Source organism: Stegostoma tigrinum, chromosome 12 (genome assembly GCF_030684315.1).
Source record: "Stegostoma tigrinum isolate sSteTig4 chromosome 12, sSteTig4.hap1, whole genome shotgun sequence".
In the NCBI taxonomy this organism is placed as follows: Eukaryota; Metazoa; Chordata; class Chondrichthyes; order Orectolobiformes; family Stegostomatidae; genus Stegostoma; species Stegostoma tigrinum.
The window spans coordinates 66981068-67102963 of NC_081365.1; the positions used below are offsets into that span (position 1 = coordinate 66981068).

At 46.5% G+C, this 121896-nt stretch overlaps 1 protein-coding gene across 3 annotated transcripts; it reads left to right on the forward strand.

Moving 5' to 3' along the window:
• Positions 1-35557: 35557 nt before the first annotated feature.
• On the forward strand, positions 35558-121545 carry LOC125457055 (gamma-taxilin-like). Of its 3 annotated transcripts, none has more exons than XM_059650390.1 (10): positions 35558-35668; positions 78987-79299; positions 94326-94417; positions 100460-100630; positions 103958-104152; positions 105566-105685; positions 107171-107245; positions 107630-107722; positions 111852-111947; positions 115080-121545. In XM_059650390.1, exons 1-10 carry the CDS (start codon positions 35609-35611, stop codon positions 115413-115415), a joined length of 1551 nt encoding a protein of 516 aa, XP_059506373.1. In that variant the 5' UTR covers positions 35558-35608; the 3' UTR covers positions 115416-121545. The 3 variants fall into 3 exon arrangements, with proteins under 3 accessions (XP_059506373.1, XP_059506374.1, XP_059506375.1); XM_059650391.1 differs by lacking the exon at positions 35558-35668 and adding an exon at positions 61575-61604; XM_059650392.1 differs by lacking the exon at positions 35558-35668 and adding an exon at positions 63500-63528.
• Positions 121546-121896: the final 351 nt, after the last annotated feature.

The window sequence follows — 121896 nt, forward strand, 5'->3', positions numbered from 1 at the left end:
GGAGGAGAAAACAGAGTTAACGTTTTGGGTCCGGTGACCCTGAGAACTCAAGCTATTTGAACATTCTTTTCCTTTGAGATCTGTACTGGCTGCTCTTAATTGATTTCATTTGACTATCAATTCTATCTCAAATAACTGTTTCAAGAAATTTCTCCAGTTTCTTAAACTGGCTGGTCTTTGTTTTTACCTTGTGCTATTTTCCAGTCCTCTGGCACCACCCGAACGGAAGGAAGTTTTAAAAGATTATTATCAGCATCTCTGAAATTTCCACCATCACCTCTTTCAATATTCTTGGATGGGTTTCATCCAATCTAGGTAGCTTATTAACTTTAAAGTACCAACCACCCATCCAGTACCACCCTTTATCAATTTTAAGTCCTCCTAGCTATGTTTCTCCTTCTGTCACCAATGGCCTGGTCCCAAATCTGATACCTCATTTTACCACCTTTCTACTGTTTTCTTGTACCTATGGAACCCTTCGGAATACTTTTTGTTATAGAGTCATAGAGCTGTACAGCACAGAATCAGAGCCTTCAGTCCAACTTAACCATGCCGACCAGATATCCTAGATTAGTCTAGACCCATTTGCCAGCATTTGGTCCAAATCCTTCAATTCATACACCTATCCAGATGCCTATTGAATGTTGTAATCTTACCAGCCGCCTCCTCTTTCTGTAGCAGCTCATTCCATACATGCCCCACCCTCAATGTGAAAAAGTTGCCCCTTGGTCCCTTTTAAATCTTTTCCCTCTCACCTTAAATCTATGCCCTCTAATTTTGAACTCCCCCTCTCCAAGGAAAAGACCTTTTGTCTATTTATCCTATCCGTGCCCCTCATGATTTTATAAACCTTTTATAAGGTCACCCCTCAACGTCTGATACTTAATGGAAAATAGCATCTCCCTGTAGCTCAAACCCTCCAACCCTGACAACATCCTTGTAAATCTTTTCTGAACCCTTTCAAGGTAGGCAACATTGTTCCTATAGTAAACTGACCAGAATTGAATGCAGTATTCCAAAAGTGGCGTAACCAAGGACCTGTACAGCCGCAATATGGTTTCCCACCCCCCTATACTCAATGCACTGATCAATAAAGGCAAGCATACCAAGTGCCACCTTCACGATCCGATCTACCTGCAACTCCACTTTCAAGGAACTGTGAACCTGCACTCTAAGGTCTTTCTGTTCGGCAACACTCTGCAGGACCTTACCTTTAATTGTATGAATCATTCTGTGATTTGCCTTTCCAAAATTCCCCAAGCATTCACTCTGGTTTTTCATTTCACTCTGACGCAGTCTGACTGTACATCTCTAACTGCATAAATGTAACCTTTCAACATGACATGTACTAAGGAGTGATTCGACAGAATTTTACATGAATTTTTTTTCATTGCAATTTTTGTTCTCTTGGGAATTTTTTCAATGAAAACAGAATATTCATTATCCTAGGAAAACTGACTGAAGACACAACTTTGACAAAAGTATTAACACAGTCAGGCAAACGTTTAGATTATAGTGGCACTAATGGTGCGTTAATTTACAGATGCTGTGGATCCAAAAAATGCAATTGTGTTATAATTGGACTGTGTTCAAAAAAGAAGAAAGTAGATCTGCTATTAACTAGCAACATAAGGATTTAACTCCCGAGAACCATGAGACCTCCATGAAATAAGTAAATGTGCAGTATTTGAACCGCAATAAATGGGCATTCTGTATTTGAAGAGAGCAGAAAATTTACCCATGCCCCAGCAAACATTCTCCCTTGATAAATGCCACCAAAAACTGGATTAACCAGTTTTTTTTTTACTGTCTTGTGGAATTTTGCAGTAGAGAATATCAATGTGTCTATATGCCTAACAGCAGTTACACCAATCCAGAAGTAATTGCATTGTTTGATTATCATTACAAGTTGATCGCCTTTGGCATCATTCATTAGTAAATTGGAAGATGCATGAAATACAGGAGCTATAATCTGTAATGTACATTTGTTCTGTTATAATGGAGATTGATGTAAATGAATGTGGCTCAGGCCACATTCATCCCCGTAAATGGAGATATGTTGCAAGTAATTAAAAATTAATTCTTAGGTGTATTTTCAGGTCATCTGGATGTTAACTTCTGCAGGTACGTATGTCAGTAAAATGTGACTCATCCAGATTACGACGCTATCTAAAATCAGGATTGTCAATCAACTTATCAGAAACCTAACTAAAAATCAAAATTATTTCACCTATTATCAAACAAAAAAGCAAAAGAAAATAATGAAAATACCCACAAAGTCTATCAAAGGATGCGGAAACAAGCTAGGAATTAGTTTTGAAGGTATGGATTCTTTGCCAGAATACACAAACGCTTGTACCTTCTAAGTCTCTTTTGGGAAATCTCGGGGCAATTGAGTCCTGAAGAAAGGTTATACAAGAAACAGTGACTGCTCCTTTCCTCCAGATGCTGCCTAGTTTGTCCACCAATTGCTAACTTTGCCCACTTGATGGGGCTATCACCAACATTTTGAGGCCAATAATCATATTAATTGTGCTCAGCAACAACAAATTCATTTAGTCTCAAAATCTAAATTACAGAGGGTTAGTACCTGCAAAGTGAATAATTCCTATTGGCCAAACACTTTTAAACAATTAACCCTACATAACTGAAATGATTGTGGTATATCTGATACATAGACTGCAGAAGAGAATGACTCAACAATATTCAAAATTTCTCAGAAGTTGATGGTAAAACCATTTTGTGTGTTTGAAGGGCACTTATTTAAAATGAGGACCTCTCCAAAGGAAAAGAGAAGTGGTGTGACACTGGCAACACTTACAGTTAAATAAATACATTGAGTTGGAAGCACTGATGTTTGTAGAAAATTCACCAGCAAATAGCCAAGCTGCAATTCCCTCCAAAATTAGGAAACATATGATCGAAGAAGGATCCTGACAAACTTTATCCACATATACAGATCTGATGAAATGAAACATACTTGCAGAGATGCATTAACACACGGAATCTATGCTAGAGGTCCTGGATTGATCTGGCAGATCTACCCCAGAGTAATCACTCAATACTCAAGATCTACCCAGCCCAAACACTTCACTGTTCCCACATTGAGCGACAATCAATGATACTTGCTGAAAAATTGCTACAGGTAGGTCATACCGTATCTCTATTGGGGAAAATCAGTGTTGTCTTTGTAAAAGACATCACCAGTCAAAAGAATATGACATTTGTGGTAGAGATTGAGTGCAGTGACAGTGAAGTGATTTGTTTTGGTTCTTGACAAAACAAGCCTTTAGAACCTTTTTCTGTCCACTACATAAATACGTTCCCATATATCATGCTAAACAAATTTCTGCCTGTAAAATAAGGCCACTTCTTTCAACCATTACTATCTGCCTGTTTAAGGATATGGCTCTTTGTTAAAGTGAAAAAAAAACTCTATCTTTCTCCTTATTACACAATTCTTTTATTAACAATTAATATGATATTTGACAGAATCGCTAAAAGAAATTTTAAATTTAGTATTATGTTGGCTTTATTTTTACACAATGCCTTAACATAGAAAATCATACCAATCCATTTCAGAGGCATAAAAATGTCTTGAATCCAACACAAAATATAAAAAGTAATATTCTAGGGATTGAATTTTAAAGAGAACAGTGAGCTAAAGACCCCAGGAGGTTTTTGAAAGGAATTATAGGATGTGAACCTTGATGGCTGAAGGAAAGACTCCCAGTGCTGGATTAAAGAGTAGAGGATCTGCACAAGAAACAGAAGACCAGAATGTGCTCGGGGAAGGTGTACACAGAGATAGAGAGTTAAGAAACAATGAGTGTATAAACAAAATTTTTCAAGAGCTTTTAGATTTCAGGAAATGATGAACTGGGTACCCATGTTGGTCAGTAAGGACAGAGACAACAGGCAATCAGAACTGATGCAAGTTGGGGAAAATGTGTAACAGTTATAGCTGATCTGAGATTTATTGAGGTATCTGAATAGATACTGGCTGGGAGAGCATCGGACGACAAAGAAACAGATGAGGGTTTCAGTGGCGTAGGTGAAGGGGCTGACAAGGTGGAAGTAAATGATCTTTGTGATGGAGAGGATTTGGCGTTGGAAGTTTAGGTGGGGTTAGATAGGATGCTAGGTTTGCAAAATTTTCCCACTGAGCCAATGGCTGAGAAGGGAATGTAGTTGGAGTCAATATGACATTTGTGGTAGAGATTGAGTGCAGTGACGCATGTATTGCTAATGATTAACTAGCGAAAATTATGATTAGTTCAGGACTGGATATCAAATGGGCAGAATAACAGTGGAGTGGTTAATAGAGCTGATGGTGAGGTAGATTTAAATTTCATGGGTGTATATATTTGGAAGCTGGCCAGCCTCGCAGTTGATTACAATGTCTGGGGATTGGGAGCAACTGCCTTTTGATTCGAACCTTTCAATAAACAGTTACATTTGGGAACTTAGAGGTAATCAAGAATCATGTTGCTCACTGAGGCTTCTAATGGGTATCTGAGCTAAGACTAACTCAGAAAATACTAAATGCATTAGACACAGAAGTTCCATAATTGGTAAGCTTTGTAATTCTTTAACTTTATCTGCTGCAAACCTTATTTCTATCTGTCAGTGCCTAACTTAAGAAGGAATCCACAATAATGACTGAGAACATTTGTAGTTATTTCTTCCAAAATCAAGAATAAGCTTAGATCTCATGAGCTTCATGGTTGGTATTTCTCTTCTCTACTATTTGCAAGACTAACCCCCCCGCCTCCCCAACAGATAATTAAATATAAATTTGTTTTTTTTTTCAAATTAACGTAGGGGTAAGTGTACAAGCAACAAAAAGATTGAACAGGTGTCCCACACCTTTATTCAACTCCCGAAATTATATAAAAATGATTAAAACCTTTATAAAAGTAAATGTTCCCAAAGAGCCATTTGTTCGTCAGGCCGAGATTGCAGCCACAGCAACAAAGTGGGACCATCGGGACTCTGCTGATTGCTTTCAGCAGCTGTTCTTCCTGTTTGGGACACAGCTTACTTCTGTCAATTAATGTTTCGGTAATTTCTTATAAGACTATTAAGCATAAATAAATTGGGTTGTGTGCAGGGAGAAGAGATGATACAACTGTTGTGGAATAAGACAATGAATGCTTGGCTCTCTGCCTATGGTGCAACTATGCTCACTGGGTAGATCATTAGATGTCCCTCAATTTCTAGGTCACTAAGTGCTCAGTTGCTGATGCTAGCTGAGACAAACAATGGTGGAAGGACAATAAACAGTTCTGGGATTAGAGAATGGTTGGGTGTTTGAAGATTGGGGTCTCCTACTTTGGGAATAAAATGCATATGTTTCTAGGATGATTTCTGTAGACAATGGGGGAAAGAGGCTTCCGAAATTTGTCAAGAGTTTGGGTAGGATGTTTGGTGTTTATAGATGGAAGAAAGGGTTCCCTATTAATTCCAAAGGGAGTTAAGTGGGATTTTAGAGAGATAGAGAAACAGGATGTGAGATTTGGATTTCTGTAGAATTTACAGTATGCAGGTTCAGTTGGATGTTCTGGTGTTTACAATACTGTGGTTAAGATCCTGCCATGTTTTGGGACAGAGAATTCTGAAGTTTGAGAATCTGAAGCTGTGTAGCCCAAAGAACATACCTTTTGACACATCACACCCAACTCAAAGTCCACTTTTGGTCCTTGACAGCAATAAAATGCCTTGTATAAGAACAACATACTAGAACTAAAGACATCCCAATGAGGTAGGGGGCAAAGAGCAGATGCCTGATGTACTAAGAGTAACGGAAATGGGATGAAAAACTTACATAGAGTGATTCAGATTGAGAACCATACAATACATTGAGACAGAGTGGCAGAAGAAAAAGGGAATAATTGTTTTTAATTTTCTTAAAAATATTACATTGGGAAGATTAATGGATGTAAGAATACTAAATTATTTGTTTGCGAGGAATATTTTGGGAGATGAATCATTTTATAATGGATTGTGTGATCATGACACTATGTGTAATCCCCAGCTGAAAAGAGCAAAATTGTTCTTACCGAATAACAACAGAGTTGATCAGCCGAATGACCTTTTCTGTCCTTCGATTCTGTGATTCACCATGAAAAATGTGATGGGAGAGTGGATTCAAACTATTCTAACTATTAATAAATGGAATGGTTTCAAGCTATTTGAGCTGTCATGTACATTATCAAAACAATGTAATCTAACTTGAGGGAGAGACTAAGTATTCTCCTGCGGATAGCTAAGGTAAACGTGTCTGTTATACAGCAGCATTGATAGAGTGCTGAGTGTGGGAAATCAACGTAGTTTCTTCACCTGGAAGTTGTAGGGAATAGAGAAAATTCAGTGAAAACAAGCAAAAAGCTCAGAGAAAATAAATAAAACTTCTTTGTTTCAAAATGGACTGTTACCAGAGCTATTATAATCAGCATAATGCAACTTCTTCAGAAGATGCCTGTGGCCCTGCACTAATCAGTTTTGAGTGCAGGACTTTACTGCAGAAAAAAGTAAGTCAGGTGCAATGAAACAGACTGCACTGTGTGGAAATCGTGTGATAGCCATAAAGACAGAGTGAGCACATTCTCAAGCTGATCAGAATGCTCATTTTTGAAATCTTCAAACATGTAACAGAGTTGACATGGCTGGACAAGGTAGATATCATTACATGAAAAAGTCCCACAACAATAACTTTGATTTATGTAGCACCTCCAGAAAATCTGCCCACATGTCCCCTCCATTGGTATTAAGTGGCAGAAGCTGCAACTCTCAATAGGAAAGCTCACAGCTAAAAGATCACATGGAATTAAAAAGCCACTGAAGAAAAAGTGCCATTTTATTAAATAAATTGCATGAAACTCTTCAATGAGTCTAACCTCACTTTGGAACCCAAGAACTGGATGTTGTACGACAACTAATCATTCAGCAAGGGTTAGGCAAAGTTGGATGCACAAGATTTTAGGAAATTAATTTTTACTCCCTTAACGATTCAGCAACCTTGTACATGCATCATGGCACATTAGAAATTAATATCCTTGGTCTCCATCAGGAATGTACCCCTTGGAGAGAAAGGTAAGTCAGTGTTCAAACCATTTGTTTTCTAAAGCTGAGCTTCTCAGTGCTGCACTAAGGATGTTACCCAGCACGGTAACGAATCGTCTGCAGAACAACAAACCAGCTCAGCGAGCCAACCAACCTCAAGATCTGTACAATATCCAGGCTTAGGCTGACAAGTGGCCAGTAACATTTGCGCCACACAAATACCAGGTAATAACCATCTCCAATAAGAGACAATCTAATTGCTGCCCCTTGACATTCAATGGTGTTACCATCACTGAAACCCACTTTATTAATATCCTGCGGGTTACCATTGACCAGAAACTCAATTTTGACTTATCTCATAAATACAGTGACTACAAGAGCAGGTCAGAAGCTAAGAGTACTGTGGGAAGAAACTTACCTCCTGACTTCCCAAAGCCTGTCCACCATCTAGGAGGCACAAATCTGGAGTGTGATGGAATACTCCGCACTTGTCTGGATGGGTGCAGCTCCATCAACACTCAAAAAGCTTAATACCATCCAGACCAAAGGAGCCTATTTGATTGACACCACATCTACAAGCATCCATTCTCTCCACCATTTGCAGCAGCAAATACTATCTACAAGATGCACAGCAGAAATTCACTGACAATCTCTGGATAGCACTTTCCAAACCCATTACCACTTCCAACTAGAAGGTCAAGCTTGGGAGATACATGGCAATACTACCACCTATAAATTCCTCTCCAAGCGGCTCACCATCCTGACTTGGAAACACGTCACTGTTCTTTCACTGTTGACAGGTCAAAATCCTGGGAGCAGGAGTAAGCCATCAGGCCCTCCACCATCTAGGTCAAAGTGGATCATCTATCTCAATGTCACTTTCCAGCACTATCCCCATACTCTAAATCTCATTAGTGTCTATAAATCCCTCAATTTCGCCCCAGGATATGCTCAATGACTAAGCCTCCATAGTACTCTGGAGTAGACAATTCAAAGAATTCTCCATCATCTCAATGAAGAAGTTCCTCCCAGAAGGTTTACTCCTTATTCTGAGGCCATGTCTCCTGGTCCTGGATCCACCAACCAGGAGAAACATCCTTTCTCCATCCACCCAGCTCAGCCCTCTTAAAAACTTTGAAAGCTTTATTGAGATTACTTCTCATTCTTCTAAACTCCTGGGATTACAGGCCTAGTCTCTTTGTCCTGTCCTCATAGGAATCAGTCTGGTGAACATGCACTGCATTGTGTCTACAGAAGTACATACTTCCTTAGATAAGAGGACCAAAACTGCATGCAATACTTCAACAGCAGTCTCACCAAGATTGTACACAACTAAGGGAAGACACATGTGCTCCTGTACTTAAATCCTCTCATGATAAAGACCAGCATACCATCTGACTTCCTCTTGCCTGTTCCACTTGCATGTTACTCCTCATTGGCTTATGATAATGTTGTTTAGGTCCTTTTGGACATCAACACTTCCCAATCTGTCATCATTTATGAAACACTCTCACCTCCATCATCCTGTCAGGGGGATTGACATATTTATCCTCATTACATGTCGCATCATGTTTGTTCAAAACAGTGGAAAATTGTGGCATTATTCATGAAATTTATACCAGGGATCTCAAATTTTAAGCGCGTCTAAAAATCATTCCTGGTCCCTTACAGACTGCAATACAATTTAGTACACTTACGAGAGATTGTAATACCAGTCTGTGATGAATCAATTTGTCTCAGTAATGACACTTCAGTGTATTGGTTCCAATGTTGCTGGGTAATTTGGGGGAATTCAGTCAATGTTGCTTCTCACAATAAACATTCAGCATCTCCTGTTCAAAATGGGCATCAAGTGAAGATGGGGTTATATTCTCTGGATCGAATTAGCTACTGGTACTCACTGGTAAGGCTGGCATTTGAAAAAGAATCCTTGGCAAGAAATAGCTGGCAGGCGTTTTTCAAACTTATACCTCAGCAAGGAACATCACCATTTTACCCTCTGGTGTGTAGCAACTTGGAAAAAAATACTGCGCTCTGTGAAATAGGAACAAATGTCAATCATCCCTAAAAGGCCACCTGTAGTGTTGCTTTATACATTTACCAACAAATGGAAGATCAATAATAATTGCATTTTCATGAATCAGGCATATTTTATTGGAATGATGGATAGCAAAATCCATGTTGTGGTGAAACCACATTATTTGAAATCGCATTAATCAGGGACTACCTGAATTTAAAGAGAGACTGTACATGACCATGTACTTTGGACGTTTTAAAAGGGGGAGGGGAATCCACAAAATGGATTTATACAAGTCAATGAAATGCTGGCCAATTTAGGATGTTGTGTTTTACATACAATTTAAGTTGCCTTTGAAATGAATCTTTTCAGAAAGAAGAAATGAGTATAGAGGCTTACAGAAAGGAAACTGGCCGTTCGCTCCAGATCATCCACACTGACCAGCCCTCCTGATCTGACCAGAATCATTTACAAGCATGTGGCCCATATCCCTCTAAATCATTCTTATTCATGTATCCATCCAGATGCCTCTTAATTGTTAAATAGCAGCTCTTCCCATACATGCATTACCCTCTGCATGAAAAATCTTTCCCTCAAGTCCCTTTTACATCTTTGCCCACTCACCTTAAACCCAGACCCTCTAGTTTTGAACTCCCTCAACTCTAGGAAAAGGACCTTATCTATTCACCTTATCCATGCCCCTCATGATTTTATAAACCTCTTTAAGGTCACCCCTTGTCTCCAATTTTCCACAAAAAAGAAACCCTAACCTATTCAGCCTCTCCCTATATTTATAGTCCTCCAGTCCCAGCAACATACTTAGAAATCTTTTCTGCACCCTCTCAAGCTTCATCAATGTCCTATACAGCCACAACGTGACATCCTAACTCCAATACTCAATGTTCTGATGAATGAAAGCAAGCATACCAAATGTCTCATCACCACTTTGTTTACTTGCAACTCCATTTTCAATGAACTATGCACCTGCACCCCTAAGTCTCTTTGTTCAGTAACATTCCCCAGGGCCCCACTATTAACCGTGTAAGTCCTTCACTGATTTGCCTTACCAAAATGCAACACGTTGCATTTATTTAAAGTAAACTCCATTTGCCACTCCTTGGCCCATTGGCCCATCTAATTAATGTCCCATTGTACTTTGAGATCATCTTCTTCACTGTCCACTACATCGCCTATTTTGGTGTCATCTGCAAACTGACTAACCATACCTCCTATATTCACATCCATATCATTCATATAAATGACAAAAAGCAGTAGGCCCAGCACCAATCCTTGTGGTTCCCCCACTTGTCACAGACCTCCAGTCTGTAAAGCAACCCCTTACCACCACCCTCTGTCTCCTACTTTCAAACCAATTTTGTATCCAATCACCTGGCTTCCCCTGGATCACATGTTACTAACTAGTCTACCATTCGGAACCTTGTCAAACATTTTGCTTAAATCTTTGAAGATGCCTACCATTCTGCCTTCATCAAGCTTCTTTGTCACCTCTTCAAAAAACTCAATCAAGTTAGTGAGACATGATTTCCCATGCACAAAGCCATGTTGACAATCCCCGATCATTCCTTGCGTTTGCAAATGCACGTGAATCCTGTCCCTCAGAATCTCAGCCAACAACTTACCCACCACTAACACAAGGCTCACCAGTCTATAGTTCCCTGGCGCTTCCTTATCACCTTTCTTAAATAATGGCACCACATTAGCCAACCGCCAGTCTCCTGGTATCTCACGCATGGCTGTTGGTGATACAAAAGGCGCAGCAGTCTCTTCCCTAACTCTCTAAAAAGTTCTGGGAAACACCTGATCAGGTCCCGGGGATTTATCTACCTTTGTATGTTTTAAGACCTCCAGCACATCCTCTTCTGTAAAACGAACTCTTTTCAACACATCACCATTTATTTCCCCATGTACCCTAGCTTCCATGTCCTCCTCCACAGTAAATATTGACGTAAAATATGCACTTAGTATCTCACCAATCTCCTGTGCTTTCAAAAATAGACAGCCACATGTGTGTAAGCAAGATCAGAAAGGTTGGTGACTGATGTGGAGCAAAATTAGCCATTTATAATAGAAATCGTCGGAAAGGAGATAGGAATTTCTTGTTGAACAAATGTCCCTGTAGCATTGCTTGAGGAGGATGTGTTGCTTTGCAACAAAAGATTTATTTTACAAAGAATAATTTGGCTTTAAATAAACAGCTTTTTGAGTCATAACCATTCCATCCCTGCAGTGTATTCAAAATGATGGGAGGTCTGGATAGGGCCAGAAGAGAGAAATTGTTTCAATTAATGGAAGGAACAAGAATGGGAGGTAACGGTTTTAAAATAATTAATAAATGAAGCAAAAGAGACATAAGAAAAATTTTTGTTGCACAGCAAATGGCTTAGGTTTGGAATATGGTGGAGGTAAGTTCAACTGAGTCATTCAAAGGGAAATTTGATGGTTGTTTTAAAAGGAATAATGTGCTGAGTTTTGGAGTGAAGACAGGAGAATGGTACTAAGTGAGAGATTCATTTGGAAAACTGCACAGACAGGATGACAAAGTTGCCTCCTTTTGAGCTGTGATTCCATTTCTATATCTCATTGCTGTAAATAGGTACATTTGCAAGGTCACCCAGAGGCAAAAGAAATAATTTTCACGTCCTCAAACCAGCAAATACTTCCTATTTCCCCCTTGTATAAAGATTACCTAAAAATCCCTAGCTTCTGGATTTGTTGAGGAAATTTACTGAAAACTGAGTGCACAACAAAGTGTGTGGCATGAAGTGTGATGAATGCTTCTTAAGTTTTGTATATGGCTTGAAAAGAAGCAGAGCTGGAAGCTTGGGATGAGATTGTGTCTTGGAGGAGTCCAGGGAGAAAAAGAAAAACATCAGGGTAAACAAATGAGGAAAGAAGTAAAGCTGACAACTGGGTGACTATGAGGGAAAGGATCAAAATAAAATATTTGGTTTGTGTCATATAAAACATCCTGATAGTTGTCAAATGATGCTTGTAATGAAATGGGTAAGTTACCTTCCCTTGCAGTTCAAAATGAGCATGGTGATTTTTATCATTGCTAGTAATTGGATTTCAGTGGAATTCTGGAAACTATAAGAGAATAATTGCTTAAACAGAATTACACTGGTACACTCTAGAACTTGTAGGCTGCAGATGATGGCTGTGAGAAGCCTCATGCCTTCAAGCTGCAAGCACGTAAAGAGGGATGTGTTTCCAATGAAAATGCAGTTTGGAATTGTTTCAAGTGCAGTAAAGGAAAGTCATTAGTTTGGCTTGATTCTGTTGTGAACTTTGTAAGCTTTTGTATTTATCTTCTATTATAACCATTAATTCTAGTGTTAAGCCATTATCTTACTCAGAAAACAATGACAGAATCACAAAATCAGAATTATTATACTGCAGAAGAAAGCCATTCACCTCATTGTTTCTACATTGACTCCATGAGTAATCTGACTTAGTGTCAAATGCTGCCTTTACTCTATAATAATGCACATTGTTCCTATTGAAGCATTCAACCAATGCCTTCAACAATTCAATTTGTACCTTGATCAACCACACTTCTAATCCAAAACCACTCATAGGGTGATAGTCTTTTCTCAGCTTTAATTTGCTTCTTTTGTAAACCAGTCCAAAACTGTGTCCTCTAGCTGTCAATCCTTTTACCAATAGTAACTTTCTCCCTATCTCTACTCTGTCTAAATCCCTCATGACTTTGAAAAGTACCAATCTCCCTTCAATCTTCTCTTCTCTGAAGAAAACATTCACAACCTCCAATCAATCCATTTGACTAGGTTTCTGATCCCTGTGACAATTCTTGTAGACCTCCTCTGCACTCTCTTGAATGCATTCATATCCTTCCTCGAGTATGAAGCCTAGAACTGTTCTCAATACTCCAGTTGAAGTCTAACCAGTGTACTAAACAAGTTCAGAAAAAAACTTTCTAGATCTTGTTCTCAATGCCCTTATTAAAGAAGCCTAGAATAGTGTATGCAAAATTATCAGCTCTCTCTGTTTGTTCGACCACCTTTAATTACTTATGTAAGTATACACCTAGGTCTCTGCTCCTGCAAACCCTTTATTTTATATTATTATGTTCTTTCCACCAAAATGTATCATCTTAAAATATTCCACATTGAACTTCACCGACCAACTAACTGCTGACTCCACCATTTGTCAATGTCTTTTTCAAGTTCTACATTATCTTCCTCACAGTTTATAACTCGTCCATGTCCGTGTCACCTGTAAACTTTGAAATGTTCTCCTGCACACAATAATCTATGTCATTTCGGAAACATAAGTGATCCAATGCCAAGCCCTGGGTAACTCCACCACAAATCTTCCTCCAGCCTGAAACATACCAATTAATGATTACTTTTTGTTTTCTATCACTCAACCAATTGTAGTATCCACTTTGCTCCCATTCCTTTTATTCCATTACCTATCCCGTTCCTTACACCAAACAGAGAATGCTAGGGAAACTCAGCAGGACTGGCAGCATCTGTGAAGAAAGAAAAGGTTAACATTTCAAGTTCCAACGATTCATTTTCAGAAGTTCTGAAAACCCAAAATTTAATACACCTTTCAAACAAACATGTCTTGACTATGTCAGAGCCCATCTCCTCTTTGAAGCTAGCCATTGTTCAGCTCAATCAGTGATGCCAGTCTAGCCATCCCAGCTCCATTCTTGCCCCATCAAAGTTAACTCTCTACCATTTGATTATTCTTACTTTGGATTGACCAATGTCATTTTCCACCATCACCCTAAGTATTCTGGTACAATGATCACTGTTCTTAATGTACCCTCACTGTCACTTTATCCACTAGGCCCACCTCATTCCCAAGAATCCAGTCTAACAGTGCCTCTTGTTGGACTAGACACATACTGCTGTAGGATATTCTCCTGTATACAATCAAGGAATGCCAGCTCCTCTCTTACTCTTATAATACCACTATCTCAATCTATATTAAGGTAATTAAGGACCCCTATTACGAGTATGCCAGGATTTTTGCACCTCTCTGTAATTTCCTTGTAGAGTTGTCATTCTACACTTTTCTCACTAGTTGGTCTATTTGCTGCATCAAATGTCCCTTGATAATTCCTTACTTATAGTCAAATCAGTTCTGTCCTTGAAGTCTCTGAAACATTAGCTTTCTCCAGCACTACAATGCTCTCCTTAACCAAAATCACCTTCTTTTCTCCTTTCTTTCCCTTTCCTCCCTTCATGTTACACATTGTAACCAGGAAAATTTAACACTAAGATCTACCCTTCCTTTAGTCAAGTCTCTGTTTTCACCACAACATCATATTCCCTAAATGCAATCCATGCTTGTTACTCCCAGACTTATTAACCAGACTCTGTTCACTTACATACATGCAGTGTAACTATGATTTAGATTTTGTTACTTTCTCCCTTACTATGATTTCATTTATTAGCTTACTACACTCTATTTTAGTGCTTTCTGCTCCTCCTGGTATTTTACGCACCCTGGAATTATTCTCTAATATTATCTTCTGGTTCCCACATCACGACTGAGTCAAATTAAACCCTTCCCAAAAGCACTAGCAAAATGCCCATGAGGAAATCAGTCCCAGCTCTCGTCAGCTTGCACAGGTCACCCAGAGCCAGTCACAGTGTCCTCTGCCTCCAGGGTAAAGCCCTCACTCCTGCACCATCTTTCCAGGCACTTATTCATCTGACTTGTCTTCCTATTTCTGCACTCGACTGCACTTGGCAATGGGAGAAATCTGGAAATCACTACTTTAGAGGTCCTGTTTGCTCATTTTCTACCAAACCCCCCCAATTCCAGATTGCACTTCAACATTCCCCTTCCTCCCTTTTCAAAATATGTTTTTCAGTTATAGATATTTGGTCCATATATTTCAATTGCTCCTTGCTAATTATTGGCTTGTACTTATTCCGCTTCTCGCCCCCACAATTCCCACTCTCTATCATCCCTATCCTGAACACATCTTTCTCTAGTTGCTCCCCTATCCCATATCTTGCCTATGAGACCTTCCTCCCTTGCGCCATTCTACAGAAATGCTAACCACCAACATTTTCACTTGCCGGCTACCTACCCACTGACCTTGTAAGCAATTCTCTCACCATTTTAAAGCTAATGTTTTAATCACCACTTCAAAATTTTAAAAATCCTTCCCGTTTTGGCTGGCAGCCCATCTCCAGCATCTCCATCATCTCCAGAGTGCTCACATCAATTCTAGCCTCTAGACTGCCTCGATCTCCTGCAATTTGCTTTTTGGCCAAAGCAGATGCCATTTCCCTAGCGTTACACACAACCCTGGAACACCTGGATAACAAGGACACGTACGTCAGGGTCCTACTCATCAACTACAGTTCCACCTTTAACACAATAATCCCAAGCAGAATAATATCAAAATTTTGAGACCTGGGTCTTGGCTCCACCCTCTGCAACTAGATCCTCAGCTTCCCGACTACAGACCGCAATCAGTGAAGATAGACAACAGCACCTCCTCCACAATAACATTCAACACCGGAGCCCCCAAGAATGAGTTCCCAGCTCCCTATTATACTCCCTGTACACCCGCAACTGTGTAGCCAAATTTCATATGAACACTATCTGCAAGTTTGCTGATAACACCACCGTTGTAGGCTGGATGTCAAGCTATATGAAGGAGATAGAGTGCTTGCTGTCATGGTACAATGATAACAGTCTTTCCCTCATTGTCGGCAAAACAAAAGAATTCATCAATGACTTCAGGGAGAAAGAACGAGGACAAGCCCCTAACTACATCAGCAGAGCTGAGGTGAAGAGGGTTCAGAGCGTCGAGTTCCTTAGAATGACAATAACCAACAACCTGTCCTGGACCTCCCACGTAGATGCGATGGTCAAGAAGGCACAACAACGCCTCTTCTTCCTCAGGAGGCTTGGGAAGTTCAACATGTCCATAAGGTCCCTCACCAACTTTTACTGATGCGCCATAGAAAGCATTGGGTCTGGGTGCATAATGGTTTGGCAGCTCCTCTATCCAGTATCATAAGAATCTACAGAAAGTTGTGTGCACAGCCAAGACCTTTAAGGAAGCCAATCTCCCATCCATGGACTCTATTTACACTTCTTGTTGCTGTGGAAAAGCTGCAAACGTCATTAAAGATCCCTCACACCCCCGTCAAACTCTCTTCCAACCTCTTTTGTCAGGCAGAAGACATAGTAGCTTGAATACACACTTCTTCCATGCTGTTACCAGACTGCAGTTTCAAATCTAATTGCTCTTCTGCACCTCTTTTGCAGTTGTAACCTTGTATCCTTTGCCTGTCTAAGCACCCTATGATCTTCCTGTACTGCTCACAAACAAAACCTTTCACTGTACTTAGATATATGTGGCAACAATAAATCAAATCAAATCAAATTAAAATTTACAGATGAGTTGTCTCTTCCTCGAAAATCATCTTTGCTGTAGCTCCATACTTAATATCTCCAGTCAGGCTTTTGCCCCTGTCACAGCACTGAAATGGCCCAAGCAAAACTCTCAAATATACCAACATGATAGAAATTAGTGCACAATCCGTCCTTATCCTTCTCATGCTTTCTGCAGCCTTTACAGGTTGAGCAGACTAACATTCTAATTTCTAGGACTCAATGAGTCAGATTGGCTCCACTACTATAACATACTGAGTTGTTGCCAGAGCATGTTTAGAATGGCTTCCCTTCCTGCACTGTTACAACTGGATTCCAAGGATCTATCCTTAGCCCACCTTTCCTCCCTAATCTATAGCCTACGTCATCATTTAAAGGCATGGGAACATTGTTTCCACATGTATTCGCCCTTGACTCTCCCACCCACTGCTCCCTTCAGTGCTGCACTGCCTGTGCTGTCAGCTATTTATTGAACATCCAGACTTTCACAATCCACAATTTCTTCCAGTTAAACATTGGGAAGAACGAAGTCATTGGCTCAGAAACTGCCTCCACAAGTACAATAAAATTGATTGTTGTGCTTCTTAATCTTCCACTCGTGAATTCACTTCACAGTTTGCTTGTAAAAAATAATTGGAATGCACTGAAGATTTTAATGGAAGCAATGCATCTGGTGCTCACTGCATTTCCAAGGTATTACGGTCTGACAACAAGTAGGATAACAAATTATTCAATGATTCCAAACAGTAAAAAAGGAAAACAATTTACATTTCCCATTTTCCCAGTTTAAAACTTGAATAGTGTGAATGGAGTTACTTTTTTTTCTGTGACTACTTCATATTGCTTGTGGTTGGAATGGTCTTGCATTACTGTTTCAAATCTTCTTTCACTTCTTGCAGTCTGCTAGTTGATAAGTGAATGATTGCTTTATTTGGAACAGTTATTGAATTAAAGGAAAGCAGGTTTGATAGGTGGGACTGAAACTTGTAACTTCCTTGCACATTTTTAGTAAATTTTTACAAGCCCTCAGCATTTAATCATGTTGCTCCTAAATAGGTCCCATTGAGTATAAATCTGCAATATTTTAGATCCAGGGAATGCTATTTAATAGGAACTTCATTTAAACTATGTCAAAACATGCAGAGCCATTGAATTGTTCCTGAATCTGAGCCCACCAGCATTATTCTCTAATGGGCTAAGCAGCTGTGATGCTGACCATGGTGTCAATTCAAAGCTTGATCTCACTATAGATTGTATGGTGACCGGGCTATGAGATTGTGTTTTTCAACATTCTCAGCAAAATTCATCTCGAGCAATGCAAGAATTCCAGTAAATTAAGGTATACCCTGCACAATAGCATAATTCACATAACATAATTTCTTTCCTGGAATATGCACACAATAATTCACTGTTTTAATTACAGCCAGACTTTCCACAACTTCCATATCCTGAGATGGCAATGCTGGGGCAAGACAATAAAAGTCTCAGGACAATACGTAGGTAGGTTAATGGTTGTTCAGAGGATGCAGAGATAAGGAAGGCATTCCTGAAGGAGGGCATGCCTCAAGGAGTTCAGGGGCATCTTACAGTGAGCATGATTATCAGAGAGCAAGGCAAAAAAAAGCTTTAAAGTGAATCTGCACAAAGGAATGTGTGAGTTGGTGACCAAATGCAATTTTTAAAATATATTGTAATTTTTTTAACAAGTCTTTCATTCAGTTCGGCTCAGTTATTGAAACAAATAAGACATGGCTGGACACCTCAGTCATAGAGTGTACATCCTGTTCTACGTAAAACCTCCAGGATATTCCTCATGTACCAGATAAACAAATGTGCAGGAATGTCATCACCTTGAGTTCTTGAGTTTGAGCTGCAGTTGGCTTTACTGGAGTGCATGTGTGTGTGCTGGATTTCTAAATCATTAACCTCTCCATCACAAAGACTGCCTGCTTTCACCTTCATAATTCTGTCTCAGCCCAATTGCTACTGAAGCTGTCATCCATTGCTGTGTGATCTCAAAACTCAGCTATTCCAACACTCTTCTGGCTGGCCTCTCATTTTCCATAATCATCAGCTTATCCAAGTGTCTTCTGCCTTTATCCAATTCCTCAACAAGTCCCACTTACCCATTAGCCCTGACGCAAAGAACTTCCCTTTTTTTAATCTTTCTCTTCTCCAAAAATCTCAAACCTAGAAAGAAATTAAGTGTGACATACATTTCATCAATTATTTTGCAAGCAAAATTACTTCCATTGATTTATAAAGTATGGTTTACTTTCGCGGAAATGACTTATAATGAAATAAACGAGAAGTCAAACTGTTTCTGGTTTTGTTGAAGCAATGAATGTTGGCAGGAAATGTCTCCTGTATTTTAAGTATGGTGTATTTTGTATTCACTTCAGTTTTGCAGTTTGAATTAAGTTGGTGCCTCCAATAATGCAGTACTCCCTCATCGCTGCATGAAGTTTATGCTGAGGTGATGTTTTCAATTGCTGAGGTGGAACCCTTTAACTGCTGACTCAAAGGTAATTACTACACTGAGCCAGCCCTGGCTACTACCTCCTCTTTAGGAAGTTTCTTCATAGAATGTAAAACACTGCTTTCCTTTTATACCCACTATACTATATGGACAGGCCATATGCTTCACAAAATCCCACTGAAACAAAAGCATTTTCTTCCAACATCACTCTAATTTCAACTTATACATTCAGTAGTATTAACAATTAAAATGAAGGGATCACACAGTCTCCATGGAAACATTCTAAGCAATTGAAGTACTTTTCTGTTCAAGTCATTTGAGAAGCTACAAAATCTCTCCTTTCTTCAAGTTACTGTCTCTACATATCTGTACTGATGGAAAAGCCTTCCACCAAATTTCACAGGACAGTATTGATAGTCCAGCTGGTAGATATTAGAATTTCCCTCTAACTGAGATCAGATAGCAGCTTTAAAGAAAACTATGTTTAGACATATGTATTGGAAAGACTGACACATATTGTCCAGTTAATTTTTGTTTAAGCAAGCACTAACTTCCCTTCTCTGAATTAACCCCCAGCAAGGTTTTGTGAACTTTTACAATTCTGTTCTACTGACAAACTTGGTATTGGAAAAACAGAGGAGGATGGTTTAATTGGGAGACATGGCTGCGTTGATTTAAGTGTTTAACAGTGACTTTATGTTTATGGTCACCAGCATAGTGGATGTCCTGGAGTCCATCAAAAATAAACTAAATAAAATAAATTAAAAGGATTGTTATCTCAAATTCAAGTTGTGGTAAATTTGGCTCTGTGATGGGCAGCTGAATATTGCTGGAGTGAATGTGAGGCAGGTTTTGTTTGACATGTATACAATATATAGGTATAACATTCATAGCTTCTATTTGACTTTAGCTCCCTTCAATATTCTATTCAGACTATGTCAGCCTTGGCTGTGTTGGTAGCACTCTCAATTCTATGTCACAAGTTTCAGGCTTCAATGTTTAATCTTGGGCTTGAGCACAAAATCAAGATTGACACCCCAGAGGAAGGCTGAGAGAGTAGTGCACTCTCAGAGCTGCTGTGTTTTGCATGAGATGTTAAACTAAGTCTCCATTTGCCCTCTCAGGTAAATGTAAGAGGTCCCATGGCATCACTTCAAAGAAGAGGACAGGATTTATCACTTCTGTCTTGTCAATATTTATTATCAATCAAAATCACAACAACAGATAATCAGGTCAGTATCACATTGCTGTTTGTGTGAGTTTGTTGTGCATTACTCAACCACCACGCTTCCTATGTTACAACAGGGAGTACTCTTCAAAAAGACCTCATTATCTCTAAATCACTTTAAGATGTCCAGTCATTATGAAATGCATTTTAAAAATGCAAGCTCTTTTATGCAACAATTGACACATAAAAATTTGTTATTTGCTTCTCATATCTAATAGCCCTGAATCAGATATTTTAAGAAATACTACTTTAAGGAGAAATTTGCTCTTATGCTATATTACTAAAATTTTATGACATTTCTCGTTACTGACAAGAACACAATTCTTACGAATTTGTGGAGGAATCTGGGACTATTTCTCATCACTTAGACATGCCATGTGCCATTTTCCAAGCAGGTCGGGTTTGTTATGCTTGTATCATTTCTTTTATACACATTTTGCACTCAAAATGTATTTTATAATTCCTCATGGGAAAGCAACAAGAACTGAGACTCCTACTGAATGCAATCTGCTAATCATCATGTGTATCTTGGCGGAATTGAAAAATAGAAATTAGATTGCATTTAGCAGCAGTAAATATTAGTGGAAACCCATTTACCTACACACAAGATAATGTTTGCATACACACAGGATATCTGAGGCACTGCTCTAACTGACAGATCACTTTCTCACCTCTGTTGTCTCTTGAAATTATTGTCCTTCAAGTGATCAAGTTCCTTCTTCTTACCAAGGCACTGTTGCGGTCCTTGCCTGTAGTGTGTGCCTATAGTGCCTCCATGTAGCTATTAGACACATATGTCCATATAAAGCAGTATTACACACATCTGACACATTTTATGGTAACATTGGGTTCTATTAGGAAGGAAAGTAGGCCTCAGCGCCTAATACACAGTTAATTTGTTTTTAATAGGTTAGCTTCAATCTTGCATATTCCATTCTTCTTCCTCCTTGGAAACTGACTAACTGTTACTAGATGAGTCTGCACATGCTAGAAAAAGTGAAAGGGCAAAAGTAGCAAATAGAAGTTTGCAGAATATTTTCAGGATAATTTCCCAGAACAGCACATTCTACAGTTGACCAGAGAGAAGTCTACACTAGACCAGATATTGTGCAATGAGACATGATTAATTAACAATACCATAGCGAAGGCACCCCTATGTAGTAGCAATCATAATATGGTTGAATTTTACATTCCATTTGAAGGAGAGAGGTGAGCCTGAGACTATTTGTTTAAACATAATAAGGACAATTATGAGGATATGAATGCAGAGATAGCTAAAATAAATCGACAAATTAAGTTAATGGATGGGTCAATAGAGATACTGTGGCAGATATTTAATGGGATATTTGAGAATACACAAAACAGATGCAATACAGAGTGATAACATCCCCAAGGTACAGACCCCCACTTTCTATGGTTAACAGAAAGCTTCACAATAGTATGAGCCTTAAAGAAAATGTATATAATTGTGTAAAGATAGATGAAAGATTGAACAGAATGTAAATAAGCACTAAAATATTAAGGAGGATGAAATACAATACAAGAGAAAAACGAGCAGAAATATAAATACAGTGTTAGAGTTTCTAATAATATTTAATGAAGAAAGAAGTTAGCAAAGTGAGCATGGTCCAATGGAAAGCAAGTCTGGAGAATTAATAATGGAAATTAAAAGGAGATGACAGATGAATTGGACAAGTATTTTACAATAGTTTTCAAAATAAAGGATACAAATAATATCCCAGAAGTAGCTATAACTCAGGAAATGAAAGGAGAGGGCAATTGGAAACTACAATCATCAAAAAAGTGATACTGAGCAAACTGGTGGAGTTGTGGGCTGACAAGGATCATGACAGACTTTCATGCTAGGGTTTTAAAAGAAGCAGTTAGTGAGATAGATGGTGCATTGGCTTTAATTTTACAAAAACCTCTAGATTCAGGGAAGGTCCCATTGGATTGAAAGAGTGAATATAACTTATTTATTCAAAAAAGGAGGCAGACTGAAAATGGGAAACTACAGTTCAGTTAATTTAAACATTTACCATAGTGAAAATATTAGAAGCTATTAGTAAAATACTCGTAGCAGGACATTTGGGTAAAATCAAGGTAAACAGGCAGAATCAACATGATTTTGTGAAGGGAATATCATGTTTGGTCAATCTATTACAGTGCTTTGAGAAGGTAACATGTGTTGTGGATAAAGGGAAACTGATAGATGTGTTCGTCAATTGTTTTCTGGAAATTGAAGTTATAGTTATTGCAGAAAATAAAACCTCATGATCTAAGTGGTAGTATATTGGCAGGGATAGAAGATTGACTGGCTCACAGGAAACGCAGTAGACATAAATGGGTCATTTTCACATTGGGAAGATGTGACTAGCAGTATGACGCAGATCAACACAACAAGCTCCACTGTTTACAATTTATGTTAATGATTTACGTGACAGGACTTAAGATATGATAGCCAAATTTGCTGATACAAAGATATTTTAAAGACATAAGGAGGTTACAAAAAGCTAGGTTAAGAGAGTGAGCAAAGATGTGACAAATATAGTATATAATGCGAGAAAATATGAAGTCATTCATTTTGACAGGTAAAACAAAAGGAAGCATATTATCTAAATGATGAGAGATTGTAGAGTGAGCTATTTGAGTAGCTTAGTGCATGAACTACGAATGATTAGTATGCTGGTATAGAAAGTCATGAGGAAAGCTTCTAGAATATTAGCATCTTTTGTGAGATGAACTGATTAAAAAAGTAGGAAGGTTATGCTTCAGTTATACAGGGCACTGGTGATATCATATCAACTATACTACAATTACTATTGGTCACCATATTAAATCAAAGTTGTAAAAATATTGGAAGCAGTTCAGAGGTTTACTAGACTAATACCTGGAATAGGTGGGTTGCCTTATCAGGAAAGGTTGGGCTTACATCCATTGGCGTTTTGAACAATAAAATTGATTTGATTGAAACATATAAGATCCTGAGTTTTGGAAATCTTTTCTTCAAAAGGTGGTGGAAGCAGAGTTTTTGAATATACTTAAAGCATAGTTAGATAGATTATTGGTGTGCAAGAGGTAAAAGCTCGTCGAGGCTAGGTGGGAATGTGGGTTTGAGGCTACAATTAGATCAGATGTGATCCAATAAAATGGCAGAATGGGCTTTAGAGGTTGAATAGCCTATCTGTACTCTATTTCATATGTTCATGAGTCTCCCATTGGTTGGACTTATATCAACTATTTATCCTCAGAAACAAGGCCCAAAGAGGAGTGTTTTTCAGGCTTTCACCAGGAAATAAAACAACATCTATTTATTTAGCAGTTTGAATATTAAAACATCATAAAATGCTTTACAGGAGCATTATAAAACAAAATATCATACCGAGCACATGAGGAAATGTGAGGTTAGATGTCCAAAAGCTTGGTTAAAGAAGTGGGTTTTAAAAGTGTTATTTTCTCAGCTAATGGCAACATTGGACAGGGCAGATCTCAAAGTAAGACCTGGCTTGATAGATCATACATTTTATTTTGCAACTTAATTTGTGGTGTTCAGTCACTGAACACATTTATAAAAGGCTGCCACTGCATGTTTAACAAAAGAACATACATTAATTGCACAAAAACATGGAAAAGGCCAAACTACATATATAAAATATCATTTTGTAAAGATCTAATCATAAGTAAGAAAGAGAAAAGTTCAACACATTTTCCCAGCCATTCAACACAGAGCCAGAGACTGAAATCTTGCATCCGAAAACTGACCCTGGCACAGGCCACTGGCCCTCGGTGGCCCTGTCATTGATCCACACACAGCAGCCCCAAACCCAAATCAAGCACTGTGGGCCTTCTAGAATCCTTGGACTCAGTAATTGGGCTTTAATATAGTCCCTTGTCCCAAAGCATTACTCAATTCTAGCAAAACATATTCCTATCTTAACTCTTTCTTTAATTATTTAATTTCTCACTTAACTAATGAAGTTACAAGCATTTCCTTTCTGCAGCTTTTTGCACATTCACCAGTTGTAATTCTCTCCATTTCTCCCTGTGTTGCACACTTACTGATTTTTCTCAGTGGACTCTAAGGAAAAACACCCGACAGGCTGCAAAAACAAGTTAAGAGTAATTCTGATGGCTAAGACTGTAAAAACTGAACCAGCACAATCACAGAAAATGCTGGAGAAACTCAACGGGTTTGGCAGCATCTGTGGAGAGAGAAACAGAGTTAACATTTTGACTACTGACTTCTTCAGAGCTGAGCAGGGTTCAAACTTAATGAAGCCATGGAGCTGGAAGTAGGTGATCCTAGCAATGGCATGAATATGTGATCAGAAGCTTATTTCATAATTAAACATGATATCAAGCTTGCGAATGATCTGGTTTAGTCAAAGTGACATCTGAAAATGATGTTTTCAGTCAACCCAATAGTTAATTGGAGCAAATTCTGATTGTCCGGTCATGATGTCAGATAAGCAATGTGACAATCTGATAAGCAATCCCAGGCAAGGTTAGAGTGGGGGCAGTGAGTCTCGGAGGTGAGTCCCAGGACAGGCCGGTGTAGGAGTGGAGAGTCTAGGCGTGTCTCAGAGGTGAGTCCCAGGACAGGCCGGTGTAGGAGTGGAGAGTCTAGGTGAGTCTTGGAGGTGAGTCCCAGGACAGGCTGGTGTAGGAGTGGAGAGTCTAGGTGAGTCTTGGAGGTGAGTCCCAGGACAGGTCAGTGTGGGGGCAACAAGTCCAGGCAGGTCCCAAGGACTTGGTGTATATACTAAAAACAAAATTTTTCGACTCTTTGTTCTGATGTTAAACTTTATTTACGATTCTCTTTACATGTCTGTAACAAACACTTGAGTATTCTGTACCCAGGTCCTTGTACCTAAGATGGTGCCAAAGCGTTGTCATTACAAATTCATGGACATAAAGGCTATTCTATTCAATTCAGTAGATAATTCAGCGACTTTGAAGAAATAGAGAGAGGTAGAGCTGGGTATCAATGTAAAAGTGAGTCGCCATAAGCCCTGGGACTGACATTAGGCCATTGTCTTATTAAATGCTGGCCAGCCAGCGATCCCCATGACCATTGTGTGAATTAAACAAATTAGAGAGAATCGACTGGCAGTGAATTTTACCCGAGCATCATAACACCTTGGACAAGGGGTGAGGTTGAGAAGGCAGGGTTTTTGAGGTGACTTCAGCCTGTATCAGAACTAAACCCATGGTCTTGGCATCATTCTGCATCAGAAAGCAGCCATGCACTTAACTGAGACACCTAACTGAGAGGGCATTGGCGTGGTCAACCACATGTCAAAGGCTACAGATTTGGTGAGAAGGATGAGGAAGAATAGTCATTGTCATCGTCACTCCCCCTGCCGCTGCCGTCTCCTCCATCCTCGTCACAGCAAAAGGTAAGATGAGCTCATGGATTCTTTCTCAAAAAGATTGAAACAATTAGTTATGTTTGATATATCCCTCCCCTCCAGCTGTGCCAAGCTCACTTTAATGCTCTTCCCTTCCCCCATTCTGAATTTACAACTATCCACAGTTTTTCCTCTACTTCCCTCTTAGATTGTCTCTGAGCTCACATATTCCCTCTTCCCAATAATTGTTGAATGCCCAACATGCCTTTTTTTGCTATTTAGTGAGGTTGTTGACTTGCTCACTGAGCTGGCTTGTTTTTGTTCAGATGCTTTGTCACCATGCTAGGTAACATCATCAGCAGAGTCTCCGACGAAGCGATGTTATTCTACTCTGCTTGGAATTTATACTGTCTGGTCCATTATGGCGAGTACTGACATTTCTGGCTTTGATCTCCACACACATCCCTGAACACTACAGGCAATTTAGCATGGCCAATCCATCTAGCCTTTGGCTAGGAAACCCCACGCAGACACAGCAAGGATGTGCAAACTCCACAGGCACAGTCGCCTGAGGATGAAATCGAACCCGGGTCCCTGGCGCTGTGAGGCAGCAGTGCTAACCACTGAGCCACCATGTTGCCCTGTTGATCTGTATGGGTCTGTATATAGGGTCTAATTCTATATGTTTGTTGATTGAAATAAAGGTGGAGAACCATGCCTCTAGGAAATTCCATGCGTGTCTATGTTTGGCTTGGACTACTATGGTTACTTTGTCCCAGTTAAACTGATGTCCTTCATTGTCTTAATGTTCAGATGATAAAGAGAGTTCATTGTGTCATTTTGCAGCTAGCTGATGTTCATGTATTCTGATGGCTAGTTTCCTTCCTGTCTGTCCGATGTAATGGTTGTGGCGGTCGTTGTATGGTATTTTGTAAACAATGTTGGTTTGTAATGTGGAAATGGGGTCTTAATCCTTGGGCGTGTTTATCGTCGAGTGGCTGTGGGCTTGTGGGCCACCATGATTCCTAGTGGTCTTAGGAGTCTTGTTGTCAGTTCCAATATGTTCCTGATGTAGGGCAGTGTGGCCAGTGTGTTCGGGTGTACTGTGTCCTCCTGTTCTCTGCTTTGTAGGCATCTGTGGATGAAGTTGCGGGGATATCCATTTAAAGCGAGGATCTTGGATAAGTGTTCTTCCTCTTCCTGGCGTAATTCTGGGCTGATGCAGTGCGTCCTGGCCCATTTAAATAGTGTCCTCATGCAGCTTTGTTTGTGGATGTTGGGGTGGTTGCTGTGGAAGTTCAGGATTTGATCTGTATGGGTTGCTTTTCTGTATACTGAGGTTTAGGACTCCCTGTTTGCAAATCGTTCTACTTTAACATTGAGAAAAAGAAGTTGATTGTTGTTTTCTTCTTCCCTTGTGAATTTAATCCCTGTGAATACGCTGTTGATGAGGTGGTGGGTCTCTTCTAACTTGTTGCATTTAATAATGACAAATGTGTTGTCTTCATACCAGACCCACAGTTTAGGTTGAATGTGGGAGAGGGTGGTGTGTTCTAGTCTTTGCATGGCTGCATCTGAGATGAGTCCTGAGGTGGGTGACCGCATTGGTGTACTGTTGGTCTGTTTGTACATTTGACCATTAAAGTCCAAGTGTGTGGTGAGGCAGAGATCTAGTAGTTTAAGTATGTTGTCATTGCTCATGGAGCTGCTGATCTGCATTGCTGTTTCCTTTAGTAATGCGGCCACTGTTTCTTTGGCTAGTGTAATGTTGACTGATGTAAATAAAGCTGTGACGTCAAAGGATACCATAATCTTGTCGTCGCTGATTTTTATATTCGTCAGGATATTGAAGAAATCTTGGGTAGAATGTAGGTGATTTGTCTACTAGATGTTTCTATCCCTGTTGTATGTCCTTGGCCAGTTTGTGGGAAGATGTGCCTGGTGGGGAAACAGTGGGTCTGAGGGGGATGTCTGGTTTATGTACTTTAGGCAGTCCATAGAAGCAGGGAGGTGTTTGTGCCTTCTGGTTTCAATCTCATGAAGTCTGTCTTGGTTATCTGCCCTGCATTCATTAGTCGCTTCAGTTTTTGGATGATCCTATTACCTTGCTGTGGTGTTGGGTCTATCGCCACCTGTTGGTAAGTGGTTGTATCTGCAAGCAATGCCTTTGCTTTCTTAACATAGTCTGGTTTGTCCTGCTGTGTTCACGTTGTCTCCTTTGTTCCTTCTGTATAGTATGGGGATTATAGTTTGTCGGTTGGCTTCTTGTATTTCATCTGTGAGTTTGTTGTCATTTAATATATTCTCCAGAGCGGCCATGAAGTCTGTTCTGTTCACATCTTTGTGGTTTATAGTTCAGTTTGCGTAATAGCACAGCTTCCTCGGTTTCTGTAAGTTGTCTGTTAGATAGCTTTCTTATCCATGAGTCTGGTTTGTTGTTGTCCTTGTATTTGTAGTTTGGTGAGTTTCTTGATTTTTGGCACGCAACTTCTCCTTTGTACCTGTGGAGTCGATCATGGGCAACATTAATCATTGCTTGTAGCATTCTGCATCCATTCTGTTCAGCTATTTTATATGCCTGTGGGTTGGAATTTACACTGTCCGGTCCGTTGTGGTGAGTACTGTCATTTCCGGTTTTGATCTGTGTGGGTTTATATACGGGGTCCAATTCTACATGTTTGTTGATTGAAGTATGGGTGGAGAACCATGCCTCTAGGAATTCACAATACTCAACGTAAAGGTCTGGACAGTATAAGTTCCAAGCAGAGAGAATAACATCGATTCATCGAAGGCTCCACTGATGATGTCATCTAGCATGGTGATGAATTGTGTGAACAAAAACAAGCCAGCTCGGTGAGCAAGTCACCAACCTCATCCACATCCCGAGCTACAGATCTTTGCCAAAACTTTAGATATTTAGTTTACAATTCTCTCTTCTTGTGTGGTCTCTCTCTCTAAATCTGCCCTCATTATCCCTCTGCTCAAAACAAGACCCCACCACCCCACCTCCAAACTCATTTTACTCTCCAAAGTCCATAAAGATGGTTGTTGATATCCTGCGGCACTATGATGAAAACAAACCTTTTCCACATCCTTATCAACCTGTTCTCAGTATTTGACATGGCTGAGCTAAACATCCTTCTTTAACACCTTTCCACTACCTTCCAGCTACACAGCTCGATAGGAATGCTCTCACCTAAGTCCCATTCTCATCTGGTTAGTCATAGGTAAATCATGGAGTATCATATGCACTGATTTCCCTTCTAGCTACTACTGGCATTCCCCCAACAGTCTATGCTTGGCCACCATCCTCACTACCAATCCCCCTCCACCCCACTGTGCCCTACCACCACCATCCCACCAATGCCCTGTCCTTCATTTCTCAGCTACTTGCTGATCCTTGCCAACATCATCCAAAAGTACAGCATTGGTTCTCATATTTATGCCGACAAAACTGCTGTCCTTACCCAGTCTACCCAAAATGTGACTCCAGACACATGGCAACGCAGTTGACTCTTAACTGCCCTCTGGGCAACTAGGCATGGGCCATAAAAGCTGATCCAGTCCACATCATGTGAATCAATAAAACAGTCAGCCCCACTCCACCACCAACTCTTCACTCTTCAATTGTTATCAGAGTGCTCAACCCACATACAGTGCAGGATGAGCAGAGATTTCCTCCAATTAAAATATTGAGAAGACTGAAGCCTCTGTATTCTGATGTCGCTTCAAACATCATTCACTAGCCACTGATACCATCCTTCCTGACAACAATCTGAGACCATGAGTTTATTTGACCCCAAAATGACCTTCTGGCCACATCTTCCTGCCACCATGAAAATATATCTCCTTAACAGCTCACCCGCACTGAAACCTCCTCAATCAAGCCTTTGTTACCTCTAGATTTCACTATTTCACACAGCTGCCTGGTCTCCCTCAATAAATGAAATTAAATGAAATTCTGGCCCCCTGAGCATCCTCAATTTCAATTGTTCTATTGGTGATTGTGCTTTTGGTTGCCTGGACTCTGAACACTGCTATCTCCTCCACTTCTTTACATCACTTTCTTCATTTAAAAACTCTCCTAAAAACGTATCTCCTTCTCCCAAGCTTTTAGTCATTTGACCTAGTATCTTCTTATGGGCCTGAGGTCAAGTTTAACATTACAAATCTGCAGTGAAGTACCTTGGCATGATTCATTATGGTTATAGACCATGTAAATATGTTACTGTTGTCACAGTCTCATAGACTAATTGAAAAGCGGTTTCAATATTGAGTCCAGAAGTCAGAGAGAATTTTTGCAGACCGCAAAAATGATCCAAAGCTTCAGGTCACTACCAATTCAACACAACACTGTGTTCTTTGGCCCACATTTCTGTCTTGGGCCTGCTGTAATGTTCAAGCACGGTTTAGTGCAAGCTGGAGAGACAGTATCTCATTTTCCACTTGGGGGCTCTCAATATTGAATTCAATAATTTCAGCACCTAAACACATTCCTCCATGTCAATCTTGCATCACATATCTCTGGTCCTGTCATCACATGGGCTGCTTTTGGAACAGCCAACCCATTTTCACTGAATTATGGTCCCAATTAGCAGCTTACCATTATCTATCCTGTTGTCTGCCTAACTGTCTTCCTGTCCCAGTGAGCTCCATTTCCACCTATTCCTTATTCCTTCACCCACCCTCCGCCTCTGTCTTCAGCATATATATCTCCCTTTCCTAGCGACTACCAAATCTGAAGAAGGGTCACTGGAACTGAAACGTTAACTCTATTTTCTCCCCACAGATGCTGCCTGACCTGCTGAGTTTCTCCAGCAATTTCTGTTTCTGTTTCAGATTTTCAGCACTCCCAGTCCTTTGTTTTATTTTAATGATGAAACTCAATTGGAGGGATTCAAATGTGGAGCAGTGGGCAAGATAGGCACGGATTGGGGGGTTAGTATTTGGAGTACTTCAGGACTTGGCAAGGTTCCTATTTTGCTTTCATTGCTTCTCCAAGTTGTTACATGCCTATATTACATGAAGTATCTAAATGAAAAAGTTACTAATTTGTCAAGACTGCAGTCTTCATACTAGCATGCTGCAAAGTGCAATGACATGGCAGGCACCATCCTTAAACTTGAAAGGCTGCAGAAAAGATTTATGACGATGTGGCTGGGATTGGAGGGTTTGAGCTCTAGGGAGAGCTGAATAAGCTTGGGGCTATTTTCCCTGGAGCATCAGAAGCTGAGGTGTGGCCTTACAGAGACTTAGAAAATCATGAGGGGCATGGATAGGGTGAATAGCCAAGGTCTTTTCTCAGGGTAGGGAGTCCAAAAGTAGAGGGCATAGGTTTAAGAAGAGAGGGAACAATTTAAAAGGGACCAAAGGGGCAGCTTTTTCATGCAGAGGGTAAAGCATGTATGGAGTGAGGGGCCAAAGGGAGGGGCGGAGGTTGGGTTTATGAATTGAAAGGGTTTAGACAGATTTGGTGGGCAAATTATTGCAAAGGGCACTGAGAGGTAGGATTTATGATCACTTGGACAGGCACAGTTTGATTCGTGATAGTCAGCATGGATTTGTGAGGGGTAGATCATGCCTCACAAACCTTACTGAATTCTTTGAAGAGGTAACCAAACATGTGGATGAAGGAGGAGCGTTGGATGTGGTATATATGGATTTATGTAAGATGTTTGATAAGGTTCCCCATGGTAGGCTCATGCAGAAAGTAAGGAGGCATTTGATAGGGGGAAATGTGGCAGATTGGATTCAGAATTGTCTGACCCTTAGAAGACAAATGGTAGTGGTGGACAGAAAATATTTAACGTGGTGCTCAGTTACGAGTGGTCTACCACAAGGATCTGTTCTGGGTCCTCTTCTATTTGCGATTTTTGTAAATGATTTGGATGAAGGAATGGATGGGTGGATTAGTAAGTTCACAGACAATACAAAGGTGGGTCACATTGTGGATAGTGCAGATGGCTGTTCTAGGTAACAAAGGGACATTGATAGGATGCAGAGCTGGGCTGAAAAGTGGCAGATGGAGTTTAACCCTGAAAAGTGTGAGGTGATTCATTTTGGAAGGACAAACTTGAAAGCAGAATACAGGTTTAATGGAAAGTGTGGAGTGTGGCAGTGTGGCAGCGTGGAGGAGCAGAAGGACCTTGGGGTCCATGTCCACACTTCTCTGAAAGCTGCCACCCAGGTGGATAGAGTTGTTAAGAAGGCATATGGTGTGTTAGCTTTCATTAATAGAGGGATTGAGTTCAAGAACCATGAAGTTATGCTCCAGCTATACAAAACCTTGATTCGGCCACATCTGAAGTATTATGCCCAGTTCTGGTTGCCTCAATACAGGAAAGATGTGGGAGTGTTGGAAAAGGTGCAGAGGAGATTTACCAGGATGTTGCCTGGAATGGAGGGAAGGTCTTAGGAGGAAAGGTTGAGACAGCTAGGACTTTTCTCTTTAGAACGACGAAGAATGAGAGGTGACTTAAGAGAACTGTACAAAATGATCAGAGGTACAGATAGAGTGGTCAGCTAGAGACTTTCCTAGGGTGGAGGTAGCAATTACGAGGGGGAATAGTTTTAAAGTGAGTGGACGTAGATATAGGGGAGACATCAGAGGTAGGTTCTTTACTCAGAGAGTGGTAGGATCGTGGAATGCATTGCCGGACAGGGTAGTGGAGTCGGCCTCATTAGAGGCATTTAAGTGGCTATTAGATAGGCATACGGATGATAGAATGAGGTAGGGGTGGAGGTTAGATCGACCTTAAGCTTTGGGTAAAGGTTTGGCACAACATTGTGGGCCAAAGGGCCTGTACTGTGCTGTACTGTTCTGTGTTCTGTTTAGTACAAATGCTGGCAAATGGGTCAAGATTAATTTAGGACTTTTGGTCAGCATGGATGAGTTGGACTGAAAGGTCTGTTTCCATGCTGTACAACTCTATGACTCTATAGAACTCATTGTAATGTTATGTCACAGCTGCACAACTTTAAGTAGGTTACTCCCAACACTTTACATTTTTCCATTGTTGACAGCTTTCACAGCCACAATTGTTTATTATAAAATCACAAAGCCAGAAGAAGATGAGGGTGACTGTTTCGTCCATTTTCTTTAGCTCAGCTGACCGGCACAAACTGACAGTCTTCAGTGTATCCAACAGTTTATTTAATGATTCCAGCTTTTCTTTCTTCTGTTCTGTGGGTAATGCACTCTATGTGCTGATTACACTGATCATCAGGTAAATCCATTGTGCAAGAATTGGATACCACTTGCAATTGATGATCTGATTCCTGATTTAATCAAAAACTGAAAGAATGGGCAGTTTTACTTGGTGGTCCAGGCATGTGCCCATCTGGAAGATTCCTGACATGCAGATATAAAATTATGCAATCTGAGGAATTTATCTATTCAACTATGTTTAGTTGATATAATTAGGTTTGCTCCAAGGTTTGGCATCACAGATTCCGAACTATATTCAGGCAAGGTGTGTTTATCTCATTCAGTGTAGTTACTGACGGCTGGATTAAACATCAATTTAGGTTTCTGTGTGGTTAGAAAGAACAGTGAGTTGAAAAGGAAAATCTGCAAAGCTGTGGTGAAATAACAGAGTAAAGGGTCATATAGGATTGCCAATGTATAAAAGGTTGTGAACCAAGTGCTGTAAAATGGGATTAGAATAGTTAGGTGGTTGTTTTTGATTGGAGCAAAGCAATGGCCAAATGACCTTTTATTCAGGCTTTATATCTCTATGACTTTTTCAGGGAGCCAGCACAGATTTAGTGGGCTAATGATCCCCTTTTGCACTCTACCATTCTATCAATCCTCTCCGCGTCCCTGTTACCGTTCCCTTTTATCATTATCTCTGATGCTTGCATTTTTATACAAGTAAAATACATCCTTTTCCTTCACTATCCTGCCTTAACTCCTTTCAGTGAGTAGCTGATCAACATACATTTATCGACAAAGTATGACTGAAAAGCTGAATTGATAAGTTACACAATAATTTTGAGACTGATCATTGAGGTTCCTGTAGTTTTGGGAGACCCTCAAGGAGTTGACAGATATCTGAGCCAATTCTCATTTTTACAATATCAAAATTTCCCATAGCCACCGGGTACAGAATAGGAAGTGTCTTAAGGCATACTTTTGGTGAAAATGTTTCGCTCTGTTTTCGTTATGTCAGCAGAGGTAAACATCTGTATTCGGCAAACAATTTTAAATTACGAATGTGGTTAATAAAATGATATTCACAAAATGATCTTTGATTGCGATGTTGATTGAGGGATAGATACAGGACAGGACACCAGCAATAACTCCCCTGCTCTTCAACAAAATAGTCCCATGGGGTCTTTTACATTCACTTGAAAAGGCACGTGGGCCTCAGTTTAATATCTCATCCAAAAGACAGCTCCTTTGACAATGCACTGTTTCCTCAGAACTGCACTAGAGCATCAGCTTAGTTTTTATGCATTTAAGCCTTAGAATTGTATTTGTTCTCAAGACCTTATGGTTCATAGATGAGAGTGCTCCTACCAGATTCACAACTGACATACCTTCAGATCTTTACATTTCAAAATGATACATTCTGAATTAATTAAGAAACTTTTTATATTTCATTCTTGATAGATTTTAATCAAAAATTGTGGTTACATAAGACAAGGTTATGTGTATTATTGATTATCACAACTTCTCTAAAAATGCCTGTGTCAGTATACCACAGAATCTGAACAGCATCCACCCTTTGGCTCACAAGGATCATAGAGCCTTTTCCAAAACAAGAATGATTGATCATGTTGTCTTGATCGTCAACAGCATCACCTTCTCTAAACTCATCCATTATTGGCCTACAGGGCCATATTTACTCTGGAGCATCTTTTACCTTCTCATGTTTTTACTGACACATTTCACCCTTTTCCTGGCTGCCCTCAGGCCTCACTGCCAGCTTCCATGCTCCTTCTGCACAGATTCAAATTGTTGTGCTTCACCTTCCTTGTTCAAGTTCTAGGCTACCATTCTAGTCACTGATGACCACGATGCAATACTGAGACCAACAGCTTGAAGCAAAGATAGGAAGCAAATGCCAATAAGTGGAGTTGAGGCAGAGATCAGTCACAATGAAAGCTTTTGTTGCTTCTGTCAGATTGGGAAAGGACAGACAAGTTTATAGCAGGGCTGTACTTGCAGCTGGAGACTGTACACCAGAAAATACTGAAGGGGTTAAATACCTTCTGTTACGTTTCCAAAATGACTCACAATACTTAAGTCCTCATTTGTTGCAATTTTGGCTGTGCTGAAAAAAAGGGGTTATACACCTCCTTATCTACCCTAAAGTGTTTGGCACTTAAGGCGGGATGTACTTTTTGACAATGCTTTAATGTGAAGATGTGGTGCAGCGATCATTTCCCTACCTCAACATCAGAAGCTCCATGTTCAAGCTCCATCTGGCATGAGGCGTACCCTGAAATGTCCGAACAGGTTGATTTGGAAACAATAAGGTGACAATTTCTTAATGTTAAGGGGACGTTGGCATGGGGTCGTGGGAATCTTGTGGTTCAGTGGTCATGTCTCCGCCTCTAGGCCAGAAGCTCAGTGTTCAAGTTCCACCTGCCACAACAAGTTGTACCCTGGCACGTCTGAACAGGTTGACTGAATGAGAGCGAAACAGTTTTCAGCCATTGCGGGGGTGGTTTGTGGCACAGCAGGATGGTCCCAGCTGTAAGCCCGGAGGTCTGGGTTCAACGCCCACCTGTCCTGGAGATATATTTGAACAGGTTGACTGCACAAAAAAGTGTGGTTAGAGATTGCATTGTGTCAATTTGCCTCACCTCTGTTGTTTGATTATGTTTGAAGGGAAAGGGGCAAAGCAGGGCATTGAATTGTCCTGCCAGGGTGGACCAGTCGATGGGCAGATGTTAGGGTGATGCACGTTGCTGCTGTTCTGGGCAGGCACACACCTCCCTCCCCCACTCACTCACACACTCTCTCTCTCTCTCTCTCTCTCTCTCGGGGCTGTTCTCAATCCCTCCCTCCTTCCTTCCTCGGGCCAATTCACTTCCGTCACATCATGGCGACACGGGTTGTACAGGAGGCGAGCAGGCATGATTTAACAGCGGAGGACCGGGAGGTACAGCTGGGGGAAGAAGTGTAGCGGAGGAGGGGGTGGACGAGGCCCGGAGGGTAGGGAGCAGGCCCGGGTGGGGAGGAGGGATACCGGGGGCCGGTACCGGGGCCGCCGGCTCCACATGGAGCAAACGTCAAGGAAACAAGCGGCGGCCGGGGTCGGGGCGGGGGTCCCGGACCACAACAAGCAGGGCCTGTCCCTGCCCGATAGCGACGGAGCCGTGAAATGGGCATCAACAGCGAGCCGGGGTGGGGGTGGGTGAACGTACTGTGTCGGGTTTGTCGGGGGGGGTGCTATGAGAGCAAATCTGCCGCCTCCCGGGGGGGGTCGGGGGCGGTGGTGAAGCTGCTGGAGGCCGGGAGCAGGTGGCCGCAGGGTCCCCGGGCAGAGACTCCCGTCCCCCATGTATTGCCCGCCCCCCACCGTGAGTCTCCCCACCCCACTGTATCCCCCGTGTCCCCACTGTATCCCCCGTGTCCCCACTGTATCCCCCGTGTCCCCACTGTAACCCCGTGTCCCCCCCACCCCAATGTATCCCCCGTCTCTCTCCCCCCCCCACTGTATCCCCCCCGTGTCCCCCCCACCCCAATGTATCCCCCGTCTCTCTCCCCCCCCCCCCACTGTATCCCCCCGTGACCCCCCACCCCCCTGTATCCCCCCCGTGACCCCCCACCACCCCGTGTCCCCCCACCCCCCCGTGTCCCCCGTGTCCCCACTGTCTCCCCCATATCCCCCCCACCCCACTGTATCCCCCCGTGTCACCCCACCCCACTGTATCCCCCCGTGTCACCCCACCCCACTGTATCCCCCTGTGTCACCCCACCCCACTGTATCCCCCCGTGTCCCCCCCACCCCACCCCACCCCACTGTATCCCCGTGTCCCCCCCACCCCACTGTATCCCCGTGTCCACCCACCCCACTGTATCCCCGTGTCCACCCCCGCTGTATCCCCCGTCTCCCTCCCCCCCGCTGTATCCCCCGTCTCCCTCCCCCCCCGCTGTATCCCCCGTCTCTCTCCCCCCCGCCGCTGTATCCCCGTCCGTTCCCCCCCCCCGCTGTATCCCCCGATCCCCCCCCCGCTGTATCCCCCGATCCCCCCCCCGCTGTATCCCCCGATTCCCCCCCCCCGCTGTATCCCCCCGATCCCCCCCCCCGCTGTATCACCCCGATCCCCCCCCCGCTGTATCACCCCGATCCCCCCCCCCGCTGTATCCCCCCGATCCCCCCCCGCTGTATCCCCCCGATCCCCCCCCCCGCTGTATCCCCCCGATCCCCCCCCCCGCTGTATCCCCCCGATCCCCCCCCCCGCTGTATCCCCCCGATCCCCCCCCGCTGTATCCCCCCGATCCCCCCCCCGCTGTATCCCCCCGATCCCCCCCGCTGTATCCCCCCGATCCCCCCCGCTGTATCCCCCCGATTCCCCCCCCAGCTGTATCCCCCCGATCCCCCCCAGCTGTATCCCCCCGATCCCCCCAGCTGTATCCCCCCGATCCCCCCCCCGCTGTATCCCCCCGATCCCCCCCCCGCCGTATCCCCGATCCCCCCCCCGCCGTATCCCCGATCCCCCCCCGCCGTATCCCCCGTCCCCCCCGCCGTATCCCCCGTCCCCCCCCGCCGTATCCCCTGTCCCCCCCGCCGTATCCCCCGCCCCCCCCCCCACCGTATCCCCCCCCCCACCGTATCCCCCGCCCCCCCCCACCGTATTCCCCCCCCCCACCGTATTCCCCCGTCCCCCCCACCACCGTATTCCCCCGTCCCCCCCACCACCGTATTCCCCCGTCCCCCCCCACCACCGTATCCCCCGTGTCCCCACCGTGTCCCCACCGTATCCCCCCCACCCCACTGTATTCGCCCAAAACACTGTATCCCCCGTGTCCCCCCCCACTGTATCCCCCCCACCCCACTGTATTCGCCCAAAACACTGTATCCCCCGTGTCCCCCCCCACTGTATCCCCCGTCCGTTCCCCCCCCCGCTGTATCCCCTGTCCGTTCCCCCCCCGATCCCCCCCCCCGATATCCCCCCGATCTCCCCCCCCCCCGCTGTATCCCCCCGATCTCCCCCCCCCGCTGTATCCCCCCCGATCTCCCCCCCCCGCTGTATCCCCCCGATCCCCCCCCCCCCCGCTGTATTCCCCCGATCCCCCCCCGCCGTATTCCCCTTCTCCCCCCGGCGTATTCCCCTTCCCCCCCCGCTGTATTCCCCGCCCCCCCCCCCCACTGTATTCCCCGTCTCCCCCCTCCCCGTGTATTCCCCGTCTCCCCCCGCCGTGTATTCCCCTTCCCCTTCCCCCCCCCCCAGTGTATTCCCCTTCCCCCCCCAGTGTATTCTCCCCCCCCAGTGTATTCTCCCCCCCCAGTGTATTCTCCCCCACCGTGTATTCCCCGTTCTCCCCCCCCCCGTGTATTCCCCGTTCTCCCCCCCCCCGTGTATTCCCCGTTCTCCCCCCCCCGTGTATTCCCCGTTCTCCCCCCAGTGTATTCCCCGTTCCCCCCCCAGTGTATTCGCCCCCCCAGTGTATTCGCCCCCCCAGTGTATTCGCCCCCCCCAGTGTATTCTCCCCCCCCGTGTATTCCCCGTTCTCCCCCCCCCGTGTATTCCCCGTTCTCCCCCCCCCGTGTATTCCCCGTTCTCCCCCCGTGTATTCCCCGTTCTCCCCCCGTGTATTCCCCGTTCTCCCCCCAGTGTATTCGCCCCCCCCAGTGTATTCGCCCCCCCAGTGTATTCGCCCCCCCCCCAGTGTATTCGCCCCCCCAGTGTATTCGCACCCCCCCGCGTATTCTCTGTTCCCCCCCGCATATTCTCTGTTCCCCCCCCGCATATTCCCTATTCCCCCCCCAGTGTATTCCCTATTCCCTCGCCACCCCCCCGCATCCCTCGCCACCCCCCGCTTCCCTCGCCACCCCCCGCATCCCTCGCCACCCCCGCATCCCTTCCCCCCCCGGGCCCCCCCCACAACCCTTCCCCCCCCCCCCACAACCCTCCCCCCCCCCCCACAACCCTCCCCCCCCCCCCCACAACCCTCCCCCCCCCAACCTTCCCCCCCCCCACAACCCTCCCCCCCCCCACAACCCTCCCCCCCCCCCACAACCCTCCCCCCCCCACAACCCTTCCCCCCTCCCCCCCCCACAACCCTTCCCCCCTCCCCCCCCACAACCCTTCCCCCCTCCCCCCCCACAACCCTTCCCCCCTCCCCCCCCACAACCCTTCCCCCACCCACAACCCTTCTCTCCCCCCCCCCACAACCCTTCTCTCCCCCCCCCCACAACCCTTCTCTCCCCCCCCCACCAACCCTTCTCTCCCCCCCCACAACCCTTCTCTCCCCCCCCACAACCCTTCTCTCCCCCCCCCCACAACCCTTCTCTCCCCCCCCACAACCCTTCTCTCCCCCCCCCACAAACCTTCTCTCCCCCCACCACAACCCTTCTCCCCCCCCACAACCCTTCCCCCCGTGCCCCCCCACAACCCTTGTCCCCTTCCCCCCTTCCCCTTCCCCCCTTCCCCTCCTTCCCCCCCTTCGGCTCCTTCCCTTCCCCTCCTTCCCCTCCCCCTTCCCCTCCCCCTTCCCCTCCCCCTCCCCCTCCCCCTCCCCCTCCCCCTCCCACACTTGCCCTTCCCCCTCCCCCCCCTTCCCCTCCCCCCTCCCCCCTTCCCCCTTCCCCCCCCTTCCCCCTTCCCCCTCCCCCCCTTCCCCCTCCCCCCCTTCCCCCTCCCCCCCTTCCCCCTCCCCCCCTTCCCCTCCACCCCCTCCCCCCCCTCCCCCCTTCCCCCTCCCCCCCTTCCCCCTCCCCCCCTTCCCCCTCCCCCCCTCCCCCCCCTCCCCCCCTTCCCCCCTCCCCCCCTCCCCCCCCTCCCCCCTTCCCCCCTCCCCCCCTCCCCCCACTTCTCCCCCTCCCCCCCTTCCCCCACCTTCTCCCTCTCCCCCCTTCCCCCCCTTCTCCCCCTTCTCCCTCCCCCCTTCTCCCTCCCCCCTTCTCCCTCCCCCCCTCTCCCTCCCCCCCTTCTCCCTCCCCCCCTTCTCCCTCCCCCCCTTCCCCCCCTCCCCCCCTTCCCCCCCTCCCCCCCTCCCCCCCTCCCCCCCCTCCCCCCCTCCCCCCCTTCCCCCCTCCCCCCCCTTCCCCCCTCCCCCCCTCCCCCCCTCCCCCCCTCCCCCCCTTCCCCCCTTCCGCCCTCCCCCCCTCCCCCCCTCCCCCCCCCTTCCCCCTCCCCCCTCCCCCCCTCCCCCCCTCCCCCCCTCCCCCCTCCCCCCCTCCCCCCTCCCCCCCTTCCCCCCCTTCCCCCCCTCCCCCCTCCCCCCCTTCCCCCCCTTCCCCCCCTCCCCCCCTCCCCCCCTTCCCCCCCTCCCCCCCTTCCCCCTTCCCCCCTTCCCCCCCTTCCCCCCTTCCCCCCTTCCCCCCTTCCCCCCTTCCCCCCCTTCCCCCCCTTCCCCCCCTTCCCCCCCCTCCCCCCCTTCCCCCCCTCCCCCCCTCCCCCCCCTTCCCCCCCTTCCCCCCCTCCCCCCCTCCCCCCTCCCCCCCTCCCCCCCTCCCCCCCTTCCCCCCCTCCCCCCCTTCCCCCCCTTCCCCCCTTCCCCCCCTTCCCCCCCCCTTCTCCCTCCCCCCTTCTCCCTCCCCCCTTCTCCCCTCCCCCCTTCTCCCTCCCCCCTCCCCCCTTCCCCCTTCCCCCTTCCCCCTCCCGCTCCCCCCTTCCCCCTCCCGCTCCCCCCTTCCCCCTCCCGCTCCCCCCTTCCCCCTCCCGCTCCCCCCTTCCCCCTCCCGCTCCCCCCTTCCCCCTCCCGCTCCCCCCTCCCCGCTCCCGCTCCCCCCTCCCCCCCTCCCGCTCCCGCTCCCCCGCTCCCCCCTCTTCCCCCCCGCTCCCCCCTTCCCCCCCCTTCCCCCTCCCCCCCTTCCCCCTCCCCCCTTCCCCCTCCCCCCTTCCCCCTCCCCCCTTCCCCCTCCCCCCCTCCCCCCTTCCCCCTCCCCCCTCCCCCCTCCCCCCTTCCCCCTCCCCCCTCCCCCCTTCCCCCTCCCCCCTTCCCTCCCCCCCTCCCCCCTCCCCCTCCCCCCCCTCCCCCCTCCCCCTCCCCCCTCCCCCCCCACTCCCCCACTCCCCCCCTCCCCCCTCCCCCCCTCCCCCCCTCCCCCACTCCCCCCTCCCCCACTCCCCCCCACTCCCCCACTCCCCCACTCCCCCACTCCCCCCTCCCCCCCTCCCCCCTCTCCCCTCTCCCCTCTCCCCCTCTCCCCTCCCCCCTCCCCCCTCCCCCCCTCCCCCCCTCCCCCCCCTCCCCCCCCTCCCCCCCCTCCCCCCCTCCCCCCCTCCCCCCTTCCCCCCCTTCCCCCCCTTCCCCCCCTTCCCCCCCTTCCCCCCTTCCCCCTTCCCCCCCTTCCCCCCCTTCCCCCCTTTCCCCCTTTCCCCCCCGACACCTTTCCCCCCCCCGACACCTTTCCCCCCCCCGACACCTTTCCCCCCGACCCCTTTCCCCCCCTCGACACCTTCCCCCCTCGACACCTTCCCCCCTCGACACCTTCCCCCCTCGACACCTTCCCCCCTCGACACCTTCCCCCCCCGACCCCTTTCCCCCCCGACCCCTTTCCCCCCCGACCCCTTTCCCCCCGACCCCTTTCCCCCCGACCCCCTTCCCCCCCCGACCCCTTCCTCCCCCCTTCCCCCCCGACCCCTTCCCCCCCCGACCCCTTCCCCCCCGACCCCTTCCCCCCCGACCCCTTCCTCCCCCCTTCCCCCCCCCGACCCCTTCCCCCCCCGACCCCTTCCCCCCCCGACCCCTTCCCCCCCCGACCCCTTCCCCCCCCGACCCCTTCCCCCCCGACCCCCTTCCTCTCCCCTCCCCCCCCCACCCTTCCTCTCCCCTTCCCCCCCGACCCCTTCCTCCCCCCTTCCCCCCCGACCCCTTCCTCCCCCCTTCCCCCCCGACCCCTTCCTCCCGCCTACCCCCCCGACCCCCTTCCTCCCCCTTCCCCCCCGACCCCTTCCTCCCCCCTACCCCCCTTCCCCTTCCTCCCCCCTACCCCCCTTCCCCTTCCTCCCCCCTTCCCCTTCCTCCCCCCTTGCCCCCCCTTCCCCTTGCCCCCCCTTCCCCTTGCCCCCCCTTCCCCTTGCCCCCCCTTCCCCTAGCCCCCCCCTTCCCCTAGCCCCCCCCTTCCCCTTGCCTCCCCCCTTCCCCTTCCTTCCCCCCCTTCCCCTTCCTTCCCCCCCTTCCCCTTCCTTCCCCTTCCTTCCCCCCCTTCCCCCCCTTCCCCCCTTCCCCCCCTTCCCCCCCCTTCCCCCCCTTCCCCCCCTTCCCCCCCTTCCCCCCCTTCCCCCCCTTCTCCCCCCTTCTTCCTTCTTCCCCCTTCTTAACCCTCCTTCCCACTTCTTCCCCTTCCTCCTCCCCGACCCCTTCCTCCTCCCCGACCCCTTCCTCCTCCCCGACCCCTTCCTCCTCCCCGACCCCTTCCTCCACCCCCGACCCCCTTCCTCCACCCCCGACCCCTTCCTCCACCCCCGACCCCTTCCTCCACCCCCGACCCCTTCCATCCCCCCGACCCCTTCTCCCCCCCCCCCACCCCCCGACCCTTCCCCCCCCACCCCCCTCCCCTCCCCCCCTCTTCCCCCCCTCCCCCCCTCTTCCCCCCCTCCCCCCCTCTTCCCCCCCTCCCCCCCTCTTCCCCCCCTCCCCCCTCTTCCCCCCCTCCCCCCCCTCTTCCCCCCCTCCCCCCTCTTCCCCCCCTCCCCCCCCCCCCCCTCCCCCCCTCTTCCCCCCCTCCCCCCCCTCTTCCCCCCCTCCCCCCCCTCTCCCCCCTTCCCCCCCCTTCCCCCCTCTTCCCCCTCTTCCCCCCCTTCCCCCCTCTTCCCCCCTCTTCCCCCCCTTCCCCCCTCTTCCCCCCCTTCCCCCCTCTTCCCCCCCCTTCCCCCCGACCTCCTTCCCCCCCCTTCCCCCCCGACTCCTTCCCCCCTTCCCCCCGACTCCTTCCCCCCTTCCCCCCCTTCCCCCCGACTCCTTCCCCCCTTCCCCCCCGACTCCTTCCCCCCTTCCCCCCCGACTCCTTCCCCCCCTTCCCCCCCGACTCCTTCCCCCCCTTCCCCCCCGACTCCTTCCCCCCTTCCCCCCCGACTCCTTCCCCCCCCGACTCCTTCCCCCCCGACTCCTTCCCCCCCGACTCCTTCCCCCCCGACTCCTTCCCCCCCCCGACTCCTTCCCCCCTTCCCCCCCGACTCCTTCCCCCCCTCCCCCCCGACTCCTTCCCCCCCCCGACTCCTTCCCCCCCTCCCCCCCGACTCCTTCCCCCCCCGACTCCTTCCCCCCCCGACTCCTTCCCCCCTTCCCCCCCGACTCCTTCCCCCCCTCCCCCCCCGACTCCTTCCCCCCCTCCCCCCCGACTCCTTCCCCCCCTCCCCCCCGACTCCTTCCCCCCCGACTCCTTCCCCCCCGACCCCTTCCCCCCCGACCCCTTCCCCCCCCGACCCCTTCCCCCCCCGACCCCTTCCCCCCCGACCCCTTCCCCCCCGACCCCTTTCCCCCCCGACCCCTTTCCCCCCTTTCCCCCCTCGACCCCTTTCCCCCCTCGACCCCTTTCCCCCCTCGACCCCTTTCCCCCCTCGACCCCTTTCCCCCCTCGACACCTTTCCCCCCCGACCCCTTTCCCCCCCTTCCCCCCTCGACACCTTCCCCCCTCGACACCTTCCCCCCCGACCCCTTTCCCCCCCGACCCCCTTCCCCCCCGACCCCCTTCCCCCCCCGACCCCCTTCCCCCCCGACCCCCTTCCCCCCCGACCCCCTTCCCCCCGACCCCTTCCCCCCGACCCCTTCCCCCCCGACCCCTTCCACCCCCGACCCCTTCCACCCCCGACCCCTTCCACCCCCGACCCCTTCCACCCCCGACCCCTTCCACCCCCCTTCCCCCCTCGACACCTTCCCCCTCGACACCTTCCCCCTCGACACCTCCCCACCCGACCCCTTCCCCCCCGACCCCTTCCCCCCCGACCCCTTCCCCCCCCGACCCCTTCCCCCCCCGACCCCTTCCCCCCCCGACCCCTTCCCCCCCGACCCCTTCCTCCCCCCTTCCCCCCCCAACCCCATCCCCCCCCCGACCCCTTCCTCTCCCCTTCCCCCCCCCAACCCCTTCCTCTCCCCTTCCCCCCCCGACCCCTTCCTCCCCCCTTCCCCCCTCCTCCCCCCTACCCCCCGACCCCTTCCTCCCCCCTTCCCCCCCGACCCCTTCCTCCCCCCTACCCCCCGACCCCTTCCTCCCCCCTACCCCCCGACCCCTTCCTCCCCCCTACCCCCCGACCCCTTCCTCCCCCCTACCCCCCGACCCCTTCCTCCCCCCTACCCCCCGACCCCTTCCTCCCCCCTACCCCCCCTTCCCCTTCCTCCCCCCTTCCCCTTCCTCCCCCCTTCCCCTTCCTCCCCCCTTCCCCTTCCTCCCCCTTGCCCCCCCTTCCCCTTGCCCCCCCTTCCCCTTGCCCCCCCTTCCCCTTGCCCCCCCCCTTCCCCTTGCCCCCCCTTCCCCTTCCTTCCCCCCCTTCCCCTTCCTTCCCCCCCTTCCCCTTCCTTCCCCCCTTCCCCTTCCTTCCCCCCCTTCTTCCCCTCCCCCTTCTTCCCCCTTCTTCCCCCTTCTTAACCCTCCTTCCCACTTCTTCCCCCTTCCTCCTCCCCGACCCCTTCCTCCTCCCTGACCCCTTCCTCCCCCCCCGACCCCTTCCTCCCCCCCCGACCCCTTCCTCCCCCCCCGACCCCTTCCTCCCCCCCCGACCCCTTCCTCCACCCCCGACCCCTTCCTCCACCCCCGACCCCCTTCCTCCACCCCCGACCCCTTCCATCCCCCCGACCCCTTCTTCCCCCCCCCACCCCCCGACCCTTCCCCCCCAACCCCCCGACCCTCCCCCCAACCCCCCGACCCTCCCCCCAACCCCCCGACCCTCCCCCCCCCCCCAACCCCCCGACCCTTCCCCCCCGACCCTTCCCCCCCTCCCCCCCCGACCCTTCCCCCCCTCCCCCCCCGACCCTTCCCCCCCTCCCCCCCCGACCCTTCCCCCCCTCCCCCCACGACCCTTCCCCCCCTCCCCCCACGACCCTTCCCCCCCCCTCCCCCCGACCCTTCCCCCCCACGACCCTTCCCCCGACCCTTCCCCCCCACGACCCTTCCCCCCTCTTCCCCCCCACGACCCTTCCCCCCTCTTCCCCCCCACGACCCTTCCCCCCTCTTCCCCCCCTCTTCCCCCCCTCTTCCCCCCCCTCTTCCCCCCCCCTCTTCCCCCCCTCTTCCCCCCCTCTTCCCCCCCTCTTCCCCCCCTCTTCCCCCCCCCTTCCCCCCCCCTTCCCCCCTCTTCCCCCCCCTTCCCCCCTCTTCCCCCCCCTTCCCCCCTCTTCCCCCCCCTTCCCCCCCCTCTCCCTCCCCCCCTCCCCCCTCCCCCCCCTCCCCCCCCTCCCCTCCCCTCCCCTCCCCTCCCCTCCCCTCCCCTCCCCCCTCTTCCCCCCCTCCCCCCCCCTCTTCCCCCCCTCCCCCCCCCTTCCCCCCCTCCCCCCCCTCTTCCCCCCCCCTCCCCCCCCCTCTTCCCCCCCTCCCCCCCCCCTCCCCCCCCTCCCCCCCCCTCCCCCCCCTCCCCCCCCTCCCCCCCCCCCTTCCCCCCCCCTTCCCCCCCCCTCCCCCCCCCCTCCCCCCCCCTTCCCCCCCCCCCCCTCTTCCCCCCCTCCCCCCTCTTCCCCCCCTCCCCCCCCCTCTTCCCCCCTCCCCCCCCCTCCCCCCCCCTCCCCCCCCCTCCCCCCCCCTTCCCCCCCTTCCCCCCCCTTCCCCCCCTTCCCCCCCTTCCCCCCCCTTCCCCCCCCTTCCCCCCCCCTTCCCCCCCCTTCCCCCCCTCTTCCCCCTCTTCCCCCCCTTCCCCCCTCTTCCCCCCCCTTCCCCCCCGACTCCTTCCCCCCCCTTCCCCCCGACTCCTTCCCCCCCCTCCCCCCCCGACTCCTTCCCCCCCTCCCCCCCCGACTCCTTCCCCCCCTCCCCCCCCGACTCCTTCCCCCCCTCCCCCCCGACTCCTTCCCCCCCTCCCCCCCGACTCCTTCCCCCCTCCCCCCCCGACTCCTTCCCCCCCTCCCCCCCGACTCCTTCCCCCCCTCCCCCCCGACTCCTTCCCCCCCTCCCCCCCGACTCCTTCCCCCCCCTTCCCCCCCGACTCCTTCCCCCCCTTCCCCCCCGACTCCTTCCCCCACCCGACCCCTTCCCCCACCCGACCCCTTCCCCCACCCGACCCCTTCCCCCCCGACCCCTTCCCCCTTCCCCCCCCCCGACCCCTTCCCCCCCCCCGACCCCTTCCCCCCCCGACCCCTTCCCCCCCCGACCCCTTCCCCCCCCCCGACCCCTTCCCCCCCCCCGACCCCTTCCCCCCCCGACCCCTTCCCCCCCGACCCCTCCCCCCCCGACCCCTCCTCCCCCCCGACCCCTCCTCCCCCCCGACCCCTCCTCCCCCCCGACCCCTCCTCCCCCCGACCCCTCCCCCCCCCCGACCCCTCCCCCCCCGACCCCTCCCCCCCCCGACCCCTCCCCCCCCCGACCCCTCCCCCCCCGACCCCTCCCCCCCGACCCCTCCTCCCCCCCGACCCCTCCTCCCCCCCGACCCCTCCTCCCCCCCGACCCCTCCTCCCCCCCGACCCCTCCTCCCCCCCGACCCCTCCTCCCCCCCGACCCCTCCTCCCCCCCGACCCCTTCTCCCCCCCGACCCCTTCCCCCCTTCCCCTTCCCCCTTCCCCCCCCTTCCCCTTCCCCCCCCTTCCCCTTCCCCCCCCTTCCCCTTCCCCCCCCTTCCCCCTTCCCCCCCCTTCCCCATCCCCCCCCTTCCCCTTCCCCCCCTTCCCCTTCCCCCCCCTTCCCCTTCCCCCCCCTTCCCCTTCCCCCCCTTCCCCTTCCCCCTTCCCCCCCTCCCCTTCCCCCTTCCCCCCCCTTCCCCTTCCCCCTTCCCCCCCTTCCCCTTCCCCCTTCCCCCCCTTCCCCTTCCCCCTTCCCCCTCCTTCCCTTCCCCCTCCCCCTTCCCCCCCCCCTTCCCCTTTCCCCCTTCCCCCCCCTTCCCCCTTCCCCCCCTTCCCCCCCCTTCCCCCCCTTCCCCCTTCCCCCCGCTTCCCCCTTCCCCCCCTTCCCCCTTCCCCCCCCTTCCCCTTCCCCCTTCCCCCCCTTCCCTTCCCCCTTCCCCCCCTTCCCCCTTCCCCCCCTTCCCCTTCCCCCTTCCCCCCCCTTCCCCTTCCCCCTTCCCCCCCTTCCCCTTCCCCCTTCCCCCCCTTCCCCTTCCCCCTTCCCCCCTTCCCCTTCCCCCTTCCCCCTCCTTCCCCTTCCCCCTCCCCCTTCCCCCCCCTTCCCCTTTCCCCCTTCCCCCCCCTTCCCCCTTCCCCCCCCTTCCCCCCCCTTCCCCCCCTTCCCCCTTCCCCCCGCTTCCCCCTTCCCCCCCCTTCCCCCTTCCCCCCCCTTCCCCCTTCCCCCCCCCTTCCCCTTCCCCCCCTTCCCCTTCCCCCTTCCCCCCCTTCCCCCTTCCCCCCCTTCCCCTTCCCCCTTCCCCCCCCTTCCCCTTCCCCCTTCCCCCCCTTCCCCTTCCCCCTTCCCCCTTCCCCCCCCTTCCCCTTCCCCCTTCCCCCCCCTTCCCCTTCCCCCTTCCCCCCCCTTCCCCTTCCCCCTTCCCCCCCCTTCCCCTTCCCCCTTCCCCCCCCTTCCCCTTCCCCCTTCCCCCTTCCCCCCCCTTCCCCTTCCCCCTTCCCCCCCTTCCCCTTCCCCTTCCCCCCTTCCCCTTCCCCCTTCCCCCTTCCCCCTTCCCCCTTCCCCCTTCCCCCTTCCCCTTCCCCTTCCCCCTTCCCCTTCCCCTTCCCCTTCCCCCTTCCCCTTCCCCTTCCCCCCTTCCCCTTCCCCTTCCCCCTTCCCCTTCCCCTTCCCCTTCCCCTTCCCCTTCCCCCTTCCCCTTCCCCCCTTCCCCTTCCCCCCCTCCCTTCCCCTTCCCCCCCTCCCTTCCCCTTCCCCCCCTCCCTTCCCCTTCCCCCCCTCCCTTCCCCTTCCCCCCCTCCCCTTCCCCCCTTCCCCCCCTCCCTTCCCCCCTTCCCCCCCTCCTTCCCCTTCCCCCCTTCCCCTTCCCCCCTTCCCCTTCCCCCCTTCCCCTTCCCCCCTTCCCCTTCCCCCCTTCCCCTTCCCCCCTTCCCCTTCCCCCCTTCCCCTTCCCCCCCTTCCCCCCCTTCCCCCCCTTCCCCCCCCCCCTTCCCCCCCTTCCCCCCCTTCCTCCCCCTTCCCCCCCCGACCCCTCCCCCCCCGACCCCTCCCCCCCCGACCCCTCCCCCCCCGACCCCTTCCCCCCCCCGACCCCTTCCCCCCCCGACCCCTTCCCCCCCCGACCCCTTCCCCCCCCCGACCCCTTCCCCCCCCCGACCCCTTCCCCCCCCCGACCCCTTCCCCCCCCCGACCCCTTCCCCCCCCGACCCCTTCCCCCCCCCGACCCCTTCCCCCCCCGACCCCTTCCCCCCCCCGACCCCTTCCCCCCCCGACCCCTTCCCCCCCCGACCCCTTCCCCCCCCCGACCCCTTCCCCCCTTCCCCTCTTCCCCCCCCGACCCCTTCCCCTTCCCCCCTTCCCCTTCCCCTTCCCCCCTTCCCCTTCCCCCCTTCCCCCCCTTCCCCCCTTCCCCCCCCGACCCCTTCCCCCCCCGACCCCTTCCCCCCCCCGACCCCTTCCCCCCCCCGACCCCTTCCCCCCCCCGACCCCTTCCCCCCCCCGACCCCTTCCCCCCCCCGACCCCTTCCCCCCCCGACCCCTTCCCCCCCCCGACCCCTTCCCCCCTTCCCCTCTTCCCTCCTTCCCCTCTTCCCCCCCCGACCCCTTCCCCTTCCCCCCTTCCCCTTCCCCCCTTCCCCTTCCCCCCCTTCCCCCCTTCCCCGCTTCCCCCCCTTCCCCCCCCCGACCCCTTCCCCCCCCGACCCCTTCCCCCCCCGACCCCTTCCCCCCCCCGACCCCTTCCCCCCCCCCGACCCCTTCCCCCCCCCGGCCCCTTCCCCCCCCGACCCCTTCCCCCCCCGACCCCTTCCCCCCCCGACCCCTTCCCCCCCCGACCCCTTCCCCCCCCGACCCCTTCCCCCCTTCCCCCCTTGCCCCCTTCCCCCCTTCCCCGCTTCCCCCCCTTCCCCCCCTCCCCCCCAACCCCCCCCCTTCCCCCCCCTTCCCCCCCCAACCCCCCTTCCCCCCTTCCCCCCCCTTCCCCCCCCTTCCCCCCCCCTACCCCCCCCCATCCCCCCCCCCCTTCCCCCCCCCCCTTCCCCCCCCCTTCCCCCCCCCTTCCCCCCCCCTTCCCCCCCCCCTTCCCCCCCCCCTTCCCCCCCCTTCCCCCCCCTTCCCCCCCTTCCCCCCCTCCCCCCCTTCCCCCCCCTCCCCACCCCTTCCCCCCCCCCTCCCCCCCCTTCCCCCCCCCCTTCCCCCCCCCCCTCCCCACCCCTTCCCCCCCCCTCTTCCCCCCCCTTCCCCCCCCCCCCTCCCCACCCCTTCCCCCCCCCCTCCCCCCCTCCCCCCCCCTCCCCCCCCTTCCCCCCCCCCTCCCCCCCCCCTCCCCCCCCCTCCCCCCCCTCCCCCCCCCTTCCCCCCTCTTCCCCCCCCTTCCCCCCCCTCCCCCCCCTTCCCCCCCTTCCCCCCCTTCCCCCCCTCCCCCCCTTCCCCCCTTCCCCTTCCCCCCTTCCCCTTCCCCCCCCTTACCCCCCCTTCCCCCCTTCCCCTTCCCCTTCCCCTTCCCCTTCCCCTTCCCCCTTTCCCCCTTTCCCCCTTCCCCTTCCCCCTTTCCCCCTTCCCCCCTTCCCCTTCCCCCTTTCCCCCTTCCCCCCTCCCCCTTCCCCCCTTCCCCTTCCCCCCCCTCCCCTTCCCCCCTCCCCTTCCCCCTTCCCCCTTTCCCCCTTCCCCTTCCCCCTTTCCCCCTTCCCCTTCCCCCTTTCCCCCTTCCCCCCCTTCCCTTCCCCCCTCCCCCCCTTCCCCTTCCCCCCTCCCCCCCTTCCCCTTCCCCCCTCCCCCCCTTCCCCCCTCCCCCCCTTCCCCTTCCCCCCCTTCCCCTTCCCCCCCTTCCCCTTCCCCCCTCCCCCCCTTCCCCTTCCCCCCTCCCCCTTCCCCCCTCCCCCCCTTCCCCTTCCCCCCTCCCCCCCTTCCCCTTCCCCCCTCCCCCCCTTCCCCTTCCCCCCTCCCCCCTTCCCCTTCCCCCCTCCCCCCCTTCCCCTTCCCCCCTTCCCCCCTTCCCCCCCTTCCCCCCTCCCCCCCTTCCCCCCTCCCCCCCTTCCCCCCTCCCCCCCTTCCCCCCTCCCCCCCCTCCCCTCTCCCCCCCTTCCCCTCTCCCCCCCCTTCCCCTCTCCCCCCCTTCCCCTCTCCCCCCCTTCCCCTCTCCCCCCCTTCCCCTCTCCCCCCCCTTCCCCTTCCCCCCCTTCCCCTTTCCCCCTTTCCCCCTTTCCCCCTTTCCCCCTTTCCCCCTTTCCCCCTTTCCCCCTTTCCCCCCTTCCCCCCTTCCCCCCTTTCCCCCCTTCCCCCCCCTTCCCCCCCTTCCCCCCCTTCCCCTTCCCCCCTTCCCCCCCTTCCCCTTCCCCCCCTTCCCCCCCTTCCCCCCCCTCCCCCCCCCCTTCCCCCCCTTCCCCCCCGACCCCTTCCCCCCCGACCCCTTCCCCCCCGACCCCTTCCCCCCCGACCCCTTCCCCCCCGACCCCTCCCCCCCCGACCCCTCCCCCCCGACCCTTCCCCCCTCCCCACCCCCCGACCCTTCCCCCCCCTCCCCACCCCCCGACCCTTCCCCCCCCTTCCCCCCACGACCCTTCCCCCCCTTCCCCCCACGACCCTTCCCCCCCCCACGACCCTTCCCCCCCCCACGACCCTTCCCCCCCCACGACCCTCCCCCCCACGACCCTCCCCCCCCCCACGACCCTCCCCCCCCCCACGACCCTTCCCCCCCCACGACCCTTCCCCCCCCCACGACCCTTCCCCCCCCCACGACCCTTCCCCCCCCCACGACCCTTCCCCCCCCCACGACCCTTCCCCCCCCCACGACCCTTCCCCCCCCCACGACCCTTCCCCCCCCCACGACCCTTCCCCCCGTCCCCCCCACGACCCTTCCCCCCCACGACCCTTCCCCCCCCCACGACCCTTCCCCCCCCCACGACCCTTCCCCCCCCACGACCCTTCCCCCCCCCACGACCCTTCCCCCCCCACGACCCTTCCCCCCCTCCCCCCCACGACCCTTCCCCCCTCCCCCCCACGACCCTTCCCCCCCTCCCCCCCTCCCCCCCACGACCCTTCCCCCCTCCCCCCCACGACCCTTCCCCCCTCCCCCCCACGACCCTTCCCCCCTCCCCCCACGACCCTTCCCCCCTCCCCCCCACGACCCTTCCCCCCTCCCCCCCACGACCCTTCCCCCCCTCCCCCCCACGACCCTTCCCCCCCTCTCCCCCCTCCCCTCCCCCCCCCCCTTCCCCCCCCTCCCCCCTCCCCTTCCCCCCCCCTCCCCCCTCCCCTTCCCCCCCCCTCCCCCCTCCCCTTCCCCCCCCCTCCCCTTCCCCCCCCCCTCCCCCCTCCCCTTCCCCCCCCCCACCCCCCTCCCCTTCCCCTCCCCTTCCCCCCTCTCCTTCCCCTCTCCCCCCCACCCCTTCCCCTCTCCCCCCCTCTCCCCCCCTCACCCCCCCTCCCCTTCCCCTCTCCCCCCCTCTCCCCCCCTCCCCTTCCCCTCTCCCCCCCTCTCCCCCCCTCCCCTTCCCCTCTCCCCCCCCTCCCCTTCCCCTCTCCCCCCTCCCCTTCCCCTCTCCCCTCCCCCCTCCCCTTCCCCACTCCCCTCCCCCCTGCCCTTCCCCTCTCCCCTCCCCCCTCCCCTTCCCCTCTCCCCTCCCCCCTCCCCTTCCCCTCTCCCCTCCCCCCTCCCCTTCCCCTCTCCCCTCCCCCCTCCCCATCCCCTCTCCCCTCCCAACCCCCTCTCCCCACTCCCCCCCTCCCCTCTCCCCCCCTCCCCCTCACCCCCCCTCCCCTCTCCCCCCCCTCCCCTCTCCCCCCCCTCCCCTCTCCCCCCCCTCCCCTCTCCCCCCCCTCCCCTCTCCCCCCCCTCCCCTCTCCCCCCCCTCCCCTCACCCCCCCCTCCCCTCTCCCCCCCCTCCCCTCTCCCCCCCCTCCCCTCTCCCCCCCCTCCCCTCTCCCCCCCTCCCCTCTCCCCCCCCTCCCCTCTCCCTCCCCTCCCCTCTCCCCCCTCCCCTCTCCCCCCCCTCCCCTCTCCCCCCCCTCCCCTCTTTCCCCCCCTCCCCTCTTTCCCCCCCTCCCCTCTTTCCCCCCCTCCCTCTTTCCCCCCCTCCCCTCTTCCCCCCCCTCCCCTCTTCCCCCCCCTCCCCTTCCCCTCTCCCCCCCCCTCCCCTTCCCCTCTCCCCTTCCCCCCCCTCCCTTCCCCCCCCCTTCCCCCACCACGACCCTTCCCCCCCTCCCCCCCTCCCTTCCTCCCCCCCTCCCCCCTCCCTCCCTCCCCTCCCCCCTCCCTCCCTCCCCCCCTCCCTCCCTCCCCCCCTCCCTCCCTCCCTCCCTCCCTCCCTCCCTCCCTCCCCCCCTCCCTCCCCCCCTCCCTCCCCCCCTCCCTCCCCCCCTCCCTCCCCCCCTCCCTCCCCCCCTCCCTCCCCCCCCTCCCCCCTCCCTCCCCCCTCCCTCCCTCCCTTCCCCCCTCCCTTCCCCCCTCCCTCCCCCCCTCCCTCCCCCCCCTCCCTCCCCCCCTCCCTCCCCCCCCTCCCTCCCTCCCTCCCTTCCCCCCTCCCTTCCCCCCTCCCTTCCCCCCTCCCTCCCTCCCTTCCCCCTCCCTTCCCCCCCACTCCCCCCCTCCCTTCCCCCCCTCTCCCCCCCTCCCTTCCCCCCCTCCCTTCCCCCCCTCCCTTCCCCCCCTCCCTTCCCCCCCTCCCTTCCCCCCCTCCCTTCCCCCCCTCCCTTCCCCCCCTCACTTTCCCCCCCCCTCCCCCCCTCCCCCCCTCCCTTCCCCCCCTTCCCCCACGACCCTTCCCCCCCCACGTCCCTTCCCCCCCCACCCCCTCCCTTCCCCCCCCACCCCCTCCCTTCCCCCCCCACCCCCTCCCTCCCCCCCCACCCCCTCCCTTCCCCCCCCACCCCCTCCCTTCCCCCCCCACCCCCTCCCTTCCCCCCCCACCCCCTCCCTTCCCCCCCACCCCCTCCCTTCCCCCCCACCCCCTCCCTTCCCCCCCCACCCCCTCCCTTCCCCCCCCACCCCCTCCCTTCCACCCCCACCCCCTCCCTTCCACCCCCACCCCCTCCCTTCCCCCCCCACCCCCTCCCTTCCCCCCCCACCCCCTCCCTTCCCCCCCCACGACCCTTCCCCCCCACGACCCTTCCCCCCCACGACCCTTCCCCCCCACGACCCTTCCCCCCCACGACCCTTCCCCCCACGACCCTTCCCCCCCCACGACCCTTCCCCCCCACGACCCCCCTTCCCCCCACGACCCCCCTTCCCCCCACGACCCCCCTTCCCCCCACGACCCCCCTTCCCCCCACGACCCCCCTTCCCCCCACGACCCCCTTCCCCCCACGACCCCTTCCCCCCTACCACGACCCTTCCCCCCTACCACGACCCTTCCCCCTACCACGACCCTTCCCCCCTCCCACGACCCCTTCCCCCCCTTGACCCCTTCCCCCCCCTTGACCCCTTCCCCCCCTTGACCCCTTCCCCCCCTTGACCCCTTCCCCCCCACGACCCCTTCCCCCCCACGACCCCTTCCCCCCCACGACCCCTTCCCCCCCTCCCCCCCACGACCCCTTCCCCCCCTCCCCCCCACGACCCCTTCCCCCCCTCCCCCCCCACGACCCCTTCCCCCCCCTACGACCCCTTCCCCCCTTCCCCCCCCCCACGACCCCTTCCCCCCCTCCCCCCCCACGACCCCTTCCCCCCCTCCCCCCCCACGACCCCTTCCCCCCCCTTCCCCCCCACGACCCCTTCCCCCCCTTCCCCCCCACGACCCCTTCCCCCCACGACCCCTTCCCCCCACGACCCCTTCCCCCCACGACCCCTTCCCCCCACGACCCCTTCCCCCCTTGACCCCTTCCCCCCCTTCCCCCCTTCCCCCCCACGACCCCTTCCCCCCTTCCCCCCCACGACCCCTTCCCCCCTTCCCCCCCACGACCCCTTCCCCCCTCCCCCCCACGACCCCTTCCCCCTCCCCCCCACGACCCCTTCCCCCCACGACCCCTTCCCCCCCCACGACGACCCCTTCCCCCCCCACGACGACCCCTTCCCCCCCCACGACGACCCCGTGCCCCCCCCACGACGACCCCGTGCCCCCCTTCCCCCCGTGCCCCCCTTCCCGCCGTGCCCCCCCTTCCCCCCGTGCCCCCCCCACGACGACCCCGTGCCCCCCCCACGACGACCCCGTGCCCCCCCCACGACGACCCCGTGCCCCCCCACGACGACCCCGTGCCCCCGTTCCCTCCGTGCCCCCCCGTGCCCCCCCTTCCCCCCGTGCCCCCCCTTCCCCCCGTGCCCCCCCACCCCCCCCCCGCCCCCCGTGCCCCCCCCACCCCCCGTGCCCCCCCACCCCCCGTGCCCCCCCCACGACGACCCTTCCCTCCCCCCACGACCCTTCTCCCCCCCCCCACGACGACCCCTTCCCCCCCCCCACGACGACCCCTTGCCCGCCCCACGACGACCCCTTGCCCCCCCCACGACGACCCCGTGCCCCCCCCACGACGACCCTTCCCCCCGTGCCCCCCCACACGACGACCCTTCCCCCCGTGCCCCCCCACACGACCTCTTCCCCGCCCCCTCTTCTCTCCCCCCCCCGCCGCCCCCCCTCTTCTCTCCCCCCCCCGCCGCCCCCCCTCTTCTCTCCCCCGCCGCCCCCCCTCTTCTCTCCCCCCCCCCGCCGCCGCCGCCGCCCCCCCTCTTCTCTCTCCCCCCCCCGCTGCCGCCCCCCCCCTCTTCTCTCTCCCCCCCCGCCGCCGCCCCCCCTCTTCTCTTCCCCCCCCCGCCGCCCCCCCTCTTCTCTCCCCCCCCTCTTCTCTCCCCCCCCTCTTCTCTCCCCCCCCCCTTCTCTTCCCCCCCCTCTTCTCTTCCCCCCCCCTCTTCTCTCCCCCCCCCTCTTCTCTCCCCCCCCTCTTCTCTCCCCCCCCTCTTCTCTCCCCCCCCCTCTTCTCTCCCCCCCCTCTTCTCTCCCCCCCCTCTTCTCTCCCCCCCCTCTTCTCTCCCCCCCCCTCTTCTCTCCCCCCCCTCTTCTCTCCCCCCCCCCTCTTTCCTCCCCCCCCCTCTTCTCTCCCCCCCCCTCTTCTCTCCCCCCCCCTCTTCTCTCCCCCCCCCCTCTTCTCTCCCCCCCCCCTCTTCTCTCCCCCCCCCCTCTTCTCTCCCCCCCCCTCTTCTCTCCCCCCCCTCTTCTCTCCCCCCCCCTCTTCTCTCTCCCCCCCCTCTTCTCTCCCCCCCCTCTTCTCTCCCCCCCCCTCTTCTCTCCCCCCCCCTCTTCTCTCCCCCCCCCTCTTCTCTCCCCCCCCCCCTTCTCTCCCCCCCCTCTTCTCTCCCCCCCCTCTTCTCTCCCCCCCCCTTCTCTCCCCCCCCCCTTCTCTCCCCCCCCTCTTCTCTCCCCCCCCTCTTCTCTCCCCCCCCCTCTTCTCTCCCCCCCCCTCTTCTCTCCCCCCCCCTCTTCTCTCCCCCCCCCCTCTTCTCTCCCCCCCCCCTCTTCTCTCCCCCCCCCCTCTTCTCTCCCCCCCCCTCTTCTCTCCCCCCCCCTCTTCTCTCCCCCCCCCCTCTTCTCTCCCCCCCCCCTCTTCTCTTCCCCCCCCCCTCTTCTCCCCCCCCCCTCTTCTCTCCCCCCCCCCCTCTTCTCTCCCCCCCCCCTCTTCTCTCCCCCCCCCCCCCCTCTTCTCTCCCCCCCCCCCCCCCCAGACTGGGAGAGCGGGAGGGAACCTGTTCAAAGCTGAGCAGCAAACGGGCTCAAGGACTTTGTTTAATGGCGTTGACCATGTGTGTCAGTGTGATTTTTTTTTTCTTGGACGGTCTATTGCAGTTTGCCAGCCCGGGGTAAAAGTTGCCGGGGTGTGTTGAGGGTGGCGGGGGGGCGGGTATCCCTGCCTCCTTATGTGAAGGTGTCTCGGTGAGTGTTTTGTTTTGTGCCTTTGGTTCAGTTTGCGCTCCGGGGCATGCCGCTGTGCTGCAGTAGCAGCGTGGGCTAGCACATGGGCAGGATCTGCAAGTTAACACAGCAAAGCACGTTTCTCCTCTGGCGGTGGGAACAGAAAATCGTGCGTTTATGCAGAAGATAAATACGCAGGCAGGTTTAAATTTGGTACTGGGATGAATACTGGCTTTCGACGTTGCAGTAAGGCGTCCGTCTATTCAGAGTTCTGGTCGTATTCATGTTGGTAACCGAGATATTTTACGAAAGCATTCCTTTTCTTTAAGCAGCGATTAAAATAGGCAAATAGAGTTTCAAATTAGTGACAGTTGCAGGCGCAAAACACGTGGAGAACCATTTTCAGTTCCAGAATTACTGTGTGAGTACTTCTGTAGGGCTATAAACGGCGCTGTGTGTACAAGGATATTGCTACCGATTCTGTGATCTGCTGCAGGCTCTCATTGCTGTAGCTGGACCCTGGGGGTTTACCGGAAAAAAAACTTCACGATGCCTGATGTCCGGTGCATGATATTGAAGCAGTGACAGTACAATTTGAGATAACAAGGTATAGAGCTGGATGAACACAGCAGGTGAAGCAGCATCGGAGGAGCAGAAAGGCTGATGTTTTGGGGCCTAGACCCTCCTTTGATGTATTTGGTTTAAGAACTTTAAGATCTGGGAATTGTAGTGAATCACTGAAGGCCCACGTTAAATTTTTTCAGGCCTGATCAGGTGAGCCGTGGAGTGGCAGGTGGAGTTTAATCTAGTAGACTGAGATCGTATTTTCTGCTAAGGCAAATGAGAGGGGGAATTTATACCTTTATTGGTAGTGTTGCCGAACAGATTTTGGAGGTCTGATTCATAGTTCTTCGAAAGTGGAGTCGCAGGTAAATAGGATGGTGAAAGAAGACATTTGGTATGCTTCACTTTATTGGTTAGTGCATTGAAGAGAGGAGTTGGAGGACATGATACGACTGTACAAGACATTGATTTGGCCACTTGTGGAATACTGCATGCAGTTCTGGTCTCCCTGCTGTAGGAAGGAAGTTGTTAAACTTGAAAGGGTTCAGAAAAGATTTACAAGAATGTTGCTAGGGTTGGAGGGTTTGAATTGAATAGGCTGTGGCAGTTTTACTTGGAGCATCAGAAGCTGAGGGGTGACCTTATAGAAGTTTATAAAATCATGAAGGACATGGATAGAGTAAGTAATCAAGGTCTTTTCCCCAAGGTAACGGAAGCCCAAACCAGCAGGCATAGCTTTAAAGTGAGAGGGGAAAGATTTAAAGGGGACCTAAGGGGCAACTTTTCACACAGAAAAATGTGTACGGAATCAACTCCCAGAGGTACTGGTGGAAGCTGGTACAATTACAATATTTAGAATGCATATGGATGGGTATATGAATAGGAATTGTTTCGAGTAATATGGTCCAAATGCTACCAAATGGAACTGGTGTAATTTAGAGTACCTGCTTAGCACAGACGAGTTGGACCAAAGGGCCTGTTTCGATGCTGTACAGCTGTGACTCTAGCTACGATGTGTAGACCTGAAAGTTCACTGCCATGATTTAATGTCGGCAGGTATCAATAGCCTTGGTCTTAACTCGGTCTCATCACTCATATTGCTGCCTGCCTGTGGCAACTTTTGGGGACCCGTGAAAGATCCTCATTTAGCCAATATGTTATGTATCTTAAATTTGCAGATGCTTGCGGTTGCCACAATATTCTTTGCTCTCACATGGATGTGAAGTATCACTGGATAGGTCAGCAATTGTTGTTCATCCCTAATTGCCCTTGAACTGAGTGACACTTAAATGCCCCCTGAAATGGGCCAACCATGCTGCTTTGCGTCTGAAGTCCCACATAGCCCAAACCAGACAAGGGCAACAGATTCCCTTCTCTAAAGGACATTAGTGAACCAGATGGCTTTTTATGATAACAAGGTTTGGAGCTGGATGAACACAGCAGGCCAAGCAGCATCTTAGGAGCACAAAAGCTGATGTTTCAGGCTACACCCCTCATCTCGGATTCTCCAGCATCTGCGGTTCCTATTATCTCTGGCTTCTTATGATGGTCGATCATTGCCAGTGGTTATCATGATCATCAATGAGACTAGTTTTATAATTCCAGATTTGAATTAATTGAACTCAAATTCCACCAGCTGTCGGTGTGAAATTTGAACGATGTTCTCAACATTATCCTGAGCCTTTGTATTACTCAAGTGACATTACCATAATGTCAACATCTCCAGAAGGAGGTGTGGTCCTGGAACACCATGCTAAACCAGACATGTCAACCTAGACAGTAAGCAATGATGGATTGTGGATCGAAAAAAAAAGCCTCAACCTGCCAATACTAATTTGAAGTTTCTCATTTGAAGCATAAACAAGTGGAAGCACCCTGCTTCATTCAGCATCTGGAGGGAAGGGTGAGCTGATGCTGTTTGGGGGAGGGAGTTAAGTGACTAGAGTACACCCGTTGTCAGAACAAATTTTTGCTGATAATGTATCATTTCAGTTCTGCACATGCACACCTACAGCAGAGATCATTAGGTAATGATTGTGTATGTACACAGTTTCTCAGAACGCAAGAAGCCAGTGATACTGTTAGGTGGTTAGTATAGATGGATTTTAGAGAAGTGAGATAAACACGAGGGAGAAAAGAGTAGAAAAATATGGAACAAAAACAAAGTTGCTTGAAAAGCTCAGCAGGTCTGGCAGCATCTGTGAAGGAAAAAACAGTTAAAGTTAAGGATCCTGGTTCTGAGGAAGGGTCGTTAACTCTTTTTTTCCTTCACAGATGCTGCCAGACCTGCTGAGCTTTTCCAGCATCTTTGTTTTTGTTCCTGATTTACAACATCCGCAGTTCTTTTGGTTTTTATTTAGAAAACTATGGAGCTGATGTTAAATGAAGCGGGAGTGACAGTGGGGTCGTGTGTAACAAGCATTTAATGGGAGAAGCTGTGCCAAGCTAACCCAGGCATAGGCTCTCAACTTCAGGATGTGCCACAAAATCTATTAACCTGAGCCGTTTTTAATATCTTGGTTAGAACAGGACAATGCCTGCCAAGAATTATTGTCGCGCATCTTTTAAGTTTCTTATTTGATTACTATCACCCCAAATGGCTTGTTTTTGTTTTGTAGATTGAGCCAGTCCCCCCTTAAACTGCTAAGCTCAGATAGGTTCATGGGACATCTCTCAATAAATCCCTGGGTCTGGCCACGGACCACTATGAAGACAGTAAGACAAAAGCTGAGCCAGACCTGTGCCTTTGATGTGGATGTTGAAGCGTGTAGTGAAGTTGCGTGGCCTGAAAACTTCAGGCAGTTTGACCGTGATCATCTTACAGGCCTCCGGCTCCAGTCCAGACAGGATTGGGAAGCAACCTTTTGGTTCTTCAAACGGAAGAAAAAGGAGGAGAGAATAAGTGTGTGTCTTAACCGTTAATTTTCTAAGGTACCAGAGATGTACAAGTGCACTGAGAAAGGAGATTCCAAGATTTATGTTCTTTGTTCGAATATTTCCCTCAACATGGCTGTTTGGTAATTTGTATACTTACATATCTATTGAATACAGATTCCTGTTGAATAATCACCTTGGCATGCGGTCTTGTCGTATATCACCTATGCAGTAGTTGGCCAAGATTTGTGTTTTGGCTGAGATGTGTAGTCAGCATTAATTAAGTAAATCAATCTAGTGTTTGAATCACAATTAGTAAATAGATGCACAAACGTTTGTGCCAGCAGTTGAAGTTTCTGCTCATGAAATTGGATAACAGTGAATCAAAAAAACAAAAGTGACGTGAATTGTGGTTCAATTCCAGAAGGATTAAGCTGTTATGTGATTTTCAGCAGAGTGTATGTAAGATTTTCCTAATTATTTACAGCTATAATTGTATGCATGTTGTTAAGGCAAGTTTGTGGAACATCAGTGGCTCTACAGTGAATCCAGAATTATGCTAATATCTGTAATTTGTACTTGTTTTATGCATTGGTTTGCTCTTACTTGGATTTTTAAAAATCCAAATGAGTAGCATTTTGTGGATAGTGTTCTGCAATAAAATAATCTCCATGTGAAGCCAGTGTTTCTAGGCAAAGGTTTGTTTGATTTTTGTGGCTGGGATATGAAACAAAGTGCATTTCTAGACAGGCTTGTGTATAAAAGTTCAGAATTTAGAAATATAACCTGAATTGTCAATTTGGTTCTGTTGGTAGCACACCCTTTTATGTAGAGGGTTATGTGTTCAGGTTCCAGGACAGGAGCACACAATTAATGTCTGCGTTCTAGTTTTCTGCTGAAAGGCTACTTTGGACAATGTCCTAATATTTTATTTTCAAGACTCTATAGATATTTGAAGACTTAACAAGGTCACCTCAAGTCAAAGAAAAGAAGCTTCACTTTGTTAATCTTCCATAATCCACGCCATTCCCTAGGCCTCCCTCCAGTTCTTTACCTACATTGTACCATCAGTGCCACAATCCAGAGAGTGTAATTTGACAGGTTAACATTTGCGTTCACCCCTAACTGGTCTCCATGTGAACTCCTTGCTAGCCCTATCTCATTCCCACCGATCCTGATCCCTTCACTGCCTCTGCCTCTGTTTTGACTGCATTCTGTTAACTATTCAAAAACCAAAACCATTGTTTTTACCTTGCCCTCCATTTAAAACCTGTTGCCTTATTGGGTTGAACTTTCTTCTTGGACTCCTCTGGCTGGAAATGTGCAACCTCAGAGTGTTCCTTGAATCTAAATTGTGCTTCTAGTCCCATAATCTATCTGTCACAGATGCTATCCCGCTTCCTGTATGGTGAAGTTGCCAGTCTACTTTGTTGAGTCTGCTGCTGAAATGGCCATCCTTCAGATTCTACTATATATCAGTGCTGTCTTGTCTGGTGTCCCATCCTCCGCAATTTTAAACTCAAAACTCTGCCACCATCATAATGCATGTTGCATCCTGCCTACCCATTTACTCCTGTACTCACTCACCTGTCTTAGCTGCTGGTCTACCAACATCACAAGCCTTCATTACAGTTCTGAGACCAAGCTTAACATAACAAAATACTCATGCATTTGGTAAGGTTGCCCTATTAAAATGCCTTGTATTAAAATTGCTTTGACTGTAAATTAAGTGCTCTTGCAGAGCAGTAGTAGTGTCTTTAAATTTTGAAAATCTGGAAGATGCTAGGAGATCTGGGTTCATGTCCCACTTGTGCCAGAGGTGGGACAGATCCATCCAGATTGATTAAAATAATGATAAATGTCAACTCATGTGAATTCCTGATGACTGGAATAGCCTGTTATTGTACATTGATACTGTTCAGCCCATGATCTGGCATAGAACCAAACATCATTCACCATCACCTTAGGCAGCATCCATACTGCTTTAATTTGAACTTGTGTCTAATTACACAAACAACCTGCTAACCTTACCTACACTTGTCGATTCAGTCTCCAGAACACCTTGGATAGCATTCCTGATAATCGGTGAAAATTCTGCGATTTCTAACAAGGGTAAAAGTTCAGCACTCTGGGACAGATTGCAACATTATGTACTCCAGGATTCTGGACATAATTTGTGGGATGGAGTGTGCAATTTTATCAAATATGTTTAAGATATGCAGGTGCAGTAAGAGTATTATCCCCCAGAATTTGAATTTGTTCTTTGGTAATTAATTGTTCTTGGATGTGTGGGTTGGGAGGGGAAGGAGCCTTTATTGTGAAATTCCATATGCTTTTAGTTCATAACGTAAGCCTTTTCTCATCCTGTACAGTAAACAATGTTGAGCAGTCGTAAACAGCTGGAAATGAATCTGGAATGGGGATATGTAAATAGCCGACCAGATTAAGTTTAATTAATGGTATGACTACCTTTAATTTCCACACACGTCTTCTATTTTTAAAGAAGATTTGCACATCATATATAATCCCGTCTCACTTTGTTTCCTGGATCAACAGCTCCTTATTTTTTGTGACAGCTTGTGTTAACTCTGTTTAAAGCTTCTCGCCCTTTTATGGTGATGGGAAAACAGTCTTACTGGTTCCAGTCCAATAGACACCCATCAATAAACAAATCTTGCACCCAAGAGTGTGTATACTTATGTAAAATGAGTTGGTTTGTTATGAAGTGATTGTGTTTTAATATTTTGAAAATCAAATGAGGAGCTTTTTTATCCAGAGTTATATTTCAAACTTATTTAAATGACAGATCTCTCAACTGGTGCAGTGCGCAACCTGTTGTACGTCATCAGTTTGCATGACATCTGTGTAATATGTCATCAGGATGTCTTCCTTAATTTTAGGATCGTAGAATCAACATCAGAAGTCTACATGGAATATGTTAGTCTGCAGTCCACAGGTTTTCATTAATGATAAAACGATAGAGAGATTCATGATATAGGAGGTGATCATTTGGCCTATTATGTATGCAGCAGCTGATTATAAAAGGCATCCAGTTAATTCCTGCCTTGCAATTTTTGTTCTATAGACCTGTAGGTTACAGCGTCTCTATGTCCCCTGCTGTTATCCCTCAGCTAATGGAAATAAGCCCTTCCTATTCGCTGCAAGATCCCTCATAATTTTATAAACCTCACTTAATCTCCCTATAAGTGCTTTTTCCAAGGTAAACAACCTCAACCGTGTCCGGTCTTTCTTCACAGCCAAAATGCCCCATTTCTTACAGAGCCCCCGTGAATGTTTATAGTGCCTCTTCCCATGATTACTTTCTACTTGTAATGCCATGACCAGAACAGTATGGAATACTTTGGCGGCTGTCTAGCCAGTGTTCTGTGCAATTCTAGTATAACCTCCCTGCTTTTATTCTGGAGACCTTGAGCAAAAAAGGGGAAGTATCCTGCATACCCTCTTGAAATCCTGAGTGACTGGTCCTGCAACCTGAAGATGTCTGTGAAAATTTGCTTCAAGGTTTTCACTCCATGTGTATTCCCATGCCTTGTTTATTTCCCCCTGGTGCATCACCCCTCAATGCTTTGCTCTGAATTCTAAATTTTGCAATTCCACCCACCCAATCAATCCAGTTATCTCATAATTTCTCCTCCATTATCAACCATTATTAGCCATGTGGCTAATTTTTGCATTCTGTGAATATTGCTTAATAATACTACTTGCATTCAAGTCTGAATCATTGCGTTACCATAAACTGCCAGAAGCCCAGCATTGAAGCTGTGCAGGATCTCAAAGGTGGTAACCTTCCAGTCACAAAGATGCCTGTTGACCATAACTCTGTCTCTGCAACTGAATTGATTTTTCGATCCAACTTCTGATCCACTTCTTTTTGGATCCTGTGGGTTCTAAATTTTCTGACCAGTCTGTCATGCAGGAGACCTTGACGGCAACCTTGTGAAAATACTTGTGGACTACTTGCATTCTTCAACTTCCTTTGTTATTTGCTTTAAAACAATATCGTAATTTAGGCAGATACAACCCTCTCTTATCGAATCCTTGCTGACTGCCTTTCAATAACCTGTGCCCCTCAAATGACAATTTATAATCACACAATTTTCTTCCAGTAATTTGTTAACTTGCGTGCTAGGCTGGCTGGATTGTCGAACTATTCTGTCCTTACTTTATAAACAATAATGTTACTTTTAGCAGTCCTTTGGTATTTGCTATTTTGCCTCTGTTAGTAGCCTGGAATACATTTCATGCAGGCTGAGCGATTTCCTTTTTAAATGTTTCAGGAATGAAGGCATTCTAATTAACCAGAGAACAGTGAAGGATTAACCATATTGCTGTAATTGTGGAGTCACATCTAGGGCAGACCGGGTAAGGATGGTAGATTTCCTTCTGTAAACCACATTGGTGACTCTGCTGGGGCCTACACTGGGGAGACCAACACCTGTGCCAGCCTCCTTTTTGGCTGGAGTGTTGAGAGGTCTGTTGGAGCATTGGATGCCACGGGGGGAAGAGGGAGAAAGAAGGAGCAAGAGGGACTGCTGTCAAGGAGCAAAGTAAATTTCAAACTGATATGAACTCTTTTAAACATTTTTTTGTACAGGATACATTGTGCAGTACCATTGTTACACTGGCAGCTCCTTTTCATAGCTTGAGCATGATGTTAGCTTTCTCTGTTCTTTTAACCTTCTACTCGATCTAATCTTTGACATCCATCCAAGGAGTCTGGATTTGTGAGGGCCACCTTTTTGTCTTTGTGTGAATATATTTGATTGTTCTTGGATGCCTCCTCCACTTGAATTGAGCTTTACTTACTTGTAACTACTTCAGATCCACTTTTGCCAAATCACACCTCAGCTTTTCGAAATGAACCTTTTCCCTGGTTTGAAACTTCTATTCTCACTGTCTTCATTATTTTCCATAACTACTGTGAATCTTCGCAATTTACTGGTATGATCAGAAATTACTAACCCACTGACAACCTTTCCATCGACCCAGATTCATTCATTTATACTAAGGCCCAAATTGCCCTTCTTTTGTTACACTTACTGCGTACTAGCCAAAAATAGTTCTCCCTCCATGCAGTTTCAGAATTCTGTGCCCTCCAACATTTATAATTATCCCAATATCTGTTAAGATAGTTGAAATCCCTTGGAATTACTTCTGCATTTTCAGCAGATGGTCTGCGGATTTGCTCGTGTCTCCTTTTGACTCTTTTTGGGATCCATAGGTACACTCTACACAGCATGATGGACTACTTTTGTTCTTCAGTTCAATTTGTGGGTCTTCATTTAATGACCTTTCCAGCATGTCATAATTTCTCATAGCTATGATTATTTCTTTTATTGATATTCCTTTAATGTATTTCTTCCTATTTATCCATTTCTTTGTTCCCAATGAAACAGTAATCTTTTGATCACAATTTGGTTATAGTAGAAGCAGATCGAAAGCACTAGGATGGTGAAAGCGTTTTTGGTAAACTTTTTGTGCCTTTGCTTTATTATACAAAGAGGAAGCTCCTTTTGCTTAGGAACAGTCACCTGAATCTGCTGTGCCATTCATTGTGATTAGTGCTGATTGCCTGTGTCAGCTACACTCCCCCTCTCCCCCCCCCCCCCACCCCCAAATCCCTAGGTTGCCCAAGAGAGTGAAAGAAGACTCTGCCAGCTTTGACTATAGTATCAACTGTGCAGCCACAGCCCCATTGTGCTGAATCATTCTAAAGATTCCCAAACCCCTGAAGGAATGTCTCCTCTCAATCCTACATGTTGGACTCCTTTATTCTGAGACTGAGAGTCATGTTCTAGATTTCCTAGTCAGAGTATGTTTACCCTGTCAGTCTCCTTGGTAATGTTCCAGTCTGATCAACCCTGATTCTTCTAAACTCTAGTGCGTACAGACCCAATTAATTGAGCCTGTTATCATAGGACAGCTCTGTCATCCCAGCAGTTAATCTAGTGAACGTTTGCTGTATCTCCTCCAGGACAAATATATCCTTCCTGGATATGGAAACCAAAACTGTACATATCATTCTTGGTGTGATCTCTCAAAAGCCTGATGCAGTTGTTAGCTCAACTTCCTTGTTATTTGCAGTTATTTTTATCAATCTACTCAGACATGTTATGATACACTTCTCGAGTAGGTGGGACTTGAACCAGGGCCTGTGGAACATTTCTAATGTGCCAAAGAGCCCCAGCCCTTGTTATTGTATCCCAGTGTGAACTTGTGTATTTTCATACTTTAAACAAATTCTGCTTTTCTGTCCTAATTACCTTGTTGCCCACTTTCTTCACCACCTATATTTCGGTGCAGTCTCTTTGAGCCCTCCTCACAGCTTACATTCCCACTGAGCTCTGTATTTTTAGCAAGCATAGACACACGATTCACGACTTCTTTATTTAAGTTGTGAATGTGGATTGCAAGTAGTTGTGGGCTCACTGCTGATAGTTGTGGCATTCCCCTGGTCGGCCTGTTGACTTGAAACTGTATAATGTATTCTAACTCTCTTCCCCTGTCCATTAACCAGTTCCCCAGTCTTGCTACTATAGTGCCCCAGCTGCCCAAGTACTTATCATTCATACATCCTGTCGTTGTTGTACCTTGTTGAATGCTATTTGAAAAGAAGTTGGAGGTAGCTGTGCAGTGAGCAAAAGAAAATCAAAATCACATAGTGATCTCTTTGAGACCAGCTACGTTATGTTTTCACGGTTTTCTTGGAAGCATCTAAGACAGAACACATCTGATTATTCAGTCTTATACTAAATAATTTGTGCGGCATTTGGCTTAAGATATGGGGTGGTTCACATGGCTGTCTAAACGACATAGTTAGTATCTGAAAAACGATAACATTTCAACTATTTCTTATGAGGTTATGAAAAAATATTTAGTGGTGTATCTTTGATAACTGTAAATAATCTTTAAAATTGGCAGCTCAGGAAGGAAGTAGATTGATATTGCTGTCAACAAGGAATTGAAACCTGTTGTCTACTAATTTGCAATTTATCATGCAGATGTTGGGTCTTTTCTAATAGTCTCTCATTTCAATTTCTGCCTGTGGGATCGTCACCAACATATTATGAGCAGAGATGGAAGCCAATCCGTACAGACGTGGAACATGATAGCAGTGTGCTACTAAAGTTGGTTTTTGACATTGCCCAGAGTAGTATCTAATTGTTACAGTGACAAGACCTTTTTGTTTCATTTATATAAACTGTTAAAGAATAGAAACACCTTTCCTCAATTCCTGTTTTATTCAATGTTTGGTCTCCTGTCTGTGTAGCTTCTTTAACTTGACGTTGCTGTTAACTCTCTTGTGAAGAGCCTGCGGAGATGTTGCAATTTTAAAGGACATTGGTACATATTGAAAGGGGAGAAAATGCTGATTGGCATACTGTGTTCTTAGCGACTGATTACGTAACTTATTTGTGGCACCTAATAAGAAAAAAAAATTGCCCAATTTTACATGAAAGAAACGACACCAACCTCATTGGAGTAAGCTGGGGCTTATCCAAGTGAATTTTTAATAGTGTGCTACTTCTTGCTAACTGTCAAACTGAAGCATAGTGTTTACAACAATAAAGATACATTCCTTAAGATTATGTCTGTTGTTTCAGACTTGAAAAACAATATATGTTCTATAAAAGATTTCCACCATTATCCTCCTCAATCCCATTTTACTTTTGCTTTGACTTTATTTGGTATTGAACTCACTTTTTTAAACCTGCATTTCCAGGTTTAGATTGGTGCCTTTAGTAAGGCTTCTCCAGTCTGATTGGTTAAGGAGCAACTTTCCCTGTTCACACTGATCCTAGTTCCTCTAGAGGACACCACATAATTTTGACTAATTTATAGTAAGGTCCAGGGAAAACATCCGTAGAAAGTCTCTGGACGAATGCAAGTATAATGAGCAGCTAATGCTGTTCATTTTCTACTGACAGGATAACATATGCATAATAGCAAGCACCCCAGTCTTGTTAAGTTTAATTGAATAGAGCTTGTGGAATGCAGACTGAGTTACTTTGCCTGTTAAGAGGACAAGGCACATTGCGTATGAAGAACAAGCAGTGTAGTATGACGAAACAGTTAAGGTGATTTCAGAAGAAGTTGTCTATGCGCTGAGGGCCTTAGACCATCTAACCACTTGAAGCCACAATGGCCTGCGCTATCTGTAGCACATTTTGGCTCTCTTCTGAGTTGTGCTTCAGGAGGAGTTAAGTTGCCAGCTGTGATGTGTGATGTTTAGCATTGTTAGAGATGTGAGCTTCTGATCTTCTGTGGTATTGGGAAGAAACGGCTGCATTTTAAAAAGGGAGAAGCAGAGCTCTTTAACGGTCAAACAATATTCCTGCATTCATGGATGTTTTGCATCACTTTTTTTTGTAGGTTGTAGAGTTGTAGCACAATTGGAGTTTTCAACACTGGGACAGAAACATGGATACACTATTAAGATTATGAAGGGATGAGGCTCAGAGCAAATCTGAGGAGCTTGCTGGCCTGCTACCATTCCTGTCTCCTGTTAGAAATGCATCTGATACTTGTATGTCAATCAAAGCTCCCTGGGGGTTTGGGGAGCTCGCACCAATCTCCAAGGCCCTAACTCTGCCTTTGCAGTCTCTTCAGCAGTTCTTACCCCTTCCCACAGGGAGACAGTTCTCTGTATTTATTGAGGTGAGTATGACCATTTGGGGTGTTCTACCCCTCTCTTTCAGGTGTCCCACTGAAGTTCTGGGAACTTGGAGGATTTTTGAAAATACAAATTGAAGATAGTTTTGATCAATTTGAAACAAATGAAGAGCCGTGTCCACTTGATCAATTTCTTTTTATTCATTCCATGAGATGTGGCCGTCTTTTGTATATATCTGATTGCCCTCAATGGTGACGGTGAGCTTTCTTGACTTGCTGCAATCCATTTGGCATCAGATATCCCACTCTGAGAAGCAATGGCGAAGTGGCAATTCTGCAGTGAAAACTCCGGTGTTTTTCTTAAATACCAAGTATCACCCATTTTGGACTCAGCAGTTTATAGCTGCAGATAAAGTTCATGCCTCGGTTTAAATTGCAGGATCAGCTCTGAGTCTTTGCTTGTTTGTCGAAGGCCACACTGTAGTTCGAGTGGATGCAGCAAGGATGTGCCCCGGTGTGAAGATTCATCCAGAAAAGATGATCTCTTGCAAATGTAAAAATGTGCATGAAGGATATCACATTGCGTACGGAGCAGAACTTAAGTTTTGCCAAGCAAGAGAGCAATGCAGGCACTTCCCTGACCAATCAGGGATAATCTGCCTGGTTTCAAATGCAAATAAAGCAATTGTCTGTCAATTCTCGTTACAGTTTTCATGGCAAAACTTCTATCAGTCAGAGTCCGCTTGCAAACCAGAAAACCTCCCTTAACAGTAGAAATGCTGGTTTTCCCTCTAATTTGTATTCTTGCAAAATGTCCTAATGTATGTAAGACCAAAACCTTTGATAAGATGTGTTTTCTGTTTGGTGATGCATTGATTGCTGCATGACAGAGATCACTGGGACTGATGCCCAGAATTATTAGTCCAGTCCTTTTCTCTTTGCTGATTTAAAGCGTACTGAATTATGTGTAGCTGGAAGGCATTACAGGGAATTCGCTTGCACTCTATGCTGTAATGGATACGGACAGACTGTGGGGGGCTTAGGTGGTGTCTGCTTCCATTGTGAATGTGTACAAGTGTGTAAAGATTGACTCCAGATTTATCTTCTGATTTCCTGGGAAAGAATCCTTATTGCTGACAGGTGAGGAGATGCTGCTGCTGCTGTAGCCTGAAGTAGGAGTGTGAAGGAACTTGGAAGGAGGTAGCTTCCTTTATTTACTTTTGCCGATCTCCAGTTTTGGGGGAGGAGAGGGGAAGGAAGAGTCAACAACATTGACATCAGTGAGAAGACATTCACAACTTCTGTTGTGAAGAAGGGAGAGGGAGAGATTTGTTTTCAGCACTGAGGAGGGTACTTAGGAAAGTGGGCTATGGCCTCTTACTTGGAGGTGAGAGGAAGAAAGAAAGCAAAAGCTGGGAGATGGCACTTGAGGGTGTATAAGTGTGTGTCTTTCCCTTTCCCATTGTCTGGCCCAGGACAGCTGAAGCTGCCTGTGGAAAGGCTTCTTTCTTTTCAATAGGGGGATCTAATAGAAAACTGTGTGGATGGTTCCAGCTGCCCCATAAGATGGCACCTCCTATCCAAAGCAACCAGGAAAATCCACTACCAAAGACTAACAATAATTTCAGGTTGATACATCCCTCCGATGCCCAGTAACGAGCCATATTTAGACTACAGTCCCCACCTCTGAATCTCCTTTAATCCCTCTTTTATACCCCTGTCTCCCTGTCCCTTACTCTTTGAGCAGCATCACCCCCAGCTGTCCAGAGGATCGAGGTGACCCTACATAAAGCTCCCTCCTAGCAAGTTTCCCTTAGTACGCAGGGGCTTTGACACTAAGGGTGTTGCTCATATCAGTCTCAGTGCAACAGAATGTTGCTGATTCATAGACTTGGAGACTTCCTGTCATTTCTGCAAACCGGACCAGTGAGTGTTTCATATTTACACAGGATGGTTGAGGTTACAACTCCTCCTTCATTACCTGAAGTGGTTACTCCTTAAGTTCTGGCTGAATTTCAAATCAGGTCTCTTGATCTTTGACCACCCAGTGCAGAGGAGAGTGGGCACATAAAGGCCTCCTTGTGAGACAGCTCCTGGGCCTTGCCACAGTCCCTGTCAGCAGATCCAGGAAGTAGACAGTTATTCTACATAATAAAATGTGAGGCTGGATGAACGCAGCAGGCCAAGCAGCATCTCAGGAGCACAAAAGCTGACGTTTCGGGCCTAGACCCTTCATCAGAGAGTTATTCTACATGACTGCTTTTTCACGTCCAGGTATACCTGAAAAATGAACATGCAGTGTCTGCTGGTACTTCAGCCCTTCCGTAACCAGTGGGGACTGGAAGGACTGGAATGAATCATCAGCCCTGGAAATATCACCTTCATTTTGTCTCCTTTTACAGTTTCTTTTTGTTACAAATATTAAGGCTGTCAGATTCAAAACTGACATTTGGTTCCTCTTTAGTCTTACTTTATAGTTTGAGTAAAAGAGATTGGCTAACACTAGCTTGGGTTAGGAAGTATCTGTTTGTCATGTGCAACTCTGTAAGTAGATATAAATGTGTGTGAAAGATTAGCTCCAGTTATACCCTCCACTAACTGGCCTTCTCACAGCATGTCACCCTTCACCTACCACCTCCATCCTGTCATGGCCACTTCTGTTTTAAATTTGACTTAAATTTCCAGTCCTCCCAGTCCCTTCCGGTGTTGGCCAGCCTCTCTGTACGTGAGCCGATTTCTAATTTGAGGCCCAGTCTGCTTCGCTCCCTGTACTCGCGCTTGAGTCAAACCAGCTCCCTCACCAGCGAGCTGCTTTACAGGCAATCTCCCCACAACATCAGTTTGTGATTATTTAGCATCTTTGACATTGTTGAATCTTCCAGTGTACTTCACAAGTTAAACTAAATTTGATGTTTAGCCGTAAAACTAGGATAATTAACCGGTAGTTCACTTAGAGGGAAGTTTTAAAAAGAGGGGCGTTAGAATTCCAGGCTATTTTATGTGCAGAAATGTGACTCGTATTTTTCCTAAAACAACAACTTTGTAAAATAATTGAGTTAGTTGAAAGGTATGATCACATTTTTAATGTCTCTGGTTGCAGCATCTGATCAAGGCCACTTAAAATTAAAAGTTCTTCTGGTGTGGAATTGCTGACCTCTTGTCTTTGTATGACTCCCGATATTTAGTCTTTACTGGTTTGGATCTGCCAGCTCCTGAAACTAGCATAGTGAGCACCAACCCCAAAGTGAACATGTCCATTTTCCAAGGTCAGCATTAAGCAGAAAGGAGTCTATCAAGTTTTGATAGATCTGGTAAGTTAACACGAGTTGCAACAGGCTACATGAGAAGCAATGAATGCGAGTTTTAGAACTTAGAGTGCTATAATGAGTTTAAAGGATGCTGTTCATTCATTTGGTGTGGTGTGGTGTGATGTGAGTGTATGAGTCCAGTGCATACACTATTTGCTGATCAATTTGGTGACACTAACACTAACACTAGACAACAGCCCAAAATACGCTATCGATCCTGAGCCACCTAAGGGGTGTTTGCTGATGTTAGATTCTTCAATTACATCACAAAAGGAGGCCATTCAGCTGAAGGTATCCATGCTGGCTCATTGTAGATCAGTCCAGTGTGTTGCATAATAGGCTTTTTGTTTGAACTTGAGTGCAAATCTGATTTTCTTTTGAAACAATCAACTATGTTAAATATGCTAAATAATCGCAAAACTCACTTGCATATGCTCAAAGTCAGTACGTGTCGGGGGGGGGAGGTGGTGGGAAATGTTCTCCTTTGTTCGCTGCTTGCATCTTTTGCCCAGAACCTTAAATTTGCCTCCCCCAGTCCTTGTATAATCAGTAAATGGGAACACTTTTCTTTGTCTACCTTTATCTAAAGCTGTCTCATTCTTGTATACCCCAATCACATGCCTTCTCAATCCCTTTTACTCCAAAGAAGGCAAGCCCAGCTTCTCCAATCTCAGTCTTGCAGGCACCTGTATCACTGAAATAAAGGAGAGGAACTCTGCAGTAAGACAGGTGGATGAAAGACACTGTTGATAGAGACCCCAGGTCTGCAGCCAGACAGACTTGTTTATTTGCACAAAGTGCTGGATGTTACTCAAATTTTTCATGTTTTTTTTAATTGAAGCATTGTACCAGTCTGGTCTGCAGCTGCTACTTTGCAATGACATTTGCTAGTGTTGCAATGTAGCAGTAGTGTGGGTGAATGAGTCAAATCTCTGCTAGTGTAGACATGAATATATACAGATCAGACAGCTTTAAAAGGGATTCAGTAGGTAGTGTTCTCGCCCGAATCAGAAGATTGTGGGTCCAGTTACAGTCCAAAATCTTGCAAATTCCGTTTAGTTCATTGCTTTGGTGCACTGAGAAAGTGCAGAATGAGATGTAGTCCTGTCTGTCCCCTCAGGCAGATGGATAGGACCCCACGAGACCCCATTTTGGAAGAAGAGCAGGGGAATTCTAACCATTTATCCTGACCAATCTTTATTCACTTTCCAGCACCACTGAAGCGGTTAATTTGGTCATTATTTCATCTTTTTGGAGAGGTGTGTCTTGCTGTACTCACATTGGTTGTGGTATTTTTAAACACTTTTATTAGCTGTGAAGTGTTCTAGGAAGCCCTAAGCTCGTGAGCGTGGTTGTAAAAGTGATCTGTTCCCTGACAGCCCCGCACACACTCCCTTGGCTATCCTGGTTATGAATTACTGGAGGCTTTGCCAGCACCTAAGGTGTAGGGCCTAGCTTGAGCTGCTGGCTGATTTGGGATGGGCAGTAGTGGTACCAGACACTGCAGGGTTCTCCCAAACTGGTGGGTTACAATAGTGGAGGTGGAGAAAGGTGCAGTGACCGAGTGTCTGCAAGGCTTGTTGGCCATTTTGGAATCTCAAAGGATGGCAAGTTTGGCAGTGAGGCTTTGGTACTGTATGGACAGGGCAGAGATCAGGGTTCAGGCAGAGTACTCTGCATGATTGAGAACAGACTGGTAATGCTTTCAAGGAAAATGGGAGAACAAAAAAGCGTGGAGATGGAAGAGAACTCCCTTTAGCTATGCATCAGCTGCCTGAAGGTGAGTGGCCTGTGCCTTGAACTGTTTTTCATAGAAGCACAGAAGCGTTAAAAGCAGCAGATCTTCTGGCTCGTAATGTCTGTGCCAGCGCTCTCCAACAGCAATTTAACTAGTTCCTCTCCCTAGCCGTGGTCCTGTAATTATTCTGTCTTCAGATAATTATCCAGTTCCTTCTGAAAACCATAATTGAATTTGCCTTGACCAGATCTGTGTTCCAGATCTTAACTCAGTGCAAGAGAAAAGTTTTTCCTCATATCAAATTGGGTTCTTTTGTCGATCACTCACTTATTAATTGAAATCCCAAGCTCTGCAATGCAGTAAATCACCAAGGTCAACATGAGAAGACCAGCTTGTACTATCAGGTAACCTAGTGTGTTTCTTTTGTATTTGAAGGTACAGACTTAATCATTGACTCTTGTTCAGGCTGTACTGTAATGGTCTAGTTATTCTATAAATCAGTACGATGAAGGAGCAATACTAGGGCGTATTGTTTCGGCTCTCCCATTCGATGGGATCACAGCTGATCTGATAATAATCAACTTTCTTGTCTTTTCCCCATAGCCCAGGATTCCCTTACTGATTAAAAATCTGTGTGTCTTGGCATTGAATATACTTAACAATCTAGCCTCAAAAGCCCTTTGTGGTAAAGAATTCCACAATTCACTGCCTTCATGTGGTTTCAGTTTTCTAAAATTGGAGATATCCAAGCCTACTTTGAACGTAACACAGCATCTACAATTAGAAGATTGTAAATATCCAAATTGAAGACCCAGTTTCGTGACCTTGACTTTGCTTTTTTTGAGTGGTGGGAAATTTGTTCAATTAATTAGTAAAATAGCTCTCGCTTACTTTGCAGTCATTTCTCTTAGGCAGAGGATACTACTGACGACCAGTGACTTGGGTGATATTTGTAATGCAGAATTAATATTATAACAATTAGTTGAGATCTGTGCTAAACACAGGTATTATCCAGCAATTTTCCAACCACAATTTTTGACAGCTAGACTGATCACTTTGTGTTCAGCTGACATACTCCTTTTGTTTTTAGATAACTAATTATAACAGTAGATTGTAAATCTGCAGTTGTTGTTGTTTGGCTTTACATTGAAATTATTAAATTTGTGTTGTAATTACTAAATTATTTTGGGTCAGTTTTGGTTATTGAGTCTTACAAAAATATTGCATTCAAAGCAACAGTCAGCATATTGTAAAAGACTTCTGTAAAAGCCACTGTTAAAGTCATGGTGTCTGTGTGCTCTTTAGTTGTGTGTATTTTCCTGTGTTGTTATTGATTCATATGGCATGAGTGTTGCTGGCCAAGCCAGCACTTATCTCCTATTCCTAGTTGTCCATGAGAAGATGGTGGCGAGCTGCCTTCTTGAACCATTGTAGTCACTATGGTGTTGGCACACCCACAATTTCATCAGGGAGGGAGTTCCAGGAATTTGACCCAGTGACAGTGAGGGGCCGGCAATTTATGATAGACCACTTGGAACGGTGTGGAACTTGCATGTGTTCATGTTCCCATGTATCTACTGTATTTGTGCATCTTGATGATATTAGTGGTTGTTGCTTTGGAAAGTCCTGATTAAGGAGCCCTGGTGAATTTCCTCAGTCCATCTTGTAGATGGCACACATTACTGGTCCTAGGTGTCAGTGGTAAAGCGACTGAATGTCAGTGATGCCAATCAAGTGGACACTTTGTTCTTGATGGTGTCAAGCCTCTTGAGTGTTGTTAGAGCTGCATCCATCCTAGAGTACTCCCCACTTACCTATCACACTGCTGACTTGTGACTTTTAGATGGTGGACAGGCTTTAGGAGTGAGGAGCTGATTTGGTCACTGCAGTATTCCTAGCCTCTGACCACCATGTTTAGTTCCCCAGGATGTTGGTAGTGCAGGATTCAGTGATGGTAATGCCATTGAATATCACAGAATGATTGTTATGTTGTCTCTTGGAGATGGTCATTGCTTGGCACTTGTGTGGTGTGAATGTTACTTGCCACTTGTCAGCCCAAACTTGGATATTGTCCCGGTCTTGCTGCAAATGAACGTGAATTGCTTCAGTATGTCAGGAGTCGCAAATGGTGCTGAACATTGTTTAATCATTGGCAAACATTCCCACTTCTGACTTTATGGTGGGTGGAGATTGTTAATGAAACAACTCAAAGTAAATGAGACTAAGGAACTCCTGCAGAGATGTTCTAGAGCTTGGATAACTGACCTCCAACAACCACAACTTGCTTATGTGCCAGGTATGACTCCAGCTGGTAGTGAGGTCTGTTTCGAGCAACACATGCACACACGCGGACAGTTCTGCACTGATCCATGTTTGCTGGGGCTCCTAGATGCCACACTCTCTCAAATGCAGCCTTGATATCAAGGGCTGTCAATTTCACCGCAGCCCTGGAGGTCAGCTCTTTTGTCCATGTTGGAACCAAGGCTGTAATAAGGTCAGGAACTGAGTAACCCTGGAGTAATCCAAACTGGGTGTCAGTTGAGTGGGTTATTGCTAAGCAGGTGTAGTATGACAGCATTTCAGATGGCATCTTCCATCACGTTTATTAAGTATGGAAAATAATGATGAAGCTGAGACTGGTGGAGTTGGATTTGTCCTGTCGTTTGTCTACAGGACATTGCTGGACAAATTTCAACCTTGCTGGGTAGATGCCAATATTATGACCACATGGGGCAGTCAAATGCTTGAAATGAAGGCAAATGGTGCCCAGGCATCCCCTGCTTCCCACCACACGCAGACACCATCACCACCACCAGTTTTGGTTTCATTTCCCTCACTCCTGTGAGGCCTTTCCATTGTGGGTGACCCTCCATGGCTTTCAGATTGACCCTTGCCATGTAGCTTGAGAGTCATATGTTTGTAATTGACCCATTAGTTGGGTGTGTGGTTATTACTGATGAAAATGCTTTACCGCACTTAGCTGCCATGATTTTAACCCAGCAATTTATTCGTTCCAAGTCATGGATTGCAGGGGAATCTTGCAAGTGGGTGGTGTTCCCATGGAGCTGCTGGCATTGCCCTTTGAGGTGATAGAGACCATTGGTCTTGAAAGTGCTGTCGAAGGGGTCTAGTCAAGTTGCTGCTGTGAAGGCGCACACTGCTGCTTCTGTGCTCTGGTGCTGGTGGTGGAGTGAGTGAATATTCAAGTTGGTGCATTGTTTCCATTGAAGGCTGCTTCCTTGCTCCATGTTGATGCTTCCAAGTTGACTGCAGGATTAATTTATGTCGGCACAATGCCAGAACTAATCTCCATGTATCTGTGTATTCACTCCGTTCTATTTCCCCCGCCCCAGTTCCCCACTAAGTCAGAAGGCTCCTGACAACCCTGTCATTTCACACATTTGCATTTTGTAGTCATTGCTGGGGTTAACTCTGGTTATGTTTTACTTGAATTGGCATTCCCAGCTTAGATTTTCTCCCCACTGATCTACAACAATTTAGTACATGACAGTCTATGAGGAAACCTGCAGTCAAGTGGCATCCCCCTCACCCTACATCTAATTAGCTCAAATGACTACTCCATTGGATTTGATACTGAATTGAACCAGTTGAGCTCTGAGCTTGATTAGATCCGTATGAGTATTGTGGTTGAGTCTCTCAGCACTCTGCTCTGAAACAGAATTAGAACATCAGTGTGTACATGTTAACTTCCCTACTGTTACTGCCAAATCAACAGTAACTGCTCCCACCGTAGCTACTCAGCTCTGTGGCACTGAATTAAAACCATGTGAATTTTAAAACATGTTTGAGATTGCAGTTGTCACATAAATACCAGGCTTATATTGTGTACAGCAAACTGTGGTGAATTCGAAGTCTTTCTAAAAAAAAATGCATCAATTGCTACAACCTCCAGTATCAGTGTAGATGTGAACCCCACTCAAGTGCCTTCTACAAAAGGAGTTACAGTGAGAGTGAGATTGCAACAGAATTTGGGATGTTGACAGGACCGGCGGTAGAGAATTTGACAAACTGCACCAGAATACACAAGTAACAATGGTAATCCCGGATGTTGAAGATCTTTGTTGACTGTGTGTGGGGGGTGGGGGCGTGGTTACATGTGTCTACGGGTTTATTTTGGGAGAAAACCATTTTTGTCACATTTTGCAATTTTTCAAATAGGCCTCTGCAGTGCAATGTAAATTTTTAGTTTGAATATAATGTAAGGAGGCTTTGTGTTGCTTGAATGTGTGGTAAATTGCCTGTCATAAGGAGAGAGGTAATATATTTCAACAAGATAATTATCCATGGTACCATTTTTCAATCCCACTGGTTCTGCTGGACAAAACTTGGTGACTTGGTTTCATATCCTGTTCAACATTCTGAAGCAGGACAAGGCAGACTAAAGCTTCCTTCTGGTTGCTAATGTTACTTAGTAAGTGAAACAGTCTACTCAGCATTGGTGTTGGTTATCTGCTTTATTCTCAGTAGGATAATCTTTGTTTGGTTTATCATTTTGAAGAGTGCCTAAGATGTGTTTGTTTTTAAAAATTGAATCTTTTAAGTGGCATTCTCAGAATTCAGAAGATAACTTATTTCTCTGAAATCAAGGTGATGTGGATGCAACAGGTTTTGGGATAGTCTTTTCAGTTTTTGTTCCTCCATTAGTGTCGTTGTGCTGACTCCTACTGAATTGCAGTTTAATAAGGTGCTGATGACTCAGGGCAAATTGCCACCATGATCAAGTATGAATTTAGTCCTTTCCGAACGATTGCACAAAATTTGCTGGAGATCTGTGGTGTGCGGCCAATTTTATGGTGTTTTGGTCCCATGAAATTGTGTGCGTGCGCCACAATGATATTTTCTAGGGCTTCTGACTGTTCAGTCACAAATAACAAACAGTTTTCCTGTCTTCACCCCAATTAAAAACAACAAAGTCACAAGCCATACTGATCACTTCGGCCACTTGCGCCATCAAAAAGAAAATTGGCCCCTGTGGACTTTATAACTTCAACATGTTGCAATTTTAAATTCTTCTTTTTCGTTCCACTGAGAGTTTGACCTTTAAGTTGCAAAATTTTCGTAGAATAACCTGAAGGAGCAAATGCTTTTCTGCGTTTTAAAAGCAATCTGTACTCAGTTCACAATGAGACTCTTTCATAATAACCTGTTTTCTGTCTTTATTTAGGTAATATTAGAGTGTAAGATTTACTATATAATACATATTTTAGAAGGTGCAGTTGTTTAGTTTTGAGACAATGCAACAACCAGTTTTAGTCTCCAAGATACATTTGTGCATTCTTAATTTATTTGGCTATATTTACAATTGATATTTCATGGGTTTGGAGTTGTCACTTTTGTAGATTGTAAAGAGAATGCTGATTCTATGGAACAATGGGAACCGAAGAAAATTCTTCTGTTCAAGAATCAAAAAAAATATAATTTAAGGTAGCAACCCCCGAGCGAGCAAGAGAGAGAGAGAACAAGTAGAAAGGCCAGGTTTTGTTGTTGAGGCTTCAGTCTTTCCTTTGTACAGTGGCGAAGTACTTGTCTCAAACCAAAATAAAACTACAAGTCCAGTCTAAATATTTACTTAGTGATACAAAAGCTCACTTATACCTGCATATAATTTTAATTCATTTGCTTGTTTTATAACTTGCTTAAAAAACAAATAAGTTAATTTGCAATTCCTTCACAGATGAGATTAATTTCTAACAGGGGATAGGGGAATGTATTTGTTCTATTTTGATGTTTTATTTAACCCAAATTGGACTGATGGATGATTTAAAAACAACCTGAAACTGTTGAGGCTTTAGTAGTATTTAAAGCCAGGTTGAGATAATGGTTAATATTTTCCAGTCTTTTACCATTAAACATTTCATTATCCTAAATCCAATGTCACAGTCATCTTTACTTTCAAATTGCTTGGCTATTAAATGTTATAATTGTTATTCCGTTATACTTGGTGTCCATTCGTTTCTGATTCTCCCACCTTCCTTTCCATTCATTATTTGGTTTCTTTCAGATTTTTTGAAATGCACTAGGTGGTGTTTTTAACATTCAGAACACTGAATCTGCAATAGTGTACAAACTAAACATAGCTAGTCAAAAACAACTTTCTCCCCTATTCCATTAATGATGTCGTCTTCTTGTTTTACATGCAGTTTCGAGGTGAAACCATGGAAACTCAGGAGGTTTGTGGACTGCATGTAGCTTCTAGAGGTTTGTTGGTTGATGGCGCCTGCACTGACTCTGCTCCTGTCCTCCATGCAGTGGATGCCACTGCTAAAATAATTGAAAACGCTTGCAACTTGCATCCGGCCTGCTACACCAGAGAGAGTGGACTGCTATCTGTCTCATCCGCCTGTGTCATGTTGGAAACAAGAGGAGAGATACCTGGCAGTGAGGATATGCGAATGGACCCTGCTGGGGGAGAGCACCATCTGCTTTTGGATAAAAACAAAGAAAAGGCTCTCGGTGAGTGTTCCTGCTGCCTCTATTGCTCACTTGAAATCAGGATTTCATCAGGTACTGTTGCCGACGTTATTGCAAGTGCTAACTGGAAGAAGCAAGACAATCGAATGAAATGAAGATACTGATTGGGTTAAGACTGTAAAACACATTATGTGGTAATAGACTAGAAAAAGATTAAATCAAATAAAGAAAGAAAGGAAGGCAAACAGAGCACTGACAATATTAGCTAGCATTTTATTGTATCTACCATATAGTAGAACTCCCCAAGGTGTTTCCCTAAATAGGTTGCAGGAAAATTGACACCCAGCCAGAAAGGAGAAAATTATCATGCAGGAGTGTGAGATTTATCTTGAGGCCCATCAGAAACTGGAAAGAAGAGCAAAGCGGTTAAGGAATATGGTTCCAGTGAAGTGAACAAAGACAGCTGGAATCTTTGCTATTAATAGTGAGGTGAAATATCAAACAGATCCCAATGTAGGGATGGACACTAAGGAAAACACAGAGATAGAAGGCAGAAATTGTGAAGAAAGTATAGAATAGGAGACAACCAAATGCATGTAGTTTTGAAATTCCACCTTTTGGAGATGTACTTTGCCTCATTTCAAGTCTGTCATCCTTTTATTCTGCTATTCCTGAGCCTTGCGTTAGTTATTGGTGAGAGGGCAGCTAACCTTGACCGCTGCGTTTAGGCTCTTAAGTTTAAAAAGTGGGTATAAAATTTGTTAGGTACTAGTTTAATGACCATTTCCATTTTGCCCTTTTACAAGGAGCTGGTGTCTGGAAACTGAGAAGCAGCATAATTCAGAAATCTAATTGGGATCCGAAATCTCAAGCCACTCATTTTTAAACCTTTACCTTAATTCCACGGTGTTGATTCAGGTTTCCCTCAGTCTTTTCAAACGGATTTGTAATTTGGAAAATCATCACTTTTTTTTTGATAGCTTTTGCCAGAACCTCTGAACCGCCTCCCAGATTCCAGTGCTACTAGACTGTTTTCTCTTGCTAGAGCAGGTTTTTAAAAATCTCAATACTGAGAATGTAGGCACTGCCTGGAATCCTGTCCAATTCCTAATCGTCACCTTGACTTCTGTCCCTGGCATGAAAATACTACCAACACATTGGACAAATACCCAGAATTTTGACCCCGCCACACTGAAGCTGCAATGAATATGTAACGGTCAGGACGGTGCATGATTTGTAGAGGAAATTAGAGATTGTGTACCTGTGCATCTGTAGATTTGGAAGGTGCTAAAGATAGTACTCACTGTAGCTATGGTACAGTTGAAAGATTGAGTTTTTTGAGCTAGTGTTTGGAGCACCGGTCACTTTTTCTTGGATGACTCTCAATCAGAAGTATGGGTGTGTAGGAACTGAAGTGTGTCGGAACCGAAGTGTGTCATTCAGCCTGCCATCCTGCTCCACCATTCAGTTAGAGCCTGACCGATCTGTGAATGAATTCCAGCCTTTGTTCTCTGCTTCGTGATTTGCCCGACTGTTGCAGTTACGCTTGTTAAAAGAGCGGGTCCAAGTTATTTGAAAATAGCAAATTGAACTCCTCGAGCCATAGTCATGCAACATTGAAACAGACACTTTGGTCCAACTAATCCAGACTGACCATGTTCACAAACTAAACTAGACCTAACTGCCTGCGTTTGGCCCATATCCAAACCTTTCCTATTCATGTAGTTACCCAAATGTCTTTTAAATGTTGTAACTGTACCTGTATCCACTACTTCGTCTGGTAGTTCAGTGCACACATGAATCACTGTGTTTTTTAAAAAAAAGTTGCCCCTCATGTCCTTTTTAAATCTTTCTCCTCTCAAATTAAAAATATGGCCCTCTGTTTTGATTTCCGCACTGTAGGGATTCTATGATCTGTGATCTAACGCCTCCACCCTCGGGAGAAGACCTGTGCTATTCATCTTATTAATGTGCCCATATGACTTTATAAACCTCTATAAGGTCACCCTTCAACCTCCTATGCTTCAGTCAAAAAAGGAATAAGACAGAACATGAGGAAACCTTTGGATAGTTAACCAAACACTGCCATGTGGAAATTGCACAAATCCATTAATAATGATACTTAGAAAATCACAATGTGATCAGGCAGGGCCAATGTGGTTTTATGAAAGGAAAAACGTTTAACCAGTTAATTACAGATTTTTGAGGAAACTAACAAAGGAGCAAAGAATATGAATATTTGGAAAACAACATAGAAAGGTTGTGTTAGAGGGAGGGAAAAGCTTCTCGAAAATAAATGTGACCTTGTCCACTCGGACAGGAAGAATAGAAAAATGATATACTATGTAAATGGAGAGACACTGCAGAACCCGGACGGTACAGAGGGATATGGTATCTTGGTAAGCAGCATTCCTGTTAGTCCTGCACAGTTTAGAGGGAATATTGGTGATAAGTACATGTATCACAAAAAATTAGTTTGCAGGTTACAGCAAGTGATTAAGTAGCAAATGAAATATTGACTTTTGTTGCAAGGGGAATGGACTGTAAGAGCAGGGAAATGCTACAGCAGATGTACAGGGCCTTGGTGAGACCACATCTAGAGAACTGTTCAATTTTGGTCTCCTTTATTTTATACAGGATATAATTGCCTCAGCAGTTAAGAGGAGGTCCACTTGACTCATTCTTGGAATGAAGGATTTAGAATGTGAAGAAACTTTGAACAGTTTAGGCCTTTTCCTGTGGAATTTATAACAATATTAGGTGATCGTATTGAAATGGAGAAGATCCTGAGGGGATTTGTTTGGGCGTAGGCTGAGAGGATGTTTCCCCTTGTAGGAGAGGCTAGAACTAGTGCACACGTTATCGTAGGTTTTGCTGATAAGACTGGGTAAAGAGAATTTTTTTCTCTCTTTCGATTGTTGTTCTGTGGAAATCTTTTTCCTAGAAAACAATGGAGACTAGGAGTTTGGATTTACTCGAGGGTGAGGTAGATTAGATTTTAACAGACAAGGGAGTCGTGGATTATTTGGGGTGTGGGGAACAAAAAAAGGTAAGTTAAGACCATGACTGAATCAAGCATATCTAATCAAATAGCAGTGAAGCTTTGAAGAGGCCAGATGGCGGCCTCTCCTGTGTTCCCTTTTTCTGTACCTGATTTGGACCTTCTCAGTGATGGACAGGCTTCGAGGAGTCAGGATTTGACCAGTTGCTGTAGAATTCCCAGCCTCCACAACATTCATGTGGCTGTTCCACTTGACTTCCTTATCAGTGTGGTTGCCAGGATGTTGATGGCGAGGAACCTGGTGATGGTGATACCATTGAATGTCATGGAAGTGTGGTTAAACCATCTCTTGTTGGAAGTGGTCAAGGCATTACTTGTAACTTAGCTCGAAATTGCACACTGTGTAAGCCCTGTTCCATGTGGAAATGGATTGCTTCACTATCTGTAATAATGAAAATTTATCAGTAACCGACACCAAACATCCCCACTTCTGACCTTATACTGTAGTGAAGATCATTGCTAAAGCACTTGAGTGGGGAGGGGCCTGCAGTGCTGCCCTAAGGGTGTCATCCTGAGGTTTTCTAGAATGGAAATGATTTACTGCCATTTAAATGTAAATATCCTTCTGTCATTATATGACTCGAACTATGGGAAGAGTTTCCCCATATAATACTGAGCTGTTTGGAACATTGTTCTTAGTTCTGCATTTGAGCTAATGAAGTCTGGAGCTCAGTGATCCTGGCTTAACTCAAACTGAGCCTTGGTGATTAATAGATTAATTGACAGTTCAACTCAACTATTTTCTAATTAAGCATTAATGAGAAGATTAGTTTTCACCTGTTTCTTGTGGAGAAGACATGGCTGGTCACTTTTACACCCTGGTTGGATGCGAGTGTTGCAGTTTGTACTGGAGCAGCTTATCTGGAGATGCATCTAGGTTTGGAGCACAGGACTTCATTGTGCGGTAAAATTCCCCTGAGTTGAATCCCAGAAGATCTGCCCACAAATTCATGCTTAGCAGGTATTTATGATAGCCAAGGACACCATATTTCCGCATGCTTGCCCTCTCTTTAGCCTGATAATCAAATGAAAGCACAGTACAGGCAGCCCCTGGGTTGTGAATGGATTCTGTTCCCGTGTCTGTTCACAGTTTGATTTGTGCTTGTCAGAACACAGCGCAGGACAAACCAGCCGTTCATAAGTACAGGCAGTATTCGCCTGTTGGATATTTAAAATTGCAGCCCATAAAGGATCCTGTTCGTAAAATGTAGCACCCCTATGAAGAAGGAAATGTATGAGATAAGTTTATTCAAATTGTTGTTACCTTATTATTGCCTGACTTTGTGAAATGCCAGAGATTTTCATCTAGAAAAGTCAATAGTGTAACTCTTTTGCCCCTTTAGAGTGCCCACTTTCTGCATCATCCCACATCTTCCACTTGCTATGTCAACTTCTCTCCGCCTGATCATTCTTTTAATTGTAGCCATTTGGCAGCAGAGAACTTGAGCTTTGCTGGACAAAAAGCTGTCTTGCACTCATCAAACTATTTGTATCACAATTGTCCATTTCTGAACTGCTCAATGTTCTAATCCATCCCATTTTATCATAGAAGGGCAGCAGGAAACATAGAATCCCGAGTGTGGAAGCAAGCTCTTTGGCCCAACAAATCCACACTGACCCATCCCCGTATAACCCACCTAATCTACATATCCCTGAATACTATGGTCAATCCATCTAGCCTGCACATTTTGGGCTGTGGTAGGAAACCCACACAGACATAGGGAGCTTGTGTAGAATTGAACCCGGGTCCCTGGCACTGTGAGACAGCAGTGCTAACCATTGAGCCACCATGCCGCCCCAAATACAGCTGTATTGTCATGAGAATGTCCCCAGTTCAAAGGTGAGATTTGGTCTGCACAAGGGCTTGTGAAATGGGTCGGTTCCATGCATGCTGCATTGAATGGGAACCTCTGTGACTAGTCATGGTGAGGTGGGTGAAGTAGATTATTCCGTCTCGCTGCCTGTGACACATAGAGTCCTTAGAATGGAGCTATATCAGTCTATATCAGATTGGCCAGTCAAGTTAATGAAAAGTTGCTCTTGCTGATGGTCATTGAGTGCATTCTGTAATCTGGATACTTCCTCTGAGTGCTGGAGCCTTGATGTCTTGTTTAACCGTGAACTGATCTTCAAAGCCAGGTCCTTTTATTGAAGATGGTTAACCCCTGAAATTCTGCCTTACTCCCCCACAGCTCCTCGGCTTTACAAATAGGCGCATAAAGTTCAAACCCGAGGACAGCGCAAAATCATCATAAATCACTGGTGTAACCCAGCTTGAGTATCGTAGCTAATTGTAAACAGTGTGTTGAGCAGTGTTAGAGGAAATTCACTGGATTAACTACAGTGATAAAGGTTTTATTGATGTAGAGAAACTTGATTTGCTCTCTTTAAAGCAGAAGAGGTTGAGAAGAGATTTAATAGCTCTTTGAAAGGACTTTATTTGTGAATAATGAGAAACTCCGTCAAAATGTCACTGTTCAGAAATAGTTGACAAAAGAATGAAAGAGGACATGACAAAATATTTCTGCTGCAAGTTGTCAGAGTCTAGAAAGCGCTATGTGGAAAGGGGTTGGAAGCAGAATCAATAATATTTTTGAAAAGTGGAAAAATTTGCAGGGTTACAGAAAAAGCAGAAAGTAGGACAAATTGGATAGATTTTGTTTTAAACTCACTCTTGCTACATGGGCATTCTGGCTGGCCAACATTTATTGTCCATCCCTAGTTGCCCTTGTGAAGGTGGTGGTGCTTTCTTGAGTTGTTGCAGTCCTCATGCTGTATGATGACCCACAGTGTTCTTAAGGATTTTGACCCAGTGACAGTGAAAGAACGGCGATTATATTTCCAGGTCAGGATGGTGAGTAACTTGGAGGGGAACTTGCAGCTGGCAGTGTTGCTGTGTATCTCCTGCTGTTGTCCTTCTAGATGGAAATGGTCATGGGTTTAGAAGGTGCTGTCTGAGGACATTTGGTGAATTTCTTCAGTTCATCTTCTAGGTAGTAGACACTGCTGGTGCTGAACTTCGGTGGAGGGAGTTGATGTGCCAGTCAAGTGGGCTGCTTTGTCCTGGATGGTATCTAGCTGCTTGAGTATTGTTGGAGTTGCACTCATCCAGGCAAGTGGAGAGTATTCCTTCACATTTCTTGACTTGTGCTTTGTAGATGATGGACAGGCTTTGAGGATTCAGAAGTTGCTACTCACTGCTGTATTCCTAGCCTCTGACCTACTCTTGTTGCCACTGTATTTATGTAATGAGTCCAATTAAGCTTCTGGTCAGTAGTAATCCCCAGGATGTTGATAGTGGGGTGTTCATTGGTAATCCCATTGAATGACAAGGACTGGTGATTAGATTGTCTCTTATTGGAGATGGTCATAATGTGACATTTGTGTGACACAAATGTTACTTCCCACTTGACAGCCCAGGATATTGTCCAGATCTTGTTGCATTTGGAATGTTTCAGTGTCTGCGGCGTCATAAGCATTGTGCAATCATCGGCGAATGTCTGTACTTCTACCCTTATGATGAAGGGAAGGTCATCGATGAGGCAGCTGAAGATGGTTGGGCCTAGGACACTCCCTTGAGGAACTCCTGCAGAGATGTCTTGGACCTCTGAAAACTGACCTCCAGCCACTTCAACCCTCACCTTCCTGTGTGCCAGGTATGACTCTAACCAGTGGAGTGTTTGCCCCCTGATACCCATTGATTCCAGTCTTGCCAAGGCTCCATGATACTCATATATGGCCAAATGCAGCCTTGATGTCAAGAGCTGACACCCTGACCTCTGGAATTCAGCTCTTTGTCCATGTATGAACCAAGGCTGTATGAGGTCGGGAGCTGGATGGCCCTGGCGGAACCCAAACTGGACACTGCTAAGCAGGCCTTGATTGATAGCACCATTGATGACACCTTCCATCATTTTACTGATGATTAAGAGTAGACTGATGGGTTGGTAATTGGCTAGGTTTGATACGTCCTTTTTGTTTGGTGAACAGGACATACCTGGGCAATTTTCCACATTGTTGGGTAGATCCCAGTGTTGTAAATGTAATGGAAGGACTTGTCTAGGGGTTCAGAAAGTTCTGGACCACAAGTCTTACAGTACTGTTGGTGGAACATTGTCAGGGCCTGTAGCCTTTGCAGTATCTATTGCCTCCAATTGTTGCTTAACGTCAAGTGGAGTGAATTGAATTGGCTAAAGATGATATCTGTAATGTTGGCGACCGCTGGAAAAGGCCATGATGGATCATCCACTCGGCACTTCTGGCTGAACATTGTTGTGAATGCACTGATGTGCTGGGCTCTTCCATCATTGAGGAAGGGAATATTTGTGGAGCCTCTTTCTCCAGTGATTTGTTTAATTATCTACCACCATTCAAAACTGGATGTGTCAGCACTGCAGAGCTTAGATCTGATCGATTGGTTGTGGAATTGCTTAGCTGTGTCTATCACTTGCCACTTATGAAAGTTTGACATGCAAAAAGTCCCATTTGGTAGCTTCACCTGGTTGATGCTTTATTTTGAGGTAGGTCTGGTGCTGTTCCTGGCCTGCCCTCCTGCCTTCTCCTTCGAACCGGGGTTGAACCCCTGGCTTGATGGTAATGGTTGGGTGGGGGATATGCCAGGCCATGACGTTACAGATTGTGCTGGAGTACAGTTCTGCTGTTGATGGCCCAAAGTGCCTCATGGATGCCCAATCTTGTGTTGCTAGAACTGTTCGAAGTCTTTCCCATTTAGCACTGTGATAGTCCCACACAACACCTTGGAAATTATTCTCAATGTTAAGGCGGAACTTCATGTCCACAAGGACTGTGCCGTGGTCAGTCTTACTGATACTGCCATGGATAGATGCAGCTGCACCTGGCAGATTGGTGAGGATGAGGTCAAGTATGTTTTTCCCTCTTGTCGGTTCCCTCACCACCTGCTGCAGAGCCAGTCTAGCACCAAGTCCTTTCGGACCTGACCAAAGAGCGCTTTCAAGGAGATCATACAGGCAGAGTAGGTTCAACAACCTCTTACTTTACTACATTATTCTCCAATTTCTTCTTCAAGGTCTTTATTCATGATATAGTTAGTGAGATTCTACTCAACATTACCCTGTTCTGTCCTGACTTCCACCCTACGTGAAGTCCAACTTGTTCAAAAATCCATCCACTCTTTGTTCACTCATTCACCAACCTCATTAACATCGCTCATTCTCCAAAGCACTGAATCCAAAATCCTTGACCCTTGTTGACAAATGCCTGTCATGGTTGTGCCCTTACACTGCAACCCCCATCTCCAGCCTCCTGCTCCATAATGTTGGCTCTGCTTCCAGCCAAATCAGTCCTGGCATTTTTGATTTGCTTCTTCTGATCCTTACAATGTGCAGGGCCTTGAGTTTCTTCCTGTGTAAAAGACACTATTAAAATTGCAAGTTTAAAGTAAAGTAATTACCAGTGATTAATATAACACTATCTTAGCCCATGCTCAGGCTCAAATCTAGAAAAAAGTTGACTAATTAAATATTTTCATTCTTAACTGAGTGCAGTGCTCTGAAAAGAGGAGTCAACTACCAGAGGAAGTGGTAGATGCAGGTACAGTTACAACATTTAAAAGACATTTGGATAAGTACATGAATAGTGAAGGCTTAGAGGGATGTGGGCCAAATGCAAGTAAACAGGACCAGATTAGGTTGGGAGACTTGGTTGGCCATGGATGAGTAGGGCCAAATGGTCTGCTTCCATACTGTATGACTCCATTACTCTATAACTAAACATATAACATACTTGAGCCAAAATTGTAAAATGCCAGTAATTTTGTAATTTTTTTATTCCAAGCTGTTGTGAGGATAATGGCTGTAGGAAGTGAAAAGAAATACTGTAGTATATTGTAGTGAGGAAGCCAAATCCAAGGATGAACTTAGAAACATTGTGGACTCAGTAACACTCCACGAAAACATGTGCTATCTATCCCTCCCGTGGGAGCAGTAGGATACCCACGGTGGTGTCATATTCTCAACTGATATTTGCAATCTTGATGAGGACGCAGGCAGCGTAGGAAAAACATAATATTGGTGGAGCCTTCTCTTTAGTTTGTAGGTGAGTTATTCTATGTCTGTTCAAGGGAATATGGGTGTTGGCTTGGCTACCATTTATCACTGACCATTAAGTGCCCTTCAGAAGCTGGTGGTGAGCTGGCTGTCTTGAAATGCTGCAGTGCTGTTGGGAAGAGAATTCCAGAATTTTGACCCAGTGGCTGAAGGAATATCAGTACAGTTCCAAGTCGAGGTAGTGTTAGTTTTAAAGGAGTTCTTAAGGTTGGTGGTTCTGTGTAGGTGCTGCCTTTGTCCTTCCAGGTGGTGGAGGTCAGGGCTTGGCCAGGTGCTGTCAAAAGATTCCTGGTGAGTTGCTCCAGTTTGTCTTGTAGATGGTCACAGTGTTGCCACTCTCTGCTGTTGGTGAAGGGAATGAATGTTCACGTTCGGTTGGTGGGCTGCTGGTCAAGCAGGCTGTATTGCCCTGTATGATATTGAGTTTCCTGAATGATTTTTGGAGCTGCAGCCATCCAGATAAATAACGACATGACCACTTCCGACATGTCCTGTAGGTCACCTGCAGGCTTGGAGGAATCAGGAGGTGAGTCATTTGACACAGAATTTTTAGCCTCGGACTTGCTGTTGTAGCCACTGTGTGTTTTCGGCTGGCCCAGTTCAGATTCTGGTCGATGATAACCTCACAGTGTTAATAAAGAATTCAGTGAAGGTAATGCCGTTGAACTTAAGAGGGTGATGGTGGTTAAGTGTCCTCTTGTTGGAAATGGTCATTGTCTGGCATTTGTGAGATGTAAGCTAGCCACTTGTAAGCTAAAACCTGCTGCATTTGGACACATCAGTATCTGAGGAGTTGTGAATGATGCTGATCATTGTGCAAACATTGGTGAACTCCCCTACTTCTGACCATATGATTTCCAGGAGTCATGCAAAATTTTAAAAAACTATTTTAAACTGTGTAAAAACCTGGAGTGTTTATCTTCCCTCTATTCCAATGCTGTTCCCCCGTGCCCTTAAATCTACCATGATGGCCCATCTTCTGGAAAGACTTTTACTGACCCCACCATTGTTGCAACTCAGCAATGTTCCCACCCAAATCTCCCTTTCCCCTACAAAGTACATAACAGCTGCTGCTTCCCAATCCATGTACATCTTTTTCAAAATTCCAATAAAATTTCCTCTTTGGACTTGTAACAGTGGTAAGATCCAATTCGCCTGTCTGTGACAGTGGTGAACTAACCATTTCTCAACCAGTCTGCAATCTTCACACCCACCCGGTTAACTTTGTTATCTTATGTGGCTTTGCTACTTCCATTGTGTCACAGATAAAGTCCATTTCTTATTGTTTTGTTCCTACACTTATCTCTCCCGCTTTTCTCTCCTGCTGTCTCCTTTTCTCATCACAAACATAGAACATTACAGCACAGTACAGGCTGTTCGGCCCTCGATGTTGTGCCAACCTGTCATACCGATCTGAAGCCCATCTAACCTACACTATTCCATGTACGTCCATATGCTCATCCAGTGATGACTTAAATGTCCCTAAAGTTGGCGAATCTACTCCCGTTGCAGGCAAAGCATTCCTCTCGTTCCCCCTCTCGTTCCCCCTCTCGTTCCCCCTCTCGTTCCCCCTCTCGTTCCCCCTCTCGTTCCCCCTCTCGTTCCCCCTCTCGTTCCCCCTCTCGTTCCCCCTCTCGTTCCCCCTCTCGTTCCCCCTCTCGTTCCCCCTCTCGTTCCCCCTCTCGTTCCCCCTCTCGTTCCCCCTCTCGTTCCCCCTCTCGTTCCCCCTCTCGTTCCCCCTCTCGTTCCCCCTCTCGTTCCCCCTCTCGTTCCCCCTCTCGTTCCCCCTCTCGTTCCCCCTCTCGTTCCCCCTCTCGTTCCCCCTCTCGTTCCACAACCCATCACAACCACAGAAAGCACTCTTGAATTCTGCACTTCTCTGCCAGAACTGCTCACCAGTCCATTCTCATCTTGGAATGAAAAAGTAACCCTGAATTGTTTTTCACTGCCTTACAAACCATCTTAGCAACTCTTGCCTACCTCTCACCTCACCACCAGCAAGAGTGAGGATCCATATGGATTTATGTTGGTAAGACTGAACCCATCTGATCATCTGTCTTTGCCACATCCCATTGTTTCCCAGGTCCCACCTTCCTCTAACCATTTTTTTAACCCAAATCATAAAAATCCTCCAATGTATAGATATAAACTGTTCCTCCTCAACCTTTTCAACCTATCTGCACCTTTGATACAAGTGACCATGACATTCATCAATATCTCATCATTGTCATCCAACTGCATAGGTTTACAATTTATTTTTCCCTGTTTAGTTACAGCCAGAGATTTACCTGCAATGACTTCTCTTTTTGATCCCACATCATTGACTCTCATCTCCCCCAGGGATCACATCTTAACACGTGCACTGATGACTGTCTGCTCTCTCAACTCTTCCATTTGTTTTGAGTCATCTAGTGTTTTTTAGTTGAGGCTGCTGATCTAATGCTGGTGAGCAGAAATTTCCTCTCGTTATCCTTTTTATTTTCTATTCATTTGTGGGATGTGAGCATCACTGGCTGGCCAGCATTTATTGCCTGACCCTAGTTGCCCTTGAGAAGCTGGTGGTGAGCTGCCTTCTTGAACCGCTGCAGTCCACCAGCTGTAAGTTGACCCACAGTGCTGTTTGGGAGGTAATTCCAGGATCTTGACCCAGCGACGGTGAAGGAACGGCGATATATTTCCAAGTCAGGATGGTGAGCAATTTGGAGGGGAACTTGGAGGTGGTGGTGTTCCCATATATCTGCTTCCCTTGTCCTTCTAGCTGGAAGTGGCCATGGGTTTGGAAGGTGCAGTCTGAGGGTCTTTGGTGAATTTCCACTTGCATCTTGTAGATAGTACACACTGCTGCTACTGAGCGTCATTTGTGGAGCAAGTGGATGCTTGTGGATGTAATGCCAGTTAAGTGCTTTGTCTCAGATGGTGTCAAGCTTCTTAAGTGTTGTGGGGGCTGCAGTCACCCAGGCAAGTAGGGAGTATTCCATCACACTCCTGACTTGTGCCTTGTCGATGGTGGACATGCCGCAAAATCTGTTCCCTAGCCATTGTCTTGTTCCTGCCTTTAGGAACTATGAGCATGTTGCCTGGAACCTCTGTGTCATGTGTGACTGCAGAATGTGCTGCAATATTTCAGTTGTCACCACAACAGCTAATTTTCCCCTCTATATCATCATCATCTGCTCTAAACCTGTTTCAGCTCATCTACAACCACAACCTTTATTCATGCCTTTGTTACTTCTACATTTGACTGTTCCAGTATCCCTCTACCAATGAGCTATTCTTCCACCCTTTAAATTTAGAACCCTTGTCCTAACTGACAGCGATTTCACTTCATGCTTTACCTTCCTGCTCATTGATCTACATTGTCTCCTGATTAAAAAATTGACTCTCTCCCCGGCCTTGCTACTTCCTAACTCTCTCCTCTCTTTCATCCTCTTAATACTCCAAGAAGCCTGTGTTCTTCTCATTCAGAACTCAAGTTCTCAATTTAGCTCCCAAAGCCCTAAACTCTGCGGTTTCTTTGCTAAACCTCTGTCTCTTTGATTACCTCTTCTCTTTTCAGTTCTTCTTCTAAAACCAGCCTTATTGACCTAGTTTTAATAATTGGGCCCTCCATGTGCAAAATGGCCCAAGGGCTGGGCAGCAATCAGGCTTGGGATGATGTTTCAGGCAAATGTTACTTTTCACTGATGTGCCAGTCAATGACCGTTGCCAACGAGAAAGTCTACCCACCTCCTCTTGACGTTCAATAGTATTACCATCACTGACTCTCCACTATCAAAACCCTGGGAGTTTCCATTGACCAACTGGAACTGGGCCAGCAGTGCAAATATTGTAGTGACAAGACCAGATCAGAGACTGGTAATTCTTCAATGATTCCTCAAAACCTGACCCAAAGGCACAAAATGGCAGCATGATGGACTCACCTTCACTTGCCAGGTTGAGTTCAGCTCCGATAACAATCAAATAGGCTGATATCATCCAGGACAGAGAACCCACTCTGTTATCCCATCCACAAACACTTAATCACTTTACCATGAACAGGCAATGGCAGCAGTGTGTAATATAAGATGCACTGCAACAGCACACCAAGGCTCCTTGAATAGGACCTTCCCAACATGCAACCTGTCACTTGGATGGACAAGTGTGTGATGATGGGCCAGAGCCTGGAGTACAGTAGACTGTTAACTTCTAATGCTGAAGTGTATTTTTTTAAAGGAGGGTCGATACTGCCTGAAGTGGCTGTGAATCTAAAGTAAGTGGCTAGAGAGAGAAACTGATGAAACGTAAGTGACGAAGAAACTTCTAACAGACTGGAGTGTAATTTCTTACGTCCGCAAAGACGAAGAGGGGCTGGTAAACGCCTGGTCAACAGCAAGCTGCCCTCTGTGGGTTATGTCCACAACAGCAGATACAGTTTGTGTTTTGCCCCTTTTGAAGACACAGTCAAACCTTGATTCCCAAATTGCCCCTGTATTACAGGTAAAGGAACATCCACTGTCACTGAGTGTTGCAAACCACCTTTTTTAAAAATAATCAGGATAGACAAACTTCCATCAACCTGCAAAATCAAGAATCTGGAGATTAATCAACTGTTTAACTGCTAACATCCAAACTCTTACCTTATCGCTGCCGGTAATAGCCAGTGGAAGAGCTGCGACATCCAGCTATCTGCTTTCTGCAAACAGTTCAGAAGCTGATATGTATTTACTTTTTGAGTTTTATTTCTTGGATTGTCCTGTTAGTTTAAATCCTGTGTGGATGCTTGTAACGTTACTAATTCTCGTCTTTAGTAGTTAATTAAATCACAGTGTTGATTTGAGAAAACCTGGTTAAATTTGCTCCTTTTGAAATTCATTTGGATCTGGGACAAAGATATTCAGAAGAGAAGAAATCCTTTCTAAATTCACCTTCTTACAATTGACCGAGGGGCTGGCTGATTGAAGAAGGGGAAATAGCTCATCCCTGCTCACCAGGAGGCTTAGCAGTTTGGGGTCTGCTGTCTGAACCTGTAGTGAATTGGGACCCTCGCCCAGATCTGATCTGAGCACAAGGGAAGTAGAAAAATGATATTGTCAAAACCTTCAAGTTCCCTTCTAGTTTACACACTTTCCTGACTGTATCACCAAATCAATAAGCAAAAATCGCCTTGCACGGCTTGCTGTCAAACATTTCTAATAATGCTCCTGTGAAGTACCTTGTGAAATGCTTTATTACACTAAAGGTACTATATACAGTATAAGGTGTTGATGTTAAATTAAGTGAAAACACGTCAGTATCAGTAGTCTTGCAGTTCACTGTTAAATAGACTTGAATGCAAGCAACGCCTCATGTTCTTTTGTTTGCTAGGAGCAATTTGTATAAAATGAGGCAAGAGGAAAGAATAGCCACTGTAAACAGATGCACAATATTGAACACCATGTAAAATGATTGATTTGATGAACTATTTTCTAACCTTGACCGCAGTGCTGCTGATGTAATTTGCATAGTGAAGTTTTTTAAGTCTTACTGAACCAGTGAACTGGATTAAGCCATTGGTAATTAGCCTATGCAGTGGATTTTCAGATCACGTCTCTTTAGCTTTCTAGTATGATCGGCTTTAGTAACTGTAGGGGGATCTGTATTTATTGCTTCATGCTCTGACCTGTCGCTGTGTTTTTTATTTCAGTACTTTGTGGGTATGGACATTTAATGTTTACTTACCTCTTCAGAAATGATTTTAATCTCCAGTTTTGGAAGTTGAGGGGCTTTGTGTTTCTTTGCGTTTTGGTGTATTTATTGAATGGTTTACATTGCTCATTAAAATTCAGCGTTGTTGTAAAGCATCCAGAGACTTGATTTATTAACTAAGGTGTTAAATGGAAATGGAGGTGTAAATCTTGCATCTGAAGTGAAACATTGCTATTGATTCTCATATTGCATTGCAGGGAAAGAAGTGATGTTGCTCATGCAAGCATTGAACACGCTCAGCACTCCAGAGGAGAAACTGGCAGCTTTGTGCAAGAAATATGCAGACTTGGTACGTTGTGTCATTGCGTTACTTCTGCCATGATATTACACATTGTGAACTAGGAGTGGAGGGAATGAGGAAAGAGAAAAATAGAAGTAGCTGCAGTTTTTGACATTCTTCTGTTTAAATTATTAGCCTTAAAACATCCGTTCATTGAGCTTATGAGTGCATAACTAGGTATATATTCCCTAGGGGTTTAAAAGATCTGAACTAACTGCAATATACAAAATTCTTAAGAGACATGAGGGGTCGATGCAGGGAGAGTATTTCTCCTGGTGGTATCTCGAGTCAAATTTCAAAACTTCAGAATAAAAAGTTGGCAATTTAGGACTGAGGTGATGAGGAACATGGTTTTCACTTCAGTTTATTGTGAACCTTTGGAATTCTTGACCTCTAGATATCTCTGGATATTCAGTCATTGAGTGTATTTGTAAAATCAGCATGGTAAGGAAGAGGCTGTCATTTCAACATTTCTGCAAGAATAGCTCAGCTGGTTCTGTTCTGCTATCATGTCAGGACAGAGTTTTAAATGTACTTGTTAGATACTGAAGAAACTGGGTGGTTTAGGGAATAGTCCAGGAAGTGAAGTTGAGTTAGAAGATCAGACTTCAATATATTGAGTTGCTAGAGCAGGTTCAGAGGTCCGAATGACTTGCATTTATGGTGTTCCGTTATAATCAAAGCGTTAAAAGCAAGGTTTGATGTAGTATTTGTTCTGTTATTTTTCCAAAACATCTATATCCCTAGTCATCTGGGGCGACTGGAGGTAGACATTGGATAGGCCCATCAAAGATTGGAAAGTGTCGTTAACTTAGCGTGATGATCATCATTTACACATCAAGCACTGACTTTCTGGAAAAATAAATTTTGTGGCACTGGTTATAGGAAACTTTCTTTGCTTTTCCTTCTCCAAAGCAAATTGCTGGAAATTTTCAGCAAGTCTGGCAGCATTTGTGGAGTGAAAGCAGAGGTAACGTTTTGGGTCCAGTAACCCTTCTCAACTCAGTTTTGAAGAAGGGTCACTGGACCTGAAATGTTAACTCTGCTTTCCCTCCACAGATGCTGCCAGACCTGCTGAGATTTTCCAGCAGTTGCTATTTTTGATTTTGATTTCCAGCGTTTGCAGTTCTTTGGATTTTTTTGCTTTACCTTTTGCTGAGGAGCAAGGTATCGTTGTGCTCCTATACCTCATCCAAGTAACAGAGCTAGTGTGAATCCTGGCTGTAGCTTGAGTTTTTTAGGGTGCCACACCAGCCTGGTTTTGTTCTGGCTTGCTGTTTGCATGACAGCACTTAAACCACTGCTGAAGTCCTGGGGCATTTTTCATTACTTATTGTTTTGTTCCTCCTCAATGAAATCATTTTTAGCACCTCACAATCACCCTGGCCCATTGCAGCCTAAAAGATGCGCTTGCTTTTCCCAAGCACTTCATGCAGCCCAGCAATCTCCCGTGTTTTTGTGTGATTCAAGGCAGTGAATCCGCGAGTGCTACTCAACCTTAAAAACAGCATAGTTAAAACTGTCCTGTCCTCCTCCTCCTCCTCCTCCATCAGTGGTTGCTTTCCACGGGGTTCCCTGCAGCATGTTAATGGTCTGGAAAGGGGACTATGGTGAATTTTTCCCTTGTGTAATCACCACATCCAAGATCTGCCGTTCCTAGAACAGCCTGAGAATTTAATTTGGGGCCGCCTTGGTGCCTGTTTTAAGAGCCTGACAAATAAGAGATACCCAGAAAAACAATTAGGAGGGAGGCATTGGCCTGTTAATCCAGAGACTTATTGAATGATCTGGGGACCTGGGGTTGAATCCCAATGTGACAGATGGTGGAATCTGAATTCAGTAAATAAAGCTTGGAATTAAGAGCTTGATAATGACCATGAATTCATTGTCAATTGTCAGGAAAAACCCATCTGTTTCACTAATGTCCTTTGGGGAAGGAAACTGCAGTCCTTCCCTGGTCTGGCCTACGTGTGACTCTGGACCCACAGCAATGTGGTTGACTCTTAACTACCCTTTGGGCAATTAGGACAACAAAAGCTGGCCTAGCCTTCAATGCCTTCTCTTGTGAATGAATAGAATAAAAAGACTGATCCAACATTCCTCACATCTTGCCTTTTCTCTGTTGTTCCTGATTTTTCCCCTTTAATTGCACGTGAAACCCCTTGGCCGAAGTGAGCTGTTGAGTGGTAGAGTGCAGCCTTGCGTTTTGTAAGTGAAGGCCTCTCTCTTTACTCTTTGACATTTGGTACTTGATTGTCATTTTAGTAACATTGAGCATTCCAGTAGATCGACCGAACGCCTGTTGCAGACTGCAGTGTGTTCACCATTTAGCTAAGCATTAATAAGAACCAGGATTATCCAGCCAATCGCTTCAGCAATGTTTCAGTTCACTGAAGCAAACCAGATTCTTTGTGCTTTGAAGGCTAATCGTAACCACAGGGGAGGCAGCAGTGTCGCAGAAGTGGAACTGAACTCAAAATCCAGAGCAGGCCAATCTGCTGTGGTAAAAATCAAATTCAACCTAGAATAAAAAAAGTTGCCCCAATGGTGACTGTGTAACCACTGTTGGTTGTTGTAAAACTCATCATTAATGTGCTTTAGGGAAAGAGATCTGCCTCCTTACCCAACCTGGCCTCCGCATGACTGCAGACCCAGAGCAATGTGGTTGACTCTGAACTGCCTTCTGTGCAATTAAGGATGGGCAATAAATGTTAGCAGAGTCAGTGACACCTCATTCCATGGACAAACGAAGAAACAAATCGAACATTGTATGTTGCTGGTGTTTTTGGCCGTAAGAATTACAGCCAACCCTTTGTCCCTGGGGTCACTTTTAGTGTTGTGTACACTATCTTTTGTGAGTGCCAAATACATTATGAAGGCTTGAAGTGTTTTGGGTTCTAAATGAGCTTAGTAGATTGGAGGTGGAGTTCTGAGACAATGCAAGTGTGATGCATGCTGATCATTCAGCCCCTGCCTCCCCATTCCCCTGATTTTGCTGACCCAGAAACCGATCTCCAACTTTGTGGTGCTGGAGGAACACAGCAGGCCAGGCAGCATCAGAGGAGCAGGAAAGTTGACATTTCAGGTCAGGACCCTTCTGCAGAAATGCTCCTCTGATGCTGCCTAGCCTGCAGTGTTCCTCCCAGCTCCACACTGTTCTATCTGACTCCAACATCGACTTCTTACTATCTCCAACTAAGATATCTTGCTTTGTACTGGACTGTCTTGAAGAAGGTGATGAGCTCAATACTGACGCACTGGAATAGGAGCAAATACAGCCACTGGATTGCTTTGCTCACAAGAAATGCAGAGCTCGGAATTTGATGCAAAGCCTGATCAATAATAAAACCGAGATAACAAAATGTGAAGCTGGATGAACACAACAGGCTAAGCAGCATCTCAGATGCTGCTTGGCCTGCTGTGTTCATCCAGCTTCATACTTTGTTATCTTGGATTCTCCAGCATCTGCAGTTCCCATTATCTCTGTTACAATAATAAAACCGCTCATTTTGCTTTCCCCATGAAATTGGGAACTTTCTTTAGACCACGTAGAATTAATATAATGTTAAAAATGAGGACAAAACTTATTTATGTGTTCAGCAGTTCAAACATTGCTTTCTGTTGGAAGTCTCCGTACACCTACAAAGTTGCAATTTTGACTTCCTAAACCGTCCATCACTCTGGGGAACAAGGCAACAGGCTGTATCTTCCAGTGTTTGTCTGCTCAACCTGCAGAATTATTTTATTCGCAACATAACTGACCATTCACAAGACAGGTCAGAGTTCACTACCCACAAATCCTGGCTCTTATCCCCATTCTCCAGCACTACCCATCAGATGGTGAAAAAGTAACTTTAATGGACCTGGTGAGGACTGGTTATGGTTTCCCTCTTAACTCGCTCTCAGTCACTTGTGACAAATATTTTTATTCTGTCTTAAGACATAGTTATCACACTTAATAAATCCTGGTTAACCAGATTAAAAAATAAAGCAGAGCCAATTCTGGAGCAAGAATATGGAGTTTTATTACCATGAGTGACAAAAATAATAAAACAAAACATAGTTAAATATCTTAAGAGTTCCTTTTTGGTTGTGTGAATGAGAAGACCACTGGCCAACTGTTTAATTGTTGTCTTGCCTCCTCTTTAATGGTAGTACTATGTGAAGGTGTGGTGTAAATGTGAGCAAAGTAAAAGGGGCAAGCTTCTGACATGGCCCTCTTGATTAAGGCAGGAGTTCCATTGCAGCTCATGTTCGTGTATTCAGTGTGTGGTACCTGGGTTTATTAGATGGTCATAGCTGCCATTTTAGGTCACCAGAGTCTTCTTTTAAAACCATTTTTAGCCCATGAAAGTCTCAGATATTAACTTTTAATGGTGAAAGTTGAATTTTGATAGTCCATCCCTATTGCTGCTGGCAGCAAGTGCTTTGGTAGGTCAGTTAAGAGTCAACCTACTGTTGTGGGTCTTGACTGTCTGGCCAGGCCAGGCAAAGATAGCAGATGACCTTTCCTAAACAACATTATTAAACCAGATTTGCTCACAATAATCAACAGAGGTTACATGGTCACCTTTAGGTTAGTTTTCAATTCCAAACTTTCTTCCATTCAGATGTCACCATCTGGGTTAGGGTGGATTGACCATGCTAAATTGCTCATAGTGTCCAGGGATGTGAAGACTGGGAGGATTAGCCATGGGAAATGCAGAGGTACAGGGATGCAGTAGTTGGTGGTGGGGGGGAATCGAGTTTTGTGGGCTACTCTTCGGAGGGTCAGTGTGGACTCGCTGGGCCAAATGGCAGGCTTCCATATGAGATTCCATAATCTTGCCTGGTTGGGTTTGAATCCATGTCTTCCAAACGTCAGCCTGAGTATCTGTGCTATTAGTCCAGTGACAATGTGACTACAGCACTGACTCCCCGTATGACTAATGGAAAACCACTGTTAAGGTATAACACTTTGCTCTTGTATCGTTAATTACTGTGTCACCAAGATGTTTCTTCCTAAGACATTGGTTTGTGTGTTTTTTATACAGATACATTTATATTTTTGTTTGATTCTCCTGTGGGTACATAAGTATCTCAGGAAGAAAATCTGTTGTGTTTTTCTGCATTTCTGGAGTCCAAATATTTATTCATTTTTCCTTTCAAAATGCACTATTGGGTTTAGTTTGCTTGGTTGTGCATTCAGACTCGGGTATTACTAGATTATATAATTTCATGTATTTTAACCTGTCTTTTTAAAATTTATTTTATGCTTTATGCAATTTATTTATACCTTTTTAGTTACCAAACCTTTAGCTGATTTTAAATTAATTTTCCACATAAGTTCCAGAATTTCTCTTGGCCTTCTCTGTTCTGGTAAAAGGTTTCAGTGTCTTTGGTTTCTCCTGTGGCTAAAACCAAATTCTTTGGTACTTGCATAAGTTGACCATTGCTTCTTTGTTTTTGTACTCTTTGTCCCCGATTACAAAACCCAAGATACTATTTACAGATTTGTCCCCTTGTTTTCCCCCGCTTAAAAAGGTTGAACTATTGCTAAGTCTCTCTGATATCGCCCTTTTCAATTTGTGTTCATATCGTTTTGATTTCTTATCGCAGTGTATTGAATCATAGTGAAATGCAGTGAGATTGAGTGATTTCTTCAGTCTAAGAAGCAGTGATCAAGATTTTGAAGCATTATTATAACTTCTTTATTTGTTGGATTATCTGTTTGATAATTTACATTCCAGTTGATTTACTTCGTAAAGAGTCACTTTTGTCACTGCACACTTAAGATGATAGAAAAGTGCCACAGATATGCGTACACTTCTTTATCGTGTCAAATGCATTTTATGATATTAATTCATCTCAAATTGCCCTTCACCATGGTCTTGTGTCACACAGTTTATTTTTACACACAACATAGTTTTTTAATATTCTGACAGTGTCACTTTCCTTTTATATTTAAAGTGGGAAAAGCAATAGAAAAAATTTCATGTATCTGATTTAAGAAGGTCAGCATATTGGCAGCATTCATCTTAGTATGTTAATCAGCTCATTGTTTATTCCTAGTTGGAAGAGAACAGAAGTGTCCAGAAGCAAATAAAACTGCTTCAGAAGAAACAGGCGCAGATAGTGAAGGAGAAAGTTCACCTGCAGAGTGAGCACAGCAAAGCCATTCTCGCTCGTAGTAAGCTGGAGAGTCTTTGCCGTGAACTTCAGCGTCATAATAAAACCTTAAAGGTGAGTGTGTTCTGCTTTTGACAAAGTGAAGTTTAAAAGTACCGTGTGGTCTAGTTATTTAGCTTCAGTTTAATTGCAGCATTTTATTATGGGAGTGGTTAAATTATGTTTTGTAAGTTGTGCTAAACTACAGATATGGGCTTTACGGATATCTATGTCATGTCTGACAAACCTAGTTAAATCCTTTGGCATGGTCGCTCGCACAATAGGACATCATCTCCGGTTGTTGTCTGTATGCACATGTAAATGACGTTTGAAAAAAGTTTGACTTGGTGACAAATGAAATTTTTGTTAACCATACAAAGCATTCTTTTATTTGTTCGTGGAACGTGGACATCATTGACATTTATTGCCCACTCTGCATCTGAGTCAGTGGTGATAAGCTGCCTTATTAAACCACTGCAGTCTTCAAAGTGTAGGAACATTCACAGTACTATTAGGAAGTGAGTTCCCAGGATTTTGAGATCGAGTGAGTACAGTAATATTGTTCCAAGTCTTTGTGATTCAGAGAAAAACTTGCAGTTGATGGCTTTCCTATGCATCTGCTGCCCCTGTCCTTCTAGGTCGTAGAGATAATAAAATGTGAGGCTGGATGAACACAGCAGGCCAAGCAGCATCTCAGGAGCACAAAAGCTGACGTTTCGGGCCTAGACCCTTCATCAGAGACTCTCTGATGAAGGGTCTAGGCCAGAAACGTCAGCTTTTGTGCTCCTGAGATGCTGCTTGGCCTGCTGTGTTCATCCAGCCTCACATTTTATTATCTTGGAATCTCCAGCATCTGCAGTTCCCATTATCTCTAGGTCGTAGAGATCATGGGTTTAGAAGTTATTGTTGAAAGAACCTTACTCAGTGACTACAGTACACCTTGTAGATGGTATATTCTGCCACTGTGCTTGGGTGGTAGAGGAAGTGAATGTTGAAAAAGGTGCATGGGATGACAGTCAAGCAGGCTGCTTTGCCCCGCATGGTGTTGATATTCTTGCATGTTGCTGGAGCTGCACACATCCAGGCAAGTGGTGAGTATTCTGTCTCTATTCTGATTTGTATCTTGTAGGTGACTGACAGCTTTGGGAATTCATGAACTGAGTTAATCAGGAAAGTTCCCAGCCTCTGACATGTTTGTGGCTGGTCCTGTTCATTTTCTGGTCAGTGGCTATCTGCTTTCCCCCCTTGTCCCAGGATGTTGACAGTGAGATACTCAGCGATCCTAATGTTATTGGATGTCAAGAGCTGGTTAGTTTCTCTCTATTGGAGATGGTCATTGCCTGGCACTTACACGGTGTAATTGTTACTTGCAATGATCAGCCAGTCTAGATACAAAAACAGACTATCCAATATCTGAGGAGCTGTGAATGATGCTAAACGCTCTTCAGCCATCAGTGAACAGATAAGAGCTGAATGTTACAAAGGCATATTGCCTAGGTGAGCGATCACATTTGTAGCAAATAGAGTAAGATACATAGCAATAATTAATTACAGGCTATTGACCGGATTTACAACTAGTTCATAACTGTACTGCATCTTAACTCTGTTTACCTGCCTTGGATTTGGACATAGTGCTAAATGTCCAAAGTAAGAAAATTATTTTCAGGGGAATAATCATACTGGCAAGAAGGGTAATCGCTGATATAGAGTACATACTGACCAGGTATATTAAAAATGACGACATTCCACTAATTGATGCATAGCATGATACACAAGATCAGTGTGTGTAAATCTGTCTTTCTGTGGATATCAGGATATGTGGTATCTTCTCCAGAAGGCCAAGGTTTTTTTTGTCCTGAATCAAGAAAACTGGTTCATTCTTCAACATTTTAGCTTAGCTGCCTTAACTTTATCATAAATACAAGTTTCTTTGCAGCTTTCCAGTACTGCAAGTGTTACGTGCAGTATGGCTGTCTTTGTTAGTGTTGAAACCAGCTTTCTAACAAAGATGGGTCACTTTTATGCTGTCTGGCTTACCATCCCGTGGTATTGAATGATGTGAAATTGTTTATATCCTTTTATTGTCATTATGTCTCATGGCCCAAATGTTAATTACTGCCAAACAACCTGTCAGTGGCACTAAACATTGATGGACTCTCACTCTATCAATTTTTAATTATTGTAGGCTTCGGCAGTGCAGATTTAAAAATATTACTTTGTTTAACTCTTGATTTCTTGAGTCAATCTTCCTTTCCCTTGCTTTATTTTCCCTTCTGGACCCGATTTTTAAATGGAGTGCATGGGCTCTAATTTACACTTGCTTCTCAGTCTTTGTGCTGACAGTTTCACGGTCCTTCAGTCTGACCGGTTAAAGAGGTAGCGAGTTTTGAGAAGAGTTGTAGCTCAGGTTGAGTTTCTGGATGTGAGTTTGCTCGCTGAGCTGGAAGGTTCATTTTCAGACGTTTCGTTCACCATTCTAGGTAACATCATCAGTGAGCCTCTGACGAAGCGCTGGTGTTATGTCCCGCTTTCTATTTATCTGTAGAACAGCAGCTAATGAACTTAAAAGACCCTATACTGATAACATGCAAAACGAACGTCATCTACAAAATACCTTGCAAGAACTGTGACAAACACTACATTGGACAAACTGGCAGAAAGCTAGCCACCAGGATACATGAACATCAACTAGCCACAAAACGACATAACCCACTATCACTCGTATCCTTACATACAGATGAGGAAGGACACCACTTTGATTGGGACAACACATCCATCCTAGGACAAGCCAAACAGAGACACGCACGAGAATTCCTAGAAGCATGGCATTCCAACCCGAACTCCATCAACAAACACATTGATTTGGAGCCAATCTACCATCCCCTGAGAAAAAGATCAGGAAATGACATCACCAACCCAAGGAAACCTAACCAGATAAATAGAAAGCGGGACATAACACCAGCGCTTCATTGGAGGCTCACTGATGATGTTACCTAGAATGGTGACGAAACGTCAACTAACCTTCCAGCTCAGCGAGGTTAAAGAGGTGCATATTGTTTTCCCTGTTCACTCCCAGGTGCCAAACGTCCTGTTTCCTTCTCTGCAATGTTTTTGGCTCACGTTTTCGCTAGCCTGTGCAAAAGTTGTAAAACCTTAAGAAATGGATGGACAGGTCTAAATAATGGCTGATGCTGTTATTGCTCCTGTCACAGCAAATCTTGGGTTTTGATGATTCCTAACTCTTCCCAATAAAATCCATCATAGCTCTCTTGGGCATCTTGTGCAGGCTCGGAGCCAAATGCCGTGGTCCAGTTGTTACTTCTGCAGACTGCTTCCTTTACATTTGAAAGGAATTCAATCGGAGTAATGAATTGACTACAAATGCATTTTTAAATTGCACAGGAGGAAAACATGCAGCGAGCGCGGGAGGAAGAAGAACGTCGCAAGGAAGTGACAGCGCATTTTCAAATGACCCTCAATGAAATTCAGGCCCAGATGGATCAGCACAACCTGCACAACACTAAGCTACGGCAGGAAAACATCGAACTAGCTGAACAACTGAAGAAACTAATAGAACAGTATGAGCTGCGAGAAGAGGTAATTTAGGGTTGTTCAGGTTCTTTATGTTTTGCATGTAAACGAGAATTGCAGATGATAAAATATCAGAAGTTCTCCAATATAACAATTTAGATTTCCACACTTCCTTATGAACAATTCTAATTGTTATCAGAGTTAAGTTTTATATTTGTACATTTTTCTTTCTAATAGCAAACTTTCCTTGCCACAGGTAGTAGATATTAGGAAAGCTGATAACTCAGTCAATCCCAGGTATGGAAGGACTGTCCTCCGAGGAGATGTTGAATAAATTGTGTCTGTACTCACCGTAAAGTCAAAGATTGCAAGGCAATCTTATTGAAGCATACAAGATTCATAGAAGAAACAACAGGAGAGTTGTGGAAAGGTTGTTTCCCTTGTGAGACAGTCTACAGCCAGAGAACACAATTTTCTGAATCAGATTATTTAAGACAGATGAAGAGGAATTTCTTTGCTTGGGGCAGTGAATCATGGAATTCTTTACCACAGAAGGCTGTTGAGGCTGGGTCATTTGAGTATTACTAAGGCCAGGAAAGACTTTTTTAATCAGTAAGAGAATTAAGGGTTGTGGGGGAAAAGGCAGGACAGCGGGGTTGTCCATGATCTAATTGAACAGCAGAGTAGACTTGAGGGCTGAATGGCCCACTGATGTTACCTCTTACGGTTTTATAATTGCTCATAACATTTCACATTCTATCTAGAGACATCTATTTGCAGGTTTTCCTGGAAGCTTTAGTTTCACTAGTGGTTTTGTGTACTTTCATTGATAACTCTGTAATCTTGGCCATTGGCAAATTGGCCATATCATATAATAATGTGAGAAAGCCAAGTTAAACAATTTGTTGGCTGCAATCTCACAGTGATTGAACTTTGGATATTGTGTAATAGATAATCAAAGTTCAATTTTAAACTGTTCTGATGAATTGGCTCCTCCTAGGAGAAGTTGGTTGTGTAATTGTCACCACTAATAACAATGATGTATCACTCAAAATAAAACTGTTAAAATTTCTTTAGTACATTGGATTAAAATTGCATTTGTTGTTCCAGACTTGCTTTAATCAATATGCCTGGATATGAAAGGAAGTTATTTGTTTCATATGAATAGTTTTGATACCTAGAGCAACAGCTGGTAGAGTATGCTGCAGCTTGTAGTGTCAGGTACACTCTGAGTAATGGACAAAAAATCCATTTTTAAATTGAGTTGTCTGGTTTGATCCTTAGCACGTCCTAGCTTTTGCTCCTGTCAGCTTCTGATAAATTGAAGTATTGTTTTCCCAATGATCAGGTAGATTTTTTTTTCAATGGATCATTGCTGGGGATTAATTTGATGCTGATGCTTTTTAATTGTCAATATTAAGCTTGTGAAGACTGGGTAGTTCATGTTGTCTTATTCCTACCTGCCCTACCCCTCTATAGCACATTGACAAAGTATTCAAGCATAAGGAACTACAACAGCAGTTGGTAGATGCCAAGCTCCAGCGAACTACAGAGATTATGAAAGAGGTGGATGAGGAGCATCATAGAGAGAGGGAGTTTGTGAGTAAAGGCTGTTATTCATTCTATCTTCATGGCTTGCACTAAAGCTGCATATTATACATTTCTGTAGTACATTGTGACTCTTGGAAGCCTGCTAAGTCTAGTTCATTGACTTAATATCTGAACACATTTGAATTGCCTCAGCTTTAAACTGCTTGCATGAAAGCGAGAAAGCATTTTCTCATTCTTTTGTTGCAACCAACCCCATCCTGCACATTTCATTTGTGCATTGATTACTATTGGTTTATCTTGAGAGGTATTGATTCGTTTTTTTTAAATTTATCTGTAACTTTACAAATGTTTTCTTCCCTTTTTTAACTATGAGATGTCAGGGTTCCCACCCCAGACTTGAGTCCCTTTAATGTATTAACATGTCCACAATTTAACATGTATTCATAGTTTAATCAAACAAATCTAAAAATACATTTTAAAACATAAAGTACTCCTTGCGATTGAGAATGCTCTCCCATACGTAGTGTATTTGCAAATAGTGTTAAAATGAAAAGACATTCTGTTGGTACGTTGTTTGTGTAGTTGTGTGCTGGTATACCGTTTCTCATTCTTCACATTGCAGTGAAATTGTGATTTGTATCAAGTTATAAATAGTCTCAGGGCTACTCTTGCATTGTTCAGCCATCGGCAATATAATGCCGTAGGCACTTGCTTGCGAGTCATTTGTTTGCCTCGTTTCAGGAAAGAATGCATTGCAGAAGGTAGAAGCGATGAGCCAGATGTTTACATGTAGAGATTAGTTTTATCTCTGAGGAAAATGTGCAGAAGTAGTGCAAGCCATGATGAACACTGCACGCCATGTCTACTTGCTTCAGAGAACAGTACGTAACTGAGGTTTTCAATTAATGATGATCCAGAAAAAATTTCCTCCTTGGACTTGATTCTCCCATTACTTTTAAAAACTTCATTTCAGTTTACTTTGAAACTCTGCTGTCAGTATGGTCAGCTACACCTGCCTAAATTTTGACTGCCGTCTCTTATCAACTGTTTTTGAATTACTTTTATTTTCTGGAGATCTCCAGTACACTTAAACGGATTCCAGAGATCCCAAAAGACTCAATAGGCTGAATCCCAAGAGAAAACACTGTTTGGGCACTGCCCGTGCTCCCAGCATGTATCAGTGTAACCAATAGGTTACACGATTCCGAAAGAAGTAGGCGAATATTTTTTCTCCCTCTTGTCTAGAAATGTGGCCATTAACAGAAGTGAAAGGAGCTCACGCATCTAATGTTGATCCTGCTGTTTTTGCACCATCTTTTTACCCGTAACATCCTGTTCCTCTCTGTTTAATCACCCTGTGATCTTTGTATCTTATGATCTACCCGTACTGCTCGCAAAGCAAAACTTCTCTCGTGTACCTAGATATATGTGACAATAAATCAAATCAGATCAAAAGGCTCTGCCGTCCTAAATATGAGGGTGATGTGTAACACTTTAAGAAATCACCTATTTATCTTTGTTCTATTTTTCTAGCTGCTAAAGGAAGCTACTGAATTGAGGCACAAATGTGAACTGATGAAGCAGCAGGAGGCACAACTGAAACAGCAAGTATGTTCCAGCAAACTCTTCACCTTTCAGCGCCCAGCTAAGGCACTGTTACTTCCGAATATGTAGGATAATCATTCCCATTGAAAGACCCATCTCATTGCCTGTAACATTCAGAAAGAAGGTGGTTAAAGTCAAAGAATAATATATTCACTAAGGGAGCAGAACAAACTAAGTGAAGTAATTTTAAAAACAAACACCAGGAAGAGAGATGGCATGGGAAGATTTGAGCTTTCAGTGCGGGAAGATAATAAATTGAACTCCCTGCATGATACTTTTGAAGTGACAACAACCAACAAATAACTGATATTTAATTTTGAATTGTTGCAATAATGTTATCTAACCATCCATTAATGTATTATATGTGTGATGCTTCTTGTTTTGTAGCTTTCCCTGTATATGGATAAGTTTGAAGAATTCCAGAGCACATTGGCAAAGAGCAATGAAGTTTTTACAACGTTCAGGCAGGAAATGGAAAAGGTAAATGCCGTGTTACCAATGTTTTCCTCTTCACTTATTTCAGCTACATCTTAATTGAGCCATCAACCTCCTCGGCAATTAGATTTCTCTAATTTTTTTTAAAAAATTTCTGATTCTGCCTTATTTTGTTGCTTTCCTGTCTTCATTGAATTCTGCACTGTTCAAGTTCAGAAAGCAATCATTTCTCATTTGATGAATAAACTGTTTAACTTTGAAGCAATAATCAGCAACTTGAGGTAGTTAATGTCAGCATGACTTTGACACAGAAAATTCAATCTGTAACTTCAGTGCTATTCACTTACAGGCTTACAATACAAACTATTTTAGATTCCAGATATCGGGGAAATCAAAGAGGCTGAAATATTGCAAGTTACTCTTTATTATAAGCTACGCTAAAGTTTGAAGCTTTCCATCCAGATTGGGGTACTGGGGACTAGATGTGGAGGCTTGTAATCAAATATCATGCCATTCTGTAGGCACAGAACACACAATGCAAGGTGAATGGCACTGAAATGAGTTGCACGAGCTGACATTTATTGCCTTGTCCCTAGTTGCTCTGAAAAAGTGATAATGGGCCACCACCTTGAACCTGCCCTGCCATCCACTGTCTTGCTAAGGCATGTCAGAGGGCAACCATCCTCATTAGTGTGGGACTGGTGTCACTGAGGTTAGTGAGCACTGATGAAATGTTAACTTGCCTCCATTCTCCACAGATGCTGCCAAACCTGTTAATTTCCAGCATTTTCTGATGCTGTCAAATTTCTTCTATTCACAGTATTTGGCTTTTAGATTTCTTCAATTAATTAACTTCACAATTAATTAACTTCGGAAGCTCTTAACTGAAGTGTTGAAATACAGAAAGTTGGTGTGTTTTTTCAAAAAAGCAAATCTCAGATCTGAAGTTGATTTTATTTCTTCTAAATGTCTGGTATCCTCGCAGTGTGAAATTTCTTATTGCATCAACACCTGGCATGTACTGAAATGTGGAGAATTGCCCAGGTACCCTGTCAGCAGACTACAAGGAGAAATCCAACCCAGTCACTTCCCACCCTACCTGTCTGCTCTCCATCATTAGAAAAACAAGGGGACTGTACGATAAGCACTGCTGAATGCCAGGAAGCGGGGGGCTGGTGGTCGAAAGATGTTTCCAGTGGTGCACCGCAATGATCTTGATATGAAAGCAGAAGATGGTATAATCAATTAAGTTCACAGATGATATGAAAATCGGTGTGGTAAATAGTGAGGAGAAAACCCTCAGACTACAGAATGATGTAGACTGACGAATCTGGAGGGTTGAACATTGGCAAATGGAAATTTAATCCTGAAAGGTGTTAGGTGATGAAATTTGGGAGGACTCATAAGGCAAAAACATACACTTTGAATGGCAGGACCTAAGTAAGTACTCAGGATTCCTTTGGTATGCGTGTCTGTAGGTCCTTGAAGGCAGCAGCACAAGCAAATTAGCTGATTAAGAAGGTAAAAGGGATACTTGCTTTTATTAGTCAAAGCATTGAATGCAAGAGCAAGGTGGTCACGATGGAGCTGTATATTATGTTAGTTAGGCTACAGCTGATGCACTGAGAGATTGTGGCTGCCACGCTATAGAAAGGATGGCATTGCTTGAAAGAGAGTGCAGATGAGACTCCTCAGGATGTCTGCTCGATGGGGCTGATTCACCTATAAGCAGGTTGTTTTCCTCAGAACAGAGAAGGCAGAGGCTGCCTCAGTGGTTAGCACTGCTGCCTGACAACGTGAGGAACCCAACTTTGATACCAGCTTTAGGTGAGTTTGTGTGGTGTTTGCGTTTCCTCCGGGTCCTCTGGTTTCCTCCCAGAGTCCATAGATGTGTAGGTTAGGTGGAGTGGCTGTACTAAATTGCCCCACAGTGTCCAGGGATGTGCTGGATGGGTGGATTAACTATGGTCAAAATGCTGGGGTGTGGAGAAGAGGGTACTGGGTTTGGGTGGGATACTCTTTGAAGAATAATGGCAAACCAGTGGGCTGAATGGCCTCTTTCTGCACTGTAATGATTCTGTGATTCTATTCTCTGATCTGATTGAGGTGTATAAAGCTCTGAGGGGCATAGACAGGGTAAATAGGAAGAATCTTTTCCCCCTTGACGATGGGCCGAAACAGGGGTTGCAGTTTTAAGGTAAGGGGCAGGAGAATTAGAGATGATTTGAGGACAGTCTTTTTCACCCAGACTGGTTTGAGTATCTGAAACTGGATAAAAGGGTGGGAGAATGGGGAATCTTAGACATTTAAGATATTTGGATGGACACTTGGATGGTATGCTAAGTGCTGGAAAATTGGATTAGAGAAGATGGATGTTTGATTACCACCAGCACTGACACAGTGCCAAAGGGCCTGTTTCTGTACAGTAAAAACTTTGTCTCCACTGACTGTCACTTTGGATTAAGCCAGGACCCTTCAGCTCCAGACCATGCCACAGCTTTAGTCCAAACCTGGTCCAAAACACTGAACTCCTGAGGTGAGGTGAGAGTGACTGTCAAATGCTGCCTTGATGACAAGGACAGAGTGTGTCTTCAAGGAGGTGTATCAAAACTGAAGTTAGTGGAGGTCATAGTTGGCACAAAGGAAGATGGTATGGTTGCTGGACGTCAGTCAGCTCAGTCCAAGGACATCTGTACAGGAACCCGTCAGGCTGGCTGTTGTCTAATCACCCCCATATAGAGTTGCACCTCTGGAGCAGATGGGACTTGAACCTTGATCTCCTGTCTCGGGGTAGACACTATCCCTGTATCGAAACACCTCCTGTCCTTGTCTTTCTACATGGTTACAGGTTTGGAAAGTGTTTTCAAAGGAACCTTGGCGAGTTATTGTAGTATGTCCTCTAGATAATACACACTGTATGGAATCCTTAGGTTCCTCAGGATGGTGTCCTAATCCCAATTACTTTCACCTGCTTCAGTGACGTCCCCTTTATCATAAGGTCAGAAGTGGAAACGGTTGCACAATGTTCAGTACCATTCACGACAGATACAGAAGCAGTTTGTGTCCGAATGTTGCAACATTTGGGCCAGTTTCAGGCACACAAGTGCCAGGCAATGATGATCTTCATTAAGAGAGAATATAAGCATTTCACCTTAATGTTCAATTTGATTGCTATTGTTAATTCTCCCACTGTCAACATCCTGGTCATCACCATTGACCAGAAACTTACACGGGCCAGCTGTATAAATACTATGGTTGCAAGATGCCCTGATTAATTTACCCCCTGGCTCGCCAAAGCCTGTCCACCATTTATACAGCACAAGTCTGGAATGTGTTAGAATACAATAGTTTCCTGTATGAGTGCAATTCCAGCAGCACTTAAGAAACGACAATATCCAGGACAAAGCAGCCCATTTGATTAACAGCAGATCGCAAGCATTCATTCCCTCTAGTAGAGCTGTGCAGTGGCAGCAGTAGTGGGCACAAGATGCACTGCAGTAAGTCACCAATGATGTTTTGATAACATTTAGCAAATTTGCAACTCATTAGTTAGGCAGGAGATGGACAGGAACACCATCCACCTGCAAGTTCCCCTTCGAGCCACATGCCGTCCTGATTTGGAATTAAATCACCATTCCTTCACTCACTAGATCAAAAATCTGTCTAAAACGGCATTGTAGGTATTTGTATAGCACTTGGATTAGACGCAGCTCGCCACTGCTTCTCCAAAACATTTGGGGATAGGCACTAAATGCCAGCCAATTTGTGACAGATACATCCACGAAATAACATTTAAAAATACTGCTTTTTGTCTGGCATTAATGGTGAGATTTTAACATAACTATGTTCTTGGTGTCATTTGCAATAAAATTGACAGAAAAATACCACATAAATCCTTTCACGACACCATCTCCCTCCCCAACAATCCAATTTATGATGCGTCTCTGACCCTTGATGGCGTTATCCCGCAATTCATAACTCGGACCACAGATCTGTTCAGTTGATGCTCACGCTTAAATCAGACGAATTAGGTTATTTTAGAAGCGAGAGAATAGATGAATCATTGAAAACATAAACCCCATTTGCAGTTTATGCAAGCGTTGCCTTTGGAGAGGGTTAAACATGTTTCGGTGAGATGTCGCATTGAACAGTCTTGTCTGTCTTTCTTATGTAGATGACAAAGAAAATCAAGAAGCTGGAGAAAGAAACCACTGTATGGCGCACTAAGTGGGAGAACAATAACAAAGCACTCTTACAGATGGCTGAGGAGGTGTGCGCTGCTTTTGTCAATTGTTAATGTGAACTATGACAGTGAAGAGCTGTGTGTTGTATTTGTACTGCGCAGGTGTTTCTTTGCACAAAAGGTGCAAGTTCTGGATGTGTCACTTTGATTTTTCTGAGCACCTACTTCATAGAAAGCTGGTCCTCTATAACTTTAGAACATCGTCAACAAACATGGAAAGCAATGAAATTCGAAATATTCCACAACTAACAAACCGATACACTTAAGTTGGGATGGAGGCACAGGTTAGGAGATGCAATGGACAAAGGATTCCATTGAGCTCCATGTCTTCCCTCAGAAACATTACACCTCAATCTTTTCCTTTTCCAGGGAGTGTTTTACAAAACATCCAGAGACTTGAAACTAATAACAATTAAAAGAGAATGCAGAAAGTCTGCATTATTCTTCCCTTAGCTTGAAAGTGTAGTGTATTCTTAAATTTATCAATGGCCCTGCAGGAACACGGATATTGAACGAACACTGTCTGCTCCACATCGGAGGTAGCAGATATTTTGGAAATCTGTGGGAACAAAATTCTGCTCCTTCTGTACAAGTAATTCTCTCATTCATGCGAACGTCATAATTTCTACACTATATTTGCATCTTAACAAAAAACTGCTCGTTCAGCAAGTTGTCCAAAATTTTCTTCTCTGCCCAACATAAAGGGGCTACGTGTTGAGGACTATCCTTCAGAAAATAAATGTTATAGAACATAGAAGAGTACACCACTGTACCCCTTCGGCCCACGATGTTGTGCCGTGGAATAATCCTAATCCAAAAATAAAATAACCTAACCTACATTCCCCTCAGTTCACTGCTGTCCATGTGCATGTCCAGCCGTCGCTTAAATGTCACTAATGACTCCGCTTCCACGACTACCACTGGTAAACTATTCCAAGTGCTCACAACTCTCTGGGTGAAGAACCTCCCTCTGACGTCTCCTGTATACCTTCGTCCTAACACCTTAAAACTGTGACCTCTCGTGGCAGTCAATCCTGCCCTGGGAAAAAGTCTCTGGCTATCAACTCTATCACTGCCTCTCATTACCTTGTACACCTCAATCAGGTCACCTCTCTTCCTCCTTCTCTCCAGAGAGAAAAGTCCGAGCTCAGTCAACTTCTCCTCATAAGACAAGCCCTCCAGTCCAGGCAGCATCCTGGTAAACCTCCTTGGCACCCTCTCCAAAACCTCCATATTTCCTATAATAGGGTGACCAGAACTGGACACAGTATTCCAAGTGTGGTCTCACCAGGGTTTTGTAGAGCTGCAGCTTAACCTCGTGGCTCTTAAACTCGATCCCCCTGTTAATGAAAGCCAAAACACCATATGCTTTCTTAACAACCTTGGGTGGCAACTTTGAGGGAGCTATGCACTTGAACACCAAGATCCCGCTGTTCCTCCACACTGCCGAGAATCCTGCCTTTAATCCTATATTTAGCATTTAATTTGTCCTTCCAAAATGCATCACTTCGTATTTATCCAGGATGAAATCCATCTGCCATTTCTCAGCCCAGCTCTGCATTCTGTCAATGTCTCACTGAAGCCTGCAACAGCCCTCGATACTATCAATGGCACCTCCAACCTTTGTGTCATCAGCAAACATACTAACCCACCCTCAACCTCCTCATCCAAGTCATTTATAAAAACTACAAAGAGCAGAGGCCCAAGAACAGAGCCCTGCGGGATACCACTCAGCACAGACCTCCAGGCAGAATACTTACCATCTACAACCACTCTCTGCCTCCTATCAGCCAACCAATTCTGAATCCAGACAGCCAAATCACCCTGTATGCCATACCTGCTGACTTTATGAATGAGCCTGCCGTGGTGAACCTTATCAAATGCCTTGCTGAAGTCCATGTTCACCACATCCACTGCTCGACCCTCGTCAACCTGTCTCGTGACTTCCTCAAAGAACTCAATAAGATTTGTAAGGCATGACCTGTCCCCCTCAAAGCCATGCTGACTCCCTTTAATCACGCTATGCTTTTCCAAATAGTCATAAATCCTATCCCTCAGAATTCTTTCCAAAACCTTGCTGACCACAGACGTAAGACTGTTAGCATCATTTATCATTTTTGCATTAAAATATGACTTTTTTTAATGACTGTGCCACTGAGCTCCTGTGAATAGGAGGCAAATATTTTTAACTGCAGTAGTCTGTTTCTACATTGTCATTTCATTTGGTGGTATGGAGGAGCTGTTTCATTTCCTTATGTAAAAATACTTTCAGTTGCAATGCTGTATGCAAGTTGACTGGAGTGATAAAGCTCTGATACCAATTAATATTGTGGCAGAGACAATGTGGGAGCTAAATGATGTTCACAAGCTGATGGGTTAATCAGCAGTCTGGAGTAACAGCCCTATATTTACTGCTAATCACTGTTCATGATAAGATTCTGCATTCTGCTTCGTTAACACCCAGAAATGTTTCCTCTTTTAAAAAATTCTTTTTTAAACCAGTGTTGTCCCTCTTGTTGCCGTTTTTACTATTTTTAATATGTAGATGGATATCTTAACTAATGAAACTTGTACACCCTCTCCAGAGATTTAGCAGACCAACCACGCACTCTCTGTTCTTAGCTGACAGGATGCAATCGGTTTTCCAAATTAATTTCTGACATTTAATAGAGGTCTTGTAAGGTAACAAGATTGAAGACATGTTTTCGCTGGGTGGGATACTCTTCAGACGGTTGCTGTGGACTTGATGGGCCGAATAGTTTGTAGGGATTCTATGATTTCAGAATCTTCCAAAATACTCCCAATTATGACCTAGTGAAATATTACTATTGTAATATAAGAAACACAGCAAGTAATTTGTTCAGACTGGGATTCCGTAAACAGTCATTTGACTGTGATGACCAGATCTCTCTCTTGGTATTGTGCATGTGATATAAACATTGATCAGAATCCAAGGAAGCACCTCCATTCACTTAAGAGTAATGCCACTGAACCATTTCCGATCAGACACTGCTTTGGTTTAATATCTCATCTGCAAGGTGGCACCTCTGACAGTGCAGCACACCCTTCTAGCATTTCTTAGCCGTAATTAAGGAAGTGGCTTGAATTTGTAAGGCATCAGAGAAAGGCTTAAGATTATTTTTTGCTGTTTTAAAACAGAAGACGCTTCGCGACAAGGAGTATAAAGGTCTACAGGTGAAACTGGAGCGGCTGGAAAAGCTTTGCAGAGCGCTGCAGACGGAGAGGAATGACCTGAATAAAAAAGTGCAGCTTCTTCAGTGTCAGCTTTCAGGAAGTGATCGGCCTTTAGAGCTGACGAAAGAGGGATATCAGGCATGCAAGACCCCATATCCCCCCGAGCTGGTGGTGGTGAACACTTCGAGTCAAGAGGAAGTTGGAAGTCAGTCTCATGCTGCAGCTATTTTAGATCAGGAACATTCAACTGGAGAATTAGAAAATGCAGTTGTGGCTTTGGGCATAGATTCTGTTGACTAAAACTATCTGTTTTAAAGAATTGTGTGGAGTTATATATTTTTGTGTAATTATTGTTTGAGTTGTTCTTGGTAATTATTGGCTTTGTGGTGAGAATTTCTAACACATTTTTCTACCATATCTGTATTTTCTTAGGGGGATAAAGGAATTTATGTGGTTCAAGTAGTTGTATGGTGGGTCAAGTTTAGTCTACTTTATAAAGTTTCATAATTGACTATAATTGCTTCATTTTTAGAATTGAAATTTTTGACATTGCAATCCACCTCAACATTTAATACTTGGACTGAGATGTAAACATTTCATGTAATTTTAATAACAGATGAGTGACTTTTTATTTTAAAAACTGAGCTCGTTTTTTCACAATGTAGGTGCAACTGGATATATTTGGTCAGGACATGCTTCCAGAGAGAGGATTGGTGTTCGTTTTTCTGACATTGTGCTTTTTGGCTCTTGAACATCCATAAAGCACTGTTTCTTGAGTGAAACATTTAACAGATGTGGAAACATCTAAAGTTAGGAGTTGGAGCGTAGCATAACAATCTCTGATTGTCGATTGCTTCAGATGAATAAAGGCAGATAAGAAACAGGGTCCATTAGCAGTGTATCCTGTACCTTTCTAGTAAGTCATCTTCATATGCCTGTGTCAGAAAGAAGCTTTCAGTGGATCATGACCCTTAAATGTGTTGGGATTGAGCTTAATTTTGTAGGCCATTCTCTCGTCAATATTTTTGTTAGTTTGCAAAGCTCTGATGTCTTAGCATTGGAGATGACCCTAATATGTTAGTAGCAATTGACCTTTTTAAAAAAAAATCTTTGTTTTGTAGCTTAATTGGTCAAAGCTGCCTTTTAATTTATTGTTTTCCTTCATTTATATTTGAGAGTTTTCGCTGACATGATTTGTTTTCGAAATGTAGCTGTGGTAACTGCACTATCCTTTCACCTCAGGATTTGAGTCTAGACCAAAGCTAAGGAGATAAAAAATCCTGTGTCCCTGGCTCCAAGAGTTCCAAATCAAAATAATTTTGACAGTCTGTATATCTGGCATATCTGTGTCTAATAAGCCCAAAGCTGTCAGTGGTAGACCTCTAGCCTCAGTTATTGTGGATGGGAAATAAACACTGGTTAAATACTCTGAAGGGTGGGGTCCTATAGAGTTTACTGGTGAAACACATTTCAACCATAGCAGGGACTTTTAGCTTTTATAAATAAGCATGTTCAGCAACCTCCACACCCAGTCAAATACTTTATAAATGCTGGGTAGCTTGACTGACTAATTTGAGCCCTGGATGTGAAAAAGAGACAATTGATTACAAGATTCTGCCACTTTTTAACTGACGTAGTTGTCTTTGAAACTGTAACATTACAAACTGCCTATCAATATATTAACTGTTGCACAATACAATTCTCATTTCAGAAGTGCTGATTGAAGCCCTGTTTTAGCCAGATTTTCATGTACGGTATTTAGCTGTTTTCCATATCTTTCTACTGGCCTCCTCTTCCTCACTCAGTCACTTCTGTAAAATAGTATTCTGTGCTGATTTGTCCCAATGACAAACAAGCCTTGACACTTATTTTATCTCTTTTACTGACTCATTTATAAAATAGCTACGGCAATAATCATTAAGAAGAATTTCTGACCACCTCATTCAGGAAAGAATGTTGAGGAAACTGCTCTGCAGTTGTAAGAGTTTGAAACTGATTCGTAAAGATCCACCATAATATTTTAATTAGAAATTGAATACATGACAATTACTCGTGAAATACTGTTGTCAAGTGCTATATTTTATTAAACTTTTCCTGTTAGTTTCAATCAACTGGGCAGTTTATGCAGTGTTCCCACTGAATTGTGCCATTGCAGCACAGTCCACGGGAATGTGCTGCAGAAGGAAGAAATGTTACATAGTGGTTTCATCTGCTACCTAGACAGTTGCCGTGCTAGAAGCAAGTATTTGAAAGGTCAAACATTCCACTTGATATGCCACTTGTCCTGTTTCAGTTCTTAACATTCCAGACAGAAACATCAGGATGTCTAATGAAATGCAAACCTACAAACCTCATGAAGATTTTTTTTTCATTTCGAGACGTTGCATTTTTAAAAAAATGTCATGAAAACAGACCACTCCAAATTTAGGAACATCCTGATATCTCTGGTTGCCAAGGCTTGAAACAAACAATAACCTTTACAACATTTTGTTTGGGTTTTGGAGAGGGCAAGCACTATGTACTTTTTGTATAGTCGTCATCTTGAGTTGCTGAAATGTGTGTAGTAACTCACAGCACTTAACAGATTTTATCTTTTGTCTAGCGAAAGCTTTAAATCTGGAGCAGCCTGAACAAAACTTGTCCTCAGGCTTCATACAAAAGGAATACTCATTGGGTTCATGTTCCTATCAGTAAGAGTAGAAATTGTTCGGCAAGACGGAACAAAAGTACCAGTTTTTCTATACAGCTAGTGCACAACTGAAAGTTGCAATGTGCTATGGCTTATGGTATTCTACAAATGAATTTACAGAACAAGACAAAAGAACTATTTGGAAGATAGCAAAGATAATGCAGTATGGAGCTGGAAGAACACAGCAGGCCAGGCAGCCTTGGAGGAGCAGGAAAGTTGACATTTCAGATCTGAAACATTTAGTTTCCTGCTCCTCTGATGCTGCATTCTTTCAGCTCCAATACTGTGTTATCTGACTCCAGCATCTGCAGTTCTTACTCTCTCTGGAAGATGGCAAAGTTGGTTTTCCATCTTATTAGATGCATGAACACTGTGGTACTGGGAACTGAAAGGATTCAGCAAGGCATTTTCTTTATTTGTGAATGCGAAGAGATCTCACAAGCAAAAGTAGTTGAGTAGTTCCTGTTTAATATTCACGCAATAAACCCATGGCTGCTTGCTCTACAATTTGAGACACTAATGACTTCCATTGAATCTGAAGTTCAGTTGCTGGCCTATTGAAAAGTTCTGGTGACATTCAGGGAAAAACACACCAATTGAGAAGGTGCTCAAAACCACATTCCAAACAATGTTTGTGAACGGCCACTTTTCTCACTGGTAATCAGTCATGTATTTGGGCAAAGTATTAAGTTTATTTAACACTGAGCAGAAAGCATTTTAGAGATAATTAGAACTGCAGATGCTGAAGAATCTGAGATAACAAGGTGTGGAGCTGGATGAATGCTGCAGGCCAAGCAACATCAGAGGAGCAGGAAAGCTGATGTTTCGGGCCTAGAGAAGGGTCCCGATCTGAAATGTCAGCTTTCATGCTCCTCTGCTACTTGGTCTGCTGTGTTCAACCAGTTCTACACTTTATCTCAAAGCATTTTATCCTGATTTCAACATTGAAATGACTGCTAACTTCCACATCATTGAAATCAGAGCATATTTTATATAATGTATTTAATCCACAATAGAGTGGATTGATGTACCACTATGTTCTGTATTTAAGATGCACTTAATGCAACTTTAAAAATTAAGTAGAGACCTGGAACAGTTAGACACAGAAGAAAACAGTCTGGCATCTCTCACGCGGTAGCTGGAAAAAGACTGCTTTTAGAAGCCACTCCTTATACTGGGAAAAAGCAAACCAACTGGTGTTTTTTCATACCCCCATGCAGAGAATTTTGATGCCATTTCCATGTAGTTTAGCATCATTACTAATGGTACTACAGACTGACTTTCTAGCAAACTATCAGTAAAATATTTCATATGCATTTCAAAGAATATGGTGAAATTAAGCAGTTACTTACAATTCCTTCAATACTGGCTATAATCTTATCCAGTTATATGATTTAGTTGATATCACTGTTTAAGATAGTTATTTATCCTATGGAAAAAGTTCCCTTTGAATGCAGTCAGCACCTTATTGTCAGTAACCACTTTGTATGCATTCTACAATTACGGTGAGCAATTTAAGTTCCTGATGATTTTCATATGTTGGGATAAAGTTTTCAATCCAACAGTTTAACAATGGAAAGTATGAATTAGTACAGTCCAATCTCTAAGGTAACTAGCTCACCTTTATATCCACTTTTTGCTATTTGCACTTGGCCAGCAGTATTACTGCCTGCTTTAGATAATACTTAATGTAAAAGTGTCTAGCAACTTGTCAGAGAAAGTAAATAATGCAGCCTCAACTAGTCATCATGAAACTACTCCAGCCCAGGTTAGAATATTTTGAGCCTGCTGCTGTATTGTTCAGTACTAAAGATACCTCACTGACTGAACACTGGTAAGTAAGTTTAACATCAGTTTGCAAAATTGCTGTCTAAGATTTAAGAAAGCTTTATTGTCTAGTAAAGCTCAATTTTTAAATCAGGCAGAAGCAAAAATGCTGCTTTGTGATTTTTGTTGTGAGATCATAGTTTGTACTATGTATCTTAATTATATGATCAATGATTTAAACTTAGAAATGTGAAATTAAATGTCTCTTAAGCAGCATCATTGGGCAGTTTGATTAATTGAGGTACACAGATGATTTCCTTCTGATCTATATAATTGACTGACTCTTACATCCTTTGCATTTGTTCCAAATATCTTAATTACTTCAGAAATTGCATCCCAGCTGTAACTGGTCGAAACGCCTTTTCACTTCTATGGTAAAGTTGTCCAGAGCACTTAGTTATTTTTAAAAAATAACTTTGAGAGGCTTGCTGCATTTTTTTTGACAAAATAGTTTAATGTAATTACTTGCACAGAAACAATATCTGTAGAAGTACATTAATATTGAAATTTTAAATTTTTTGCTAAAGCTACCCAAACAGACCAAATCTCTTATTAAAGAAACTTGGTGTAAACTTTCTGCAGGTTTCCTTAAGATTTGCACCAGGTTTAATTTTCATATAATTAGGACTCTACACGAAGTGCAAAATCTAGTTAAAATAATGTACCTTTCTAGCTAATAAGGTAAAATAATTTGGTTGGTTTTCATAATTGAGATTGATGTGATTTAAGCAATTCAGGTTTATTGTTCCTTAATGCCCCCTAGTGTCTTGTCAGGTGATTTCACTCCTTTCTGCTGCCTAATGTGATTATCATGTTCGGAGTGTGGGGCAACAATTGACCTCATTTTACTTGGACTTCAACTTAAAAAGTGAACAATCAGGATTTCCCTCTTAAAAACAAAAATCAGTGAAACTCTTGCTGTAAAGTATAGGTGGTTTTTAGGTTACAAAAAGGTTATGATTTTGTCATCGACTACGCCACACACTTCGGAGCTTGCATGTGAAGGTGAAAGCGTTAGGAGTTTGTGAAGCCTCAAAGCCATAGCCTAAAATCAAGATCAGAAAGGAAAGAAATAACATTGTTACACAAATGTTTGGTTTATTTTGTTTTATAACTGGTAAGGGAGGTGGTGACTGGATTATTTTTAAGCTGCTGTTCCTTGCACTTGACTGGATTAATGTGAGTCAGGTACAAATTTGTTCATCTTGTAAACAACAAAAAAAAATCACTGACTCAGGTTAGAGGCTGCAGTTTCTAATGGGAAGGGAAAAGGTGAATTGAACATTTTCAGTACAGAAAATAATAATGCTTTATGTTGGATATTTCAGTATGTTTCCTTGAAACTGTCATAACCACCAATGATTGTTTTTAATATTGGTCTTCCTACTTTGTGAAGAATTAAGATGCAGCTTCTAATCCAGATTTTACTGCAGTTCAAAACCAAACTACTTAAAATACAGACTGTATTTCTACTTTGAAAGTCTAACGTTTTGTGTGTGCAAATGCAAAAATAGCAGTTGTTTGGTGCATAGCATGTCTTCCTTGTACTGCCCGTGTTGATCAGTGTTTTACCTGTGGCAAAGTACACTGTACTGACAATGTATTTACACATTTAACTGAGAATGCTGTGGTTGAAACCTCAGGTGATGATGAGAACAAAAAAAAAATCTACCTCTGAACATTGTAGCAGAGAATTACTGTGAAACAATGAGGCAGAAATCGTCAATACTTAAAATCAGTTTTATTTTTTTCAGGGGTTTGGGCAAGTATTTGAATGGGCGGTCAGCACAGTCTTGTTTTCAAATTTTCAAGTTTTGTAGAATTCCTGAAATGTGAATCTAAAATGTTATTTACTAAGGACATGTACAAAGCAAATCAAATATAAGTATAGAAAACAACTATCGCTGCTTTTTGTCGTGTACGCTTCAGGTTAGAATGTTTCTTCCCCCCACCCCGTGTCACTGAACTGGTTTCTTATTTTGTTGTTTTCAAATGTTATTTCAGTGAAGTTGACGTTTCACTTACCCACATTCATAATTTGATAGCAATGCAGTTCCTGGTTTCCAAGTAGGGTATTTCAATAATCTACACTTAATTTTGTTCATCACCTTTGTGAAACATTGATTTTGATTCACTTTGCAGCATTTCTTATACAGGGCAATTCAGAATTTCAGTAGGTTGAGGTAATGGACTTACTGCAATTTGGGAATTTTACACACCTTTTTTAAAAAAAAGTTTGATAGAATCATTTACTTGTTACTCTCA

Excerpts from the sequence above, each read along its gene's own strand:
- LOC125457055 (XM_059650390.1), top strand. The coding sequence starts at position 35,609 with ATGGCGACACGGGTTGTACAGGAGGCGAGCAGGCATGATTTAACAGCG. Across the intron at positions 35,669-78,986 it reads TAACAGCGGAGGACCGGGAG|TTTCGAGGTGAAACCATGGA; the intron begins GTACAGCTGGGG and ends TTTTACATGCAG. Across the intron at positions 107,723-111,851 it reads TCAGGCAGGAAATGGAAAAG|ATGACAAAGAAAATCAAGAA; the intron begins GTAAATGCCGTG and ends TTTCTTATGTAG.